Source organism: Thamnophis sirtalis, unplaced genomic scaffold (assembly GCF_051295495.1).
Source record: "Thamnophis sirtalis isolate CommonGarterSnake01/CBP01778 unplaced genomic scaffold, rThaSir2_p1.2 scaffold_5, whole genome shotgun sequence".
Taxonomy (NCBI): domain Eukaryota; kingdom Metazoa; phylum Chordata; class Lepidosauria; order Squamata; family Natricidae; genus Thamnophis; species Thamnophis sirtalis.
Window position 1 is genome coordinate 45953949 of NW_028261385.1, and position 144179 is coordinate 46098127.

The 144179-nt window shown below is 36.6% G+C and overlaps 1 protein-coding gene across 1 annotated transcript; it reads right to left on the bottom strand.

Moving 5' to 3' along the window:
• Positions 1-29327: 29327 nt before the first annotated feature.
• On the bottom strand, positions 29328-105115 carry ST8SIA4 (ST8 alpha-N-acetyl-neuraminide alpha-2,8-sialyltransferase 4). Its single transcript, XM_087715752.1, has 5 exons — positions 104925-105115; positions 91969-92100; positions 82689-82946; positions 68749-69042; positions 29328-32773 (listed from the first exon to the last, which is right to left on the bottom strand). The coding sequence occupies exons 1-5, from the start codon at positions 105035-105037 to the stop codon at positions 32491-32493; spliced, it is 1080 nt and encodes a 359-aa protein (XP_087571878.1). The 5' UTR covers positions 105038-105115; the 3' UTR covers positions 29328-32490.
• Between the last annotated feature and the right edge of the window lie 39064 nt (positions 105116-144179).

Genomic DNA, 144179 nt, shown 5'->3' on the forward strand with positions numbered 1-144179 from the left:
AAACTAGGGAAGAGCCCTTCTGAAAGACTTTCTGTCCATTCTCCCCCCCCCCACGCCCACACACACCCCATTCAAACTGCATTTAATTTATCAGACATTGACTTGGATACAGCTCTTCCTCCTTTCTCCCAAGGTCATTCCCATATACCATTGCACATTATGTCCCAAGTTTCTTGGATGAGTAGTGAAACATCTTCAAAGAAAAACTAGAAAGTCCAGTTGCCTCTTGAAAAAGCACCTTTGGGACAACCATGACCTGGATGACTGAGAATCTGCAGACATTACACATTATGCCAAAAATGAAGCAGCTTGAGGCATGTTGAAGTTCTTCATGGATTATAACAACTACTGGCTAAAATAATTTGGATTGCTGTTAGAAAACAGGGAAAAATTGGGATCTTGGCTGCCCCCTAGTGTTCATATGTATTTAACAACCCAGCTATGTACAATATTTTTTTCATATTGAATCTTTCAGCTTAGCTCAAATAAGATTGCCCATCAAAGAATTAGAGATTTGAATCTAATCAGGTCCTCTTTGAATTTTGAGCTTCCAATTTAAAAAATTATATACAAAGATCAACTTTTCATCCCTTTATTCTGTGAACTTCTTTTTAATTGTCTTTTGTACTTTGCTATACTAAAAGATAATAATGATGTATATATTTGTTTGTATGCATGTGTATATATATCTGCATGGCTAAAATAGTGTCCTCCTTTTGAAATGTTTATAACAACATCATGTTATATTGTGCTTATTATATGGATGCTGAAAGCATATTGATTGTTATACTTGACATGATGCATACTTTTTATATCTGAAATATTAATATGATTCCGATAAAAGTTCCTCTTTTCAAACTATTATTTATTCTGAAAATTTTCCATTTGACTAAATCAAATTTTACTGCTGAATGTTGCTATTTATTAATGTTAGCAGCAAAAGGTAATGATAATTCCATCCCTCCATCCATCCCAGAGAATAGACTAGAATAGACTGGACTGGACTGAATAGAGTAGAATAATATAGAATAATATAATATAGCAATGTAATATAATGTAATATAATATAATAATTAATATAATGTAATGTAATGTAATGTAATGTAATGTAATTAATATAATATAATATAATATAATATAATATAATATAATATAATATAATATAATATAATATAATATAATATAATATAATATAATATAATATAATATAATATAATATAATATAATATAATATAATATAATATAATATAATATAATATAATATAATATAATATAATATAATATAATATAATATAATAATATAATTAATATAATACAACACAATACAATACTTTGTTTGGCCAAGTGTGATTATACACACAAGGAATTTGTTTCTCGCACATTAGCTCTCAATGTACATGAAAAAAACAGAGTAATAATAATCAATAATCAATATATATATGACTCCCATTTTATTAAGAGTCTTGGTTCATTCTACTAGATCTATCCAATATGAATTAGCTAGCCACTGAAAGTAGCATTTTAAGTATCCCTCTACTGCCATCTAGTGTTCATCCAGGTTTTTACCATTCAGGTCTAACAAATCTATTCTGAAATATATTGCATTGTAGTGGTTAGAATTTGTTGATAAGATTCTGGGAGACAATATTTCTATTTCCACTGGTAGCCAAAGATTTCTCATGGCCATTTTCTCACTACCTTCTGATCTAATATTCTGTTTACATCCAAAATGGATTCAGATAAGAAGAGAGGCTTTTATTTCCTACAGATTATGATAGCAGCAAGGATGTCACTTCTCTTTTCTTGGAAGTGGCTTTAATCATCCTGTCTGTTCCTTGCTGAGCAGCTTGCATCGATTTCTTTTTGACACATCTTTTTCTACTCTTGTGTCTTTCTAGCGTGCACGTATTTTCTGCACTGCTCCTGGCATGGATCTCATTCTTCATTTTTTCTCTTGCTGTGACAATCACAACAACCAAAACAACAAATAACCATCAAGGTTATCAGTAGACAACGCTATGTACAGAAGGATTTATATGGCATTGATGAGATTAAGGTGAGAGTTTAAAAAGTGTAATTCAATATATGAATTTGTGGGTGGATGGATGTAATGGACACAGTGGTAGAAAAGGTACCTTGCAAGGATAGAAAAACATGGGGCATTCTGTGGATGTAAAGTAGATTTATTTAGATTATCTCACTTTTTCTTGCAATCTCACTATTTTATTCTTTTTAAACTTAATACTACTTTTTGTTTTTCCATGCTTTGTAAGACATCGCTTAACCTGGCAGGAAGGAGCATTATGAGCATATGTACATATGTTTTCATGTTACAGCTGATTCATATTATTCTCTTAAACAGAGGACCCAGAAAAAACCTATTGATACAGCATTTTTGACGCACAAACATTCCCAGGGTCAATCTTTGCCCTTTCTATTTAGAAAGATCAATAATGGAACTCATTAGGAACAGTGCATTCCTCCTGTCTCTTGCTGGCTCCTTTGCCAAATAGTAATAGTTTCAAATCCTCTTTAGAGCACTTGTTCTCTTTTTATCCAGCTGTCCGTGACAGCAAAGATAAGATGTTTGTCCAAAGCAGAATTAATTTCACAGAATTTCCTCTGATTTGGTTATTCATAAGAGTTTCAATTCACTTTTTTTTTCAGGAACTCAAGCAGATACATGGTTCTTCCTCTTCCATTTTCTCCTGCAATGGCGATGCTGTGAGGTCAAGATGAATGGAGAAAGGTCTTCCTTTCATGATCTTCCATGACTGAAGGAGGATTTCAATACTTCTCTCTCTAATACCTTGTCTTCTCCCCTGTTTTGAACTGGCATTCATTAATAAGATGTGGCTTTTCTCTTAGTAACTCTTTAGTCTGCGCAAATAATAGCAGCTACTACAACACCAAACTAAACCCTCATTACTGGTTTTGTGGCACTTGGGATAGAAAATTCAACTTCTTTCTCTCTTGCCGTGGTAGAAGATGGCATTTACTTTCAAGTTTTTTTTTAATTGGGCAAAAATCTACCAATAATTAAAATCCCTTCCTCATCTCCTATTATAATTTGGTGTCAGGCATGCCTCCTTCAGTATCCAAGAAAGAAAAACTTGAACTCCATGTTAATAGAGATAAAGTACTTTTACTAGATATGAAGCTAAAAGGAAAGCAAGATCTGAACCAAAAAGGTGGGAACATATACATATCAAACATTTACCCTGCACCCTCCCCCCAAATCTCCAACCCAGTGTCCAATCTGCAACTTCCTAAGGCGTCATGTGGGGTGCATGTTCAAACAGCCTCGTCAAGTTGGTATGTGAGACAGTGGTCCTTGACCAAGTCCAAACATCAGCCACCAACAAGCGCAGAAGATGGTGAGAACAAGACTCCTCCAATACAATATTATTCCCTTCCCCAATACCATGCCCTCCATTCCTATGACAGCCGATAGTAAGCAAGCGTAGCAAAGCAGCCGTAAGCAAGTAACCAAAACAGAGGCTAACATCCGGCCCTCCTTCAGAAAGAGAGACGAAAAACAATACAAAATAACAATATAGCATATACATCTATTATAAAATCAAGGCTTGTCAGGATAACTGGTGTAGAACTTCTGCAAACATCTGGGAGCTCTAACATGAGTTTTTTCAACCCATTCAGCCTGGGAAGGGGAAAAATGTTTCCAGGAGACCAAATATTGAATGGGACCCCTATGTTTTCTGGAGTTCAATATTTCTTTAACTTCAAAATGTTGCTCTCCCTCAATAAGAAGAGGGATCGGAGCCTCCTGAAAAAGGTGTAAAGCATGGGTCATCATGAGATCCTGTCTTTCTGCTGCCTGTCAGTCATCTTCTGGTTTTTGACTGGTTGTGACCCTTGCCATTCTCGTCTCCTGTTTGTTGCAGTGGTTAAACATTTGGGTGCTCCCCCCAAGGAAGCTTTTAACTCGGGGATGGGTGTGAAGTCTTATCTTGCTTATTGTCAGGCATGCCTCCTTCAATATCCAAGAAATAAAAACTTCAACTCAATGTTAATAGAGATAAAGTACTTTTACTCAATATGAAGTGAAAGCAGCTAAAAGGAAAGCAAGATTGGAGCCAGAAAGGCAGGAACATACACATATCAAACTTTTACCCAGCAACCTCCCCCCAATTCCCCAACCCAGTGTCAAATCTGCAACTCCCTAAGGTGTCATGTGGAGTGCATCTTCAAACAGCCTCATCAAGTTGGTATGTGAGATGGTTGTCCTTGACCAAGTCCAAACATCATCCACCAGCATGCGAAGAAGATGGTGAGAACAAGACTCCTCCAGTACAATATTATTCCCTTCCCCAATACCATGATCCCCTCCCCCTCCCCATTCCTATGATAGCCGATTGTAAGCAAGCGTAGCAAAGCAGCCGTAAGCAAGTAAACAAAACAGAGGCTGACATTTGGTCAGTTTTCTGTTTCTTTGTCAATACTGTAGCTGCTATTTGCATTTTTTCCTAAGTATACTTTAAATGTAGAAACATGTTGTTATTACTTTAGCCCCTAGATCAGTGATGGCAAACCTTTTTTGGCTCACATGCCAAAAGCGGGGGAGCACAGGGGGGGGGGTTGTGAGCAGGCATGCCACATCCATAATGCTGTGCGCACGACCCCAGTGTCCAAGCGCACACAACCAGCATTCGCCCCATTTTTGGCATGCTTTTTTTCACCCTCCCCAGGCTCTAGAGGCTTTATAGGAGCTTGGGGAGAATGAAAACAGCCCCCCCCCCCTGGCGGCCCTCTGGAGGCTTCAGGAGCTTCCCTGAAGTCTCCACAGCACGAAAAACCGGCCCTACGGGCAAACTGGAAGTTCAGGGATGACCTTCAAGTTTGTACATAGGGCTGTTTTTCGTTCTCTGGAGCCTTCAGGGGCCTTCTGGAGTCTTCCCTGAAGGAAGTCTTCAGGGGCCTTCTGGAGTCTTCCCTGGAGGGCAAAAAAATGACCCTGTGAGCAAATCAGAAGTCACTTCCGGTTTGCTCTTAGAGTCAATTTTGCCCTCCAGGGCCTTCAGGGAAGCCTCTGGAAGCCTCTGGATGGCTAAAACCAGCCCTACGAGCAAACTGGAAGTATGTTCCGGGACATCTAGTTTGGCCATAGGGCCGGTTTTTCGCCCTTCAAGGAAGCCTCTGGAGGGCGAAAAATGGCCTCAAAAGAATGCCGAAGTCAGCTGGCTAGTGTGTGCATGCACGCTGGCCAGTTGATAGGGCAATGCCTCGTATGCCCTGACAAATGGCTCCACATGCCACCTGTGGCACACATGCCATAAGTTCGCCATCATGGCCCTAAATATTCCATACACGCTCAGAGATGCTTTATTTTTATAAAATAAATGTACCAGTTTGGCATCTTGCAAATTTTGCTGTTCTCTTACTTATCAGCCAGGCTTACTTTTCCCCCGCAAAGACAATATTATTTTATCTCCCCCCCCTTGTCTTTCATTTATTTCTAAAATAATTATTGGCCTCTTAGATTGCTAAATCTCTGGGGGCTCCATAATTGCTTTACTTCATTAAGTAATATATTTTATCCATGAATGAGTTTCACAGAGTTTATTTTTTTATTAGCTACATACTGAATATTCTGTTTTATCTAGAGGAAAAATGTTAAATTTAATCACTAAGGTCTGATGCTATCTTCTTCTTGAGGTGAGATGAAATCTTTATGGGATCAGTAAGTTATGAACTAGATTTTAATCTCCAAAGATGAATTACTATAAGTAGCAGTAAAATATGGAAAATAACCCAATTTATCCTATTAAATACAATCTCTCTTGTTGTTGCTTGGAAATATTAAAATAACATGATAAAGACAAAACCATTTTCTTGTTCTTGCTGTTAATTAGGCTGTGCATTTCTTCTTAAAAAGATGGACAGCATGAAATAAACTGTCAGGCCATGCAGCTATGTTCCTTTTGGATCTTTGGCCTGTCATACTTCTACCTTCTATGCTGTTTCTATAGTAGGGAAATGGGAGGGGGATAGTAAGGAGTAGGATGTGATGTAACCAAAATAAAATTACTTTTAGATTGCCAAGGTCATCCTTTGTCTTGGCACCTCTGCACTTGACCAGAACTGGATGGGTGGAACTGCCAGCATGACAATGGAAGATTGGGCCATGTGATGGACTTGTGGGCGTGGGGGCAAAATCATGAACTTTAACTTGGGGGGAAAAATGGAAGAAGCTTCAGATTCAGGTTTTGCCCCAGATGTCTCAGCATGGCTCTGTTAATAAATTGGAACTTTGAGTAGCACGTTGCCTTGGACTCTAATTTAATTTTGGATGCTATCTGGAACGCTGAAAGAAACATTATTGGGTTTTTTTTTAAAGAGCCCGTGATTTCTTCAATCCTAATGTGACTGTTGGTGACAGAGCATTGATATGTACTTTTCTGTATTTCTGTCAGAAAAGTTAAACATGCATTATCATGATTTGCTGCTTAAAATATTCTGAAGAAAACAGTAGACACACATCAGCTACTTCTAATTACTACTTAGAAAGCTCCACTGACTCTTTTGTGTTTGTGTTTAATAAACTCTACTAATAGTTTTATATTATCTTAAAAATTCAAATAGTTTTCCCTTTTAATAAGAAAGACCCCATTGTAAATAGCTGAAATGTGTGATACAAAGGTTTAAATTTCACTTGCTTTTCTGCATTAATTGTTTTGATATTTGTAGATCACCCGTAAACCTCTTTTGTTTGTATAAATTATGTTTCCTAGTGATTTTTTGTTTGTATCTATATGTGTGTGTGTTCATACACATGCACAGACATTCATATAGTAGGTATGTATGTATGTACTGTATGTACTGTATATATAAACATACAACATACATACATACATACATACATACATACATACACATACATGTTTGTGTGTGTGTGTGTGTGTGTGTGTGTGTGTGTAGGCAACATTTCAATGAGGTCCCATTCGCCATTTTCAGGCTGGTGCCTTCGGCTTTGTGCTTATGTGAGCAACACAGCCAACCAATCTGCCTACAGCAACAAAGCCAGCACTCCACACACTCCCACCAATATTTATAGAAAGACGGCATCTCTGATCACACTTTGCTCGCACAAGCATGAAGCCGAAGGCACCAGTCTGAAGATGGCGAGTGGGACCTCGTCGAAACATCGCCAAGATACTCTCAATCTTACATGGGAAAAGACCCGAATACGCCAAGAATTCTGAGCATCTGCTAAACCCGTATGTTGTCCTGCTCAAGGCAAATCTTCATCAGTGATGGGTTTTTGTCAGTTCGCCAGTAGTGACGGTGGTGGGAGGCTCTGCCCATCCCCCTGGATGTGCAAGTGAGAGCATGAGCATAAGCACATAAACCAGTAGTAAAATAAATGGAACCCCCCACTGATCCACATGTATATATGAGTAGTGTGTCTGGTTTCCTCAACTATTTTAAAGCTTTTATACTCTGTTCTGTGCATTTTTAAAAAAGTAAACTAACTGACTTGGTTATCACTGATGCTTTGTTTAATCAGATGGGTTCCTAGAACAATTTTGCCATTAGAAACTTTATAGATAAAATAAATGCTTCTAGAGAAAATCTATTCATGTGGTTGCTGAGAGTCAACACCAACTTCATGACATCTAATCAATTTCTCAGATTGCAGAGGGGCCACAGTATCTAAGTAGAAGAATGCCCTGAGCCTGGCTAATTAGTAGATGCAACTGATATGTCCATCAAGATCAAGTTAGGTTTAAACACTTTGATCTATAATGCTTACTTTGGTTTAAGAATTATTTGATAGAATCTCTTTTCCCAGGTACATCTAAAGTCATCTCTTAAAATCCTTCTTTTACTTCTTCATTGTAAGGTTTGGGGAATGGCAACAGGTTAAAAGAAATATTGTAGGCATTTAAATTGAACTCCTATTTTATCTGGTTTTTGACCAATTATATTAGGTATTTAGATTCACTGATTGAATCCTAACAGTTTAGCGTTTTGTGCTGTTTTTAGTTTGGTATTATTTTTATAGTTTTACTGTACATTATGAATCTCTTTTCATTAGGGATTTACTGCATCATGTACTGTAACTCCAAGAGAATTATGTGGCTAAGATGCTATATTGAAAGCTTTAAAAAATCAATTAATTATTATAAAAGTAGAAATAAATGTAATATACTATAAAACAACATAACCCAAAATTAATACATGATAACAAAGGAAAGAAAAAGTATACAATGTACTGTTACTGACTCATTTTCAGGACATTTCAAAACTCAAAAATTAATAGTACTAACTGATAGTCTTTCATATACTTATATTATAAAGATTAAAGAGATGCTAAATTCTGATTGATAAAGATACAATCAAATGAAAGCAATGGATTGTTTAATTCAAATTAACCACAGAGGAATTGGCTATAACCTTTTTTCCAATTGCAGAGAACGTGGCATGCCCTAATGCAATCCAAAACATTTTCCATAGATTTCTGATTTTATTTTTTTTAAAAATCCAGCATAGCACAGTACTTTAAAATATGAATGAATGAAGAACATAGGGTTCAGGAGAGAAGGAATAAGGAAGAAAAGGGAAGATATCATGTAAGGAATGGAATGAAAACTTCATTTTCTAGTTCTTTAACTTATTTCTCATGTATTTCTACAACTCCTGTTTTTCTTCACGTCATGTTCTAAACCCCATAACAATATCATTCAGTGCATCAGGTTTTTTTCAAACAGCATGTGTCTAGTTACACATTAACTTAAAAACAAAATTAAGGTCTATAGTTCCATGAATTAGCTTCTTCTCGTCTCCATGCAATTCCTTTTGGCTTTGAAGCATGTACATTTATTTAAGCTACAAGCTTCTTCACTCAGTATCAGTCCAATATGCTGTCTTAACATCTCCTAGTTCACCTACATAAATTGACTGGACTGGCAACTGACTCTTAGTATAACACTTAGTATAACATCTTTCTTTCAATCCAAAAGCAACCGGCTAGGTTAGAAAGCTCAAAGCAGGTGGCAAAAGGTATATAGCTTTTCCCACACAAACCCACTCTCCACTTTCTACATTTAACAGCTATTATATGAGAAAATATGTTTGGGATCTCATATATCTTATGTTATACTGTAGGTACCATACAACATGTAGTCTTCCAATTCATTTCTACTGTATCATTAAACTGTAGTATTGGAGCTAGTGATGTTAATCCATCTTTGATAAAGAAACTACATTGTAGCTAGTATATTTGAGTGGTTTCAGTGCTCTCTGAAGCCAATGTGAGATTGAAATAAAATGAACATGGCAAAGCAGATGTATTGTAAATGCAGTCTTTCAATTGCTTTCCTATCAGACTATTACCTGGAAAGATATTAATTGTTTTGAATATATATTAGCTTCAGTATAGCTTCTGCATGGTTATTTCAGGAAACAAATATTTTACAGACCTAATTGATATTTGACATAATGCCACCACATTGATTTGATCAGTGTTCCAGATATTCTTCTGTGATTGTGCAATTAAAGTTCTAGCTGTGGATTGTGGCAGTCCCACTTGTGATCAGATGAGTTCATAAATATTACATCTCTTCATTTCTTATAATTTTCCAGCCTGCAGACAACAGTTTCAGGTTTGGGAAATAAAACCAAGGATTTCATACTAATTATATCTCTGCAGGTGAAATGGAATTATCTCCTGATAAATGGGCAAATTTAGAGCAGTTCCTTTTCTAATAATATTTGCTTGCTCAAACACCTTTCTCACTCAGTACATATTAATTTTTATATTGTATACCTTCTTAAAGATTCAGTATGTATGTGTATCCATTGCAAGTTCTAGTTAAACACAAGGAAATGAAGCAGTTAAATCTAAATTTAAATGTATTTGAATACAAACTACAAAATACCCATCCTTCATATTCTATACAATTGCATTGAAAACCCCCAATACTGCATTAATATTGCACTATACAGTAGAATTCAATATAATTACTGCTCTGATATAGAAGCTGTTTTTCAACCTATTTGTCCCTGCTTTTATTGTCCTGTATCATCTGCCAGATGGTAATAGTTAAAAAAAGGGGTGCCCAGGATGAGTTGAATCTTTAAGAATGTTTTGAACTTTCTTAAGATAGTGGATGCTATAAAGCCCTTCAAAGAGGGGAGAAGGCAACCAATGATCCTCTGAGCAATGATGTCAACTGGAGCAGTTGACATCTCTGGAGCACTGTCGTATCTGCCACTGCCATTGGCAAACCATACACAGGTTCAGTAAGTTAAGATACTCTCTATGGTTCAACGGTAGAAGGTCACCAACAGTTTACCAACAGTTACTGTTTCCTGAGAAGTCTCAGGTAGTATAATCTCTGCTGGGTCCTTTTGACCAGTGCTGCAATGTGAGTGCCCCAGGTCAGGTCCTCTTTTATAACACACAGAAAACTATCTTAAAACTAACTTAAAACTAGCCACTTGCTCCACTTGGTCTCTATTGATAACCAAGTGCTGGATATCTGATCTATTCCTTCTATAGTCCACTATCAGCTCCTTGGTCTTATTGGTGTTAAGGACCATTAAATAACAGAACACAAGAAGTGATATATCCCATTTTATTATATTGCAAACCTTAACCTTTCTTCATTTACTATTTATTAACTTTTAGCATAAAAGTGCTTAGTGAAATAAGACGTTTTTAGAATTTCATTCATTCAAACTTTTACTTCAGAGATATATTGTTTGATTTTAAAAGATACAGTTTCTTCACTTTTTCATGAATAAACATGAGCATTTCGCCTGGTGAGATGAGAATATTCAGATCGTGAGAGGTAACTGAAGACTCATTTTATGTGGAAGCATAAAACAAAAACTGCTGATCAAACACCCAGGGCCAACTTTCCAGCTAAAATAATCTCATGGATGCTTAATAGTTCACATTTGGTGTCTATGCAAAGCAACCACCCTTTTTGTAATCAATTCTTTTTTTCTTAGTCTGAAGCAATCAAGACCAAGTAATCCCTGTAAACCACTTAATTTGTTCAACTAAGCCATCTGCTCATCACTTCTATAGTGAAAGAAATTTTTAAAAATCCCTAAAATAATTTAGTAAAGCTTAGTTGGCTAGAGATATAAAAAGAGGTAGTCAAGGGAATCATAGTTTCTTAGAAGTGAATTAAATTTCCAATCCAACATTGCGGAGTAGGAAGAACCTCACAATATCTTTTCCTTCATTTTCAACATTTTGAATCAGTCCAGAGAAGGAGCAGATGTCTGGAGAAATCAGTTCAAGTGCTAATAACTGTTCAAGCTCTTTTCCCCTTTCCTTTTTCTCAAGACTGTTTAAATATAAACTGAATGTGTATATTCTATTGATTTCCCTCTGTATGTGTATTTTTTCCACATTAAAGGCGTTTAACCTCAAGAGGTAGAGACACCAGAAGGAAAGTTCATAGGACAAAAAATGTAATTAATGAATATAGAACTCATGCTAAACACATGGAAATGATTTTAAGACCATGGTTGATTCTGCAAGGCAACAAAGACTATTTCTTTGCACAACAAATAAAAAAACAGTTGATTTAGATAAGATGCTGGAGTCAAAAGGGGGAAGGGGTTGAAAAAAATGTCTTGTGACAATTTCTCTTAATATCATTTTAAACTTTTTTTTTTTACTTATTTTGCTTTTCTTTTTTTTCTTCTTTCATTGTAAGCTGCCCGGAGTCCTCCGGGATTGGGCGGCCTATAAATTTAATAAATGAAATTTAATAAATGAAATCATTTGAGCAGTGAGTCAAAACAGTCAAGATTGCTAAAGCCTGTTGAGTATTGAAAAGTCCTTGACTTACGATCTAGGGGCTAGCAACAAGCCAAGCCGTGTCCTGATGGGCTAGGACGCGGCTTGGCTAAGTGCGGGCAGCTAGGGGCGCGCCTATTGGTTTTCCCTGCTTGACAGCTCCGTATAAATAGCTGTCAAGCAGGGAAAGGTGCTGAATCGCTACTTGTACATAGTTTACCATTCTACAATAAAAGAAGCTGTTCTCACCACAGACTGCCTCATGCCTTGTCCTTCGTCCGGGCTCACAATAAAGCCCACTCCCTTTTTTCATGCAACAAACATTAAAAGGACAGGGCTTTGTTTGCCTGATTATAGCTATAATTTTTATGTTTTCCCCATCCCCATGGATGCTTCTGCATTCGAAGTGATATTCCAATTAAAATAAACCAAGTTTTTTTCATCAAAGAGACCATTTCTAAGAACAACAATAGAACATGTATTGCAAATCTTTTTATAGATAAGGATAGCTAAGTGAAGATGTATTAGGTTCATAGGAAAAAGGCAAAGGAATTGTTATTTGCTGAAGAATAATGTAATGTTGAGCTTATATGTAATGATTCATTTCAGTCAGGATACCGTAGTGACATTTATGGGTTATAAAGGTAAAGGTTAAGGTTCCCCTTGCACATATGTGCTAGTTGTTACCAACTTTAGGGAGCAGTGCTCATCTCCTTTTCAAAGCCGAAGAGGCAGGGCTGTCCAAAGATGTCTCCGTGATCATGTGGCCAGCATGACTCAATGCCGAAGGTGCACGGAGCATTGTTACCATCCCACCAGAATGGTCCCTATATTTCTACTTGCATTTTTAAGTGTTTTTGAACTGTTAGGTTGGCAGAAACTGGTACAAGTAACGGAAACTCACTCGGTTACGCGGTACTAGGGATTTGAACCACTGAACTGCCGACCTTTCTAATTGGCAAGTTCAGTGTCTTAGCCACTGAGCCATCATGTCCCTTTATGGGTTAAATTAGCAGCATTGTTCAACAGCAACATCCAGAGGGAATGCCAAAATCTCCAAGATGGAAGAGTTTTTAACCATATACTGGATTATTGCAATGTGATTTCAGTAGGGCTGTCCTTAAAGTCTCCCTGGAAACTTCAACTGGTCAAGAATGTGAGCTGAACTGGCTTCCAGTTTCTTTCTGTTGTAATTCAAGGTGCTGGTCAACACCTTTATGGCCTTATATAGCACAGGGCCAAGTTATGCAGGACTGGCTTTCCTTAAGAACATCTATCCATCCTACCAGATCAGATAGGGTGGGCGTGCTGCTAGGTCCTTCCCCTAAATATTGCATTACGATGCAAGCATTGATCCTATTGAATGGCAGCTCCTCCTGCCCTATGGAACACTCTAACTTCTGAAGTTCAGAAGGTCTTTATTCTCCTAGCCTTCCATAAAGCTTCGAAGACCTGGCTTGTGCCCAAACTGCTGGGATAAGATTAGGTGAATGCAGCTCAGAAGTTTGATTTGGTGCCAGGTTTTTATGACTTTTAATTATTTTAATGTTTTTAGTTTTATAGTAATAGGAGCACGATTCCTCACAAGATTAGGATGCTGGACTCATGCTCCGGACCCAGTTGCTGCTATGGGACAGGGTGAACTCCCATCACACACTTCAGCTCCTGCGGACCCAGCAGTTTGAAAGTGGGTGTTTACGAGTAGATAGATGGGTACCACTTTGGTGGCCAATTAAACAAGTACATGAAAGGATTCCTCTATTGGGCTAACCTTTAGCAGCAGTTATGTCACCATTCAATCTTTTCAACCCAGAAGTACTTTGATGCTTCTGACATGAATCTGGTAGTAGTTTTGTAGTTTTAAAATGACTTTTATGCTGTGTTTCCTTTTGATGAGGAGCTGCCCAGAGTTGATTATGAGAGGCTCTATAAATATTTAAAATAAAATAAAATAAAAATACAGTATATTCTTACATACACACAGGCCTACATAAATGCATATATAGATTGACCTATATACTACCCACTCCCAAGAGTCAGGGTAATTAACAAACAAGCAAAATAAAATCACAGAAATAAAAATCTAAACTAACATGCCATGAGTAAGACACTGCCTACTCATATAATCTTTCTAAATTCATCTGCTCAGTTTTGTGGGTCCATTTATGCATCAATTTAAATGGGGAAATAAATTACTATGTTATTTTAAAGTGTATTGAAGTGAAATGAGGTGAAGCGAGATTCATTTGGACACCTTTCATGGGTAAAACCACCTCTCTAGCTATATAAATCAAGCATATGAAAATAGTGCTGAACAATTAATACCTTAGCTACCAATTTTATAACAGGAAGTTCATAAAAATCAATGTGCTTTCCAAGAAGTAGAGACTGAAAGTTAGAAATAATATTAATAAAATATAAGAAAAAATAATTGACCTTATCCATGAATGAAATCATACTGAAGCTTATTGAAATCATATTGAAAATAACAGTCAGTTATGACTTTCTGAATGGGTCATCATTTAAAATAAAAGCCAGTGGATTTTAATTAATGGTATAACCCAAAAAGCACAACAGAAGCAAGTTCATATTATTATATAAAATAAGATTTTTAGATGTAATTTTATACTTTTGTCTTTTTTTAAAAGCTTTTCTATTATTCAAAAATAATGTAGCCTCTGTTATTTTGCAGAAAGAAAAATTCATCCAATATTGAATGTTCACTACCAAAACTGATTGGTGTTTATCATGAATGGATAAAAAATCAAAAGCAATTGTAGGTAAAATAGATTTTTTTAACCTGATATTTTCAAATACCTTCATTTTGACAATTGAGTAAATCTCGGATTATTTTCACTGAGCTACCTGTAATAATTATAAAATCATCTGTCAAGTGCCTATATTGTACAGCAAATCATTGAGCCATAAAGAAATTAATATTTCAGTGATTAAATAACATTTAATCAATACCATCATTTTTAAAAAAATCCAGATTGTACAGAAACCCAAGGGTGATGAATTACATATTGGAGTTATGATATTTCCTACATTGAAGACAGCAAAGTCCACATCCTGGACAGATATGACCTCTGGTATGAAAGAGGGGTCAAAGAGGCCATCTATATCAAAATTGAATAGAGGAGAGGAATATGATACCACCTATTTCCTGCCTACAACCTTGAGAATGCAGATAACCCCCCAAGTGGCCTCAATGACACTCAGAAAGCTACTGACCAACCTTCAGAATGCTAAAAACTAGATGACTGCTAAGAATGCAAATCTTCCTATTCCCCACCTTTCTGCCAAAACTGAATGAAAGGGAAAAAAAGTCTAGTTGCCTTTTGAAAAGCATCTTTGGGACATCCATGACCTGGATGATTGCGAATCTCCATAGATATTTCCTACAGTTAATTGCAGATATAACCATCATCACATGCAGTATCTAGAAACAGCCACTCAGTAATGAATATCATAGTTTCATGATAGAACACATACTGTATTTTCTATGAATAAATGTCTTCTGCATTTTCACAAAGAAGGACCAGGTAACAGATGAGAAATATTTTAAAATTCTTACCAGCTAGAATAGACATCTTCAAGAGAAAGATGGCAGCCAGCTAAAAGTAAGGAAATGTGACAAATTCTAAGTGACATTCATTCCAAAGTTAATATTACATGTGTTATATGTTCTTTAATGTTCTGCATGTGAAATTTAATATTTGATAATGTTACGGCTATGAAATTGAAACACAAATTGTAAACCTCAGTTCGGAAGCATTGCAATTACAGATCAAATCCCAAACAAACCCATGAATCCTAATTCTATTATTATACATCTCTCAATGAATCATTCTGGAAGCTACAGAGAAATTAGTTAACACCATCCCATCTTCCTATACAGCAACTTGATTTCACTGCAACTAAAATTAAATTTATTTAAAGTCAAACTCCCAATTTTGAATTTCAAAGCCCCTAGGAGAGCATTTCATTGAATTCAATCAAATTCTTTCAGCTGTAAATTGGACACATTAGATTCACATAATTGAGTTGGAAAACTCTCCAGCTCCTGATTAGTGAATCATCACAAAACCTGGATGGATTTGTCTTCACAATGTTGAGTCAAATAAACTTCCAAGAAATCATATTAACAGTATCTCAGCATCCAGAAGCTTATATAGTGGATCTTGTCTAATTAAAGCAAGAAAGTCTATGAAAGTTCTGTTATTGTAACAAGCTTGATAGCTCTGTGTAAATCTTGTCTGAGCAGGGTATACTGCTCTTGGATGAACGTTCTGTAATCGATAGTACTTAAAATCTTAATGTACACATTTATCAATAAAATAGTTCTGTAATTAGAGCAGGGTAGATCTAATAAGTTAGATCTATCTAATAAGTAACTCAAATGTTTGCCTCATTAAAAAGTAAATCAAATGTTTGCTCCATTAAAAATGAAATTCAGTCATTGATTCAACAAAGCTTCACTAGGGGCTTCTGATAAATAAAATTCCATACACCTTTTACACTGATCTATTTGAAAATTTTCAAATCTTCCCTGATTTCACAGATTTAACTGTGTAATGTAAATTCCTTGAAACAAAAAAGATATAGCAAAATTAGCAATCTAGTCCTATGATAAGGAAGGAAGGAAGGAAGGAAGAAAGGAAGGAAGGAAGGAGGGAAGAAATGAAGGAGGGAGGAGGGAGGGAAGGAGAGACAGAAGGAAGGAAGGAAGGAAAGAAGGAAAGTTCTTTTATACTTTGTGATATGTGATATAAGTGATATATCAGGTAAATATAATAGAATATTTTTAAAGGTTGATTAATGACACTGGAATTATTGTATAGCATCCATTTACATTCCTAATGTACATAACATTAGACTGCTAAATTTATTTAATCTATAATCTAATACAGTTCTGGATTTTCTGTCTCTTTTCCCAGTGTTGTTGCCTTGTGCAATGTAATAAAAATTCTTTTTGGAAGCGTAAAGCTAATTAAGCTTATGTTTGCCTGAAACTACCTCAGAAACAGTAGAAAAGACTTCAGATCTTTGCATTCTGCTTTGGAAGGCTTTGTTTGCAAATCTGTTTTCACTGGATAACCCATCTGAAGCTTTGTGAAACTAAATAAAAAGGAAGGTAGACCAGCAAAATGCTGTGGACATAGTATACTTAGACTTCAGCCAAGACATTGGATAAAGTAGATCACAACTTATTTCTTGATAAACTTGAAAAATGTGGGATAGATAGCATCATCACCAGATGGATTTGTAACTGGCAAACCATGTTCAACAAGTAGTCCTTAATGATACTACATCTACATGGAGGGAAGTAAGCAGTGGGGTACCCCAAGGTTCCATCTTAGGCCCAGCACTCTTCAATGTCTTCATGAAGATGAGAGAATAGAAGGATAACTCATCAAATTTGCAGGTGACAATAAGCTGGCACTAATAGCCAACACCCCAGAAGACTAGCTCAGGATCCAAAAAGATCTTGAAAGACTTGAACAATGGTCCTATCCAACAACATGAAATTTAATGTTGAGAAAATCAATGTTTTACACTTAGGCAGGTACAACCAAAGGTACAAGTACAGATTAGGCGAAACATGGGTCAAAAACAGTAACAATAATTGTGAAAGGGACCTTGCCACTCCAGTGGAGAATTACTTAAACATGAGCCAGATGTGTGCGGTGGCAGCCAAAAAAGCAAAAATGCAAATTTTGTTGTTTAAACAGAAGCATAGAATCAAAATCACATGAAATATTAGTACTGGATTATAAATCCTTAGTAAGAGGACACATGGAATTCTGCATTCAGTTTTGGTCACCATATTACAAATAAATGTTGAGACTTTGGAAAATGTGCAAAGAAGAACAACTAAGATGATTAAGGGCCTGGGGACAAAAACATATGAAGAACAGTTGCAGGAATTGGGAATGGCCAGTTCAGAGAAAAGAAGGACTAGGGATGACATGATAGAAGTATTCCAATATTTGAGGGGCTGCCACAAAGAAGAGGGAGGTCAGCTTATTTTTCAAAGCACCAGAAGGCAAGGCAAGAAACAATGGATGAAAACTACTCAAGGAGAGAAGCAACTTGGAATTAAGGAGGAACTTCCTAACAGTGACAACAGTTAACCAGTGGAACAGCTTGCCTTCAGACATTGTAGATGCTTCAACACTGGAGTTTTTAAGAAAAGACTGGACAGGCACCTCTCTGAAATGGTACAGGGTATAGGAGGTTGCCCAAGGAGGTCATCCAAGGACCTTTCCAGCTCTATTCTGATTGGTTAATCACTGATTCGAACCTTCACATAGCACTAGTTGTTACCAAGCGATGGAGTCCTCACCATCTCTCTATTTTCCCTTACAACTACCACATCAGTAAGTATCTAAGATTGTCAATGTCTGCATGCATTCAAGTGATATCAGATTCTCTCTCTTTTCCTTCCCTCCCTGCCCCAATCTGCTATCTAAAGAATTAGGTCAATGCAGAAGTTCCAAGCTTTAAAATTGAATTTCATATTGTTAAGCTGTAATGTATTTCCCCAAAGAGCATTTCTGCTGTTAAAAAGGCCTTTGAACAAAAAAGCTAACATCTTCAGATTTCTGTTACTGTATTGCTTGGACACTGTGTTGTGTGAACTTACTGAAATGAGTTCATCCATTTGTTCAAACTTCATAATTTTAGCATACTAGTCTACAAACAGCTGAAAAGCCATCTTCCCTGAAGTGAGTGGCATTTTAGGATCTTTCCCTACCAGGCTAAAATTGCAATCAGAAGTCTTATTGTTACTTCAGCTGGTGCACACATATGTCTCCCCAAGTAGCTTGTGTCTTTTTCACAGTCCCCTACAAGGCACCTTGCAGCAGACAGTGCAATTATAGAGAAAGAGCAAGAAATGCAATCATAGGTTCAAACTGATGATTAAAAAGTGGATATTGTTTCTTCACAAAAGCATCAGCTGCAAAGCTTCAAACAGGATATGGCTGCTTGCCTTTGAAAAGGACTGATTCAGTTAAACACAGTCATCTTTCTGGAATGCTAATTAAGGAAAGAAGCAGAACAGATTTATTGCTGATGTAATCTTACGGCCAATGATATAGATATATATGAACTATGGAACAATAAAGTGGAACAGCAATAGAATCAAAGCATTCTCATCTAAATGCTGCTTTGCAGCGACAATTCTATTAATACATTTTGATTTGGAAGCTAACATATTGTTCAAATGGTGAGGCAAAGGCATGCACAATGGTAATATAAGGGGAATAGCATTTTTTCATCTGTTGGTGAGCTTAGCTTTTGACCTAAATCCTTTGGGTCACACAAAACCCACAAAACCGAAGCCTCTGACAATTGTCACCAAGTTGTACATCAATGTTTTTCAAACTTGGCAACTTTAAGATGTGTGGAACTCAGTTCTGGGAATTGAAGCCCACACATCTTAAAATTGCCAAGTATGAAAAACATTGTTATAGACCATAATGTGATGGAACGAGAATGTTATTTAATGCATGGTTGGAGAGTAATCCTAAATGCTAATTTAAAGTTGAATGTAAATGAAATCAAAAATTAATTAAAAAACCCTGAATGCTTGATTGCCAGTCCAGCCCGCAAAAGTCCTATATTGGTATGATGACTTTTCTGCAAGCTTTGCTCAGTTTTCTAGATCTTGTCTTGTGCAGGCCAATTCTGGGGAAATTCTTACATTCTGAAAGTTATTTCTATACCCCTCAGCACCAATTCTTGCCTCTGCTTATGGCATTACCTAGAAAGGGGTTCTTCCCCCTGAAAGGTGGTATGACTTAAGGATGTTTGCAATAGGGAGATGTTGCAGACTAGTTAAAAGTAGGTGTAAGTGTGATGGTCAAGCAATAGGGAGATGTTGCAGACTAGTTAAAAGTAGGGTAAGTGTGATGGATAAGAGTGCTTAAATGATCAACTTAATATAGAGGAAATACCTCTATTATACTTGGAAGGGCATACTACTAAAGCCTGAAACATAATTTGTATTTGTCAAGGAAGATTGTTGAGTTCATTTGGACTGAAGGATGTATTGAAATGAAAATGATGTTGAAATTTAGTTCTTTATTTTGCAACACTCTTAACTTCCTGTTTTGTAACTTTCCAGAAGCTAAAACCTCTGAGAATTGGGGTTTTTTTAATGGTAGGATATAAATATAAAGCAACACGTGACTTTGAAAAAATTCAAATGGAAGTCGCTGTTTTGCTCATTTTGAGGTCCCAGAATTAAGCAATGGTCCTGGGGTGGGAATTTCTCTCCCAACTGACATGAAAGGGGCTATACTGGAGAAAGCTGCCATACATTGCTTACCCATTTGAATTCTAGTTCAAACTCTGCCAACCTAATTAGCCCACTGTTATTTATACTTTTCTTACATGGTGAGATGTTTTCAGTATCTTCAGCCCATTGATAAAAACATCAAACCTTTGATGATTATACCAATGTTGCAACCACCAATTTACTTTAATAATCTCTCTCTCTCTCTCTCTCTCTCTCTCTCTCTCTCTCTCTCTCTCTCTCTCTCTCTCTCTCTCTCTCCCTCCCTCCCTCCCTCCCTCTTTCTCTCTCTCTTCTTTTCCTATTTTTGATATACTGGAGTTCAGCCTTCAGGTATCATTTGTAACCAGATAGCAGTTCGGATGAGCATCATAAGTATTTGCAAAATCAGATCTCAGACAAGATACCTAAGAGATGGGATATGTGTCATATTGTTTAAACCTAATCCTGAAGGCACATGGGCTGCCTTGCTTGAGGTAACTTCTACCCTCTTCTCAGAATGTGCAAAATAGGCCCATGTGCGTTTTTGAAGAAGAATCTTTTTGGCCTATCATATCTATTGTATATATAAACATATTCTGGCCTCAGTCATGCTTTATTCTTTACAGAATGTGTGGGTTGTTAAAAATAAATGTAAAATAAAAAGGAATATATTATCTCTCTTTTTTTAAAAAAAAATACTATATTCTAGAAGCATGGAAAAAGCATGATTTTTGAAAGAAAGGAATGTAACATATAATTTGTGTTCCATTTTGAACCTAGGCCAAGAGACCTTGGCTGTAGTAATAACTTGAGTTTTGTGTAACTGAAGTTTTTTAGAAGAATGTAGCAGAATCTGGGACTGTTTTCTTTCTCTTGGGGAAATTATTTGAGCTGTATTTTCAAGTAGAAGTGATTGAAATGCCCTGCTGGGGACTATATGTCCAGCTTCTTGTCAGGAACAAGGAATAATATACCAAGCTGGCTACTCCTGTGAAGCAATGACAGTAACTACAAGAAAGAATCTGCTTGCTGGAATGGAAGCCAAAAAAGTCTTCCCATTTCAGTATCTCCTTTATTCTTAGACGACCCTAGCTAACTATCTTGAATTGCAATATGCAGTCCTCAGAATCGAACTATATACTTTGTGCTACTGATTATATTTCATGTTCATCTAACACTTTTTTATTTGGAATGATTAATTTCCTTTGGCACTTTATTTCTTCAGTTGTCCTGTTTCTTTTGGGGACTATATCTTCTCTTCATATTCTATTGATTCTTGCTCCTTTCAGTCACTCATCTTTTCCCTTCTTCCTTCTCAAATACTCTCTTTTTTCCTATGATCATCTTTTTTGGGGGGGGGGAGGGCTTTCATTTCATTGGTGCTGATTAACTTCAAATCTATATTTCTCCCTTCCTCTGATTTGTCTTTTCAAGCCCAACATTCTTTTTTCTCCCAATTCTTATTTTTCTGCTAGATATCCTGCCACTAATGCAGAGGTAAAAGTTAATTAATATTACCTCCCCAAAAGGCAGTAGAATTGGTTAAAGTTGTTGCCCAGACAACTGTTGTTTCTATCACATGTAACTTGCATTTACCATTTATTTTTATAGTCCTCAGAAGGATACTTAGAAAAATGAGGATGGTTGATGCTTACCTTAGTAGTTAGCAAGTTTTTCATTCTCCCATTTTATTTAAAAGAAACATATATGCAATAAAAGTAGGAACCTAGAGACCACCAAGGTATCTATAGACATATTAATGCCATGGGTGTCGTATTGTCTGACTCAGCCAGCAGATTGGGTAAGTTATTTTTTCCTCTGCAGAAGGAAATGAATTGAACTAAACTGAATATGGCAGTTTAGCCTCTTAGACCAGTGGTTCTCAACCTTCCCAATACCGCCACCCTTTAATACAGTTCTTCATGTTGTGGTGACCCCCAACCATAAAATTAGTGTCTCAGTTCCTAAGACCATTGAAAATATGTGTTTTCCTATGGTCTTAGGTGACCCCTGTGAAAGGGTTGTTCGACCCCCAAAGGGGTCCTGACCCACAGGTTGAAAACCACTGTCTTAGACACTGCATAACAGTCAGGTCAAAAAGCTACTATGAAAAAGTATCAGGGATATGTGTGAATGAAGCAAAAAAAAAAAACATTTGATATTAGCAGTGCATTAGCAACTACATTTGTGAGCCAAGAGCCTTCAAGGGAGAAGAGAAATACAGTGCTAAAAGAATTAATGTTAAAATAATTGTAATTTTATACTTGAACAGAGACAAACAGGCCCTACATTAGATATAGTTATCTCATTCTTAGAAAATGATGGATCGCTCTGCAATTATTCTCTCCACACTAGCCAGCTTCAAAAGTGATAATTTATTTGAAAAGCATTAGGCACAGGGAAAAAATATCTGATTGAATCATTTATTTTAGAAGAAAAGGTGACATTAATTTTCTAATTTAGCAAAATTAAGAGTTAGGTAAGGCAGCCTAACTCAGTGCTCTCTCATTTGTCAGCCTAATGGATAGTTAAATATTCTTGTCTCTTGCTCCATAAAGCTATGGTGTAAGCAAAGAAAGTTTAAAGTTAAAAAGGGACTTTGCTCAGAATGTTGCTCTTGATTCTTGACAAAAATTGGGGATGCTGCAGAAACAATCAATGTTGCTCAATAACGATTTTATTGTGTGCTTTAGACAGATTGCACTGCATTTTTTTTAAAGAACTCATGCCATATATGATCAAGTCTGGGTTCACAACTCTTCTTTCATACATAATAATTATGTTTTGGGGTTCTTAATATTGCTATAACATAGGAATCACTTTATTCGTGGTTTTGTGAATTAGAGACCTTTGTGATTCTCATAGAAATGGCCAAGATTCTCCTCAACAACTTATGTGCATTTATCTAAATTTTTTCCCAGAATTCTTTTACCAGGGAGTACTTGGCACTTCCAAGGGCCCTCACGTGTCCTGCTCCACAAGTCTTAAGTTGAGCTCAAGGGGTCAGTTAGATGGTACTATACTAGTCTCCCTGCTGCATAGTAACATTCCTGCCTGAACATCTTCATGCCATTTATGGGCTGGCAGTGAAGTTCCCTAGAGTAATGGTTTTGGAAAACTTTAATTTCCATTTCCTGGGAATGGAGCATGAGGTGACTAAGGATTTCACGGCTTCTATAACAATCCTGGATCTATCCCACATCATTCAAGAGTCCTCGGGGTTGTTACTGCATGCCTGCCATATGGTACCTCTGATGCCTTGAATAAAGGGGTAAAATGAACCCTTGGTTCAAGTCACATCCATATCACCCTTCTCTTGGGGGGGGGGTCCTCAGCATTCACCATGGTTTACCGAGACACTGAGGGAGATGAAATGGAAGAGAGATGTCTATAGAGTTGATAGCACTCAATAAACAAACAACTCAACCAAACACAGGTTAGAGCCACTATTAATGCTTACCCTGTGGAGATAAGGATGGCAAAGTGCCAGTACTTTTCTGCCCTTACTGCACCTGGAGACTGCTGCCCTACAGTCCTTTTCAGGTGACATGAGCCTATTTATTATTGTGTACCACCCAGAGTCCACTTTGTGGGAGATGGGCAGATATACAAATCTGATAAATAAATTCATATAAAAATTAGACACTCTGCCCTTTAGGCAGCTAATGTAAAGAATTTTAACACAAATATATGATAAAATGCAAAGAAGTGCACATCGAAGTGAAATTGGAGAATGCCCCTATATCCTGGCAACAGTAGTGTGCAATGCCCAAGACTGTTTTGTCCTCAGTGTTAATATCTGTATGAATTCATTGGGGGATTTTTATCAGTTGGGGGTTGAGCTGATATGACTTAGTTTGACCTATCACAATTGAATCAAGTGATTGTGCTTATTTTAAACCAGTGTCTGAATGCAGTGAACTGTTGAAGACCAGGAAATTGAGACTGAACAAACAAACAAACCTTGTAGGCATGTAGTCCTTGAATACGGGCATTTAGTTTTTTTTTCTAAATTACATTCCTTCAAAGAATTGGTAGTTCAATTGGTGGTATTCCTAAGGTTTTCACCGGGAGCCCACATGACCATAGTGCCCCAAATTATTGTTAACTATGATTGTATAACAACAGTAACTGTTCCTTGACAGAGATAGCCAGCCAATGTTAATGCACTGTCAAATTCATATTTAGATTACTCTAATGAATTCCCATGTGGGGCTACTCGTGCTTATTGTGAAAGTACAGCAGGAACAAAATAAAGAAATGAGGTGGAGTGGACAAACTCGGCTTCACTGTTATAAGAGTTTTCACCTTAGCTCTTCATCCAGGGCTTCCTTACACAAGTTCATTTTTTGCTTTCTTATCTCTGCACCTTTTTAACAACCTACTTTGGTCACCCTCACTCCTCACTCTTCTACCACTTCATATTCTTCCTGTAGCTACAACTTGTCTTACATGCATGCTGAGCGATATTTAGCATTTATTTACTGAACAACCACTGTGTTTTGAAAGCTTTATCTGCAAAATTGGAATAAAGTGTTCTAAACAAATGTTCAAAGGAGAGGCTAAATTACTTGTCAATGAATTCTCACATGTATTAAAATTTTGCTTTAATGCATTCAGAGCCTATAAAAATGAAACCTAGCAAAGGCTTTTAATCACACTGACATTTACATTTGAATAAATGAACAGCATTCTATAAAACGTATCAGACTGGATCTAGATATTAAAGATGTGCAAAATATTTCATGTGTTCTGAGTTAGAGCATGTTGAGTATGATTTTCACTGGATCAATTGTCTTAAGCCTATACCAACTATTATTTTTACAGCATTTTTGCTATTTCACATAAACATTCTACTAATGCCATCCTTCCAGAAAAAAATAATGTATTGATTGCTGTAGAAGAAAGAGACTGCCCAATTGAGCAAACAAAAGGACTGGAAAAGGAAAGAAATTGACTTTATTTTACAAGTACAAGTAACAAAGAATTTAACAGCAGCTCCTATACACAAAATAATATTAAACTGCATTAAACAAGATGATCCTGACAGAATACATCTCAACAGTGCACACAAATGAGACCTGTAAGTTTAATAGCAGTAGTACTGTTTAGGAAGGTATTTTCTGCAAATATCCTTCCTCTAATATATACAGTTAAAACAATTGTGCTTTTGCTGATTTAGGACAACAGTGCTCATTTTCATAGGATGAAATAATGACAGGGAAGAAAAAAAATCATATAAATTGCACAGCTCCAGTATGGCATGGATTCTTTCCGTCCCACTGGAGAAACCGAGTTGCTTGTTTCCTTGTAGCTTTATAGATGGCATTTGGAGTCTTGAGACATACTTTCGATTATAATCAAACTTTTTGGGCGCTTTGTATTTTAAACACCTATCGCATTGGCTGACTTTCTTTGCACAAAACTAAAGAGTAGATGGAATTGTCCCTGTGAGAGTTTGAATGAGAGTATGCTGAATGCTGGGTAAATCTTTGAAAAAATAGTTTCCTTCAGTAAAGATTTTAGTGTTCCAGTCGACCTTTCCTTCAAAGTGCCAGAGTAGTTCATTTGGCAAAAAATGGCAGTTCTTCCATTAAAGCAAAGGGACTGATCATTTAGAGCAAGCTTACTGCAATGTTTTATGGGGAGAAGCAGACTCATTCCCTGAGGCACTTCACATCAAGGTAAGAGGGATATGCCTCAGGGAGGGCAATAAACTTATGTAATAAATGCAACCCCTCCCCTCTTCAAACCCGGCTAGGTTTTCATTTTTCTTAATAGATGACCATTCATTGGACTACAACCTAATCCTTGGGTTTCCAGCCAAAGTTACACAACTTTTATATTTGGTAAATTCAATTGTAATTTCAACAAAGTCACAGAGCCCAGTTTAAGAGTTGCTAACAAGAATTTGAATGTCTGTGTCTTATCTTCAAATTGAAAAATACGATCATTTCAGTTTAAACTGCACACCTCAAAAATACCTTTGGCTAGGTTACTGCTTAATGCTAGGACAAAAATGAATGTATTCATTAATTATAGCTAGGAATGAAGGAGAAATGTGTTTGATTGGAATTATATAACTGCCTCAGTGAATACTCTTAAAAGTTAAAACATAAAATAGAATAAATCTGTGTTGTACCTGGTGCTTTTAGAATTTTGCAGGATAATATGCAATTGAACATCATGAACAAAATAAAATTATTCAGAAACACATATAAGTACCATAGGGAGAAATTATTTGCAAAAAAGAGAGCATTTAATATACAAGGAATATATGATATGAAAAAGCATGAATTTTGGACAATATTTTATTCATAAAAAAATTTCAGAAACTGATATCAACATGTTTAGAAATTAACTTAACAAACACTGAAATACTTTCCAGTTTCTATACATGGCTATTTTAAATAAGCAAATATAAAATTTTATCTAATTATTCATTTTTATTATTTTGATTTATTTCTTGCATCAGTTTCTGAATTTTCTAAAGTATGAAAATTACCACACATTTCCTTGCAAAATTTTCTGCTATATTTAGCCACTTTTGTAATATATGCATTTTTGCAAATAATTCATGTATTTTCTTCTCAGTTGTACCAATATGATGATTTTTTCCAATATAGGCATTATATAGTGTTATATCCACAGCATATATTTTCTTAACATTTTTTCTAAGCAGCTTCATTAAAATGTATAGAAACGGTAGTACACATGTATTTTAACCCTCTATAAGTTTGGAAAATGTAAGTTGAACAAATTTGCAATAAATTGTGAATCAAGCTAATCCTGCCTTCTATTGCTTTTAATGCATCGATTGCAAGCAAAGCATGACTTAATCTAGATTCAACTAATTGTCTTTAATTTTGTAAATCTTTTTTCTGGATGATATAAAATAGATATATCAGGTAGACAACAAACTAAAGGAAACATTGATTTTTTAAAAATCTTTTAGCTAACAGAATAAAAGGAGAATATTCTAAGGGGGAAAAAACAGGAACAGAAAAACCTTAATTAACTGGATCTTGATGAAATAAGTTTTTACATGGAATGGAGGAACTTTTCACATTAACATCATTTGCATAATAGTAATCATTATGCAAATAATATAAATTGACACAAATGATATACTTTTCATCATTTACATAATGGTCTATGAGAAATCTCTAACTTAATGGATATTTCGTAATAACTCCCAATTTCTATTAGTCCACTTAAATGAGATTTCATTGTACATTTATCATCACTAATCTCAGAAACTATAGAGTTCCTAACAGAACCCCCAATTTATAAAACTGATTTATGATTTACATTCATAGGAAAAATAATCTTGAATGAACACAAATTCCCTTTCTAATTTTATAGGTTAAGGCTTCTCCATAGATTTTGTATCAAATGATCTAATTTTGCACTTGGATATTTGTTGGAGATAATGCTGGGCAATAATAATGGGAAAAATATTAGTCTATTCATCCCAAATCCTGGCAGTAAAACGTGGTATGGAAAAGAGCAAAAATGAAGAGAAACTTCAATTTATTCTTCACAAGAGTCTGAAAAGATTTCACAGCATTATTAGTATGTATGGCCAAAATCTTTCTGTATATTTTCTATTTACCTTTTGTTCTCCCAGAGCTCTAGTCAAATTTTCTCAATTAAAAATTACTGAACTCTCGGGAGATTGTCCCATTTAGCAATGTCAATACGACAAGAGTTTGGCAGTCTTTGTTTTTATTGTTTTATTACAAGTTTTTAAGTCTTTAATTTTAGAGTCCTGTCTAAAATTTGATGTCTTGTGAAGCACCATATTTTATGGTGCCTGCAGGCATTACATCTCCAACCCTAGATTTTAAATGGTGGTTCTTTTCAAAAGCTATTATTGGCAATGTATGTCTGCATAAAGGAAAAAAAAACTTGTTGTAGAGGTTGCATTTAAAGAAATAATAGAAATTTCAAGGCAATCTTCATTTCGGTGCATATAAAAAACAAAACCAAGGACAAAAGCATCTGGCAGATTTCCCTCAATAGCTGCAGAATCTGACAATAAAGAAGACACAAGGCAGTTCTAGGAGTTGAATTTATCATATATAAGATAAGAGAGAAAGGTGAGTAAGTTGACACTGTCTATAAAGAAGAGATGTCAACTTATTTTTAAAAAATTTCAAACATAGTCGAGTAAATGCATATAAGGCGCTGAAGGTATTGTGTTTTTAAGGAACTTTCTGATAGTTTTCAATCACTTTTAATTATTTTTAACTTAGAAGCTTTTATTATGTTTTGTTCTTTTATAGTCCAAATCTATCCATGTTTATGTATTTACTGTCTTCAATGAGGCTTATTTTACGTATAGGATTTTTAGTGTCTTATAATGAAAAAGTTGAATTTTTAAAATAATGTAATATATGCAATATATATTAATCTTTTTAAAATTCTAACTTCTTTCTATTTTGATTTGGAAAATTTAAATTTCCAAGATGAAAAACATAAAAGGGATTTTAATCAGTATTTTTAGCCCTTTCTTTATAATTGACAAATAGCTTGTATAAGAATAATACAAACCAGTGATAGGTGTGTATTGATTCAAGATAAAGTAAATTGATTATAAAGGCACTATTCTTAACATATGTAAGATGATTGCCTGTAAGTTTTAAGGTCTATATCCTATCCTTTCAAAAACCACATTTTTTAAAAAAAGGGATGCATCATTCTTAACAAAGTGAGTACTGCAACCTGCAAATATACCGTTTTACATATTTATAAACTAAAAGGAAAAACCCTACAACAATCAATTCTTGTTGTTGAATTATTTTAATGTATTTATTTTCTCACTGTGTTGCAAACAAGCGAGCTTATAAAATAACCATAAATACAAATTACATTTCTTTTGTTAGGAAGATCAATCCTATTTACCGAATGAACAAGAAAGGGTATAATTTGCTAGCTTCTATGCCTCATCAAAATAAAAGTTTGTGCTGGTTGAGTAGACAACAAGCCACTTCAACAAATTTATTTGGTTCTTTTTTTTTTCCTTTAGAACAAGAAAAAGAAAATAGCTACCAGTTAAAATAATACTGCAGAAATCGAGTACTTTTTCTAGTGAAAAAGAAGCAGCAGCTAAATTCTTAGCATTGGGATGTATACATTTGTCACAAGCTTACTCAAGGTTGTTGTTGTGAATTGTTTACCATTTCCCATCCACTTTATCAGACTCAAATAACTTAATACTTGCCTTAATCAAAAAGAAGAGAAATAACAGCAAGTTATAGGAAAGGACAAATGTCAGTGAGATTTCCAAAGACATTATTATGAAAAACAGGATGCTGGATTAGACAGAATATAAGTATGATCCACCAAAGTTTATCGTATGGTCTTCTGAAATGACAGTGATGCATTGGCAATTCATTAGTAAGTGGAAGAGATGAATAGCTGATTTTAATAAGGTAGGTTTTAAGCCAGAAATGAAGTCAAACCATAAAATAGATGGTTCAGCAGTCCCGTTACCATCATGTATGTATGTATGTAGGCACAAGTAGGTAAGCTAAAAGGAAAAGTATGAGAATGGAACTGAAGACCTGGAAGGTTGTCGTAGCTCAAGATTTTTCCATTGGTGAGAAAATGACATCTACAAACCATTCTTTCTTATATGTTGTTCTATTTCATAAGATCCAATTAAAGTGTATTCTGTGTTTGCTTTTCAGTTTTCTCCTTTTGTTCCTATTTAGAAATTGGAGATAAATGAGGAAACAAAGAAATACTTGGTTCACCCTGTAGCAATTTTGACACCAGTCATTAAATGTGCTTCAAATATTAAGGTTTGCAGCTATTCTGTGTACAACCCTGCTTGATGCTAGTGCTTCCGTTAAATCATTCTTTAGAAAACCTTTCGAAGCAAAGTGCAACAATAGGATTTTTCAAAATAGTAGAAGAAAAGGAAGCTTCTAAAAAGCAGAAAGTCAAAGTAACTCAGCAGTGAGGTTTTTCATTTACTATTTATCAGAATATTATTAGGTCAAGAAAAAGAGGGATATTCTCCAGCACTATAGTGAATGTATTGTAAAAAAACTAAAAATAGTGGGGAAAACTGCCAGTACAGAATCTGAAATAAATATTAATGTACTTTTCATTATTTCTATTATCCTATTTCGATTAATGAAAGTTATCGGCATATTCTAATTAAGAAGGGAGAAGAATCCATTTTGCTCCATTTATAAAATATTCAATATTCAATAAAATATTCAAAAATAGAACAAAGACAAAAGTTAAGGAATTTGTCATTCAAACAGAATCTAGCTACTAAGTTAACGGAAACAGAGATGATTGAAAACAGTTTCCTCAGCAGTACAGCAATACAGTGATAGCACTAAATGTACATGTTTTTGTCAATACAAGGTAAATAAATACATCATCAATTACAAAAAACAGCATAATCTTTGGTACCAAATGTAAGGGCACCTGCTTGTTAATGGTATTCTTCTCATATGCCATACAAGGAAACAATCTTGCTTTAATAACTGCTCAAAATATGAAATGCTTTGAAGATGATTAAATTATGCCATAGGGCCAAACTACATGGATTTCTTCTCCATTTAACTTATCTTCTATTAGAGGCCATTGCAGGAAGTGGTGACAGTCCAAAAAATGTCAGTTCTGTGCAGTGGTGGGATTCAGCCAGTTCGCACCTATTCGGGAGAACTGGTTGGTAACTTTCTAAGCATTTTGGAGAATCAGTTGTTGGAAGAAATCTCCTTTTGTTTTTTCCCCACTTTACAGGGCTAATCCTGTAAGGAAGACAGGAATGAAACATTCTGGTGTTGTTTCTAGCCTAATCTTCATTGCCCTGCTTACAGAAACTGCCTCTTCGGTTCACCCTTATTACATTGTAACAGCTAAGGCGAAGCGCCCATTGACCTTAGTGGCATTGAGGTGGCGACACCCACGCAGTCACAATACCACCAAGCCACGCCTACCCAGCTGATCATTAGGGCAGAGGACCGGTTGTTAATTATTTGAATCCCACCACTGGTTCTGTGGCTGCAGCCTCACAATCAAAACCTTACCTTTTGTCATCCCCCCCCCCCCATACTGACTTTCACCATATGATTTATTATCATGAATGTGTTTTAAAAACATGCTTAAAATAGTTGTTTTCAAATGACAGTTTGAAGTCAAAGCCATATGAAGCCCTGAGCCAGAACATGTGCCCTTTCGGATTTCATGGTATAAGCCAGCCTTGTTTGAAAATCTTTCCTTTGGTTGCTGTTGTTTGAGGCAAATAATAATTAAGAATAGATGCAGGAGCCTCAATATGAAACATATCTGGATCAGGGTGTCACAACTGCCTTTTCTTTAAAACAGAACAAACTAGGAAGAATGTTTTTTATTTGAACGTATATTTATCAATCCCTCCAACAGAAGCACATTTTTTTAATTATTATTAAATTTCTATGCTGAACATCTCACTGATACGGCAACCCTGGGAGGCACATAAAGCAACTGGGAGATTCTAAGCCCTAGTACTCAAATTATAATTTAAAAAAAAAATACTGCTCAAAATAGTCTGTCTGAGAGGACTTTTCTACCGTCCACTTTGTCTAAGAGGAGGATTTATAATTAAGTATCATTCATGCCAGCACCCCATCTTCCTGTCAGTGGGTTAAGGCTAGCATAGAGTATCTTCTGTGACCTGCAAAATCAGGCTAATGGCTCTGCATACTACAGCATCAACAAGCCCTCCCATGGAGCCAATTTTGACTTTAACTAAGGTTAAGCTGAACAAGATGATACAATATCGATTTTAACTTTCAGGGTTTTTTTAAATAAGACATTTTTCTAAGACCACTTCTTGAAGTTCACTTAGAATGTTCATATTATTTGTCTTTTTAAAACCCCTTATTGAGTTCCAATACCCAAACACTATGACAAATGCATGACAATCTGAAAAACAGGAAACAAAAAAGAGGAAGAGGTTATAATACAAAGTTAGGTATTCCTCCGACCAAGATGTTTTGGTTGATCTTTGAGATATGATCCACTGCTGTCTGAATTCCACCTTGGCTTCACTTCACTTCGTTTCAATGCCTGGGTATTCCTTTGGATGTTGCCTGACTTTGTGTGGAGGCAAATGAGCAGCGAGCAAATCATTTGCTTCTTTAACAAGTGATGGATGCATTGTTGGATCTTGTAAACACTACTGATTGTATACATTCAAGATTTGTTCTTAGCAAAAGTGGCACTTACTTGAACCATTGCACTCAAGATTTAGCACTTCAACAGGTAAAACAACAGCTGGTAATAGAGACTTGATGCACTTCCTTATGTTCTGATGGCTTGGTACAGTGCACTGGGCTATATCCACTGCTTGGATCCCACTGCTGTTCTATAAAATCTGAATTTCCTGTATTTCTCTTGAAACTTGACTCGTGCATTATTGCTGTATACATTTCCCTGTGGTCAGTTTAAGTGCTCCTCTATTATGTAACATGTTCAGTGTTTTAAACTCTAATGGCATCCTATGGGGACTGGCATTTGAAAAGTATCTGTACTTTAAGTCATCATAATAATGATATTTGACTGGTTTTCCATTTATATCCTTTGGGAAAGGCCAGAATCCATAAAGGTGAATTTCATCACAGAACCTCGTTGCGAGGGTATACATAAGGAGTCCAGTGCTGGGTCGCTTGATGTAAACTTTGTTGGTTAGCCAGTAACTGTAGTAATTTGGAAAACAAACAGAAATATATTAGATTATTAATAAGCTTCATTTCAACTTCAACAAGAACTTTATCTTAATTATTTTCCCCTTGAAATATGCTTTTCTAAGTCTTTTATATCACAATAAACATAGTAGGCTGCACTTTAGTACTATTTTGGAGACATGTACTTTGTGGTAATGTTGAAATAGAAAACCTGGTGGTTAGTAAAAATCTAATCCACACCTAAGCCTGGAAGATGGCAACCAAATCACATATGAGAATTCACTATTCTCACTATTCACTAAGTTTTAAATAAGGTCACATCTCAGGGATTGGATCATTTTTTCCCAACAGCAATATTGAATTGTATATTGAATTAATATTTAGCAACAGGATTTCTAAGTATTCTCCACCCCTAATAAAGCACGAGCATCAAATATAGTTACATATTCAGAGAAGAGCAGATATAATATTAAAAATTAAATCCTGCTACTGGCTTAACTTAGATGAACAACATGGTTTAATCCCCTGTTCACAATTTGATCTCTGTTCCACCCACTTTATTGCCTACAAAAAGCACTTTCGGCACAAAATGCTTCCCACTACCAGCAAAAAAAGTTTGAAACAGCAGCTCTGAGAAAGTCATGTTGTTCAAAATTAATGGAATCATTGCTACTCAGAATAGGCAACACAGCTATAATATCCAGCTCTATCACTGGTCTTAAGAAACATCTTTTGTCTCTTAAGTTCCACTGCCAAATTTATGTTAAGTGTTCTTAGGAAAGCTGAATTTCTTTCAACTTCATGTATGCACCTCCACGGTCTTGCAGTTCAACAAATAGTTGCTATATCTTGTGTTTCCCACTGAGAAACAGAAGTATATTTTTTATTGAAATTGACAGGTGAAATGTAGCTTGAGGCAAAGTACAAGAGTAAGGCTGAGGTAAGGAGTATTCAGAGGGAATGATTAAAAAAAAGTCAAGATGGCAGCCATGACAATGCAATCAAAGATAGCAATAGATAGACAACAGCATATATATACATACATACATATATACATACATACATATATACATACATACATACATACATACATAATATATATATGTGTGTGTGACACTAAATACATATATACATGCGCACGCGCACACACACACACACATATATATGTTACGAAACAGCCGACTAATCTGCATACAGCAGATTACGGCAGCTCCCATCATGCTTTGCTTGCACAAGCACGAAGCCGAAGGCACCAGCCTGAAAATGGCGAGTGGGACTTCATCAAAACATTGCCAAGATACTCTCAATTTTACACAGGAAAAGACCCGAATATGCCAAGACCTGCATACCAGCACCCGTGAAAATCAACAAAAATACACACACACACACACACACACACACACACACACAATCACTTTATAGTACTCTCTGGGCGGTTTACGATGTAAGCATTATTTGCATTTTATTTGCATCCCAACAATCTGAGTATCATTTTTTTGACTTCTGAAGGATGGAATGCAGAGTCAATTTTGATTCTTATCAGGATCGAACTCCAGGTTGTGGGCAGTTTGCCAGCAATACTGGACTTCAAGCAATACGCCATCAGGTCTCTGTTTTTAATGTGGTACTGTTGTGATGATCGTTTTTTTAACCATATCCTGCATATCCGCCCCTGGCTGGAGATGAAGCAGATTCATACAGGATTCATAGTAACAAGAAATTTGGAGCTGGTTTCTTGTTTTGGCCCAGGATGAATGGAATCTTGCAACTAGAATTCAGTCACCAGTGTTGAAATAAGACCATCAATATCTTCCTGGAAGGACCACCATCCCAATGCAGAGGTTTTTTTCCCCTTACAAATGAACATTGCTTAAGTGCTGCCTAATTGTATTCCCATCAGTTCACTATATGGCACAAAATAAAAGCAGCCATGAGGATCCCAAACTGGACCAAAACTGTAGCACTGATCATGAGGAACTTAACCCTGACCCTACTATTTTTACATACACATTTGCCCGTCTCTCTTGCAATCTACAATTTTGAAAAAGATCTACAACCATCACGCATATTTTTCCATTTCAGTAGACAGCAATTGATGATAGAATCTATATTAGTATTATGGTCAGAAAAGAGAAAAATCTATTCCTGGTTTTGGTTTCCCCCCTTCCTCAGGTGCTGCAGTTGTGGTCTTTATGACTGTTTTAAATGAAACCTAAAGATATAGAGATAGCCGGTTAGGTCTGGCGGTTAAAGCCCTAGATTAGATGCAGAAAAACCTGAATTCCAGTCTTGCTTTAGACATCCAAACCAACTGGGATACTGCAGGCCAGTTTATCTCTTTTCCTCCCCCTCCCCTCCCCTTGGAAGAAGGCACTAGGAAGTCCACTTTCAAAAATGTTGCCAAGAAAAACTACAGAGTCCTAACTTTATAATCACTTGGAGCCAGGCTGACTGAAAGCTGTGGAAATCATGAGCACAGACCTTATCCCTCTTTTTATATTTGACTCTGTCAGCTGTTGTTTTTACAGTCTGGATGTAGATGGAGAAATCCATAACTCAGAAAAATGGTTTTGCTGATGGAACAAGGCTTAAGCGTACAGAAATATATTTTGTAGGAAACCCGACAATCTCAAGTGGAATTATGTATTTTTCAATTGCACACTCTCCTTTCCCGATTTTCAGTTTACACTTTCTTCTCAAAATAGCAACAATAAAAATGTATTAATTGTGAGTTAGATCCTTTAAAAAGCAACTGTTGAAGCAACAGTGACAGACGGGGATGGGTGGGAATTAGAAGACTATGTAAAGCATTTGCTAAATTTAAACTTATTTTGTTCTTTGCTAAGTGAGATAAAGTATCCTGTCTAGCAGCAAACCTTTTAAGAGATATTATACGATGACTTTTTTTTGGGTTAGAATAAATCCAAGATAACTGCATAGTGCAGTTATTTGGCACTTAGCAAGAACTTGTCTTAGAAAATGCATATCAACACAAAGACATATAAATTCAAGCCTGCTAATGTGCCACAAGACAGAGCTGGAAATGTGTGGTTGCTGTTGGAAGCACAATATGAAATGTATACAATTATACATAAATAAGCATTTTGTATTATTCCCCCTCCACAAAGATCAGTTATAAATGCTTTCAAAAGCAACAATTAATTCAGATAGTGAATCACTCATCAATTTAACATAAACCAGATTAATACATGACAATGATAATAATAATAGCCAATGGTCAGAAGAATTTTGCTGCATGCATTAATCTCTGGTACATATTAAAATGCTTTCAGCTTTGACAGAGTTTGCAGGCTCCTTGGTTGTGTAGCGTGGGCAGAAGTCCTTCTGACTGCCATATGTGTTTTGCAAGATAGAGATACTATGAACTTTCTTTGGCTTGAAAAGGGCAGAAAACTGTTCTTGTTCGAGCAAGAATTATGTTGCAAATGACAGCCTGCCAATATTGGCCCCACTGAGCTGAAAATGTGCAGAACCCCCAACCAGTAATGGAGGGTCGTATTTCATACCAAAATGCAAAAAGGTCAGCCATATGTGGATTTGTATTTCTAACTAGGCCTCAAATTCCCATGTGAAAGTATCTTTGGAAAAGGTCACTGTGGCTCTGCAGAATTTGGATTCTTTGCTGTAGCAATTGCAGTATGAAAATCTCAGCTTGCCAGGACAGAACAGAAGTCATTTTTATGGCTCAAAACCTCCTAACATTTATTTCACCAGGAAAGAATAAAATCAACAACCCTCTCTTTTGTGTTGTACCCACTATGGAACTAGACACAGCTTTCTCACACTAAGCCAAAGACACTTAAAATCCAAACTATAAAATGCCATCTTGCATCGACAAGAAAAACAGCCTAAAATTTAGTAATTGTAAGTTTGATTCAGCATCTATCTCTATGAAGGCTAATCCCCATAACAAGGCCTTATCTACGTGTCTTAACAGTGGTTGAAGATCTCCCTAACCATGGCTGAGGTGGCCTGTTTTTGCTTTTACCTGATATGACATTAAAGTGGTGCTCTCTACTTTCATCCAACAAAAGCCTAGCTCTAAGCACAACTTTGGGTGTTTCAAAAACCACTGAGGAGAAATAGAGGATGGGGAACTACCTGTATCTCTAATTCCAAGTGCTGCATACACAGCCATACATTTCAGCCTGACCATTCCCTAGAGATGATTTAACTGAAGAAAAGGATAGGATCATTCTGAAACTACTCATATTTTCTTTTCTTATTAAGCGCCTATACCTATGAAAGTATAGTAATGCAGCTTTTGATTGCCATTCTGCTCATGATAGAATGGCAGAGGGACGAACAAAAATGGCAGGAGTAAGGGTGTACTGGAGCCTGCAAACAGCGACCCATCAGCTGTTTTCAGACTGGGTAAGACAAAAAGTGACAAAAAGAGCAAGAAAGATCAAGCAAGAGAGACCAAGACTAAGAAGGAGCACAAGAAAGAGAAAGCAAAAGAGCACAAGAAGGATCAATTCTGGGGTGGATAGGGGTTTACTTAATATAATAGGACAACTTCTTCTACAGGACTGGAAAACCCTTTTCCACCCTGTGAATTGGCTGCAGAGCTTGGCTTTCTTGTAAAAGGAAGAAGGCAGAATAACCTTATCTATTCCTGAAGATCAGGCTAGGACAGATAGCTAAATTCATGAATTACATCCTTTGTCAAAACTCACCTCTCCCCAGCCCCATTCCATGTTAAAGGCAGCAGCCGATGGTTATTTTTCCTATGTGTAGGAAATTCATCAATTATTTTTGTTACCTTGTCATATACCAAACATATAAAAACACTACTACTCACAGGTTTCATCACTGAGACAGATTACAGCACAGCTGTCAGGAGAGAGAGATTTTGCCAGGATACTTTATGCTGGCATGTGGTTCGGAAAAAAAGCATATTAAAGTTGTTGTCTGGATGAGCCCCAAATTTCTATCTTCAGTTAACTGGTTTAGCACGGCTGGTGCCAACACTTAATGAGTGAACCAATGCTAATGAGAACAGAGTTCCATTTTCTTTGCCTGGACCATTTCCTACAATAAATAATTGCAGGAATTTTTAATTTAGTCTATATTTCTCCAGCTTCAGGTTTACCATATTGATACACGTTCAACAGAATTGCTTCCTCATTAAAGTTGGAGAAGACATTCTGATACGGTTATATATTATCGAAGGTATGTTAGAGATAGGCAGTCCGAAAGAAAAAGCTGAAATGTCCTTAATAACAGCTACTCACTCATATATTTCTAAAATAAGTTTGTAGTTAGAAGCAAACTAATAACATTTATATACATCATGGATGACTATAATTTATATGAACAGTAATATTCATATGTATTATAAATTACTAATCTATTCTATCCAGACCACCACCACACTGTGGCAACTCTTCTAACTTTTTAGATGTGGTAAAGGAGGCAAGATTAAAAGATATCTGTTTAGCAACTATATAGGATCAGTATCCCCCTGATCAATTTTTGCTGATCTGGGTACCCAAGTCCATGTACAGATTACAAATCATTTGACTTGTGTACCAGAACCAAATACAGTAATAGACCATGGTAGTTTACTGAAAGTTTATCATTCTTAACTGCACTGATATGGTACAGTACCATGAAATCAATATGATCAAAATTTAATAAAAGAATCAGGAAAATTCATTTATTTGAATGTTTTTGTACTTGCACCAAGTCAACTTGGATTGAATTAAAGTATCATCAAATAATAAACAACTAAACATAGAAGTCAACAAGACAACTTTTTTCTATCACTCTAGTCTTTCCTTGCAAATAATGAACTTAATAGAAAAACAATTAAATCTTGTCTGCATGCTTTTAGGGTATATCTTTATGTAAATCTATACAGTGTTGATTTAATAACATGTCATTTTGATTTTAGTCTGAAATAGCAATAAGCACTTAGATTTATATACCTTTTTACAGTGCTTTACAGCCCTCTCTAAGCGGTTTACAGAATAAGCATATTGCCCCCATTTGGATCCTCATTTTACTGAGTTCGGAAGGATGGAAGGCTGAGTCAATCTTGATCCGGTGAGATTCAAACTGCCAAACTGTTGGTAGCTGGCAGTCAGCAGAAGTAGCCTGCAGTACTGCATTCTAACTACTGCGCCACCATGGCTCTTAATTAAAAATTAATACAATCAATCTATGGAAGAGTAATAAAGGCGAAACCTGACAACTCATGAAGAAATAAAATTAGATTTTCCCTACTTGTTTACTGTATTGGACTGCTATGTCAGCCAAATCATTGGGAACAGAAAAGGGCAGCCACTGGCTCTAGGATCATATGAGAACCCAATGCTGTTTTGGGGGCCCCAGAACAAACCCTTGTCCTAATTCTAAAATAGTAATTATTTGTTGCCATTTTGAAGCAAACTATGTGTGAAAATTCTAACATATCCTCCAAAATAGGCTTGATATACTTTGAAATGAAGAAAAACACTGATAGCATACCAAATAAAATGAAACCAAAAGTCTCAGGGCCACATCTGCAACATCAGTCTACTCACTGCTCCTTCCAGGTTTTTCTAATATATTAAGGAATTCCCAAGCAATCTTAAGGTTGTCCATCTCCATCCCCAAATTAAAAACTGGTTCCTGGTAAAGAAAGCTTAAATGATACATATAATGAGCTAGCAGTAATATCTACAACCTTGTTTCCTGAGTTAATATTTTCCTATTTAGCTGTTGTTATTGTGTATATCCAAATGCATGAAGAAATAGTAATCTGGGTTGGCTTTATCACATAATTCATAGATGAATAAAGGAGTGAAGCATTTAAAACTTTCTGGAAACTCTTGAAACTGCGATTTAACAAAATAAAGCAACTGTGGTTCATAATAAAGGAAAGGACTTGAAAATCTATTTCAATTTCTATAATTCTTGGAAATTAGTCAATTCATTTTGCAACATTCAACCATCCTAAATCACAGTAACATTTGTAATTTAACAATATGCTACCATTTGTGATATACCAAATCAGTTGCCAAATCAGCCACTTCATTTTGTTGAGGAGTTGGAAAATACATGGAAGCACATCCTGTAGCCATATTTCCAAAGATCAAGAGACTTCCAATTAAGTTTTCAGAGGCTGCTATGATTTTCATTCATAAGAAAGGAAGATGGCACATTTTTTTTAGCAAAAGAGAAATGATATATAGAACTGGTGCAATTTTTTTACAATACAAAATCAAATACAACTCTAGGGAAACTGAAGACCCTGCTATAAATGTATTTATTAATCACCAAAGGATAAATGTACCTTTTGTCACAATTTGTGATAATGAAATAATAGTATAATATAGTCTTACATATACAATATATATACATATACACGCATACATAGATATACATACACATATTTTGAATTATGTAATTTATGTCACTGCATAAATCTCATCGTCTTGATATTAGTTCCCTGATGAGAAAGACACTCACTTAACGTATAGTACTTTGTTCAGCAACGTTGTTGCTTTATAATTTGAATTATTTCTTGGAATTGAAGCAAATGTGCTAGCTTTTAAAATGTATTTTTGGAAAGCTTCACAGCCTTTTATGTGCCCTAAAGTAGCTGGCCTTCTGTTGCACATGTCCACTGAATATAATTACACATACATACACACACACACATACATACATACATACATACATACATAATGTATTCCAACATATAAAGATCATGTGAACTATACCACATAAAAAATGTTCATAAGAAATCTCCAATATTGTGGCAAGTGGACAAAAAAACAAGAGTGTGCCTTATTTAAAGCCTTAATCTTAAAATCTAATTAATGGATTCTGTGCTTAGTTATTTAGAGAAATACTTCTGAACTTACAATAAATATGCATCAAATTATTATAAGGATAAAAAAGGTGAAATATGCAGCCACAACTCCATACCAGTCATATTATTAGCACAGATTTATCCTGAGCATAAAATATTGCAATGATCAACTCTAATATTATGAATAAACTGACTGTATAAGAATCTGGAGGCTGCATCTTGGAAGACAGAAATGCTTAGCCTGTCAAGCAACCATTATACAATATCACTAAAACCAGTGAAAGTACAGGTACCAACTACCTTCATCAACTGGAAATGTGTACTTCATTATTCAAAGGGATGCTAAGTTCGGGTAAACTGGCACTTTCTGATGCTTTTAACAGGGGCAAACCTTGACCAAACATGCATGCCATGCCAGTAACTGGTTCATGATGTGCTCTTACTGGAAACACCTGCATTGGTAATCAATTATTTTCTGGACTTCACTTAAGCAGATGGATTTACTCTTTGAAATTCTACATTGCTTTGACCTTGATCTGTCTTATAGTAAACCTAACCAGATAGTAAGATCAGTAAGAAAGGCGCTCTTGCAAATGGACTTATTTTCTGAGAACCATTTATTGTATGTGGCAGAGGGATTTCTTCTACTTTCCAAGCTATGAAATGCACTCCCTTGAGAACTGTGCTCATAACCCACTCTTTCCACTTTCAGGAAAGGAATCCAGAACTTTGCTTTAATCAGTCAGGCCTTTGCAGATGTACTAAAAGAATATTTAATTTTTTTATATGTGAGCTTATGTAGATAGATAGATAGATAGATAGATAGATAGATAGATAGATAGATAGATAGATAGATAGATAGATAGATAGATAGATAGATAGATAGATGATGGATAGCCAGCTAGCTAGATTTTAATAACTCTCTCCAGGCAGATACTTGTTCTTGTGCTTTGTAAAGAACCCTGAATATATATAAACAATAAAAGTTGCACTGTAACTACAAAGATAGTAAGAAAATATAATTGTAGGCATAGCTTTCAAAGTATGTCTGAAGTAATAGTCACAATAATGGCCTATCCTGGACCACAAAGGTGGTATCATAAAGATGTCCAAATATATTCATGAAAACATGTGCAAGAATTTTCAATGACTAGAACAGTGGTGGCGAACCTTTTCAGCACCAAGTGCCCAAACCGGAACGCACATGCATGCACATGCGCTGGAGCACCAGAAACCCAAAGACCAGCTGGATGGTGTGTACATGCCAGTTTTGGGGTGTTTTGAGGGCCATTTTCAGGCCATTTTTGGGGCTGTTTGTGGCCTCCCAAAAGGCCTGAAAACAGCTCCAAAAATGGCCTAGAAAATGATCTTCTTTTGGCCGTTTCTCATTCCATTTTCTAGTGCTCAGGCACCCGTGTAGAGCAGTTGGCGATGTCGTGCATGCCCACAGAGAGGGCTCTGCGTGCCACCTCTGGCACCCGTGCTATAGGTTCGGCATCATGGGACTAGAATTTCCTTTCTTTAATACACACTTTTTTGGCAGTCTTCTTCACTGTCCTTTTGATGCTGTCCAAGTTACTGGAGCTGCTTTCCTTGAGGACATGGTTTCACTTCCAGAAGGAAACTTTAAAAACTCCAATGTGCAGTTTTGCAACAGCTTAGGCTTATTGCCAGAGTAATATGATGTGTTATTAAGGGGACAATTTAATTAGACTCTGGGTGCTGAATGGTACAAAATAAATACGTGAATTCCTAATGTCAAAATACAAGCATCCACCAAAGCACATTCTCAAAAGTTAATGTAAAACTAGACAAACATCTGTTTTATCAAAACTCAAAGTGCACTATAAGGAGATAGGGTCAATCTGTCAATCTCTTTTTAATGATAAGTTCTACCAGTCAATCAATACTACTTTCCTTTCTTTCCTTCCCAAGCTTTCCCTTAGTTATACTAAGCATTTCTGCTAAACGTTTAGGCACAGCAAGATTCTTGTTGGCAAATCAGATACTGGATGAAAAGGCCATTAGTATGGCCCATAATTTTAATATCTTTGTTGCCTACTGTATATTAAAAAAGCTAAGGAATACAACTTTAATGATCATCATAAAGATCTGTATATGGCACTCTTATGTATAACTATTTAGAAATAACTTCTGGAGTTTCTTAATAATTGTTACTATTTTAAAAGCTATATTTATAAAAACTAGGATAAAATGGAATTAGTGTTTTAATTTTTTTGGCATGAGCATGATTAGTTTAGAACAAAGCAAATTAAAGGCTAAAAATCATATCAATAAAAATTGTATGTGCTTGATTTAGATGGTATTTAAGATCTGATTCAACTGTGAATTTCAATATACATATAGTCATAGTCCAATAACAAATTCTAGATTGGTTTAAAAGTAAAACAACAAATTAAACAAAGTTGTCATTAACACAGGGGCCTCCAACAACAAATTAAACAAAAGTGTCATTAATGCAGGGGCTTCATGTTAACAAAGAATTGTTTCATACAATTGATTGCTTCATATGCAGGCCCAAGTCAAGATGCTGTATATTAGATTGAAAAATAGAATTTATTTATTATCACTTTCTTACTTTAGAGAAAAAGCACTATAAGATAAATTATCCTCCTGCAGCTGGAAGTTGGATCTTTTTCTTATTTGTATTTAGCACTGCTACTGAAACTTGTAAGAACATTCAACTAAATCATCAACATCAATTGGACCTTAAGATGCAAGGCACCTCGGCACTTCTTTGATAAGACAGTAAAAGGCTTTCATTTATCAAGGACTGAAATAAATGGGATACACACTAAAGTGTACTTGCATTCTTCTACATCTCATATATATTTTAAGAGACTTCTGCTGCACTATTTCCTAAGTTAACTCCTAACATATGGAAGATTTCTGTACGTAATAAAGTCCCAGTATAAATAAGTAAAATTGTTAAATTCTACAGTTGTACTGAACTACTTCCAGTTGATCTATCATAAAATCACCCTAGTGATATTACAAAGGAAGGTAAGATTTATAGATGAGACATATTCATGAATCCTTTTACAAAAAGCATGAGAATGGTAATATTAGAAAGCTAAGGTGGAGAGAAGGGTAACACAAACAAAGAAATACTTACCATGTTTTATTTGCAGAAGGCAATCCTAAACACCCTTTCCTCTAAGGAAGCATTATTGATTTATGTTACTTTTCATCAATGTCTTGCTAACATTAGCCATTATACCAGCATTGACTCCCATCTCAGATCTGTGTACACAATAAACAATCTTGACAAACAAAAGTGAGAGCATATGATGAAAACCATGCTGCTAGGTATGGTATGTGGACAAGGATGAAAAAACAAACCCCAAGGACAGTGAAGAAGCTCATGTAACTATAGAAAAAGCTCTATAAAAATCTGAAGATTCTTGTAAAGAAAAGAAAAGAAAAACAAATAAAAGAAAGAGAGTGGTCATAGATGAATACTACAGAACTATAGGGCTAAAGTACAGAAAAAATGTAAACTCAAAATAAGTTCACTTTTGGAAAAGATTCTAAGAGTATCAAAAATGTTTCCTTCAATATGCTCAATAAAGCAAAGGGCTATTCAATCAGCTGATGGACTAGCCATACCCATTTATCTTGGAGAATGGGATACATGTTAGATACTTGTAGAAAAAATGGTACCCTATCTTCAAAAAAGGAAGAAAAACTCAACAAACTATGGATCAGCATACCTGACAGGGATATATGAAAAGATTCAAGTTCAAATTATAAGGCTGTTGATCTGTAACCAACTTGAAAACAATTGTAATTGTCGTAAGTAATTGCCGTAAGTCAACATAGTTTTGTGAAGAACAAAACTTGCTAGACTAATTGTATCTCAGTGTTCAATTGGGTAACTTTCTTAATAGTTTGTGGAAATGCTGTTGACATTAGATATACAGTACTTTAATACCAGTGAACCATTTGACAAAATATCCCTCAATATTCTGATTACAAGAAGCTACTTAAGGTTGAGACGAAGGGTTTGACAATTAAATGGATTCTGGAAAATCATACATTGTCGGGATGACTTTTTTTATCTAATTAATGAAACAATCTTGTTCACTTAGATTCTCAATCAATCAATGACAGCCAATAAAGCTCTGATTATATTCAATGGCAAAGATGTGCAAAAATTCAGAATATCTGAGAAAGGATGACGAAGACCACTCTTGCCAATCCCTGCAACCAAATCATTACCCTCCCAATTGATTGTAGGCATCAAAAAGTTCAAACTTCCCATATCAATTAGCCCATTTGTACTTACCAACTTAGATTGTCAATGATACACCATAATAAAGAAATTGCAATTTCCATGAGAAAAAAGTTGCTAACATCAAAGGCTTCTGATGGTATAAAAGCTAAATTCACTTATCCTTGCTATGCAGTTCTATTAACTGTATCTTTATTAAAGGAATGTTTTTATCTTTATTAAAGGAATGTTTTTATCATATCTATTGATGAATAGATTTAAAAGTGGTGCTTTCAACACTTGTGGCATGTCACTGAAAGAGACACATAAAATACAAATTTTCATTCATCTGCTGTGCATATTTGAGACATTCGCATAAAAATATATGGTAGGTAATCATTTTATATACTGTATAATGTTTTTTGGTTAAATGTCTGACTAACTGCACTGCAAAATACTGTGCTTGAAATGCCGTCATTATGACATTTCTAGTTGCACTTCTGCTATATGGTAGCTGTTGAGTGGCAGAATGGCATTTGTGAATACATTCTTCATTAGGTCAAGTCCCAGTTCCTTTCCCTATTAGTCAAATTGAGTTAATACTTCATTGTTCCCAGTGAGAGCTTCTGTATTTGCATAAACTGAGTTTCTTATTGCATCCTCTACAGAAGGATCAACTCACATTTTCAAGGCTGAGAGTGATCTTTAGCATTTGAGAAGTTCCTACAAATGTGGTACTATATCATTGACCTAGAGTCCCCTGAATTTTATGTTCAGACATAATACCTGAAAAAAAATATATTGTTCTGCAAAGGGCATTGAGGCATCATCTAAGATGTATGAATGTACCACAAGCAAGGAATGCAGATTTAGTATGCCATGAGACAAGGGTTTTACCACTGTCTGCCACTGTTTTAAACCCATGATATGATGGCAGACACTAGGATATATTCTAATATGTATAGCTAGAAACAATTGCTACGGGTTCAAAGATCTATGTGGTCTGAAATATATTGTGGAATTAGATAAATAAAATTTAAAATAGATCTATATTGTTTCTTTGAAAAAAAAACAAATAAATATAATTTGAAGATGAATATTGCTTTTTTCCCCTTTCTTTCTTGTTCCACTTGCTAAGCCTGTGCTGAACTTTAATGCTATAAAATTACTAATGTAGTTTGGCTTTAGTTTTTCTATGTCAAAACATGATCACATCTATCTGTTAACTATTTTTGGCACCCAGATAGGATCAAAATTAGAACAGCTGAAAAGAATAGAAATACAAGTTGAAATGGTTTTATTTTTGATCGATGTAAAGCATAACAAACAAATATCACTTCTTTATAACTCAATAAGAGATAGACTAGGAAATTCAGTTTCTAAATTCACAAATCAGGAAAACCTCAAAAAATGTGGGAAAACAGTTGTTAGTTTTTGTTGTTTTGAAGTTCTCTGCATCTGTTATAAGATGCTGCAGACCTGTAATGCCCCTGTGGTCCCACATGCTCTGAAATGCCTTTTAGAAATAGAATCTGAAGCACAGGATTAGTTTGAGTCAAGTTTATTTGATTTTCATTAAAAATGTTGGTTATAATAGTAAAATCCACTAAAAACTAAACTTAGAGAGAGAGAATGGAATAAAGAACAAGAAGAGTAGGAAAAAAGAAAAAGACAGAATATAAAGAAAAAGAAAAGAATATAGAAAAACCAAAAATATAGAAAAAGTGACTTTCAACATTCATCAATTTGTTTAACTTCCGTAATCTCTGTACCAAATTTTGCAGCACAGAGGTTGTTGCTGATAATCATCCAGTTTGGAACAGACCAGAGAACATAACATTTCTTCCTATTCATGTTGACAATAACTATTCTAATTAGTCAGAAACTGCACTGAGTAGTCACCACAATTAAACATGTGGAAGGAGAGCTAATCAGCCTGCCAGGTATGTCTTTAACAGAGGGAACGTTCAGGACTGAATTATACATTAATAGAGGGAGACATCCCTCATCCTACCAATAACATTGGAAAGGTATATTTCCTTACTTCTTTGTAATCCTTAAGTACAGCTCTATTCTTTTCCCCAACACTCTTATTTTTTGTCCTGCTATCTGTGTTACTTCTAACTTTCCCATCTCTTTCACGGAATTGGTTTGGCGATAGCTACTTTGCAACAGGAAAACCCTAATAACACACTGTGACAGGTGAAAACCTCTATTTAACTACTCCCTCTAAAAAAAACTGGTGCTACATTAACTGCACACCAGATCAGCATGCTGGATGACCCTAATTATTCTTCTTTTAAAGCATCTTCAAGTCACAGGCCATAGGGCATAATTGTCAGGATGGTTGAGCTTTGAGGCACAACTGATATCAGGATTGCTCTTCTGTTTTTCTTTTTCTTTTGAGGCAAGTAAAAGCTGATGATAGTTCACATTTCACAGGTACAATGTGATCATTATGTTTTGTGAACAAAAAAAAATGCCCAATTGATCAAGTACAGTATTGAAAAGTAAGCCAAAGCAATCTGCATAGCTTTGTTCTTTTGCTACTCTTCAATCAATACACATTGCTACTGCAGCACATCTAAGCTCAGAGACTGTAAATGGTGCCAAATTATGACTGTGAAATAGACAAATGTACCAGGAGCCTTTGGGCTGGTTTGAGCTACTAAGTTAAATTACAGTTGATAATATTAAAAGCTATAAGCTGTACCATGCCTCAGGGTGCCAGTGCTATAATTTACTGGGTTACACTAGAGTTTAATCGTAAAACTAATCATTTGAGGTGATAGTATTCTTTGGAAGTATGCACTTGAGAAAAGACCAATGCCTTGAAATGTGCTGTGCGCACACAGGATTTGCATATACCCGTTTCCCTGAAAATAATACCTGCCCAGATAATAAGCCAAATCGGGTTTTTGAGCACATGTGCTAAAATAAGCCCTCACTGAAAATATTGCAACAGAGCAGCAATCATTAGATGATCATGCTCGCCGTTGTCCTGCACCTCAAAAATAATAAGATTTCTCCAAAAGTAAGACCAAGTACTTATTTTGTTGGTCAAAAAATAAGACCCTGTCTTATTTTCAGGGAAACACGGTATACGCCTAAAGGTTATCCCAATATAATATCAACAAATATATTATGAAGATAACAAGCACCTTCATTTGAGGAGGTCCTTATACAAATCTTAGACCCTCCAACATAAGGTCAGTATTGCTCTATAAAGTAACAAACAATAAGAGCAAAAAGACATGGACAAAATAACGTGCAGATGTATCATTTTAAGATTTAAATGCAGTGGTAAGTCATAGAACTAATTGATCTCTTTGTACTTAGAAAACTAGGTTATAATTCAGAGAGTTTAAACTGGCACTGTGTTACATATGATTCCTACTATTTATAGTTCAGAAGTGGAAGAAACAGTAGAGTTGCATCATCTATTTTTTCTAGTTGAGCAAGGCGGCTCTAATTTTATCATGCTGCATAGCTGCATTAATTTTTTTCTTTCACTATATATTTAAGAAAAAAGAATGAGAAATATAGTTTTAAATAATGCATACTACTTGTTAATTGGGACTCTCGTGAACTTATCATTCATGCATAACAAATAAAATTAACATATCAATCATATAAAACACATTGCAAATTATTGGGTATTAATCCTGCTATAATTTTTAATATATGCACAATAATTCATGCAGGCATCATAATTGATCGTATTATGGGATCTAGGAAACAGCATTGTAAGAGCTGAGTTTCATTCCTACTAATATGTAATCTGAAAGCATGCTATCTTACTTAATTATGAATTACAGAATAGTGAATGACAGATCATAGGTAGAGTTTGCAAGAAACAACTAACAAAATGTGTATCTTGATGCAACTTCACTCTCTTACATACTTCCATTCAATGTCATGAGATGAGTACAAAAGAGCAGAGTTTAGTATGTGATGCTACAATTTTATTTGATCAATTTTGCAACACTGTTGCAAATTTTAGTGTTTGAAACAGACTAAATTTAGGCCTTTTCAATGTAGATTACAGACTGTAGTCATGGAAGGCCTGTGAATACTTAGAATTCTGGTATACACCCAGGATGTGACAGGAAAAAATAAATGTCTTCAATATAATTGTGGAGAAATGAATTTTTTTCAATATAATTGTAAAGCAGCGGTCTCACCAGTCATACTTCATAGACTGATATACTCAATTTTAATTTATTGTCACTAAATCCTGACTCGCTTTTCTTTAATCAGTGTAATAAAACCTATCATTTCAAATATCTATTACACATGCTTAGATTTTAATCAGGTTAAATTATCAGATATAAACATATTGATTTTACTATTACATCTCCCACAAGGGCCTTCATGCATTTGCCAACAAGAGACCTGCAGTACATTAAAATAGTAAGTAATCCTATAAACAATCAAAGGAGGTATTCATCCCTGTGAGAGCAAAGCACTTAAGCAGAAGAATTGGCAATGGGCAGATCAGCCCGAGTAATATTTGCATAGCTTTGTACAAGGCTGAAATCCTTTATATCAGCACTTTCCAAGGAAATAGCAGTGCATATGTAAATGAACAGGGAATGGACTTCAAGTGTTTTAACAGGGCTATAAACATTTTGTTTCAGCTGGTAGATCAAACTGTGGAATTGTATAGGCAGTACCAGTTTCTCCAGAACAGTATGCTACCGTGCTTCCCCAAAAATAAGCACGTGGGGTTATTTTCAGGCATATCCTATATTTTTTCATCAAAAGGCCCGGTCAGGTGCCCCGACAACTCCAGGCACAGAGAGGAGGTGGCGACCGCTTGGTGGCCAACTGCAGCAGGAGGTAGAGGGGAGCAGGAGTCCAAATGGACTATCTGATTCAACGTGTGTGTGGTGTGTGTGTGAGAGAGAGGGGGGGGGAGGGAGGGGGAGGAAGCACACCGCCCCCATAACTCTCCAAGATTTGATTGGATATCGCTCTCTTTCTCACTCACATACATAAACACACACATTAAGGTTGGATCAGATCGCTGTCTTGCGCTCTCTTTCCACCTCTCTCTCTCTCACATACACATACACACATTGTGGTGGTAGTGGTGCCGCTTCAGGGCCTAGCTGGCCAGCATGGCCCCACTTTTCTTCTTTCTTCTCCCCGGGTCCTCTTCCTTCCATTGCTCCACTTTTCACCTGTCCATTGCAGCAAAGGGCCTAGGATCTACTTTGATAGCTGTGGAGTTTTGGAGGTGGTCAATCCCCATTCATGGCATGGCTGCATAAGGCAGAAGGCAATTCTACCCACTGGACCAGCCTGGTGGAGCGGGAAACCAAGCGGGAATGAAAACAGCTGAATGTGTGGCATTCAAGCCCTGGAAGATCGTATGAAAGGGACAGTGTTGCCTTCAATTCTCGTTACTGGGGGAAACTGCACATTGCTTCTAAGCATATACTTTCCACAATCTTCCAGAGCTTGATTATACAAAGGTAATGTGCTATGGAAGGAAAGCAGGGAAGAAGTTTCTTTCAGGAGAAGTTTGTATTGGGAGACTGCCAGATTTCTGCAGTTGCTTGTGGCTATACACCACAAGGCTTGTCACATCAGTGCTGTTGCTCATGTGCTTTTGCACACATGAGCAGCAGTACCCGCGCGATGTGATGCGTAGCATCCAGCGTCAGAAGTCAAGCAGTGGCACAACATTTTAGGGTGTGGGAGGCCTAGCTGCAGAGCTACAATCAGATGGTGGGCAAGCCTTAACTAGGGCCTATTTTGGGGGTAGGGCTTATTTTAGGTGCAGGTATGAAAATCAGGCTAGGGCTTGTTTTTGGGGTAGGTCATATTTTCAGGAAAATATGGTAGGTGATTTCCTATTTCTATATTCAATTACTTTCAAAACCTACTTATCCAAATCAATACATGACAGTAGTTTCATCAAGGTGACTGATAAGCTGAAATTTATCCAGAAAAACTTTTTTTATTACCCTAAATTTTATTTCGGTACATAATCTCATATAAAAACTTACTTTTCATGATAGGTAGATATGTTATTCTTTGTATGAATGTATGAAAATGCAGATAATGATGCAAACTTTTTGCAGTTATTCTCTTTTCTTCATTAGCTTACAGAATAAAAATGTTGTAATCATTGGCGGTCTATATACCTAATGATCCCATTGAAAATTTTCATACAAAATATGTTGTAGAAAACTACCTAGATATCACTGTAGCAAAAATAGCAGAATATTTCTTTTGACACTGACACATAAGCATAAATTGCAAGCAGTACTTTTTTTTAATCATTGCTGCCATTTGAACGTCTCCAATGAACTTCCAAATTATATGGGTTGGCAAGATTTGGGAAGGTTGGGTGGGTTGACAAGATTTTCTACCAACTGACAAAGGCAGTAATTGTGAGCAGATATGTGCTCATTGTAAAGTTCTGTTTAGAAAATGTAGATTCTGATATCTGAATTCATTCTCAATATGCAATTAAACATCAGACTCCATTTTTATCTGATATTTTCTTAGGTAATTCTGTTCCTTCCCCTTCTGGAAGATAGAAAACATTTTTGAAATGTTCCTTATTTTGTAATTTAGAAAATAAACTTTTGAGATCACTAAATACCAAAACCAAAATGTAAATTGCATATCTCCCTATAATACCGCCAAGTATTACCATTCTTATTAATCAGCCTCACAGCCTGATCCCAACAAATTCAGTGGCAAAAGACTCTATAACTTGAAGAAATAAAGAGATTGAAGATGATCTATTTAGTAACCAACATTAGTTATGTAAAGGCTGATATGAAATTTCAAAAAGTTAAGGAAAAATATGGACAAATCTATTGCCACTTTATACTTGCTGTTGAAAAATAAGATCTTTTCTATCTACAATAATCATGTATATCTACAATTATGGCATAGTATTTGTAATTCTATGAGCTGTGTTGATATATACTGCAAATTTATCGGCAATTATTCCTTTAATTCCTAAAGATATGCAGGAGCAAACCCACACATCGCAACGCTGATATTTGTGCGTTCTCATTCCTGATGTGATCATAATTAGCAGAAAGGGGAAACAATAAATTAATTTTTATAAATATCAAGGAATAAACAAATTCTGATGTCAGAGCTTTAGATGCAGTTATTTTTTTCACTATATCATGCCTATTGTCCTTTTAACTCTTATAAAACTCCTTACAAGCAGAAGTATAAATGTTTAAAACAAGCCCCTTTCTTCTGATTGCCTTTTAATCTTGTCTACCATCAAAAACTACCCCCCCCCCAAAAAAGCCATTATAAGAATGCCATTTGTTCTGCTGGTTAATCAAATTTCACATGATCCTCAAGTTCTCAATCTATATGCCAGACAGATACTGAATCTTACAAAACAAATCAGCCAGTTCTTCTTGAAAAAGATGCTTTTGTATACTAGCTACTTTGATACATGATTTCCAGTATATATTTGAATCTTAACCTAGGTTGATTTAAACCCTATTGGGTTTATACCTTAGATTTGATTTTTTAAGGCAAGCTGAGGTCTAAAAGTAATTTATTCATCCAGGCCAATCCACATCCCATTTTTTCACCAGTTTCTGAAGCTGTTAAATGAGGAAATAAAGTTTTTCTTCATTTCTGAACCACCTATTAGATCAATGTTTCAATATTTGCACTGTAATCATAAAAGTACAACCTGTGCTTTTGTTAAGACTCTAAGACTACTTTAAAAAGAATCCCCTGGGATTAGACTTCTACAAAGGGATTGATCTGCATGAGAACAAGGCATTAGGAGATTGGAAGATTTAGACAAGCTTTACTTTGTACAGTTTTTTATTTTCCAATGCTGTCTAATTGCTGCATCTGTCCCTATGATAAAAAGTTTACATAAACTTTTAAAATTTTTTTTTGCAAGTAATGGTTCCTACTGTAAAATACCTTATATATTATTTTCATACACATTCATACACATTCCCATAATATAATGAGTCTTGTATATCGATGTGTTTTTCAAAACACTGCATGATAAAATCTGAGAGGAAAACAATGTTGGATTTGTAAACGCATTTGAGATAAGATCATATCAATGTATGAACAGAACATATTTTTCTCCCTATATATGAAACTCTGTACCTGAATAATGTAACATTTGTCTCTCTCTGGTCTGAGAGCTTAAGGGATATACTGTTCTGAGATTGCTCATATCCAACCTAATACAGAAAGGACAAAGGGTCACAAACTAAAGGATTTCATGTTTCTCCAAGCTCATATTCCCATAGTCATCTTCTATTTTTCTCTTAAGACATAGCCCAATTTCTTTATAATTATCCATAATTTGTAAAAACATGTATTAAAATAGGATGGCCCCATCTTCTCAGGCAAATAATTTGGGACACAGCTGTTAATTGAAGTCTTACGAAACAATACAAAAATCTACCTGAAAAAATAATAATAAAAAGACTTCCTGACTGATTTCAAGTCATGAGCAACATTTGATAGGAAGTTGAGTTATTCAATGCTATTGTCCTTCACAAATTATTGCTAGAAATATATACACTTAACATAGAAGAAACAGGATATCCTTTGTCCAATTTCAAGTCAATAAGAATGAGTAGTATCAGCATTGGTGGAAAAATCAAATAAACATCCTTCTTTTTTTCCTTTTTTTTTGAAGGTAGAAGCAGATGTTTAACCATTTTAGGAAGTAGACAAACAAAACTAAACCGTTCCTGTTTAATAAACAGAAATCTATATGCTAGGCTGAGGAGATTGTCCTTACCACATCAGTACTCTTATTTGTGGCTGCCACAAAAATTGGACACATTTTTCCCTTAAAGTTTTGAACATATAGGAAGCAAAAAGTCTGGAATAATCTACATGCCACTAAGCAAGAAAGATGTGGTGGACAAAATCTCTTTTAAGTTGAAAGAAAGAACAGGAATGTCTATTCTGTACAAGCCAAGTGTGAATGGAAATAGGAACCTCCCATAAAATAAATTTTTAATAAATAAATATAAATTTAATAAAAAATAATAAAAATGTAACAAATAATTAAACAAACAATTCCCAGTTCTATACATCCAGGTTATTATCAGATGAATGGACCAATTGCTTCCTACCTATTAAAGTACTATTTATAACTATTATGTGTCCCCACCCCCAAATTCTATTCCACACAATTTATCCATTCTATCCATCCTATCATACCATTTATTTCATCCTATTCATTCTATTATTATACGAATAGCCCTTGTATTAATGAACTGCTTATGTCAAAGATTCTATGAGGTTTACACATTTCAAAGGAAATTTAAATATAAAAATGTATGAAGAAATTATGACACAAAGCTGAAGTATATTATCTATAGATTCTATCTATATATTTTGAGTGATGTGCTAAATACACAAAGTGGAGTTAGATATGCAAACGGCATTGGGAAACAGCTCTTGCGTAAATTGTATTGCTGCTATTTCTTTCTTTATTGCATTTACATCCTTCTGCATTCCTCAAGAACTCTAAGTGGTTCACAGATATACAACAATTAAACTATCAATAGTTGGGTTAAGATTAGAACATATCCCATATAAAATATAATCAACTTGAGCTCCTGGCAAACTGTGAAATACTATGTACAAATAATAGGCTTCTCCCATTGATACCTAATTTCAAGGAAGTATGAGTGCAATGAATTTTAGGCTAAGATATTTGCTGTCATTTCATTAACTTGAAAACCTTCCCATCAAATTTAGCATATGTCTCAAAGCTACAAAATTGGAATTACTTTGCAATTAACCTACCTGGCACTGAAATCTAGCTATAAAAAAGTAATCATTTTAATTTCACCTTTCGATTGCAGTTTTAATTTTCACAGTTATTCACGAATAGCACAGTACACTGACTACCTCAATTATTTTTATCAATAACAGACCCAGAATTATATAATAATGGTCAGCAAAAAGCTATTAGAAACAAAATGAAAATATTGTGCAATTTTGCAAAGAATACTTGTAATACAAGGAGGGGGAAGGGGAAAGGGAAAGGAAGTTAGATTCTGAAAGTTAAAAAAAAGAATTAACCTACAACAAAGCAATGCTTCCAAAGAACTAGTGAAATTTGTCAATAAAATTATCTTACAGGATATAAATTATAAAAAGAGATTACTTCAGCATAACATTATCAAATATGGGCTAGTGTATTAAATCTGCCATATCCATGTGGAACTTTGAATTGTCAATGAATTCTGAGTAATGAATTTACTCATATAATTTTTAAGGTGCCCTTGTAATAATTTAATGCTGTTTTATGTTCTAAAAGGTAGACTTGTCTATCAAAAGGTTGTTTTTTTGTAGAGGGAGCTTTCCTAAGTATCAGAATTATAATGTAAATTAATGATGTAAATTAAATAGAGGACTGATAAAATTGCAGCATGCTTAATAAATATATATTTTGAAAAGAAAACAAAAATTCAGATTTTGACACAGAAATAGTTAGGGGAACAGGCTGGCATTTAATGAGGCAAAGGCAATGGGATGGTGGGGAAAATCAATATGGCAGTCATAATCACATAATCAAAGGTATTTAAATTCACCAAGCTCTTTGAATCATAAGGAATGCAAAATGGAGTGGGATTCTAGTCTTGCAATCGCAGCCACTATTGTCAGTTTTGTGATGCCACCATAGACAGCTCAGTGCTGAAGTTTTTCAAGGTTTCTCCCAAGAGCTCTTCCAGACATGAAGGATGGGGAAATTCTCTCTTACTTTTTCTTAAAATGGGAGGGGTTAGATCAGGAGTCCCCAACCCCAAGGCTTCAATCCACGTGAACCCTTTGGAAGCAGGCCGCAGAAGTGACAGCAAGCGTAGTTGTGCATCCCACTTGCACAAGCAGCAGCGGCAAGTTCAGATGCGCACACTCGGCCACTCCTGCAAATGGAGCTGAGCGTGTATACTTGGCTGCTGCTCATGCGGAACCATCCCCTCTCCCCTTTCCAACTGGTCTACAAAAACAGAACGTTACAATACCTTTTGCAAAAGTCAAGGATTTTCTCCAGGCTTCCAGCATAGACCTGAATGCAGAACAAACACCTGAACTGCAAATGAATTTTTATAGTAAATATACTTAAAGGCTCGGCTGATTAACAATCAGGGATGTAGAAAAGAGTAGGGCTGTTAGGTTTTTCTGGTTTGCCTATATCCATAGACTGAGCATTTCAGAAATAATGTTCTTTCAATTCCTAGTATTCATATTGAATGGGCATTGTCTGACCATTCAATATGAATACTAGGAATTGAAAGAACATTATTTCTTTGTTATACTCTCTGCTGTGCCCTAACAATGTGCCATTATATTGGTATTACTTTCAATTAACTCTCAGCATTCAAGATGATCTGATTATGAAAGTTTCCCCAAAGTATGATTTTCTATGTGTATGAGAAAGCAAACCATCTTCTGTAGCAGAGGTGGTATTCAGCAGGTTCTGGAGAACCAGTGGCGGAAATTTTGAGTAGATGGGAGAACCAGTAAATAACACCTCTGATTGGCCCTGCCCCATCTATTCCTGACTCCCGAGTCCCAGCTGATCGGGAGGAAATGGTGATTTTGCAGTAACCTTCACCTGGAGTAGGGTGGGAATGGAGATTTTACAGTATCCTTTCCCTGCTATGCCCACCAAGCCACACCATGCCCACCAAGCCATGCCCCAGAACCGGTAGTAAAAATTTTTGAATCCCACCACTGTTCTATATCACAGTTCATTTTTAAAAGCATGTTTTTCTTACAAATAATTGAAGCAAGTAGGATCCTTATTTTCAAAACAACTGCTTTTGATTGAGAGATTTCTACAACAGAAGCTCTTCAAATCATTTCAAAGAGGTCTCAAGGCAGAAGTAAACACAAAATGATCTCAAAAAAGGGCTACCAAAAATAGTATTTTACTGCTAATATATTTAGTTTCACTCCCAGCACCTCAAAATTAGAATACTCCCATTTGACATTTTATGGTCAAATTCCATAAATTAATAACTATTCAGTTGTGTCTATATAATCACTGCTTTTTAAAAACTGCAATCCTTATCAAAATGTTACATGAAGATTGGCTAAAATATACTTCTATTTTATTTAAACATCTACAGAGCAGCCAAGTTGCTTAGATTGTAAAACTATGTTTGCTGTAAAAACACAAAGGGACACTTAGCTGCTAAAGATAAATATTCTCTTTCCTCCCAAATAATTTAATAGACTCGCTTAGGCTATTAAATATGAGACTGCACGTTTATTTGTTCCTTATAGTTGTTCAGTTTATTTCAGATAGTATCTATTTCAGTTCAGGTTGCTATTCAAGGAAACAATACATTTAGGGGGTGGTTTTAAAAAATCTTCCTATGGTTGTTTTATTTTTATTCTTTTAACTATTACAATATTACATTATATTAAAAAAACAGCATAAAAGCCTCTATTAATTTGCTGACTATGCTGAAACTCTAATTCTTCAAAATAAAATAAAAATTCTTACATAAAAGAACATTCTATATCTATTTTTAAAAATGCAAAGCAGGGTACAGCCATTAAACTGACTTGGATTGAAAGTGTTTGATAAAGTTTAAGAAAACTGTGTGTCTGTATCAACCTTTTGGACAAAATTGATTATTTACAGAGAGGTACAATATATAATATTGATTTTAGAATCATAGTGATATTATATATACCTCTTTTTTCTTTTTATAACCCTATAGTCCCTTCATTCAGGAAAGAGTCAGGGCAACAGCACTCACCTGAACATGTACTGGTTGGATGCCCTTCCTGACACCTACATGAAATTTAAAGCAGATATCTTTTTTTCTTTGTGCCCTAGAAACATCTGTCGCTCCCTAAGATTAAACTATCAACCTTCCAAGTAGGAAGTGAGTAACTTCACTACTAGGCTACTATGCTGTTCCCCAGATCTATAGCACCAATTATTACATAAGCAAGTTAGCACATAAGAATTCTAGTTATTTTTTTTGCTATTTTAGGAGCATAGGTTCAGTATCCTTTCAAAATTTCAGACATTTTACATAATTAGATAGTTGGATTGGGTCTTTTATGCTATTAAGTTCCACCCTCCGTTCAATAAAAAGGTAAAGGTTCCGCTCACACATATGTGCTAGTCATTCCCAACTGTAGGGGGCAGTGCTCATTTCGGTTTCAAAGCCAAAGAGCCAACGTTGTATCTGTGGTCATGTGGCGGCATGACTAAACACCAAAGGTGTACAGAACGCTGTTACCTTCCCACCAAAAGGTGGCTCTATTTTTCTACTTGCATTTTTACATGCTTTCGAACTGCTAGGTTGGCAGAAGCTGGGAAAAGTAACAGGAGTTCACTCTGTTACGCGGCACTAGGGATTTGCCGAACTGTCAACCTTTCTGATCAACAAGCTCAGAGTCTTAGCTACTGAACCACCACGTCCCACATCCGTTCAATACTGGAATCCAAATTGCAACATTCTAAGAAATATCTACCTAGCTTAAAGACATTGAGTTGTGAGAAGACGCTACCACCTCCCCAGATAAATTGATCTTACATTAAGGAAAAAAATGACTATTCATCCAAACGCCTAATGAGTAGGCCATTATTCCATGTTTCCTCATGCAGAGGATGGGAAGAAACTGTTATTATTAACACAGCAGCAGCAAAGGAATGATCTATCTGTTGAAACAACATTGACTATTTGTATGGATTCATAAATTGTCCTCTCATTGTATGTGCTGTTTGGTTTTGAGTTAGCTCAATATAGGATCTCAAGCACTGTTTGAATATGTGGCTTATGACTTAGTGTGTGATTTTAACCAAGTCAATTATGATTTTTGGTTATGTAGTGGTTAAGCAAACTAGGGTTAGTGAAATAAATGAACCTAGCCTTTAATTTGTCAAAGTTTGGACGTTATGAGGATTGACACCTCTCCTTCGCCCCCCCCCCCCTTTCTTTTTTATAGATCCCACTGCAGACCAGTTTTTGCCTATGGCAACTATTTCCAGGAGCTAATAAAAAGGGAGATCTATCTAGTAATTTCTACTTCTACTAACCAGGAATCTTTAGGACAAGTTGCAGTATCTGAGCTTTTCTTTCATTATCTTACTTTATAAAGTTTGGGAATTCCTAAGCTGTTGAGTGAGGTGCAAAATAGCTTCAGCTGCTCTCAAGTCAGTATCATCAAGAGTAGGCTTGATGATATATGTTGTCATAGAGAGTTTAAAAATAACTTTATAGCAGCTGAGAAACTGCAATTTGAGTATTTTAATTGGTAGAGGAGAAATGAGTAGCAGCCTTGCAGAAAATTCAACCTCTTTTTTTTTACCCAGGAATGAGCGGTATGCAATGTGGACAGATCTATGTTACTCAAATGGACCATGCATTGGTTTCTAATTATTATTTGGATTGTGGCGAGGTGGAGAATTAATTTGTCTATATACATTATTATTGGTTGCACTGATTTTTAGACTAGATTTGACATTTTATTCAACTATCAAGTCATTTTTAGTATCCCAAAATTTTAGTAAATATACTTAATACTACTGTCTCCTATTTTCCCCACAACAAGTAATCCTTGTGAGTTGGGTTGGGTGCTTTGTGTGTGTGTGTGTGTGTGTGTGTGTGTGTGTGTGTGTGCAGAAACTCTCCAGATATCCTCTCAGAAACACTAACTCGTTTTTTGACAGAACAGTCAGGAAGATGCAAGGAAAGCAATATTTGAGATCTACCACAGAGTCTTTACATATTTTTCACACAGACTACCACATATACAGCTAATGCGAAGTGTAACATAACAAAATTATAAGACTATGCTTACAACTTTTAACTGCATATATAAATATGCATTCACTGCATATTTATACAGAGTTAAAAGGTGAAAAGGTCAAGAGCCAGCTTGTAAGGTCTGCTACCAGGATGTTGTCCAAGACTTTTATGTAAGGATATGAAAAAAGCCAGTACAACAATTATTGAGTATCCTTTCAAAGCATTTTGTGATCTGAAAACCTGTTAAGATAGGTTTCACAAATTGGAGCAAATATAGGATGGTGAATCAGATGGTGCAGTATAAATCCAATCCAGAGTTCCAATCTCTGCAAAAGATTCAAATTAGTCAAAGTGCATCTATCAAGAGTTTGTCTAAGGTTGGTTTTAAGAAAGACAGCAGCCTACAAGATATCTCAGATGTTTCAGTTTTTGAGCTCAAACAAAGGTTTCTGTTTTCTTCCACTCAGGCACAGTTAATGGTATTTAGGTTGAATTATTGTTGCTGGGCTTCTTGCAACTAACAAGTCTACTTAAAATAACAAATTCTGAATAGATTAATGCTCCCAAAGCACACTTCTCAGCAATCTGGCTGTGCTCTGTGGCACTTAATTTGGAAGCAGATGCCCTCTTACAGCTTTGTTCTTTTTCCAGAGTCTGAATTTAGGACTGTGGCAGTGAAAGCAATTCTGCTAAGACCTCACAGCAAGTGCATGGCTCCTCAGGCCATACTTTCTCCTTTATTGGTGGAAATAGCAGCCAGACTGGGATTGCTCTGTCCAGTAACCAATTGGACTGGGTCTACAATCTGTGATGTCATCATGCACTGGTAGCTCTTCCCAGTTTTAGACTCAGTTCAACCTGGACTAGCTGTTGAGAATTGGCCTCTCTTACCAAATTTTAGTCTGAATAGTTCAAATTGAGGATAATTGGTATTTTTCAAAATTATTTTTCCCTTTGGAATTTTTTTCTCCTGCTCTCCTCCAGAGGGGATTGAATGGGAGATTCAAATTGGCCCATTGGGCTGCCTGCCTGGCTGCTAGGCTCGGGCTTTTAAACTTGCAGAGAGTTTACACCCACGACTTCGCTCCGGAGCACTGAGAGTCGATTTGTCAGTGCAGGCTCACAATTGTAAAAAAATTGTAATTGTAATTGTAATTGTAAAAGTTTATTTGTATGCCGCCCTTTTCCCTGGGGGGACTCAGGGCGGCTCACAACCCAAAAGGGAGGGGGAGACAAACTTTTAACATATAAGACAATACATAATTAAAAACACAACATTCATACCATTCGGGCGGGTTACAGTCTTAGCCCCAGGCCTGACGGGATAGCCAGATTCTGAGGGCTGTGCGGAAGGTCTGGAGGGTGGTGAGGGTACGAATCTCCACGGGGAGATCGTTCCATAGGGTCGGAGCTACCACCGAGAAGGCTCTCCTCCGCGTAGTTGCCAGTCGGCATTGACCAGCAGATGGAACTCGGAGGAGGCCTAATCGATGAGATCTAATAGGTCGCGTGGAGGTAATTGGCAGTAGGCGGTCTCTCAAGTACCCAGATCCACTACCATGTAGGGCTTTATGGGTGACAAGTAGCACCTTGAAGCGTACCCGGAGATCGACAGGTAGCCAGTGCAGCTCGCGAAGGATAGGTGTTATGTGGGTGAAGCGAGGTGCACCCACAATCGCTCGCACGGCTGCATTCTGGACTAGCTGAAGTCGCCGAATACTCTTCAAGGGCAGCCCCATGTAGAGCACATTGCAGTACTCCAGCCTAGAGGTCACAAGGGCACGAGTGACTGTTGTGAGAGCCTCCCGGTTCAGGTAGGGGCGCAACTGGTGCACCAGGCGAACCTGGGCAAATGCCCCCCTGGTCACAGCTGACAAATGGTGTTCAAAAGTCAGCTGTGGATCCAGGAGGACTCCCAAGTTGCGGACCCTGTCTGAGGGGTATAAGGTTTGACCCCCCAGCCTGAGAGGTGGAATGCTTGCCGAATTGGTGGGAGGGAAACACAACAGCCACTCGGTCTTATCTGGGTTGAGCATGAGTTTGTTAGCCCTCATCCAGTCCCTAACAGCTTCAAGTCCCTGGTTCATCACGTCCACCGCTTCATTGAGTTGGCACGGGGCGGACAGATACAACTGCGTATCGTCCGCATACTGGTGGTATTTTATCCCGTGCCGCCGAATGATCTCGCCCAGCGGTTTCATGTAGATGTTAAAAAGTAGGGGGGACAAGACCGAACCCTGCGGCACCCCATATCTTAGGGGCCTAGGGGTCGATCTCTGCCCTCCAACTAACACCGACTGCGACCTGTCCGAGAGGTAAGAGGAGAACCACTGCAAAACAGTGCCTCCCAACCCCACCTCCCGCAGTCGTCGCAGAAGGATACCATGGTCGATGGTATCGAAAGCCGCTGAGAGGTCAAGGAGAACCAGGATGGAGGCAAAGCCTCCATCCCTGGCTCTCCAGAGGTCATCGGTCAATGCGACCAAAGCGGTTTCTGTGCTGTAGCCAGGCCTGAAGCTGGACTGGAATGGGTCAAGGTAGCTAGCTTCCTCCAAGGACCGCTGGAGCTGAAAGGCCACCACCTTCTCAACAACCTTCCCCACAAAGGGGAGGTTGGAGACTGGACGGTAATTGTTAAGAACGGCTGGATCCAAGGATGGTTTCTTCAGGAGGGGTCTCACCACCGCCTCTTTAAGTGCGGGGGAAAAGACCCCCTCCCGAAGGGAGGCGGTAACAGCCGGCTGGATCCAGCCCCGTGTCACCTCCCTGCTGTTAGCAACCAGCCAGGAGGGGCACGGGTCCAGTACACATGTGGAGGCACTCACAGCTCTTATGGCCTTGTCCACGTCCCCAGGGGCAACATCCTGAAACTCAACCCAGGGGTGGTCTACCAGATTATCCCCTTGTGCCTTGGCTGGAGCTGCAGAATCGGAGTCCAACTCCGACCGAAACCGAGCAACTTTGTCCGCTAAGAACTGGACGTAGTCCTCAGCCCTACCCTGCAGGGGATCCCCCGTGTCCCTCCTGTTTAGGAGGGAACGGGTTATCCTAAACAGGGCGGCTGGGCGCGACTCAGCGGAGGCAATCAAGGTGGCAATATAAGCTCTTTTCGCCGTCCTAATTGCCCTGATGTATTCCTTGATGCACGATGTTAAAAGTGCTCGGCTCGATTCGGATTTGTTGGACCTCCATAGGTGCTCTAGGCGTCTCTTCCAGCGCTTCCTCTCCCGGAGTTCCTCGGTAAACCAAGGAGGCCTCCTGGATCCACTGCCTCGGAGCGGCCGTAGTGGCGCAATCCGGTCAAGAGACTCCGACGCTGCCGAGTTGCAGGCAGTAACCAGAGTCTCCACTGGACTGTGGGTGAGAGTATCAGGAATAACCCCAAGCTCCGTCTGGAACCTCAAGGGGTCCATAAGTCGCCTGGGGCGGAACCACCTGGTCGGTTCCTCCTCCCTAGCTGCGGCTCTGAGGCTGTTTAAAGAAGCGCTGGCTATTTTTGCAAATTGCTGAGGGATCCGGTGCTGCAGAAGCCCCACAGGTGTGCAAAAGCTGCAACCGGCATTTTGCGCCTCTACTGGACACCAAAAGAGCATGAAAAGCAGCAGCTGCCATTTTGTGGCTTTAACGGCACCAAAAAGGGCACAAAAAGTGGCGGCTGCCATTTTGCAGGCCCAGCAAGTGAGGAGCGATCGCGGAGGCGAGGAGCGCCTCTTACAGCCAGTGGATCTCTTCTCTGCAGTGAGTGCGGTGAGATCGTTCCCTTTGGTTACAACCCTTGGGTACCATGTAACCTTTGTGGCACTATGGCCACCGGAAATTCCAATGCCCTCCTGGGACCTATTCCAGAGAAAGATCTGGAGGAAGCAGGCCCTTCTGGGGTGACGGCCAGCCTCAAGAGGGCTGCTGAGGAGACTTCTGACAAAGGCAAAGCCTCCAAAGTTTCTAAGACCTCCTTCAGGGCAGAGGAAAGAAGGCAGAGGGTCCTGGAAAAGGAATTTCAATGGGCCCAAAAAGAGGCAGACCAGGGGACCAGGATCTCCTCTGCCATGGTGGATCAAGCCAGAACTGCCTCCTATTGAGCCTTGCCCTTCACTGGCTGACATGTCTCCTGACTCAGAGTGGGAACTGTCCTCCTCATCCTCTTCCATACAGCCTGCCACAGGGAGAATTTTTTTTGATGTCCCTCTCAACAGGGACTGCTTATTTGAATAGGTCAACTCTGTTCCAACTGGTTGTTCCTTTCCAATCCAGAATACCAATTTGCCTCAGGCCACAACCTCCGCCCTCTCTGATATGGCAGCCATAATCTCTGAGGTAATAAACCAAGGCATTGCAGCCGGCCTTCAGCAGCGACCATCTTCCAGGTCCTCTAGCAGGCACAGACACAGATCATCCAGGGGCTCCAGACAGCCAGTCAGGCTTCAATTTTTTGGGAACAATATACTCTCAGAGATTCAGACTTATCGGATGATGAGGGCATCACCCCAGACATTATGGTTTTTGTCGGCTTGTTCAAATCAGATCTCTTTAAGTCACTTCTGTTTAAAGCAAAAAGGGCTGCTAACCTGACTTCTCCCCCTTAGGCTCAGACTGCTGATACAACTTTGAATGAATATCCTAACACTCTGTTTTCCAAACCAACAGTGGAGAAGAAGGTTATCCTGTCTCCAAAGCTCTTTATGAACATGGTCCAGCAACAGTGGGCCTCTCTGGGAACAGGTCCTCTGCCCACTAACTTGGACAAGCACCTCTATAATGTCGCTCCAGATCTCACCAGGTTCCTAGAGACCTCTCCAGTGGGTGCTCTAAATGCACCCGTCATCACCTACGGTAGTCACTGGAGCTCCTGAGAAGGTCCTCAAGCCTGAGGAGAAAAGGTCAGACCAGACACTGGTTAAGGGATATCAGGCAAGCGCCTGGGCAGTGCAGGCATCTATAGCCACCTCTTTTTTCTCCATGGCGGCTACCAGATCGCTTCGAGATCTGAATAAGATCAGGGCTGCCATTGAATATTCTGCGGATGCTTCCCTAAACACAACCCGCTTTGCATCCAAGGTCATGGCTTCTTCGGTCATGGCCAGATGACTGCTATGGCTTAAGCCATGGCAGGCTGATATCCAGACCAAATAGCATATGGCAGTTTCCCACTTTGGGGGTACCCAGCTTTTGGGGGCTTCTTTGGATCCTTACCTTACTGAATCCAAGGACAAACGTAAGGTCCTCTCTTCCCTTATACAAAAAGCAGGAAAACTATCATACTCTTTTCTATAGGAGGTCGCCCTTTTGGGTGGCGGATGGGGGATTTGCAGATTGTTTCCTCCCAAAAAGTCCTACCGAGGTGAGGAAAATTTCCAATTCAAAAGGCAGAAGTGACTGCCTGGAGTCTCTTCCCATCGGGGGCTATCTGGCGTTCTTTGCTCATCGGTGGGAGAAGAACACAATGGACAATTGGGTCATCAAAATGATCAAATTCGGACTCCTTCTAGAGTTCCTCTCCACCCCTCAGGAGCACTTTGTGCAATGTCAGATCTCCTGGTTCCCTCACAAATGGGTCCTGATGGAACAGGCTATTCAACACTTGCTGGATATAAGGGCCATCCAACTGGTTCCCTCGAACCAGAGAGGGTAGGAATATCACTCCCGCTTGTTTGTGGTGCCGAAGGCTTCTGGGGATTGGAGAACAATCCTAGACTTTAAATCATTGAACCACCAGATTGTTTATCGGCGGTTCAAAATGCACTCCCTCCACACCATCCTGGAGGGAGCCAGGAAAGGCGAGTTCCTCACCTCAGTGGATTTAACTGAAGCTTATCATCACATCCCTATATTCGCAGACCACTTGCACATAAGTGCTAGTCATTCCTGACTCTAGGGGACAGTGCTCATCTCCATTTCAAAGTCAAAGATGTCTCTATGGTCATGTGGCCGGCATGACTAAATGCCAAAAGTGCACGGAATTCTGTTACCTTCCCACCAAAGGTGGTTCCTATTTTTCTACTTGCATTTTTACATGCCTTCGAACTGCTAGGTTGGCAATAGCTGGGACTAGTAATAGGAGCTCATTCCATTACGAGGTACTAGGGATTCGAACCACTGACCTTTCTGATTGACAAGATTAGTGTCTTAGCCATTGAGCCATTCAGAAAACTCTAAGAGGGTCACAAATGGGTTTTTATTCGAGTTGCAGCTATAGATTGATATTTGCATGAAGCACTAGTCTCTCACTAGTCAGCTTCATCTCTAATTCAACATACCCCTTTTGTTTTTGTTTTTTCATCTTGTGTGGGTGTTCTATTCAACTATTGATAAATAATTTGTGTAATGGGGAATATCATTGTGCCTTTTCACAGCTTCCATGCTCTTTTAAAAGACAGGATCTCGGTTGGGTACATATATCTCTTTATTCCTAATCCCTGCAGAGCTAGCAATGATTTTTCACTTCCTGTTGTACTCTTTCTCATGTCTCTCCTAAATCTCCTAATTTGCCATAAATTGTTTATTAGACGATAACTTACCGGCTCTTGCTCCTTGTGCACAATAGAAGTTAAAGCTTATAACAATATCACTGTTTAGAAAAGGAAATTATTCCTTTGAGGTACTGCTATAAGCTACACAATCATTTTCAGTTTATATTGTACCTGATTCATATTAGTTAGAAAGAAGCACTGGATTTGCTCTACTCTTATATTCTAGGGGAGGTACACTCAAACTAGTATCAAGATCATATCCACAGTCAGCACACAGGTTTTTTTTTAGTACCAACATTATAATTGATCATTTATATAATTTATAATTCAGAGTCATAAAGATTCACAATTCAAGATTGTGGATAGTGCATGATTAAAAGAAATACAGTACTTAAAAAACAAAGCTAACAAACTCAAAAATGAGACTAAAAAGGAGAACAGAGTAACCTTCTCCTTCCCAATTGAATCATAGATAATAGTCAGAAACACAGATAGTCCTCATTTACAACCACAAATAGGACCAGAAACTTGGTTGCAAAGCAAAAGGGTCACTACAAGTGATGGTGGTAATAATCTTATTTTAGCCTTCCTTCATTTTGCAGTTCAGCAAAGTTGCAAATGCTTTGGATTGGTCACAAAATTACTTTTTCATCACTGCTGTAGCTGCAAACAGTTGCTAAATGAAGCAGATACTAAACAAGAACTGCCTGTAATGGAACAGAGGCAATCTTTCAGAGAAGGCTTTATAAGTGATAAACAGCATATTAATTGTGCCTAAAGCTTAACGGCAATCAGCACAATTTATGTGGCAAACACAGTTCCATGTAGAGCAGTGGGTCTTAGCCTTCCTAACGCCGCGACCCTTTAATACAGTTCCTCATGTTGTGATGACCTCCAACCATAAAATTATTTTATGTTTTCCGTATTTTTTCAAAAATATGTCTTTTACAATGGTCTGAGGCGATGCCTGTGAAAGGGTCGTTCGACCCCCAAAGGGGTCCTCACCCACAGGTTGAGAACCACTGACATAGAGTATGCTTTGGGGCTTTTGGACAGTAAATAAACACAATGTTACGATGATCCAAATCAGAGACTAATGAAATATTGAAATGGAAGGTATAATAGAGAAATCAGCAAATGCAACATCTGTTTCCTCAGAAGGTGTCCATGTGCTTTAGTTTCCAGAGGATAGTTTTGGGCTTGAGCACAATTTCCTAGTCAAGAGACTGCCCAACTCCAGTGAAAGAATAAAGAACAACAACAACAAAAGACAGAGAATGGAATTTTAACCCTCCATCATCTTCAGAGAATATCCTGTATAGACATGCATGCTTCATCGCTCTCAATCTTCCTGTGGTACAACTTATTTGAATGTAATATTTTCTTTGTACACACTAAGAATGTGACAATCCAATACCATCAGTAGGGAACCTATGTTAGGCATGATTATTCTTGCTATCCTCAAAATGGATTTTTGAAGATTACAGTAGTAGTTATGCAGCTCCAGTATGCAGACTGCATTTTCATTTAGTGTTTTGGCGAATAAAGCTATTAGATAGATCAGGGCAGTTATTTTTACTATTGATAGGTACAACTGCTTTCAGAATAATAAGCCCTATAATTTTTTACCGCTACATAATACCCTATGTATTTTCTTATTTGGAAAGTACCTTTGGGGGAAAAAAAAACTATACTGTATGCTATTCTAATAAGCAGAAGGCCAATGAAAAGCAAAATGCAACCAAAATAATTAATCTGAAATTATTCCAGCAACAAGAAGTGCCGGAGTATCGAATGTTTTAAGGCAAAAACAGAATGTACAACAGAGCAATGCAACAACTAACTACAACCTGGGAAAAGGTATCTCCAAAAGGAACAGATGCATCCCCAAAAGCATTTAACCTCACATAACAAATGGACTTATATGATCCTTGATGCTTTTTCCATGGCAGTTGCTACCCTATGGGACAGTCTTCCTTGTGAAGTTAAGCAAACCTCTATTTGCCCATGCTTCCCAAAAAATACTGATAAGTCGGCTTTTCCTCCAAACGCTGGCATACGTTGAGGCAACTGCATGTTCAACTTGTGCCAAGTTTTTGTTTTCAATATTTATAGTGTTGATAGTTTAAATATGGTTTTTATGTTGCTTTTACTATTGATATTGTTTTAATTATTTTTTGTGAACTGGCCAGAGTTTGGTATAAGATGGCTGATTAGATAAATGCTTTAAATAAATATAAAATTTGCTTGATGTTTGTTCAATTGCAGAAATATAGTGTGGATTCTGAAAGCCCAGCTTCCTCAGAGTGGAAAACATGCATATGGAAAACAACAGAACATGTAGGAGAGGGGAAACATTTTCAAGTCAGAACATGCAATATTGGCAGTGGCTGTCTCTGCTACAGATCAAATGGGTGAGGAGAGGGGGAGTGGTCCAGCCATACCTGATGAAGATTCACATGCTTTTGTATATAAAGCAGAGAAACAAATAAATTGGCCCCAATGCTTGCCTCTGAATGGACGAAACAGATGGGAAGTGCTTGTTCTAAAACATGTCTTTATCAGAAACGTAATCCACTATGAGTTGAATGAAATTATCTCAAACCTTTTAGAGCCACTCTTTCTCTCTAGCAGAAATTTTAGTTACGAGTTCCATTGTGCCAAGGACAGACCAGTCTTTTCCAGATACTTACCCTCTGACAGCATGAATAAGTCTCAGTGATGGATAGGCAGTTCGCACTTTCAATTTATTCTTAAGGATTAATGCATTAACCCACTCCACATGCTTCTCTCCGCCTTTGACCATGAAAGCAGGGATCCAAAGGACACTGTCATTCAGCATAGATAGTCTATGCACAAATTTTTCTCTGTCACTCTCATTCCGAAAGCCTCCAAATGCTCTTTGTACAACTGATGGGTTCATGGTAATAAAATCTGATTTAGTTCCCACGTCCGCAGCAAACTCCACCACAGGAGCTAGATTGCACCTAAAGAGGAAGAGATTAATGGGAAAATAACAAAAAAGTGAAACATTAACTCAGGTAAAAACATGCATGAAATAAAAACTGAAAATGAAAAATGCAAGGCTATTTTCATATTGAGTAAAAATCCTGGGGTATGTCACAGGTTTTAAATTAACCCTGTGCTGAATAAGGCATTTCAATTCTGCTGATACCAACAGATACAATTTACTTAGTTGTGGACTTAAATCTCACTAAATTCTACTTATCAACTCAAAGGACATTTCTAAGTAACAAAGTTAGTTTATTGTGCATGAGAAGTAAGCATCAAATCAAAGGTGTCTACAATCTTTTTAGCTGGCATAGTGTGGTATGCCATAAATCATATTCCAACAACAACAAGAGAGAAAAATAAGTTAAATCTGAATGAATAAAAATTAATTTAATACAGTTCATGGATTTATTTCTCTTCTGTAAACTATACTTTGGTGGAAATTGTTGGATATGTATCGATGGCTGCACCAAATGTTTTGAGGCTTATAGCCTCAACTTTGGATTGTGAAGTGTTGTACAAAATGGTCCCTTTGTACCAACAAAGTGCTCCTTTATAGAAATACATATGCAATTAATTTCAGGATCAATACGAACCTGAATGAAAATCCTCGAGGTGAGCACATTGTGACTGGATTTTCAAAGCTGTATGAATTCAGTTTAGATATGGAACTATCAAAAAATATAGTTGCTCTCATAATTTGTCAGCATTAACTAATCAACTGATAGTGGTCCAATATAAAATATTCCATAAAGCCTAGAATGCAATTATGTATAGGGCAGTTTCTTCACTTCTTTTTAATCATCGTACTGCATTTGTTACCATGAGGAAGAACATGGATTAGTAGCCTTGCAGCAATATGCAACAATACCATCTTCACAATAATTTTTAATAATCTTTTGCTCTTCAGGTTGCTCTTTGCAGAATAATTTGAATATCACCACCACAGTTCTAGGTGGCCAATATTTCTGCCTTAGGCTTCTTATGATACTATATTGACTGGAAAGCTATTATTGAATCTGTATGGTTTGTCATCAAAGATTAGTCCACTCTGGGTGATTATTCTTTCAAAAAGGAAAAAAACAGCATATTTTTTTACTATTAAATGAAATAATACATTCTAGACTGGAAAAGGGAAATAAAACCATTATAAGAAACTTTATAGAAAGGCATGAAGGTTTTTGGTAAGAGATTCTAACAAAATGTATACTTCTGAAAATTTGAGATTTGATCATAGGTTCAAAATGCACTTGTTGAATTCTTATGGTGGGTGGCCAGCTACACCCAAAATTATTAAAAGCCATTAGGAGACTATCTAATCCAGGGATCCCCAAACTCTGGGCTGAGTCCCACTACAATGAATGGTCTGAGCAAGAGGCAGGTGAGTACAGGTGTAAAGCTCTATCTGTGCGAGCGGCTGGTGTATGCGATCGTGTGCAAGGCTACATTTATGCAAGCAGCGGGCTCACATGCAAAGCTGCATTTGTGGGAGCGGCAGGCACCCGTGCCCTCAGCATGCACAAATGGAGCTATGCAGGCTTGCCCGCACATGCCTGCTGCTCATATCTCCCCTCTGCCCTCCGCCAAGCTAGAAAGATTGGGGACCACTGATATAATCATTAAGAGACTATCTAGTGTTCCCTCATATTTATAAGCTCTTTGTTCATACATCTGACCACTCTTATAAGGCACGTTACACAAACATTTGTGGAATATGACAATGAAGGTAACAGTTGATGGTAACAGTTGATGGAGCTAGACTTCAATGTCTCTTCCAATGATTCTTCAATTTACAATCTTCTGGACATCTTATGGTCTCTAGCCATCAAATAAAAAAATCATCATAATTTTCTAAGTTAGGCTTGTCTAAAAAAAAATTCACAATTATTTGACAATTATTCTTTACATGCTCTATATGCTTTATGGAGACATTTATACTCTGATTGAGATCTCATGCACATCCCAACATAACCCTTTCATATAACAAAAAACACTATGTAGATAATGCCCTTTTTACAATCTTCCCCTTTTCATATAATGAAGTGTATGAGTGAGCATGAGATTGTAAGCATAAGTCCTGCCTTAGCAATGAAAATCAGTTGGGTGGACTTTGTGCCAGTCACTCTCTCAGCTCTACCTACTTTCCAGGTTTGTTGTTGGAAAAAAAATAGCAGGAGGAACATATGTTGGATATGTTTGCCATCTTGAGTTAATTGTAAAAATAATAAAGGCATCGTACAAACAAACAAACAAATATAAAGCTTTAAATATTAAAAGTGTGACAATTAATAACACAGAACAGGTACTGTTTTAGTATTAAAACATTGTTAAAATTTTATCTGGGAAAAGTAATGCATTTCTTATTTGTAAGGCAGCTAAAATGGAATTATTATGAAATGTTTTTAACACTCTTGATTATTATATCTCTTTTTAAAGATACTTTTGTTTCTGCGGCTTTATACGAAAAATGCCAGGTCTCTTTGGATTCTGGTGGAATAGAAATATCTAAAATAAGCAACCACAATTTGGCATGCTCTGAGCTGAAAAAGTAGTTTATTTGCATTATATTAAAAATTATCAGGGCAGATGGAATATAAAAGGAAGTTGGAGCAAGAGAAAGAAATGTGAGGGGCAGAGGCAGTTAACTGAATAAAAAAGAAGGAAAAGACAAAGCAGTATATAAAAAAGAAATGAAATATTGAAGACTTTGTGAAAATGTAAATTATTTCTAGGTAAATAGGCCTGTATCTCTAAAGGGAACATTTTGGAATTATATCTTATGCTATTTTATATGGTATATTATTGTGATACACAGTTTTAATTGCTCATAAAAAAACTGTATATGAGAAAAACAATACAATAACATCTCATGTCCAGGAACCGGTAAGAAAGAAATTAATAGAAGTATATACTTATTTTAGTGTAATGGCAGTGAGAACTGTATATGCCTATGTGTATTTGTGTGTATACATACGCAAGTCAAGTCATGTGCAACAAGTCATTGCTAAATCTTAGTTACTACATAGATTTCCTCCATGATGATCTGACCTAATCCTAACCTTATCTCTCAGAACTTCCAATAGTACAATCATGTATTATTGTAACTTTTCATCCACATATTCAATATGCATAAATATATAAATATATAAATATATAAATATATAAATATATAAATATATAAATATATAAATATATAAATATATAAATATATAAATATATAAATATATAAATATATAAATATATAAATATATAAATATATAAATATATACATACATACATACATACATACATACATACATACATACACACATCACACATATAGATATCCTCAAACTAAATGTAGAAGAAATTATGCCACTTCTGATCAAATAAACCCAGTTTCACCAATGGCATCTTGTTAACTTTTCACTGTATACAGCATATAATGTATTTTAATGATTTACTGGGTTTCCGTTATTTTTATTATGCTTGTTAATTATTTGTTTTACATGTGTTTCAGTTGTATCTGATGCTTTTAAGAATTAATCTGTCCATTGACTGTACTGGCAACCACATTGTACTTTTTAAAACAGTAAGAGAAAAAAATAATAATAGCAACACCTTTGTTTTCTTCCATAATACATTTTAACACCTTAGCCTGTTTTGTTAACATAATTTAAGCAAATATGAATATAATTTTTACATTATGTTCACAGCACTCCCCCATTCAGCTGTTGAAAATTCACACTAGCGGTATTCTACTGTTTGTTCAGTTTTCACTGCTGATATATTTTGAAAAATCACGAAACTACTCAATGTAATTTTTCTTGGTTAAAATCTAAAACTCCAACTGAACTAAGCAAGCTGATATAGAATAAGTGGCATATCTTTAAAAGATGTGAACCAGACTGATCTCCAAATAAAAACTGAACAATCATTAGCAAGGTAAAGAACAGTGGGTTCTGAGCAGACTACAGGAAAACCCTCTATTAAGTTGGTGAAAACAGAACAGAGAAGCATAGCAACCATCATTCCCTCACCAGTTATGTTTCTCCAAAAAAGGCACCCAGCTGCCATGAGGATGTCGTCTCAACAAGAGAAAAAGGGCAAACATAATCATAGGAAGAAGGTGACCATAAACTCTAGAATCTTCATTCCTAATTCTCTTAGATTCAGTGTTTCAATATTTGCAACTTAATCATTCAGGGCAAGCTGAATTGTCCTGTCAGGTGTCTTCCAAGGAAAGCTAAGAAACTGTGGAGTTACCTTGGGAGGGAAAGAAGAAAGGAAAGGGAGAAGGGCGGAGAGGAGAAATGTGGGAGCTATTTGGAAGAGAACACTGTGACCAAGTGTCACAGAAATATGTGGACTTAGACTAAAAGAATGCTACTTTGAATGACAAAGTTAAAACAATGCAAAAAGAACAAAGAATGGTCTAGATTAATAATGTAAACATTAATGATTAATAAGATCTCTGGTAAAATGAATAGAATTAAAAATAATAGATATAAAATGGAGATCAGGAATTTTGGAAAAAAACACTTAAAAGAGTTCCATATGAAAATGGATTATTTATTGCTAGCATTACACACACACATACCCCAAAAAAACTTGATGAAAGCAGTCTGTAAAAATGTTGAAAAATGTTAAGACTAAGGCTGTAGATTGTATGATTGGAAAAGGTTAAAATATAGAAGTCTGCTTCATTGGGTATATGAACAATGGCTCCATCTTTGCATTAGAACAGGGGTGTCAAGCTTGATTTCACTGAGTGCCACATCAGGGTTGTGTTTGACCTCGCCGGGGGAGGGGGGCTGGCCAGCTCGACATCATTCATATCAGGGACGCCTATAGTAGCCTGAGTGCTGTGCCAGAGAAAATGGGCACCCAAGCTCTGTTTTAGGCTATGATGGCCTCCTGCAACCCTCTGCAAGTGAAAACGGAACTTGGAAGGCCACATGTGGGTCTCCCAAGCTCTGTTTTTGCTGGTAGAGGCACCAGGGGTCACTCTGGCTGTTTCCAGGGCAGTCCGGGGGGGCCAGATGTAAGCATTCCGCCGGCTGAATTTGCCCCTCCTCCCCAGTCTTAAATTTGACAGCCCTGCATTAGCAGCTTTCTAAATGTAGTAGAGAAGGCAGATTCCTCTTATTCTTGCCAAGGATAGTCACAAAATTAATAAGGAGTCCATCTCTATAATTACTACTGTTCCAAGAGGAACATTATCCTATCTTTTCTCTAGAAGCTCAAGGCAACTCCCACTTTGCTTTATCTCAACAAGAAACCATTGAGTTGGTTAGGCTAAGAAAGCATAACTACATCAATATCACTGCCTGAATTCCAGTGGAACTTAAACCAGTGCCTTTAACATAAACCAATTACCTCAACCATAGTTTATGGGGGGGGGGGAAGAGCACTACTATAAGCAGTTACATCTATGCATTTTCTAAAATATACAGGAAATAGTGTTTGATATCTGACAATATCTCTCTGTAAAATATTGGGAACAATATTATCTTAATTTGCTGAAGTTTTTGAAAACATTCTACTAAGAAAAAGATAGTCTTCTTCAAGTCAAGCTCAATTCTTTTATATAAGGAAAGGGAAAGGAAAAGCTGGATTCAGATGATTCTGAATTTTAAGACACATCAAATATTCTTTCTGACCTATGAATAAAACCAAGCAATCAGCAAATATTGTTCTGTTTTCATATGTCTCTTGAAACAATTAAAAAAATGAATATCAGATTGTGAGGTTGATATTGTAAGGTCCTAGAGTTTACTTCAGTCACTGAGGTGCCAAAGATGGTGAGACTCAAGAAGAGGCTTGAAAAAGTAACAGCTTTTATTTGCACAAAGAAGAGCTGGGTGAATTTATTCCATATGCGTTTATGTGTGTGTGTGTGTGTGTGTGTGTATTTTCAACACCAGCCTGAAGATGGCGAGTGAGACCTTGCCAAAACATTGCCAAGATAATCTCAATCTTACATGGGAAAAGACCCGAATACAACAAGACCAGCATACCTACACCCGTGAAAATCTACGAAAACAAACACACACACACACATATAAACATACATACACATATATACATACACACCTACATACATATAGCATGCAATATACACACACATATATACACATATATACATACATACATACATACATACGTACTTGAGAGACCGCCTGCTGCCAATTACCTCCCACAGACCCATTAGATCTCACAGGGTGGGCCTCCTCCGGGTGCCATCTACCAGCCAATACCATCTGGCTATTACCCGGGGGAAGGCCTTCTCTGTGGCAGCTCCGACTCTCTGGAATGAACTCCCTGCAGGGATTCGGACCCTCACCTCTCTCCAGGCCTTCCAAAAAGCCGTCAAAACCTGGCTTTGCCGGCAGGCCTGGGGGTGATGAGTTCCCTCCCCTCTCGACATGTATGGTTGTGCGACTGTTGCTTATTTTTATTATTTGTATTTCGTTTTTATGTTCCCCTTTTTCCCCTTTTGAATTGTTCGCCGCCCTGAGTCCTCCCGGAGAAGGGCGGCATATAAATAATAAAATTCAATTCAAATTCAAAATTCAATTCATACATACATACATACAATATCTCATACAAGGAACAAAACCACATCTAGGAAAATGTGTCTAGGATCTTATACATTCATTTAGCCAAACTGAGACAAAAGAATTGCTTGTGCTACTTGCTTTCTCTGATTTGTTGTTTTGTGGTTCTTTTTTGTTTCAAGTAATAATAGCAATAGCACTTGGACTTACACCGCTTCATAGAGCTTTACAGTCCTCTCTAAGCAGTTTACAGAGTCAGCATATTGCCCCCAATAGTCTGGGTCCTCATTTTACTGGCCTCGGAAGAATGTAAGCTTGAGTCAACCTTGAGCCAGTGGAAATCAAACTGCCAAACTTCTGGCAGTTGGCAATCTGCAGAATTAGCCTGCAGTACTGCATTCTAACCATTATGCTTTGCCACCATGGCTCAATTATTTATATTAATGCAATCCTGGGGACAAAAATAATAGTTTAAAATATGATTATGAACACCTCAAACATAAACAGCAATACAGAAGTTGCTACTTTTTAAAAACCTCTGGTTCTACTGAGCTTAATTGCAAAAACAATTATTCCAGAAAGAAAGAAAACAACATCATGGATATTAAAGAATGGATTCATATGTTCCCTTGATTTTGAAAATATCCTAAAAATGAATAAATGGAGCAGTATATACTGCTACATAAACTAATTTTAACATTATCAATGTATCAATTCTTTCTATAGTATCTGAAAACAGAACACTATTTAGTAACCGCAAAACCTATTTTTTTTCCAGAAATCAGGTGACTTGGGGGGAAATCCATCACTTTCAAAATGTTCCTTGAAACCACGATTATTTTACAGAAGTTTTGATGTACTTTTTTTTATAGAATAAAGAAGTTATGGTCACCAAAACAAGATGTTGCTTTGCCCTAAGGCTGTATCTTTCTTTTTCGTTCTGAACAGGTATCAGAATAAAAGGTTATAGTAAGTAAGAAAGATCTTTATTATGGTCAAAGACCAGCAAAAAAATATAAATATATCTGTATGTTAAATGTTGAAGCACATTTAAAAAAATAATTGAAATAATTTGAAAACAGCTGTTGCCCAACTAATAAATCAAAGTATCCTTTGCAGTTAACTATCTATGTCCCACAAGGACATGTAATTTGGAATAATACTGCTAGTATTTTTGTTAGCTCACTAGACTTCAAAACTGAAAAAAACAAACCTCTGGTAACAGCTGAGTAAAGATCAGTCAGTGCCAAGTTAACAGAATAACAGATTTGGAAGGAACTTTGGAGGTCTTGTGGTCTAAACCCCCTACTCAAGCAGGAAACTCTATACCATTTCAGTCAAATAGCTGTCCAATCTCTTTTTAAAAATCTCCAATGATAGAACACTCATAACTTTTGGAGAGAAGCTGTTCTAGTGGTTAGTGGTCTTAACTGTCAAGAAATTTCTCCTTAAATCTAGATTGGTTCTATCCTTGATTAGTTTCCATCCTTTGCTTTTTGTCCTGCTAGAGAGTAGGTTGACCCCCTTCTTCTTTGTGGAAGCCCCTCAAATATTAAGACACTTCTATGATGTCACCCAGGCCTTCTTTTCATTAGACTAGACATACCCAACTCCTGACACTATTCTTCATATGTTTTAACTTATAGTTCCTTAATCATTTTTATTGCTCTTCTCAGTACTCTATATACTAGTATCTTAACCTCTTTTTGATATCATGGACACCAAAAATGGATGCAATATGTAGTCTTGCCAAGGTATTATAAAGCGGTACTAACATTTCACATGACTTTGATTAATATTAATCTACTATGAACACATGATTAATGTTAATTAAATAAATCAGGTGAGAAAATTCACACAACTCTAGAAAAATAAATATATTTAGATTTGGATGCTTATTAATAAGGAATTAGAAAAGCATGAACTAAATGAACCAAGGTTCGTGAATTATATGCAAAACAAATTTGGGCTGCCTCAAGAACATGAATTTGATTACTGAATAACCCCATTTATGGATTATCTTTGCTAGTTATACAGTATCAGTGTTGTTTTTGGCATGCCGGGAGGGGTTATTTTGGACTGGAGAGATCGGAAAGGAGAAATAATACAACAACTCACATTCTCAGTTCCTAGTTGCATGATTGATGTTTAAACTCTCAGACTCACTCCATTGTTGAAGAGACACATCTAGCAGTGGTTGAAAATGACATGAAAAAATAAGCAAAAGGAATATATATAAATTTGGGGGAGAGATGGGAAGAGAAGGCACCATGTTTTAGTTTTGTATTAAAACCTTGTTTTAGCCTCCTGAGAAAAATATGTCCTGATGTTTTTTCTTTATATTTACAATATATAGAGAGAAATAATTCAATGCACCAATGTCATTTCTTTAATTCTCTCATTCAAATAGCATTTTCAGGAGTTTGGAGGAAAACTCCAGTCCCATTCAACAGAATGAGAAGAGACCCTAAGCCCACAAAAGAAATGTGGACATGGCAAATGTCTCCAATGGGACCCTCCCTAATTTCTTGAGCTGCAAAGGCAATGGGTGAGAAATGTATTTTTAGGCTGCAAGATTCTGCTAATGTAACCTTATAATAAAGACAGAACTAGAACTTCTGAGTTTGCTTCTTGACTGGACCACCTCAGAAGGCTGACAGAAGACAGGCAGAAGAACTTTAGAATAGTCCTTTTAAACTGCACTATTTTGAACTGTGTTAGATATTGACTTGAATGGTCTTATTTGTAGGGCTAACGGTATTCTCGTATGTTAGCTGACAATGAGTTTTTGTAGAACTGCATGACATTCTGAAATGATTAGATTTCCATCTAAATGACAGATATCTGAAATAATGGTCTTTAATGTTATTATTTATCCTTACAGATGTAAACCACTTCCCAATGATATTGTTAATATTGATTGGTTTTAAATAGATATCTCACATCATTTCAGCTCCCAGTCAAGCTGAATGTCATTTCATAATGTTCCAAATGTTCTACAGTAAGGAACAATCAGATTTTGAAACCAATCAATGCTCTCTGTTTTCAACTTAAATTTCCAAATGTGCATGCATCAACATAAATCTCAGAAAGGAATTTCTTTGTTTTTATTTATTTCTTTAAATAAAAGTATTAAATTTTAATGTTTTGCTTCCTCAAACACCCTTCAAAAAAACCCCAACATGAACTAACTCCACCTACTTTTGTGAGTTCAGAATTAAAAATGTAGGGAGCAAAGGCTTGTTTTGAATTCCCTCTAGTGGAACACTCAAAACATTTCAATTTTTTTCTGTTGGAATATAAGATGCTTGAAACATAAAGTCACATTTTAATTAGGGCTGTTATATTTCAAGCTCAGAATAAAGTGTTTTGTGTACATACCTGTTACTCAGACAGTAGACATGTTTACCCCTAGAGCTAATTTTGGATTTGCTGCCGAGAAGGTTCACAAGATGTGAAGATTGTCAGGCCTGCAGTTATATCCCTTTTAGGATCTTTGGCCTGCTACACTCTCTCTCATTTCATTATGCTGTTTCATTAGTGTAGTAGTTGGGAGGGGGGAATAGAAAGGAGTAGAATTGTGGAATGTGTTGATGTCATTCTTTTCTAGAAGCCCAAGGTCATATTTTGTCTCCGTACCTCTGCACCTGACAGGAACCAGCTGGGTGGATATGCCAGCTTGGCCGAAGAAGATTGGACCATGTGATGGATTTATGGGTATGGGGATAAGATCATGAACTTTCAACTGGGTGGAATCCCAGGAAGTTTTCAGATTTGGGATTCCACAGATAGTTGCCAACATGTCTGTCTTATTAAATTGGAACTTTAAGGATAGCTCTGCCTTGGATTTTGATTTAATTCTGCATGATATTTGGAACGCTGACATAGATTATGAAATAACACTATGATTCTGGTTAGATTTCCTTGATAAAAAGGAAGATTTTATATTATGTAGAAAGGACAGATATATTTGGATGTCTGTCTGTTTGTCTGTCTATCCATCTATCTATCAATCCTCTATCTCCATCAAGAAAAAAAGCAGGAAGGAAATAACAGATAGTGGACTGGAACATGTTTACTGTTTATTAAATTTATAGGCCGCCCAATCTCGGAGGACTCCGGGCGGCTTACAGAAACAAAAATTGAGAAAGATTAAAAACAAATATGTGTTTCCTGTGTTAAATTTAATTGTATTATTAATTTAATAATTTAATTGTATTATTGTATTATTCATGTCCATATATCTCATTATTTCAATATTGGATCTAGAAAAGCAGTCCAAAAATAATCCAGATCTGGCTTGTCACAATAGAGAACAACAATAGAAAAAAAGCCCTTTGGGAAAAAAGTTACACAATGGCTTAGAATGCTGCTACCTGTCCCCATACTATAGTATTATATACTAGCTTACTCAGTTTTAGCACTTCTGGATATGAACAACAGATCCCAGAATTTTCAGCAAAAGACATGTTGATTGAGGAATTCTGGGAATTGATATTTACATGTCAACAAAGTATTCAGCATGTGGAAGACTTATATCACATATATTGACATTTCCAACTTGTTCTAGTGGTTAAGGCACCAAGGCTAGAAACTAGGAGACTGTGAGGTCTAGTCCTATCTTAAGCAACGAAACCTAGCTGGGTGACTTTGGGCCAGTCATTCTCACTCACTTCACAAGAGTGTTGTTGTAGATAAAATATAAGTAGGAAGGAGGGTTAGGTATGCTTGCTGCCTTGAGTTATTTATACAAATAATAAAGGCAGGATAAAAACATCTAAAGAGAAATAAAAATAAATAAAATTGATGATTAAAAAATACATGGAATGCAGAAGATCTAAATCTTCTAGATACAACTCAACCCAACTCACAATTCATACCAAAGAATAAATTATTGAATTAAATTCAAGCTATGAAATAATTCAATGAGCATTTCCTCTGCCTTCATTAATGCAAAAAGGGAAACAATATACAAATAACCAGAATCTCATATATGAATGACGATGCAGCAGTCCATTCTGACTACAAGGAAAGATGAAGACACCACAAGATGTTCCAGGCTCAAGAGTAATTGAAAACCTCTCTTGAAATCATGACAACGGGTGGTACCATTAATAAAAAGTTTAATAAATTATAGTACGTAGTGAAGCAATGAACAGATCATCAAGAATGCTGCAGTGTTTTATAGATCTGTCTAGATCTATAAAAACACACGGGTATGTTTATTTACTGTTTCTGCATGTAACAGATATACATACACCTATATATAAACTTCGCAATTTTTTTCCACTTGTATGTGTTCCCCTTAAAATCAGAAAGCATTCTAGAAATTAGATGGGATTATGTTAGATAAACTTCAGGATTTGAACTCATTTGTACCCCAGCAATAACTGACATGTATCTATAACTGACACTTCAGAAACTTTGCAAGATGGTAGATTATTCAGCCAAGAGTTAAGTATATGTGTCTACCATTATCCTTGCTACATCATCCCTGACTGGAAGAGTTGAAGAATCTCTTTTGATTTAAAGAAAAAGTAACCAAAACAACACTTATTTTAAATAATGATATAAATGCAGCCAAACAAGGAAACTGTAAAAACTGCAGGTTTTTTTTAAACAGAACTTTTCACTTCCTAGAACAAATAACAACATTCACTTTGAAAAGATAACTGCCTGAACAACAGTAATTTACACAGCTTTTAAACTGTACTTATTTATAGAACTCCAAGTCTGTGTACACAGGTTTAAGCTATGTTCCACCATTTAAAATATCTTAACCCAGAAAATAAACCTACTGAACAGTGACATGTCCTAGTCTATATATTTAGGAAGGATGACTTAGTCACGTACATTTCAGTAGTGATGTTGAGTAATTCCTACTGGGGAAAAAAATATCACAAAGGAATAAAGAACTCTTGCACCTGACAGCCACTCTTTGCCCCACCTTCCAAAACTTCTTTCTAAAGTTTAAAAAAGTCAAGGTTATGGTAATGTTGATGGAGATGATGATATTTTTATTTATATTTGGGGAAGGAATTTATAAAATTAAGTGCAAGACTTGCACAAACTCAACACAATTATTTTACCTAGTCCCTGCAAAATGAAAGGATTGCACCATCAAAGATTAATCTAGTGATATAATGGAGAAGAGTCTGCAAAGATTACTGAAATATGAAATGTAATATTGTTTAATTTTGACTGGATTGTTCCCCTTCCATAATTTGATACCTATAGATCTAGTAAACTCTTACTTAGAAAATACAATGAGCATAAATTATATCTAATTGATTTTATTAGCTTTTTTAGTTCCAAATCTAGAGATGTGATAGTTCTTTGTCTTTGTCTCTTGCTGGCTCTTTGGCTTAACAAATGGAGATGAGAATCATGCCCTAAAATTGGTCATGACTAGTGGAATAAAACCCACAGGAACACCTTTAACTTTTAAATGCCTTAAATGCCTTAATACAAATGCCTTGTATTATTTTTAATTAAATTCATTTTACCTGCATTTTGATATCTTGCTGATCTTTGATAATATATAATATTCAATTTTGAAGAAACTAATTATTAAAATGAGATATATGAACATATTTATGCATGTAGTTAAGGCGCCTTTTCAGTGCAGTAGAGCATATAAGAGTTTAGATTCGAAATCCTAACAATTACCTTAATGGGAATTATTTGGCTAATCCCCAGCATGTTTCATCTGAACGTAACCATAGATAGTACATGTATAATAAATAAATATGGTAATTTTCTATTATGACGACGGGCAAGATGGGGAAATTGAAAACATTTTCTTTGTGTGGAGCCAGTTCCCTATCAAAATAATGATTGTGCCTGCATAAAGAACAAAAGCAGATCCTACAAACCAATCTCTCTGCAGTCTCCAACAGTGCAATTTCTCATTCATAATATATAGACAGTCCTGTTCCTTTCCTATTGAAACATCTTTAATTTGGGCATCATACAGTGAAAGATATATTCCAGAAATTCTGAGCTATCATTCCACGTTAAGCATTTCTGTTCATTGCTGTTGAAGTAATAAGCAATCTGTCACGCAAAAGATAATGGCTCACCTTATAACAAACTCATGGCTGTCAATCTCTTTACCACACCCACTATCCAGAAGGATGCCAGAATTTCCTACAACAGCACATGCCTTAAATCGACGATTCTTCATTGGAGAAACTTCAGGAAGGAGTCTATGCAAATCCTGAGAAATATTTAGTGTACGGCGTCTGTCTAACACATAGTGGATTACATCTCCGGGCTTGAAACTGCTTTTGACGACTGAGATGTCTCTTTCGGCATCCAAGAATCGAAGAATATTCTTCCTGCATTATAAACAAGAAAGCAAAGGTATGGTACCTCTTTAAGAACTTAAGGAAGTTGTTGTTGGATGATGCCTGGAGCACAAGAGAACCCATTACTCATATATCACTTCTGAAAGATGTATTTCAGAAGACGATCTGTTTCTTTCAGGAAAACTCACCCCTGAACTTGCATGGTCACTTCAAGATGCTTCATACTTCAATTGCCTAATTCAAATGTCAGATAAAATAAACTCTCTGCTGTATACCAGGAGGAAATGAACATTTAGGGAAGAGAAGGAAATAATAATAACAACAACAACAACATCAACCAGTTATTATTATTATTACCATTGGTAATTGGCACACTGGGTGCTATTCCAAAAGCACTGGAATTACATTTAAAACAAGTTAAAAATTGACAAAATCACCATCAGTCAAATGCAAAAAGCCGCACTGCTTGGATCTGCCCGCATATTACGAAAATATGTTACGACGTCCTAGGCCCCTGGGTGGGGCCCGACTAGTAACCAATGCCAAATCCGGCAAAACAACTGGCCGCTGTGATACAATTGTATAATCATCATCATCATCATCATCATCATCATCATCATCATCATCATCATCATCTAAGACTCTGATTTTCACTGAAATAGTACCAAGCCCTAGTTTGAATTTTATATCTCCCCCTCCCCTTTTGTACAAATCATCCACTTTTATGATCAAACAGATTCTAGTATTCAGCTAGTTACTATTCAAAGGATGGAAACATTTGTCTTTTTTTTTTCCAGAATGATATAACACCTCTTGAAACATAGAGAGAGAAAATAGTATCTGTTAACTTTTTAAAATTATAACAAAATTACATTTAAATTAAAATGTTATGTCCAGCTCACACAGGTCAATTTTGCTGATTTTTTTTAATCAACAAAGAATTCAATATGTTTAGAAAAAAATTAGATTCAATCATATCTGTAACAAAATAATTCTACACACAACACAATAAAGAATTTTAATGAATCAGTTTTAGAGAACGTACTAAATTATAGCTGTATGTGCTTATGTTAATAAGAAGTTAGGCCAAGATGGTGAGCGAAGAGCATCTGTCTCCAATAGATGGTTATTTCTCATGTTTTCAGCTCCAATTCCACATCAGAGTACGTGCTTAAAAGAAAAGTCATTTCAAAGTACTTTTTCCAGGACAATCCTGAAAGATCTATTTAAAGGTTAGTTGTAGAGTCAGAGTTTATCCATGAGGAAATAACGTCACTTTGATTCTAAAATCCCTACCTCTCATCCTGCCCAAGACTACATGTCAACAAGCCAAAACCGAATGTAAAAAGCAAATAATACTCTCAAATGCTTGTTCTTAACAAGAAAAAATTATTTTCTCCTTTGCTTTGGGAATGGATTTACTGTGAGCTACTCTTACTGCTTCCCTTTGAAAAGAGGAAGAGTTGCTTGGGGCACTGTGTGGCTATTTCTTGGGGATGAGATTTGGGATAGAACAATGAGATTAGTGAAGAGAAAACACAAATAATCTCTTGCAGGAGCAAAGAGCTTCTGCTGAAGTTGAGTGTTTCTGCATTCTGTGAAATATACAAGTAGTCCTTGACTTACAAAAATTCATTTAGTGATCATTCAAAATCACAATAGCACTGAAAAAAGTGGCTTGTGATCATTTTTCGCACTTATGACCTTTTTAACATCCCCTTGGCCAAGTGCTCAAAACTCACTCTTGGCAACTGACTCATATTTATGACGGTTGCAGTGTCCCAGGGTCATATGATTACTTTTTGTGACTTTCTGACAAGCAAAGTCAAGGGAGAAGCCAGATTCACTTAACAACCCTGTTACTAACTTAACAACTTCAGTGATTCATTTAACAACTGTGGCAAGAAAGCTCGTAAAATGGGGCAAAATTCACTTAACAAATGTTTCGCTTAGCAACATAAATTTTGGGCTCAATTGTGGTTGGAAGTTGACAACTCCCTGTACTGTACTAGATATCAAGGACCGTAAGGCTCTTTTTTTCTCATTTGCATGCATACACAATATCATCTCCTTCATTTCTCCAATATAGCCTTAACTGAAAGAGAAAGAGAAAGAAACTTGCAGATTACATGCAGAAATCCTTGATGCTTCATAGTGTGGAATAAGTTCTTAAAAACTCCACACACAGACAACACAGCAAGAATTCATTTATAAATGTGTCTGGTGAGATCAGGTATTTTTCTTAGCACCCTAGAATAGTTTTTATGGAAAAAAGTATAGCGTATTAATATGCTTTAGATGTTTATTAAATAGAAACCAAGTTGCCAGAAAAAGCTCTTAGAAAATATTATATCCCACACATTTAAGAATATAAATTTTCTAGGAGAAGGCTTTTTCACTCTTTAATGCTAGAGTTGTTTGGCTTTATCAATCATTAACAGTAACACATTTTTGGGAACGCAGACAAATAGATACTAACCTAATTAGAAAGTCTAATTTTAGCTAGATTAGAATTATTAAACTTCTTGACAATTTACAACATACTTTGTGTCAAAACAATTGGGCAAGACATGTGTGAAAGTATTAAAAATTTATTTACAGCCTGTTTTAAAATTATTTTCTGTGATAAAAGCATGGAGTCTACTGTACTATAAGTTTCTACAGAGAAATACAGTTGGGGGGGGGGGGCGACCACGAAGTATTTAACTACCTTACATAAAATCAGAATATTGAACTAGGTCAGGAAAGTCAGGATTTGATTCTACCAAGAATAAGTCAATTAGACAATCAATCAATCAGCATCTTAGGGTGACACTGATATGATATTCAAATGCTGTTTGTTACTCTTATGCAAAACAAATGAAGTAGTTTGGATTTTTTTTTTTGGTAATAAGGCAGATTTTGGGGCAGAAATTGAACAAAAAAAGAAAACAAGAGTAGTACATAGCAGAGAAGGTTACGGTCATTTATTTTCAGTTTTATTTTCACATGGCAAAAATTGAAAGATTATATAACTAAAAATCTGTATTTTGCAGCTAAAATGCCCTTTGAGTTACTTGCAGTCCAGAGTTATGGATAAATTTATGACAGAGAGATCTTATTGTCTGCCATCGAGGATGTAGTGTTATTTCTGGAGCAACATATGAGCACTTCCAAATACCTATTCAAAGGAACAATATGGTCTCATTTAGAATAAAGCATCCAAGAAATAAAACATTAGGCCAAAATTTGGACTGATCTTGCAGAACTAACTTAATGTTATATTAATAGACATTGAACAAAAGTATTGGGTTTTTGGTTCAATGCGCGTATTTGGCATTCAGGTACTCTTATAAGCCCTAGCAGCTATGGCTAGTTATAAACCCCACACATTGAAAAAGACAAAATGATGCAGTTGCTGCTCTCCGCTCCTATTGCTTTGCCTATTTTCAAAGAAAGCACAGCACACCTTTATAAAAGCTTTCTAAAAGTTGCTAATGGAACAAAGATATGAATCTAGAAGCATTTTTAGAAGTATGGTACTTCCTGTCATTATAGTTTCAAGTTTCAAGTTTATTAGAATTTGTATGCCGCCCAGTCCCATAGGGATTCTGGGCGGCTCACAACAGACAAATAGTTGGTAACAGTCAGCCAGCTGTTTAGACTGGATTTGCATTTTTTCCATCCATTAAGTGCTTCCCAAGGACCTGGAGTAGGTAAATATTTTTGTTTCATGGTGCTAGAGGTATTGTATAATTTTTGTTATCCCTATTATTATTTTAAAATAATTTAAAAAATAAAATCAGGGAAGGCCTGGCAATAAGCAGGCCAAGGAAAGTATCACTGGGCATAATAAAGTCTTTCCTTAGAGACTCGAGACCCAGCCATTTTGAACTGCTTGCATTCAACTTTCTTCACTCAATTTATCTACTTTATCAATAAGAAAAAAAATCATTCCATTTTTTTAAGAAATATCCCTCAAGCTTGTTACTTTTAAAAAGACATAATGACTTTGATTGAGTGAGTAATACATAACTTAATATGAACTTGGTTTTTTAAAAAAAATATTGATTTCTCACTTCAAAAATGCAAACAACATAGCTCAGTAGTTAGGTTCAGATATCCGTGTCAAGAAGACAGATGGTCCAAACAAATCTTTACAAATCCCGCTTTTAAAAAAGTTCACACATTGCATAGTTGCAGTTAAATTATCGTGAGAAATGAAAATGAAAGATTTGTGTTTATATTCTCCTAGGAGTTATTGATTTCACCAAACAAATGGCTACTGTTATAACTAACTCCTCTTTACTTTATTTATCCTATGAGGCATCTTTCTAAGGAAAGACTTCACTTTTTAGAGACTTTATTGATCATTTTTCTAACAAATGAAATCACTTCATTAAATAGAACAAATCACAAACAATAAATATGCGAACCCATTTCTATCTGCACCATCTTTTTAAAGCTGAGGCTGATGGTTTAACTGATTTTGGGCTAATCTGTATAAACAATAGCCTTTAATATTTAACATGGGACAAAATAAAGAATGGTTTACAATATTGCTACAATTGAATTACATTGCACAGCACGCAATCCATTGTTTAAACCACTGCTTAGCATGGAAATGTGAATCTAATATTGTTTTCTACATTAATCCTGTCCGTGCCTTGAAACTAATAATAAGTATAAACAAAATGTGTATAATATATAGAGTTGAACTTTTTAAAAATGTTAAAATACTCTGCTTTTTGGGGGATGTAAATTCCTTCTCACATCAAAGGAAAGTCTGGCTGAAATGAGAATTAGGAAACTATCTCCTCCATTACTTAACAAACCACAAACTATTTTCTTCAAACAAGAAGCTCCCTGTGAGGCTACAAACCCAATGCTGATTCAAATGGCATTGAAAGGATGAGAACACCATTACAATTTTGTTATCCCTTATTCTTCCAAAATTGCAATGGCAGACAATATATGTAGTTCAGGTTTGAAGGCTTAGGTAAGTATATATGCCAGTACATATGGAAGATGTTACCTATATAGGTCATGAAACATATGCTAGTGAAAAACTAAGGTCAGACAACTCCTACAACCCAGAATTCCCCAAATCCATTTCATTACTGGTTGCTGAGATAAGGTTATATAATCTGGATATCAGCAAAAAAAAATTCCTCAGGTTGCCAAAATCCACAAAGTAGAATAGCACAACGCCATTGAAGACACTGAGCTTCCTAATGATGAGGGGGAAATACATTTGTCGCATCCATAACACATTGCAGTGATGCCAAAATAATGTGCACAATGATATAACTACACAAATACCTCACTTACACATGAGACAACATTTACATAATCACCTTATCTTGAACATTTCCTCATTTCCCTACCTCAGCTCAGCCACTAGACGCCCGAATAGGATGGAGACAGATGTCTATGTTTGTAAAGACAATCAGAGGCATTAAATGTCAGGATTTCCATCATTTTTAATTGATAAAAAAATGGTTAGACATTATGCTGCCTGGCATATTTTAGCATTACTTTGTCAGGAGCCTTGCGGATGAAGAAACGATTTGCAAAATCAAACAAAAATAGTTTTGAGAATACAAAGGGAACATATTTTGGGAGTTAGGATAAGGGCTCTGTACAGATTATTCCCAAGAGCAAAGACAATAACAGCTAGTGTTTGAAGAGTGCTAGACAATTAAAAAATATTGGGATTTTGGTGAACTATTCAAGATGTCTGTCAGTCCTTCTTTCTCCTCACTTCTGGAGGGAACAAAATAATTTTAAGGACTCATGTGTCTACTCCTAGTGGTTTTTGTGACTAACACCACCATATATATAATCCACTATATATGCCACCCTTGCTATTAACAAATGAAAAATAAGTCTTGGCGCAGTTGTTTTTTAACCACTTACAAAAGCTATCTATCTCACAATTGAGCCTGCAGTGCTGAAAAACCACAAACAGCTCACATGCTTTTCAACTTAGCTTGAAGTCTTTTTGCTGTTTCCTTTTTTAGAACAATAAGAAATCTCCACCTCTAGTAATTGTGCCTTTGTGGTTATTCAACTGAAAACAAAATAGGGCTCTTAACAAAATAACATTGTGGTCTGAATGTTTTAAAAATGTGTATATTTGTGTGTGTGTGTGTGTGTGAGAGAGAGAGAGAGAGAGGGAGGGAGGGAGGGAGGGAGGGAGGGAGGGAGGGGAGAGAGAGCGAGCAGTGCAGGTTTATCTAATATACTGATAATGTTCACTGAAATTGCCATATGTCATTCCAGACTCTGCTTTTGAGAATTTAGTTTTAAAAAGGTTAAAATTAGGTTTTCATAAGAATTAACAAAAAATTAAAAAAAGAAAAGCAGCTAATTAAATATATTAGTTATAAACACATTTCAATTCAAAATTTTAATTTTATGTGATTTTTTAAAAATGTTTCAAATGCGCCTACATCAAATGATTCAATAATGTAGAAATTAAAAGGAAATTAAAATTAAATTAAAAGAATCATATAATTTAAGCATATGGAGAAAGAGTCATTTATAGTTTTATTTATACAAATAAGACTTCTTCCTACTTTTCCTTATTTCACCAATTTTGGCTTGCATCCTTCTGCCTTCCACCAACCCAAAACTCTCCAAAAGGAATCAAGATACATTTTACATTTGTGATTAATACCATAAAAACAGTATAATTTCACTTCTCTGATGTCTAGAGACAGCATAATTTACCTCATCAAACCAATTTGGATGATTTCTTCTCGGGGTTTTGCCCTAGCATCCATCAAAGAATCTCCAATTTGGGTGATTCAGAGGCATGCAATGAAACAATCCAGCCTAGAAAATACTTCATATCTAAAGGAGGCTGGTGTGGAAAAGCAGTGCCTTCTTCATGATGCTCACAAAGGCAACACGCCCTCCAGATTGTTTTGACCTTTCTCAAACACTGTGTAAGACATACCCTCCCTCTTCCCTCATGTGCTGCTTAAAGCTGAGTAGCATTTTCTCTGCAGCATGCCCGAAGGAGATAAGTAGTATCTGCTCTGCAGTCTCACCAAAGTTTCTGGCAAGTGGCCCAAGGATGCTCTAGGCCAGAAAGCTCCAGAGCCCAATAAGGGAATGTCTGCATTGTGTGCTTAACCTGCCCAGCCTGAAATCAATTTCAACAACACTGCAGGGGAAGACTTGTCTCAGCTTTGTCCTGGAGAATTTCTCAAAAACTTTTATTGCATGAGTTCCACAGGAAAAAGCTGAAAGGGGCTCTGAAACAAAGCAAGGCAAACAACATAAATACTTAATATTTTATTTTAGAAGAGATCACATTGCTTGTGAAGCAGCTATAAAGGAGGTGTTTCATTCAAATCTTAATCAAAGTGAAGTACTATCAAAGTTATACACACCCCTACGAACTGCTGTTATTTCTTGATAATTTATTTCCAAGAGATTGTTGAAGTATGCTATGACTGTTTAATCCATATTGTTAATCTCAGGGCAAGGTGTTCTAATTTGGGAAGAGAAATTCATGCAACTACATTTGATGGAAATTCATGCAACTACATTGAGATTTCCACATATCTTCTAGTTCTCTACCTGCACTAATTTTTATGAAGGCTATTCACTCATTGCTCCCGACATTCAGATCAGCACTTGTACATCCTTTATATTAGCATTTCATAACAGTATGGAATTTATTTTGTAAGGATTGTGAAGAAAGAAAAATTAAAAAACTTAAGGTATCCTCTTCTTTGCTTTCACATCAGACAAGTAAATTTTAGATAACTCTAATAAAATATTATGTTCCTTTATAGTTTAGCAGAAGATAACCATTTGTCACAAATTATCAAATGCACCATTAGCTGTGAACTTGATTATTTCCAAAAGACATTTCTCTCCCCATCTTTACAAGAGTTTCGGTCACATGAATACACAATTATAGAGACATCTGTGGTTTTAACTGACACCTTCCGCTTTTTTACTGTTTTTTCTGATGGCAATTAAGAGGAAGAGACATGGGTCAGGCAGTTAACAAGTCATATATTAGAAGGAAGGTATATTTTCTGACTTTTGAAAGAAGTGCTTTGCTAGGACAATTCAAAGACTTATCCAAAAGATAAATCTTCAACAGATGCTCCTAAGAAGTTGATGTGCAGCAAATATCAATAGCATATGTCCTGTTTTAAATGTAGTTACTTAAATGCTAGCTAAAAATCCTACCTAAAAATCAACCTCAAAGCATTCTTTATCATTAAAATTTACTTTCATATTTCCATTTCATCACTCTAAAATACTAAATGTATGCAAACATTAAACACAACCTACCCTGTTTTCCCGAAAATAAGACTTTCCTGGATAATAAACCCAATCTGGCTTTTGAGCGCATGCATTATAATAAGCCCTCCCCCCAAAATAACCCCCCCAAAAAATATTGCATTACAGCAGCAATGAGGTGACCATGCTCCTGCACCTCAAAAATAATAAGATCTCCCCGAAAATAAGGCCAAATGCTTATTTCAGGGGTCAAAAGAAAATAAGATCCTGTCTTACTTTCAGGGAAACACGGTATGTATGTATGTATGTGGGTAAAATGAGGACATACATACATACATACATACATACATACATACATATATATATATATATACACATATACATACACATACATACATACATACATACATACATACATATATATATATATATATATACACACACATACGTATACATACATACATACATACATACATACATACATACATACATACACATATACCTCTATCTTTCTTTCTTTCTTTCTTTCTTTCTTTCTTTCTTTCTTTCTTTCTTTCTTTCTTTCCTTTAGAATTCTGGTTAAAGTTGCTTTGTGACTTTTTCCCAAGATTGTCAAGATCTTCTGTAATTTCACAAACCCATACAGTACTGAGAGACCGAGAGAAATTTATTTTCCCAAGATTATTCATCTTTTAGAATTTTGTATCCAACACAGTGGACAAGGCTAAATAAAAAAGGTTTCCCAGCCTCATCAAAGCTGCAAGCTATATATATGAATGACTATATACTTTAAGATACTAACCTTATTTCCAGCACCAAGGAGGAATTGATTTTCCATCTTTCAACAGAATGCTGGAACACTGAAGAGCCACTCTTCCGGCTTATTTTATCGGAGCTATTGACCATTGATCTACTTAAACTTTGCTCACCATCTCTGAAACACAATGTAAAAAAGAACAAAAGGTAGTTAGCTCAGAGATTAGCCAAAAGCCTCCGGCATCACTTCATAAATACCAGGTACCAGGTTTGGTTTTTTTTATGAATAGCACTTACACTTATATACTGCTTCATAGTGCTTTTATAGCCCTCTCTAAGTGGTTTACAAAGTCAGCATATTGCCCCCAACAATTTGGGTCCTCATTTTACCCACCTCGGAAGGATGGAAGGCTGAGTCAACCTTGAGTCTGGTGAGGTCTGAACTGCCAAATTGCACTCAGACGGCAGTCAGCAGAAGTAGCTGCAGCATTCAAACCACTGCGCCATTGTGGCTCATTTTAGATTCTTTTCTTCTTCTACCTTTATTGCTTTATGATGTGGCGAATATCTAATACAAGTAGTCCTTGACTTACCATTACAGTGACTATTCAAAGCTACAGCACTGAAAAAAATGGTTTTTTTCACACAACCATGTCACCATTCCCGTACTCACTTGCTCAAAATTCAACACTTGTCAATTGGCATGTATTTTTCACTGCTGCACTGTCCTGGGATCATATGATTGTTATCTGTAATCTAGTTTCTGACAGTTAATGTCAATGGCAGTAGCCAGATTAACAATTACATGATTCACTTAAAACTTCATTCATTCAACAACTTGGCAAAAAAAAGGATAAAAAAATGAAGCACAACTCAGTTAACAGCTATCTTGTTTAACGGCAGAATTTTTGGGTTCAGTTATGATCATTACATTAAGGACTACCTGTTCTTCTTTCTCCTATTTTCAGCCCAACAACAAACGTACTTTATTTTTATTTTACAGCTGGCTTCCACTAAATTATTCGAAGCTGAAATTTCCTTAAAACTGGGGTTTTTTTGCTTAACTGACTGAATTGTTTGCTAAGTTCAGCTGATAATGCATTATTAACTACAATCTGAAATGTCAACAGAATTTCCATCAAAAGTTGGAACTCAACTATTTTGATTTGAGGTACAGTTACTTCCTATAATTACAACCTGGCTGGATCATATTAAAGGACTTTTAATTAATTAATTCCACATCATTATTCACTTCTCAGCCCCCCTTAGGTAAACTGGACAGGAAACATGATTAGATGTATAAATTATGCTTTAATGTAAGACTACACTAACAGAATCTTACAAGTATGAAACTACAACCTTACGGCCACCACCTTTAACTGCCTGACCAAGGTGGGTCCTTCCTAATTTTCTTTCTCTGACTGTTAAGCCATTTGGGGGAGGGGAGTTTCCTTCTGCTCTTATTTTTTCCTAGCAGCATTTTCTCCTCTCATTCCCAAGATCACCCATACAATCTATTACATCATAACAGATTACGACAGTCATGTTGGGAACACTAAAGTGCTCCCAGGTTGAAATAATTGAACAGTGACATCACCGTTGTCCAGGGGATGCCAGTTGGGGGCTCCTTCCTTGTCCCCAATAAATTGCTCACGAAAGTAGAACCCATTTATATACTTGTGGTCATCCAATTTCAAACTGCTAGCTCGGCAGGAGCTGGAGAATGTGACATGAACTCACCCTGTCCCGCAGCAACAACTGGTTCTTGAACACGAACCTACTGATAGACAGCCCAGCATCCTAATTTATGAACCACCACCCTCCCCCATCATAATAGCTATCAGGATATTAATGGGATTCCTAAAATACCCCAAGTAGTGGGTTCCTAATGGTTCAGACCAGTTTGGCTGAACCAGTAGTGGTTTGGCAGCGTGGTCGCTGGCACCAGCAGTGACCGAGGCCTGCCACACCCCTGAACTGGTTCCCACTGATGGTGCTGCCATCTTGTTTCTAGAATTTTAATCTTACTGCACATGCATGGGCGCACGCAAAGGGGACACACAAGTGAACGAGAAGTAGTGCCTGCCGGAACCCACCCAAGTACACCCATATGAAAATAACTCTCATCCTTTAAATTCCAAATCAAGTGATATTTAGAAGAAAGCTAGCCTTAATATAATGTATAATTATTATGACCTGTACCTATTAAAAGATTTTCCTAGCATGTATTTCTTATTAATTTCTTTTAAATCACCTACCCCATGGGCTTGTTGGTTTTAACTATTTTCAGCCTGTCAGTGAAAATTAAAACCAGATTGTTTATCAATATCTTGTTTTTCAGGAACTTTTGGGGGAAAGTCCATTTAGGCTTATCCTACAACCTTTGCAATGAAGACACGTGCATAGAATTAACTTTAATATTCTCCTTCTCTGTTTCTAAACAAGTAGTCAAAAGCCAAATCAGAACCAGAACATGAATGTTTCTCACAATGGGTCATATTCCTTATACTTTCTTTGTTTGAGTAAACTTATTTGTAAAGAACTATGGTGGGCCATTTCAGTGAAAATCTCTATTAATAAATCAATCCTGTTATTACTCACTAGAGTGTGACATCCATCTTAGTTTAGAGAATGAGTTTCAGGAACCAAATATAGAAGGAGAAAGCTATGTCCACTATGCAACATGGTATAACCCATAAGACAACCTTTTGCCCTCAGGCATACTGGGAATGTAATTCTCTTATCAACCTGACTCGTTATGAACATTACAGAAAGATCTTATTTCTCCATTATTTTGATTTATTACTGGAAGAAAAAGACAGGAAGCTCACGTTGCTTTCTAACTAAAGGAACTCCTCAAATTATAAGTATTTACCTTTAAGTAGACTGTTAACTTTCTTAACTAGACAACACTTGAACCATTGTGTCATCCTTTGAGAGAAAGACAGCACTATCTGATATGACCAGAATAAACAGTAAATTATAGGCTGGCCATATTTTGTTTATATCTTATTTATAATATTATACTGTCCTGTAATCAACTCATAAGAAGGGCATATATTATATACATAAAAATATATGTAGTAGCCAATGAACTTCAATAATAAATCAATGTTAATTTACCTAAACAGATAAATAGAATAACCATGAGCAGGCAAAAAAAGCAATGGGAACGGAAGCAACTTCTGGCTTCCTGCCAGCTTCCACATTGACTTTGCTTCTGGGAAGCTGGTGAGGACTATCAGAAATAACAATCACGATGTGGGGATGCTTTCTGAATAAAACTGATATGAACATCATGGGAATTTCAATTACATGAGAATAGTGAGTCCTGGATTTTCATGCATTTTTAAATTAGCAAATTTGATACGAAAATAGTTGTAGTACTAGCAGCATTTGGACTAACGTGAACATACAAACAGTTAAACACAATGTTTTTAGTAGAATAAATATAGAATAAGACATTAGGTAGGTGTTACTGCATGCAGAAGGGTTTTCATCTAAGTGAATTTGGACAGTTAATTTTGGAAAAAAAAATCCCAAAAGAAGGAAATCTCTAATGTGCTCATACTGTTTCCAAGAAGTCAATAATGTCTTAATATAAACTAAGAGAGACGAGATTTGACTGTGGTTGTTTTTTTTTTCCATTCCAGGGGCAGAGTTATTGTACAATTCTATTTTTATGCTGGTTTTATACTAACTGTTATAAACCACCTAGAGCCGTGATGGCGAACCAATGGCACACGTGCCAAAAAGCATGCCAAAGCAAGCCATTTCTGAGGGAACACAAGGCATTGCTCTGTCAGCGCCAGACTAATTTTTGGCCTTGATTCTTGGCTGCTTTTTGCTCTCTGGGGGCTTCCCTGAAAGGGAAGAAGGGCAAAAAAAAACACCCAATGCGCAAACCTGAAGTTCAGGAATGAACTTCCGGTTTGCACTTTTGGCTGTTTTTCACCCTCTGGGGGCTTTTGGCACCTGAGGTAAAAAATGTTCTTCATCACTAGAGTCTATAACAGGGACTCTTGTGAGACAATTGCATTAACTCTTGATGCCTGAGAAAATCTAGTTGGTTTCGGGATCATAAGACTGTTTCATACAAGGTCAAATTATTTGTCCACATTGACTTGTATCTGAGTAGCAGCCAACAACAGCTTCATTTAGAAATCCTTCTCATATCAAATCACATAAGATTCTTTAAGTGGAAGGGGGGGCAGCAACTGAATCTGAAGTCTTTGTCATGAAAGCTATAAGCACTATCATAAAATAAATGTTTTGCCCATAAACATCACACAATAAAATGTGTTTGCTTCTATGTAGAACGTATCAACAAAGCAATGTATCAAAAAGACAAATCTGATGCAAGGGGTACCCAACAAATCCAATCAAGCCATTTTACAATTAAACTTAAAAAAAGAGCAGCTTTAAAAGTGATTGCACAGGACAGAACTATTAGAACACCCAGATTAACAAGAAACATGGCACGACCAATTAACCAAAGGCCCGGTTCAACAGATACATCTTCAGATCAGTCTCCATACAAATTAAAGAGGGGGGAAATTTCACAGTTGAGAAATATCTGGCTGAGAATCAGCTGTTTTGGGTTGCCTTTCCATGAAGCCCTTGCAAGCGCAGCATCCTCAAGAAGGAAGTTCTGCTAAATCTTTACATTCCAGGCACAGATATAACAGAGAAAGCAGTTGTTAGATAGGAAGGCCTAAACCAGGGCTGTGAAACTCAATTTCATTGAGGGCCGCATCAGGGGTGGTGGTGGAGTGGGCCTAGCAAGGGTGGGCATGGCCTTGGAGGGGGGGGATGGAGTGGGCCTAGCAAGGGTGGGCATGGCCACACTTGGATCCATATGCGGCCCTCCTGAGCTCCATTTTTGCTAGCAGAGGGACTACGAGTCGGTCCTTCGCTGTTTTCAGGATGGCCCATGGGCCAGATCTAAGCACCCCACGGGCCAGATCCGGCCCCAGGCCTTGAGTTTGACACCCCTGGCTTAAACCATACAGCTCTTCATATGGCATAATATGTAGTCTAATCTTAGCTTGACAGCAAACTGGCAGCATCAGACATAACACTGCTATAGCATACTTCACCAAAAAACTGCCGGAAAGAATGTTGATTTCTGTCTGCTGCGTGTAGCAAATTCATGCCACACAACGATATTCAGAAATACTAAGTTGTGCTTCATTGCATCTTGAAGCTTGTCTAGCAGAACTCATTGGATCAATGATCATATATCTGCTCGATGTGCATTCCATCCAATATGTATGATTGATTTACAGCTCAAAGTTGAACTTAAAGAAAACCAAGCAAATTTTATTTCATACTTCATACATTTAAGATGGGGCAAGGAATACAAATACATAGGCATTTACATAGCAGTGTATGCATGTACATAATACCCTTTTCAAATTTAATGTTACAAAGAATAATGATAAAATCTCTGGTGAACAATATTCACATAAATCATAGGGGACAGATTCATGCAAAAATTAATTACACAGCAAATCTCTGCTGTCCATGTCAATGTCATATGAAATAGTCCCTTTTAAATAATAAACACACAACAGTGTGTTTATTTTTGGGTGATATTACCTTCATCTTCCTGAAGCAGTATCATAGCCCACTTAAAAATAAAGTGATCAAAATACAGTATGGGATGCGTAAGAATTGTACAATGAATTTTCATTTGCAGAATTTACTGTAGCCCCTTAGCAACTTCCCAAAAATGGCATGGGTGTTTCACAGTATGTGGTGATAAACATACACTGTATATAGAATCATATACAGCATGATATGGTAGTGTAGTGCAACATGGGAGCTAAGGCTTTGGAACTAGGATAAGTGAAAGGCAGGTTCAAGTCCACCATCAGTGGTCAAAGTTTACTAAGTTATGTACTGGTCATGCTTTCTCAAGCCAATCTAGTGCAATGGATTATTATAGTAGAAAAAGTGGCAGAAACTAGAGGCAGAGTCCAAAGAGAAATAAGCCTAGACTCTCTATATCAGGGCTGTCAAACTGGCAGCCAGATGCGTCATGCACAGGCCATGCCCACCCCAGCTCTACAAAGGGAAAAAGCGTTGTGATACATCACATGACAATATGATGAGAGTTTGACACCTGTCCTCTACATAGCCAGAAGTGGACTAAGTTCAACCCTTTTATGAATTTCATTGACTTATTCAGAGCTAAGTGCTACCCATTAGTTGAGTAGATTCCCATGGAAAGGGAGTAGTAGTAGTCAATCAATTTAACTGGAATTTCACAGGTAACCCTGGTCTTTTGTACCCGGCAGTTATTGTGGGAAAACCTGGAAAGGAAGAGTTGAGTTTGTTGCCTTGTTTGGGGAAAGGAGGAATAAACAAGTAATTGTCCCTAAAAGTACTTATGCTCTAACCAAAGGTAATCGTTGACTTACAAGACAACTGGAACCCAAATTTTCATTGGTAAGGAAGAAGATTGTTAAGTGAGCTTCACTCAATTTTGCAACCTTTTTTTTGCCATGGTTAAACAAATCATTTCAATTGTTAAGTGAATCATATGGTTATTGAGCAAACCCATCTTCTATTGACTATGCTTATTGGAAGCCAGCTGGAAGATTGCAAATAGCAATCACACGTTCCTGGCACACTGCAAACATTGAAAATACAAGTTGGTTGTCGAGCATCCGAATTTTGATCATGTGAATGAGACATGCTACAATGGTCATAAGTGTGAGGAACAATTGTAAATAACTTTTTCAGTGCTGTTATAACTTTGATCACTAATTCATTTAGTGATCATAACAGACCTTAGCAGTCAAAATGTATTGAAAACCTAAAGTTAATAAAAAATAATAATGATAACAATACATAACACAGTCTATTTAAAAGTTGTTTAGGTAATCTGCTTGTTTCTGCTTCATGGCATTTCTAACTTCAAGCTAATGTTCTTGGTCTGTTGGACATCTCTTCTGGTTTATTTTTATCCTCAGTTATCATTTTTTTAGTATTCCTTCTTATTCTTTTATAACAATTTTTAAGGAAATTATCCTTTTTTACATACTGTCAGTAAATAGCATGTACCAATATTTTTCTATTTCTCGTGTGTAACTTATTGGCTAGGTTTTGTAGCTAATCATGTCATCAAAATCAGTTATTTTGGCAGCTGCTTGAGGTTTGGACAAGGTTAAGTCACAAAGCCGTGCGCAATGAAGGATGTGAGAGTTAAGATGGTATTGTGTACCTCAGAATTCTATATCTCATCAACTAATGTTTTTTTAGGCCTACTCAGTTTTCAAAGTCTGTTTGAAAAATCTGTGTCATATTCTCATTAGGATAAGCAGTTTTTAAATCTTGAAAAATAAATGAGAATACTTAATTTGAACTTGATTTTGCCACTGGTCCTTAATTAAATGTTTTTTATATTTCTATGCTGAATCTATGTTGCTTTTCCTTCTGTTTATATTTTTTCTTACTTCTTTCACCAAATTCTTACTTTAAAAAGACCACATTTTTTTCTATTGAAACTATGATTCAATCTATTATAAAAGGGAACTTATAAACAAATTTAGCAAAAAAAAACCAAAATCATCTGAAAAGTATCATGCTTCTAATCAAGAGTTTTCATACAAACTCTTACCGCAAACTAGCAAAACATTATTTCCTGAGGCATTAAGTACAACTCATACCAGTTGAGAACACATTTCCAGATAGCTTCAAATCTTCCATTTTTATAGTTCAATTCTGTAAAGTTTATTCAAATATAAATGTCAGTGTGTCATATTTCCACTGAATTCACTATAGCTAGCCTCTCTTTGCTCTAAACTTGATTCAATAAAAAAATGACATTCTTGATTTGTATCTCATGCTGTGTATTATAGCCTTAATAATTGGAGGTGCCTGGACAGAGAAAGGGTGTCTAGGAGAAGCAAGAAACAGTTGAATGTTTTGATTTATGGTCAAAAGATCATTCTTTGACAGAAAAGTCATTTTTGTTATGCTATATAGAGTTTTGTTTGGAAAAGGTACTACTGCTATAATTTGGCCAATGATCTGACAAATGCTATTTTGACTCCTCCATCTTCCTACAAATCCTTTTATTTTTAAAAATTATATCAATGGTATAAACTTTTAATTTGCACAATTCAGAGCGTATCATTATGCAATCTTGTTATTGGCTTGCTTAAACTGATTTGAAGAAATATTTGTTTTCACTTTTTTTAATTCTTGGAAAAATCAAGTGGAACATTTCTGCCTCCATCTCAACCAATACAATAAAATGATATATATTTTTCTTGTAAAGCAAGCAATGTTTTTAAAAATTTTTGCACCTCACTACAAACTAAGTCTGTTTGTATATAAGCAATGTTTGAATTACTGAACACAAAGTGTTAATTTCAAATATTACTGAGAAAAGCTCAAAACTAAGAAAAGCTCAAAACAAGCAATTGGGCCATTTTAGAAGCCTACAAGATCTGACATCAGTGATGGCTAGAGAGATGCTAGAGTTGGGATACATTTACTTTATTTTAATTTTGTTTTTTGTTTTTTTATAGATATTAAAAATCCAACTTAAAATCTTTCAAACAGTTATTAAATAGAAAATTACAGAGTTAACGGATATACAAGAGGAGAAAAATATACAACTATAGATTTAGGTATACACATTATAATAAAGCATATTAAACTTTAGCTGTAGCTATTGCTGTAGCTTTCCAAATGCCAATCTTTTTTTTAAAAAATGCTAAAATCATGGAACATTCAAGTAATATATAAGTAAAATTAAATATAATCAAAACATTTAAAATGAAAATGTAAAATGAAGTATTCAGTACTTCACTCTTTTTTTTTTCATTTTTCCTAGCCACTACTATTCAGATATTTATACTTTGCTTTAAACTTTAATAGCTATTGCTGGAATTTAGCATAACAAGGCCAATCAGATGGTTCATTACCTTTTTTCTTTAGCTCTGCCCAAGTCTAAAATATCTTTAAGTAAAATTTCTATGCCATCATCTCCAGCCAATATGTTAATGGCCAGTGGTAATCGAAGATCTAAGTCATTGCAGTAGATCATTAATTTGTCAGCAGTCAGCAAAGATGTTTCCAAATAAATAAAATAAAAAATAAGTGAAATATAAAATAAGTGAACTGCACTGAAAGCATATGTATATCAATAAAAGCAGACCAACATTGGCAGTAAGGCCATTGGGTGTTTCAATAATGCTTTAGACCACTTTGTGCTACAACAGATTAACCAACTCACTCAGAAAGTAATAGAATATCAATCAACTCTCAATTCTACATGTAGCTACCTGTGAAAGTAGGTGACTTATTAACCCTTCTCCACAAGCACATATTCAAAGGTAATGCAAAGCTGTCTTTCCCTCATCTTTCTGCTGGTAAGAAAGCATTCAAGAACCCATGAATATACTGTATAATTCTGGGGAGCAATTAAAAACAGACTTCAACAACATGTTCTAAAGTTGATTTTTATAGATAAGACCTGCCCCGGAAAACAATGGTTTCACAACTTATTCTGGAAAAAAGTGAACAGCCTACAGAACTATTTCAATGAGTGATTTTTTAATATTGGGCGGGAGAGGCAGAATAGATAAATACATACAGAAAATTTTAGAAATAAATTACAGCACTGAAATCAAGAGGCAAGTTAGCCATGACTTATTTCAATCTCGCACCTCCTTTCCTCTAGTCACTGCCTTCTTGACCTTTTAGCTTAAACTTCAAGGGAGCCTGAATACCTGGAAAGTATTATAGAAAGAAACATTAATTCCCAACAAGAGCTTTTCAGAGCACTTGTCAGTTTTAATTAAGGTTCTTCTAAATCAGGTATCCCCTTCTTCAGTTCATCAACCCTTTCATGAAGTTTTAGATGGCTTATTCACACCATAGATGATTTATTAACAAATAACAGTAATGTAATAATACTATAAATGACAATAACAATAACAGATAGTCCCATAGACCCTTAGGGAATCCCTTTCAAAACAGTGCTAGAATCGCAATGACTGAAGATTGACTTAAAGCAAGAAGACAGAGGAGATCTGCCAGATGTGGACTATTTCTGCTAACCCCCACATATGCAATTTCTGAGGACTCACGGAAAAGCACTGAAACTGCCAGGATGAATATCATGCAGTTGCATTTCCGGAGTCTGTCCAATGGGGGTGCAGGGGGTGGTGGTGGACGACCACACTATGCAAACTCCATTCTGACTTCTATCAATTACATCCACCGTCTACTCAGATGCTGCTAACCAGGTCAGAATTAGACTCCTTGGCCACTCATGATTTGCACTACTACTACTACTACTTTGCAAGCAGAGCATGTTCATTATCAAGTATTTCCTCCCCGCTTCTTCACTCTGCATGCAACCACAAGATATGCCACCTGTCAGCACACTTGATAACTAAGCATGTCATTCTAAGCATGTGAATAAACTAGTGCCTTAAGGATGTTTCTAAACTCTAGACTTCAGAAGAATTTGTGGTTGCTTTTAAGCTCAGGCAAGGAATGCTTAGGGGGAGAAGAAAGGAATCCAGGGGGATCTAGCAACCCTTTTTCCTAAGTTGGATCCATAAATAAAGAAAACACAGGTTTTGGGCTCTTTCCTGCAAGCAGGAAACTATATTAGCAATGAGAGCAGCACAATAAATGCCGGCCTATTTGTAACAAGCATAAGGGTCGGTGCAGGTGCTTTAACAGGAATAGATGTATTGCATTTCTTTTTCCAGAGGGTTATCCCAACAGTTTAAGGTAGCTGTAGGAGCTGCAGCCACTGTTTGGCAGAAGAGAGAAATCCAAGAATCGTGGCTGACGGCTAACAAAGAAGCTAATCTTTTGTCTCGGTTGGCACCTTAGAAATCTAACCACCGAAACCCAACCACTGGTGCAGCACTTTTCCTGTTTGTGCAAACCTCGCAACAGTCGGCAATGGTTCGCAGACCACGCTCACTAAAAAGGAAACGCGAGCGCAGCGCCTCCTTCTATTTCATTTGCTCGGTAGAAAAGCACAAAACAACCGATCAGATTTATGTTGCCAAGCTCCCCCTCTCTCGGGTTGGGAGGCATCGTGGCGACCGTAGCCCGCGAGGCGAGAAAACCGAAGCAGAAACAAGGGTCATCGCCAGGCTTAAGAGGCTCCCTCCCTCCCTTTTCGCCATGCTCTTTTCCTGCAGCTGGTACATTTTGCGAAAAGGGTTGAGATCTGCAGCTTCGCCGGGAAAGGAGGCCGTTTGCAAAGAAAAGGCGACCTGGGAACGGGACTATAAGGGGTGACAAGGAGGCGAGCAGTTCTGGCTGCCACGCATCCTCAAGTCTCCCGCCTTTCTATTCGAAACGCTGCACCTCGGCTGACACCCACGGGTTTCTCGAGAGGCTAGGCAGGAGGGCACGCATGGAAGGTGTAGATGCCGGTGGAGGGAGCAGGAATTGGTGCGGAGGCAGACCAGGGAAGACAACACACGCACACACCCACACACCCTCCAGTGCCGGCAGCATCTCATCCCTTTACTGGGCGAAAAGGAGGGGGGCAGCAAGACTAGTTACCCTACCTAAACGGCACCGTCGTTCTGCTGCTGTACTGTACGCAATTGGATTTCCCAGGCACTGCCGGCTCCCCACCCCCTCAGGCACGCCTTCCCACCCGCCAACAGACCTGCCTACACCAAATAAACCGGGTTCAGGATTAAGTTAGTGCTATGCCCGCCAATGGCAGCGTAAAAAATAATAATGCAGCAAGAGGAACCAGCATCCTCCTCGGATTCTCCAAAACATAACTCGACGCGGCTGATCCCGCCCGCTTTTTCCCGTCGAGAAACTCATCGGGATTAAATGCAACCCTGTACCGTAAAATTGGGAGAGGTTCCTTCCCCCCTTTAAGTGTGCGCTGTGAACTGCAGTCTCGGCACAGCTTCGTCGCACTAGAAGGGCTAAAGTTTTGTTGCTTGTAAAGTGTCAACGCAGTCAAAACGCGTGGTAATATGAATCATTTAATTGCCATCGTCTCAAACGAAAAATAGCAGCGGCAGGCTTTGTTGCCATGAAGGAGCAACCAAGAAAGAAATAGGAGGACGCGCCCCTTTAAAAACGGACGACCCGCGTCCCCAACACTCCTAGAAAACTTAAGCCTACGGGAGATCGCGTGAGACTAAGCAGTTTAGCAATAGCAATAAGACTTACATACCGCTTCTTGGTGCTTTTACAGCCCCCTCTAAGCAGTTTGTAGAGTAAGCCTGTTGCCCCAAACAATCGGGCTCCTCATTTTACCCACTTTGGAAGGATGGAAGGCTGAGTCAACCTTGAGCGCAATCGGACTTGCTTCGGCGCTAATCATATTTAAATGATCCAAAGATGGGGTGTAACCCAGTAGAAGCGGAAAGGAAAGGGACATCGGGGTTTGGAATAGTCCTCATATATGAGCACTAACTTGGCTTTAATTCCCACTAAATTTCCGTCTAGGACCTTCGAATCCGTAACCCTTCTCGATAAAACACAGGTGAACTTCTGGAAGGGAGGAAGGAGTGCCACTCCCCCCAAACCAGCACTATAACAGAAAAGAGCCGCTCTTCGCATCCTTGGAACCTGCCGACGCTTCCAAATCTCTAACGCGCCCTTTGCTTTATTTCCTTTCAGAAACAGCCAGCTGTCGAACAACTCATTCGGGCGACCCATTCTTTCCTTTCAACTTCTTTCCAAAACCCCGCTGTCATTTTCGCCTTGGGAGAGGGGGGGGGTCGTTATTACACGGGGGCGAAATCGCAGGCTGCAGATCAAAAGGAAGTGGGCGGTGGTGTGTGTGTGTGTGTGTGTGGAGGTCTTCACAACATCCCCCAAAAGATACACACCTACTCAATACAAGTTGGCGAGGGGGAGGGGGCTGAAGAGAGCGAACGCCACCGGGCCCTTGCACCTTAAAGGGCATCCCGGCTCTCCACCTCCTCCTCCTTCCTCCCTTTTGTCAAGTACGTGTGAAAGCAAACGCTTTGCATTTACCCGCTGGGTTGCGCCTCCGAGTGCCCCTCGGTCCTTGCAATCTCCTTTGTCTTGTAAAAGATCAGGAGGATACTTATCGTGCAGATAGTCCACCTCTTCCTGATGGAACGCATGTCTCCCGCAAATCGAAATTCCTTCTCTTTCCTTTGTTTGGCAGGATGCGAGAGAAAAGGGGAGCAAAGGAGAATAAAACAAAGCCGCGTTCAGCCAAAGGGTTTTTCCCCCTTTTAAAAAAAAAAAAAAAAAAAAAACCAAAGGGGGAAAAATAAAAGAAAAGGCGGCTTGATGTTGTGGGAGGCGAGGCTGCCGCTGCTTTCCCTCCCTCCCTCCTTCCCTCCTCCCCCGCGGGCGAAGTCCTGCCCGAAGTCCACGCGCTTTCCGAGCTCTCCCAGCAATTGCTCCTCTCCAAGCTTCTCTCACGCTGCCTTCTCGTTTAGGTAACAGCAGAGGCGGTAGCCGCCAGTCTCCGGGGCGTCACGTAGCCCCGCCCTTTCCCTGGCGGGGAAATGATGAGCAAACCTCGGCCAATAGGTGGCCAGAGGAGGCGGGGAAGGCCGCTACCCTAAACTTTAAAATGCGCCTCGTAGGAAAGAAGAAACGAAGGTTGGTTGGGGTGGTCTTTGGTGCTGGTTGGGAAAAAAGCGGCGAACGCAGGTGGCGACGTGACAGGGTTTTTTTCTCCCCTCTCAGTGTTGCTCGAGCGCACTCCCCGGGAGTTCACCGACTCTCAATCCTGAGAGCCGTGAGTAGGAATCATTTTTTTAATGCGCTCGGTAAGGTGGTCCGCATTGCTTGAAGGAAGGATGTGATCAAAAGACGGCCGTGCTTTTGGTTGCGAAATGATTTGCATTTGCTTTATTGCAAAAGTGGAGGTAAAACAAGAGTCTGGAACTTCTAGGTGTTCCTACCCGCGACAATGATTCCTTGAAGTCCACCTTGACTCAACAACAATTACATCTTTGATGTGTTGTTGTTTTTTCCCTGACTGCTTTTGACTCTTCAGACTAATCCCAAACCCCAAGATTTCTTGGTGTCTCCTATTCAAGTATCAGCCGGATCTGTCTTTTCTTAATTTTGGGGTTATCATCTCCGTACTGAAGGGTGGCCTTCAAATCCACCATTGGGTTCTGTGAAGGTATGGTGGAATGACCTTGGGATACAGGGCAAAGCAGCATAACAATAGTAAGAATAAAAAGCATCTTAGTCCGCGGCAGGAATGGGACAGAGGAGACTCCCCTACAAGCTATAAAGAGATGGCAGAATTGTACTTTCAGACTTGCAAGATTCTATTAACATAACATATACAATAAAGTATAATTAGCTCATCTGGTCATGTTTCTTGTCTGGACTACCTTGTAATGCTTAGGGGTTTATATCACATTCTAAACCTGGATTAACAAAGCAAAATTGTTGTATTATAGGACTGATTATGCCAAAGAAATGAAGGATATGATTGCCTTATTCATGCAACATTCACACCACATAAGGTAGTGGGTGGGATATGAAAACTTGCTGAACTACAAGCTACTCAGGTTAGCCTAGATTAGCAGGCTGTGTGAACATGATTTTCACCCTCCCTGTTCTCCTTGAATTGGAGGAGCCCTGGCAAACTTGGGAGGGGGAATCTCTTAATATTATAGAAATTAAGAATGATAGAATGGGTGGGAGAACAGACTGCACAATGATGGTAAGGCACTAGGTTGGGGAACATTAGAGAATTTACTTTGTTTTAAACTAAGATGTACATATTTTAACCAGCAGATTTTTCTTTAACTTAAAGCCTCAGCATGAGAAACTTACTTAATTTTAATGGTTAAGGTCTGCTGGTTATATAAAGAGAATCTCAGGGTCAGACCCAGCCCTAAGGGCTACGTAGCCTTATCCTGGTTCAGAGAAACATGACTTCTAGTCTGTGTTTAGGATCCTGTTCTGGAATTATATACATACAGCTATATTAACTATACCAGTTGGATAACAATACCTGCATGGATTTGAATGCAGAAATGAACAGCTTTCCTAAAGCAATCTAAACTGAATTGTACAATCCTTTGAAATGCTAATACAATGTGAGATAGGGCAGAAATACTCAGTGGTGTAGGTTTATACATATAAAGCAGCCAATCCTAGCTATATTCTATAAATATCCTTCTACAAAACATAAGATACAATTTTTATTCCACTAAAATACCTTGTGTATATTTGTTACAGATTAGGGATTTTATAAAGATTGGTGAATTTAATGACCAAGCAAAGATTTGAAACGGGGGTTTCCCAATGCCAAAATAAATACAGAAGCAATATTATGCTCTCTTCTAGCATATGAATAATAGATTTTACTCAGAATAATATATAAGCATGGTTGTGTGACTCTTGTTCAAGGGATTTGTCTGGATCTCAGCATTTTACCTCTGTAAAATGGGTTTTAAAGCAGGATCCAAAGAAGTAGGCTTTATTCTTTTTAACTAAAACCACCTTGTTTGTACTTTAATTCCTTGAGTAACTTTAACCTTTCCCAAATTTGAAAACTTAGAAACTGCTTGTTTGTTTGTACCATATGCTGCCTCAAAGTAATATGCACTCAAACAATATTTGACTAATACTTGACTTTTAAGGATCTATCCTATGCATTCACCAATCTCAGGAGCACTTTGAAAGTAATATATAGTAGTCTTCTGGTATTCTTTTCTGTTTTTGTTTAGTATGCTGAAAACAAGGGCAAAACCCTTTTGATCACTGTTCCACCTCAAGTGCCATACTATATACTGACAAATATCTTCTCTATACTCTCTTTCCACCTAAAAGGGTAATAAATTACATAAAATTATCTCTATTGGTAGATCATTTTGTATGTTTGAGAGAATGGATGGTTTTCTGTAATAAGTTTTGGGTTCTAAGGTTTTTAATTATGTGGTTGAGTTTCTAGGTGTTTTTATTTTAAAATTTAATGAAATCTAGATATTTCTATTCATTGCATTATATTGTACATATTAAATAGGTTAAAAAAATAATTTCGTTTGAGACTGATTTAATGTGTGTGTTATAATGTAGAGGTTTTTTTTGTGAAGAATCTGAGTTTATTTGAGCAAACTTGGATTTTTAGGAAAGCCACTGGTAATCCAGAAAAAGTACTGCTGAAACCCAGATCTTGTTAGGTTGATGAGATAAAAGTAACTGTTATACCACTGACTACTCAAAAATTCCATACAGCCATATGTTTACAAAGAGAAAACTAGTGTTACTCTACTGTTAAACATATAGCAGCCAAACTAGAAACAATTCTAGCCTCTTGAGAAGAGATGTTATCATAGGATTGAAAAGATTTAGATCAATTTTCAAATTGTCAAGAGTCATTATGTAGAAACAATCAAGATATTACAAAGGGCAGTAGCAGCTTTCGAATCCTTCTGAACTTTTCATCAGAAAGATTTTACGAAAGCAGGCAGTAGAGAACAAACTAAAAAGATCTTGCATTTTTAATATCTTGAATTAACTTAAACGTTTACCACCTCTTTTGTATCATTTTGATTTGGCTCTAATATTACACAACTCTGTATTTTGGATTTTGTATCTTAAGGTACTGTACCTTCTAAAATAATATGTTATTTAAAAGTTCTAGGGCAAGTGACAGTGGAGAACCAGCAGCCATTGAAATTGGGTCTTCAAACAAGACGATATATTTGATATTAGGAAAGCTGAATATTAAATCTAAACTAAATCAGTTATTCAAATGAGTTACTTCTATGAATGAATGTTAAATAGTTCAATTAAGGGAATGAAGATACCAATTGAGAGAAATCCTGTTTCATAGCTTTTAAAGATGACACACTCTGTTTTATGGAATATGGCTTTGAAAGAGCAAAATGTAAATGCAGAAATAATTGTACATTAAGCTATTCAAATTACCCTGGGCAAATTAGTATGCATTTTAAGGAAAAGCGTAATATATGCATTGGAACAGCATACAGAAGCTTTAATGTTGGTGCTATGATATGAAGACTCTTGTTAAACATAAATTGAACCACAACACTGGACTAAGGTTAGAGATCTAAATTAGAATTTAGGGTCCAATTTCTCATTTGCTCACAAAACATACTGACAAAACAATACTATACATGTCTACCAGAACATGCATAGTATTATATAGTATATCTAAATCCAAGGAATTACTTCAGGTCAATGGATCTGAGACTGAAGCCTGCATAATTTTAAAGCAGTTATTTCCCTACTAACTATTATATTATCATAAACCACATTTTAAAAACTAGTTTAGTGGCTCACTAACTGGTTTTGTACCTCCCGTTAAACCATAATAATGTAACTTTTTTTATTTTTTTGACAATTGTTTTAACCACCTGTAACTCACTTGGAGCACTGTACATAAAATGAATTGGAGAAGGCAAACCACATAGATCAAAGGTGTCAAACTCGCTTTGTCACAGTGGCATCATGTGATGCATTGGGAGTTTTTTCCCCTTCACTAAACTTGGCATGGGTATGGCCAGTACAGAACTCATCCCATGGGCCGGGAGTTTGGCAATCCTGATATAGATTTTTACAAGCAGAATGGGATAAAAAAAAAAGTAACAGTTGAAGTTGCTGGAACTATATATGCTCCTGGCTCTTGGTTTTCCTTTTCTTCTTTGTGATAAATACCTTCCAGAACATGGGTGTCAAACTCTATTGCATTAGATGATGTATTGTGATTTTTTTTTGCCTTTGCAGAGCCAGGGTGGGGATGACATGGCCGTCACACATCTGGCCTGTGGGCCACCAGTTTATCACCCCTGTTCTAGAAAAAGCTTTTCAGAGTTCTCCAGTGTTCTCAGGTCAGATGGGCTGAAGACCAAAAGCATCCATTTGGGGGATGAGCTATATTTTAGAAAGTAGTCTCCTTGATGCTAGGTTGGCACTTGTCTTTCGCCATTATGGAAACTGGCGAAAACAGAGCTTTTCCAGGAAGTTTTAATAAGCACTTCCTGTTTTTTATTGCACCAGATAAACAATCATCTGATTCAGTGGTGGGTTTCAAAAATTGTTGGAACCTACTCTGTGGGTGTGGCCTCCTTTGTGGGAGTGACTTGCCACCCATGTGACCAGATGGGAGTGGCTTGCCTCCCACGTGACCGGTTATGAAATTATGAATTAGTACTTAGGTCGGTCCAAGTAGCTATTCAGAAACTCTGGCATTGAAGCATGCAAGTCTTAAAGCTGTCAAGTTACAAGATCCTTGCCAGTGGTGGGTTTCAAAATTTTTTGGAACCTCTTCTGTAGGTGTGGCCTGCTCTCCGGCTCCACTGGTGGAACCTCTTCTAACCGGTTCAGTAAATTTGACGAACCGGTTCTACCGAATAGGTGCGAACTGGTAGGAACCCACCTCTGATCTGATTCTATTGTGTTTTTATAAATTATGTGGTTCTGTGTTCAAATTCTTACGATGTTAGTCACCAGGAGTTCATGGTAATTGCTTTGAAATTTCAGTCTTGCAATAAATCTGATCTGTTTCCTGTCTGGTTTTTCCTTTCCTACATACTTAATTGGTTATTTCCTAGGCAGCATCTCTTCCCTGTATCCCAAGGTCATCCCACATACTGTTACATATCAGTCTTAGTATTAAAAAAAAACCAAAATAATAAAAATAAGGCTAGGCTTGCTATATATTTACTCTCGGTAGAGTGAAAATTCCATAGCCTTTCAATTCCCAGAATGGACTGCAGTCTGTTTGCATGACAGAGTCTCAGGTTCATCACTGGAGTCTCCAGGGAAGTCAAACAGAAGATGATATTTGAGGAGTTGATTTCTAAAGACTTAGTAAGCTTGTGCTGAAGAGATAAAACTGTTCGGAATCTGATAACTGACAGCGTAATAGTTTAACCTAGTACAATATAGTTTATTCAACTGCAGCAGACACATGACTGAGCTCAACCTTTAACAACGTTTCTATTCTAAGTCTCTCTTGATTCTCTCTCATTTTTCTTTATAATATTATAGCAGACCCTGGTTGCATTCAGATTGCCCATCCTCCACCCCGGCAATTCTGAGAGTTTGCCTTTAGTTCATCTTTGTGGGATGCTGGGATGGTTTTGGTCTTTGATTTAGAATGGGGAAAGAATCTTACTGTCAAGTTTCTTAAGTCACTATACAAAATATGATCTTCTGTTATCATTTGAAAGTTGATGTGTTTGAAATAAACTTTAATATAATTAACATAATCTTTTGAATGCAATCTATTGCCTCACAATGCAATATACAAATCAACTAACTCTGAGAGTTGAAAATAAGATGAGGCATGGCTTCGGTACAGATAGTCCTGAACTTATGATCGCTCATTTAGCAATCGGTCAACGTTGTTATAGCACTGAAAAAAGTGGTTAATCTTTACATTTTCATTACACTGTCCCAGGAAGTCATTTGATTGCAATTTGATTTGGGTGCTTAGCAAGTTTTATGTGTTTATGGTGGTTATGTGATTACGATTTGAGAACTTGTTAGATAACTTTCTGTAAGCCAAGTCAATTGGTGAAGGTGGATTCACTTAACGGTCACATGAGTCACATATTGATTGCAGAGATATGCTTAACAACCATGGCAAAAACAAATCTTAAAATTGGGTGCAGTCATGTGGTGATTCACTTAACAATCACATCACTTAGCAATGGAAGTTCTGGCCCTAATTGTGGTCGTAAGTCCAGGATTATGTATAAATGAAAATCCTGCAACATACTGTAGATAATTATGCGGCAGTAAGAGAACCTTTTTGTTGTTTGAACAAATTATCCAAATGCTGACGTCTGTGAATTTACCAATTTTTTATAGGAGGAAGCAAAATGTTTAGTTCAAAATAAGAGCAACAGTGATGCAGGAGAGGATTATGAAATAGTCATTAAATGCCACTGTCAGCGTTCCAAGTATCATGCAGAATTAAATCGGAGTCGAAGGCAAAACGATCCCTAAAGTTGCAATTTAATAAATCAGACATCTTGGTATATCTTGGAATCCCAATTCTGGAAGTTACCTAGGATTCCCACCCAGTTGAAAATTCATGTTCTTGTCCCCACATCCATAAATCCATCACATGGCCCAATCTTCTTCTTCCACGGTGACATCTCCACCCGGCTGCTTCCGGTCAGGTGTCGAGGTGCGGAGACAAAGAATAACCTTGAGCTTCTAGAAAGGAATTTTTTGTTTTGAAAACAACACATTCCACTCCTTGCTATTACCCCCTTAATGGAAAGGCATACAAAAGATGAAGCTAGAAGAGAGAGTGTGGCAGGCCAAAGATTCTTAAATGAACTGCTGCAGGCCTGACAGCCACCTTTTCAAGCTTCAGAATAAAAACAATATATGTCTCTTTTTAAAAGCAAAAATTTAAGAGGGTGAATTTTAACTGTTTTCCCCTTGAACTCAGACATCTGCGGAATTTTTTCCCATTTATTAAAATTGGACGTTGGCAATCTGAAGTACAAAACACGTTTTCAAATCCAAATAACCTGGTTCTCAATCATGTATTAAGAGTAGTAGTAAGTACAGCAAGACTAAATTGCACTGACTGGCTGCCAGGAATTTTCAACAAAAGTGAATTAAAGAAAATGTATCACAAGCTTTAAAAGTTTCAGTCACAATCTTATTTATATTACTTCCATTTCCTACCATTCCCATGAAAGAGATAATAGCATGAAAACATTTAAACTGGCCCAAGAGATTAAAGAGTTACAAAAGTTCTCTAGAACATATTCACTGCTCAAATATTTTCCCTTCAGAAAAATGTCTTTGTCATTTTAAGTATAGCATGTTTTATATTTTGACATATGCTTCTATTAAATAAAATAAGAAAAGACTGTACTTCTATCCTTATTTTTGAATGCATAGTTAGATCTGTCACTTCTAAATACATATTTTGAGTGAACAGAAAGAATAGAAAATAAATGTGGTTGAATTTTCATTTACAATAAACATGATCTAATAATTAGCATATTAAGTTTAACAATTTAATTTTCTTTTGCAAGCAGATTTTATAAAAACAATAGATGTTTTTGTAATTCATTTTGTAACTGTATGTTACATTGTACTGGACAGGTTTTATGTTAGAAACTCTGAGAAATAGTTACTTTCAGACACTTATGACTCTTGGTTTCTATAAAATTCTGATAAATATCTCTACATACATATAGTATATCTCAAGTAAGTTTGTTAGATCCTCTAGAGATATTTACCAGTATTTCTCAGAAACTAAAATATATTATATATCAAGGATTCCTAAAAAAAAATGTATCTATTGTGGTTTCTGATATTCCTGGTTACCTGCTATTGCTCTTCTGTCTATGTTTAATAGAACCTTTCATATGCATATCATATCATATGCATGAAGAAGAAAAAGAGGAGAAGCTAGCTGGAATGGAAATGTATTATATTTATAAGACTGTCACTTTAGAGTTTAGAGTGATTAAAGCTTATTTTATAAACTTAACAAAAACAATCAAAATGCAAAAGGCACGAACATTAAACAACACTTCAGGGAAGTATATTGCTGCTTTTGTGATGAAAGCCATTATCTTTTGTCTAAGTCTAAGTAAACTACAATTCTTTTGTTAAAGAATTTTTTATTTTTGAATAAACACATATGAACAAAACACAAAAAACCACAAAACCATCTTCCATTATAAATCGTAGAAAGTGTGTCAAACGTTCGTGCATCCCTTCCACAGTCATCACCTACAATTCATATCGAGTTATATATTTTAATTCAAATATATTTATATATATTACTACCATCATACCTCAACCTTCATTTGTCTATAATTGTTTTTACGTCCTTTTATATAAAATATTCCAATTTTTTTTTAAAAAACACATAATGGCATTCCGTTAATTGTTTCCATTATCATCCGGTAACATTACATCTTGTAATGTTACCGGATGTTAACATTGTTCTAAATAAAAATTGATTATATTTAATAACAAAGTTTCTAGACCTCCTTTCTTAATCACTGTTTACAATATATATCCAATTTCCTTTTATAAAACCAGTACATACATACATACATACATTATTTTTAACTAAATTTGACTTTTTTATTCTAAGCTTTCATACATAACAGAATTTCTAAACTTCTTTTTGTAGTACCATTTGAAATTTATATCAAATTTCCTCTTATCAAACCAATACATATGAATACATTGTTAACATTATCAATTATTTATCTAACTATATCCATTATCACTTCATTTTTTACATAATGCTCTAAATTTAACTAAGTTTGACTATTTTTTTATTATAAGCTTTCATATATCAACCTGTGTCTTTCCAGTAACAGTGCAGTTTTATGTCTCTTGCCATTTGTGGAATAAGTTTTCTGGTTGTTTCCTTAATAAGATTTCTCTTCTCCGCTTGTTGCTTATTGCATATCTTATATAATCTCAAAACCCTCCATCTGCTTCTTTAATCAGCTTATCTTTGGTTATCAATAGTGCTTCTGACAAAATGTATCTCCTTGGATCCATCAATTCTTCTCTTTTTTCTTCTATTTCTTGAAATCTGGGGTAGAACTCCGCTCCATCTATCTCCCCTTTCCATATTCCACTCTTTCCATTTCCAACCATGCTCAATTCACTGTTGGTAACAACAATTATCTTGTCTCTTTGTTCATTTTTCCCTTCAGTTTTTGGGACTCTAACCTCCACTTTTTCCACTGGATGAACATCTTCAATTTTTCCATCAAATTTTACTGTTTTATAATCTATGTTTTCCAATCTCTTCTCAATTTTCTCTGTTACTTCTAATATTTTTTGAATTTCAAACATAATCTTTTACGATGTTAAGGTTTCTTTTTGATGTGCCATTCTTCCAACTGGTAACTCTAGCATTCAAAACTTTTTATTAGATTTGATGCAAGTTAATTTATAATCCTTCAAAACAAGGCTTTGTTTTCACTTCTCTCCAGCTGCCAATGAAGCTCCCAAAGAGCACCTGTAAAAACAACCCATGCTTATCACCCAATTCCTTATCACTCTCTATAAACAAGGTGAAGTACCTTGAAGTGCAAAGTCAAAATGATCAAAGCGAAAAAAGAAGTGGAAATGTTTCCAGGCCTCCCGCCTCCAAGTGACAGTGTTACTTCCTTTCCCTCTGATATTACAACCCTCTTTGTATTCCTTGTATATCTTCTTTATATTCCAGGCTTAAAAGAAACAAAATTCTTAGTGAAGCAAAAAGGGAAAAAAAAACCATCCAAATCAGTATTATAAAAATAAAGAAAAAGATTTTAATCCATAGGTAAAAAAAATAGTAATAGAAGAAAAACTAATCCATTCACTTTAAAATATTTGCAAAAATTCCATCCATAAAAGTAAATTTAAAAAAAAAAGGATAATACACTGTCCAATGTAGCTTAATTTTGCCGCTTATTTTCTTCTGTTTTCAAATTTAATTTAGCTTTAATTTTTGGGGAGCAGTCTCTTTTATAACAATAAGATTTCTTCACCAGATGGACACACTTTCTCTTTCCGCTTTCCTCCCATTCAGTAGCTGTCCCAACTTCAGCAGCTTTTGGCTCTGCTTCTATCACCGGCAAGCAGAGATTCTCTTGGATCAATCAGGGACTTTGCGATGTCCCTGAGATCAGCAAGACATACTCTTCCTTGTCACCGTCTCTTCGGGATGGTTGAGGTCCAAAAGGACCATCCAGCAGCAAAAGTATCGACTGCAATATCGGAGCTCCGAGATCGCATGTTGTGTCATTGCAACGTCAGCTCCTGTCTCAGTGGGGCTATTCTTCATAAACAGTTTCCTAGATACTAATAAAAAAGGATGAAGCTCTTGCTGTTTAATTGTGCAGGTAATGCAAATCGTATTTGGAATAACTTTGAATTTCCAATCGAAAACAACTCAACAAAGAGGCCTTAACGTGGATATCTATCAGAGAATTTTTAAAGAAAAATGTGATAAAATTTCTCACCACATTTATGTTATATGTGCTTGAACATAACCTAACTATTGATGCTATCCTTTCATTCTGTTGGAGAAAGAAAATTAAACCCTTAAATGAAAGTTGCTTTTTTCTCTATGTATAAATAAGCATGGTTACGAAATCACAGGACTCAGACTGAAGTTTCAGGCTGCTTTTTCCGATATGTTTATTTGTGTCTGGAATAAATCCGCTGCTTTAATATTAGAGGATACCAAGCAGTGCACAGATATTAAAATAAAACTCTCTGGAAAAGGTTCTAATACTAGGAAAGATGTAAGGATGGACCAGCAGCAAGATGGATGGACTTAGTTACAGTGGCAATGAGTACAGAAGTGGAAGATCTAAAGAATCAGATTAGGGATGAAATCTTGTGGAGAAAATGGGTGAGGTCCCTAAGAGTTTATACTGACTTGATAGCACATAATTAAAAAACAAAAACAACTTTAAGAATACATATAAATGCATAGGTTCAAGTGGCCCTTTTCTCTGTCCCTAATGACCTTTTAAAAAGTATTATTTTGCTTAAAATCATCAACTCATAATCTTTAGAATAAATTTTAATGTAAGAGTCCCAAATATTAGAATGTTTTTTCTAGGACCCCCTTTTCCATTTCTCATTCTTATTTTTTTCTTTTATAATTCATGGCTTCACCATCTTAGTCTTTCAATACTTGGATTATGATCTCCAAAGCCTCTCCAAATATGCGGCCAGGTTGTATTGTTTAATAGTCAGAAAGGAAATAATTGTACCAAATGTATTAAAGAATCCAGTCCAATTTAGTTTTACGTCCTGGATTGACTTGCTTTGTGTGTGTGTGTGTGTGTGTGTGTGTGTGTGTGTGTATGATCCAGCACACAATTGACATTCCAAGTACAATTCTCTGTCCAAATAACATTATTGATTCCTTTATAGAATGTCTTTATAAAAAGAGTATCGGTGAGTCATTCCAAAGCCAAAATGGACTGTCACTACATTGTTCACTGTGGGAAGTTGAGGCTTGTGAGAAATCTTAAGTAGGACTAAACCAATGATGTTCCTGTATTATCCATCTCCAGTACTTGGACCTCCATGACAGATAGGAACAGCCTAGTGGCATTGTTTGCTGCAACCTATTCTCAGAACTGAGGTCTGATAATCGAAAGATGCTTTAGTTGGACATGATAGAAATGAAACTGACAAAGCTGAAGTTTCATGAATCTTTGGATTTTATCTTTCACCTTTTACTGTAATTGAAGTGGAAAAATGACGTGTCTGCTTTTGAAATGGTATGTTGAGGAACAATAGAGAACAAAAGGGTTTCAAGATAAGCTGTAACTCCATGATAGAAAGTAGATTAATAATACTTTTAACACAAAGCCCCACAATTATTGTTTTAAATTATAATGTTAATCAAAAGTATGTATGTATTTGTGTGTATGCACATATATGTGTGTATGTGTGCATATATATATTTGTGTTGCATTTGTGCTGATAAATAAATAAAGGGAGACTAGTATAGATCTATTTCAAGCTATTTAGCTCTCATCAGCTAGCCAGACCCTTACAGGGATTTGAACTTGGGCTGTTTTTACATGTTAGGCAGTTAAACATATTTGGGTATACCAGGTGCTTTGACAGATGACCTTAATTGTTCTAAAATTTATGTTGCTAAGTGAGAAATGTGTTCAGTGAGCCTCAATTTACAACTTTTCTTGCCATATTTGTTAAGTGAATCATTGTTGTTGTTAAATTAGTAAGTGAATCTGGTTTCCTCCTTGACTTTGCTTGTCAGAAGGTTGCAAAAGATGATCGTTCGCATGAACCAGAGACACTGCAATCGTCATAAATGTGAGTCAGTTGTCAAGCAACCAATTGTAAATCACTTGACCATGGGGATGCTGCAACAGTCATAAGTCTGAAAAATGACCACAAGTCACTTTTTTCAATGCCACTGTAACTTCAAACGGCCGCTTAGTGAACTGTTGTAAGTTGAGAGATACCTGTATAGATGATGTGCATCTAAGAGTTGGAGGCTTATGAAAAAGGAACTTGATTTTCTAAAAAACAATGAATATTTTTAACCTAATAAAACGGCACTATGTAATAAATATTTATGTTCATCCAATTAAAAATTGTGATTGATCCAGATTTAAATCACAATGAACCACGGTGGTTAGAGTGCAGTACTGCAGGCTACTTCTGCTGATCACCGGCTGCCAGCAGTTTGGCAGATCGAATCTCACCAGGCTTAAAGTTGACTCAGCCTTCCATCCTTCTGAGGTTGGTAAAATGAGGACCCAAATTGTTGGGGGCAATATGCTAACTCTGTAAACCACTTGGGGAAGACTGTAAAGCACTATGAGGCAGTATATAAGACTAAGTGCTATTGCTAGAATATATAGGGGACATTTAAAGTGAGTGTTCTAGCTATGATCGATTCATCCTTGAGATGAGGGAGATCCCAATGCTTATACTGTTGTCCATTTTCTCCTCAAGAAACCACTGGTAACCACCACTGCTGCAACTTAGGTAACCTATAAACTAACAAAGAGAATTAAAATATTATGGTTGGTTGCACAGGCAGGCAGATGTTTAGATTGGATTTGGCATTTTTATCTAGTTGTTGAGATGTTAAAGGTATTATGGGGAGTAAGCACTTCCAGGTAAAGCAGCTTTTTGAAATTGACCAATGGTGATTTTGCCAATGCTCATAGTGTTCAAGTGATGCTCTGGTTATTTTTAGATTGTACTCAACATGTTTATTACTTTTGCTTTCTTTTGCTACAGCCATTCAACTTCCATTTGCAGATCCTTGTATTTTGTGATTTTTTTTCTAACTCTTTCTCTTCTTTTCTCCTATCTCCAGATGTTGCAACATCTTTTACCTTGACATTATTATGGTTGTCACCCAGTGAGCCAAATATTAAGACTGGATTTGACATTATCCATCTTTCGAGTCCTTCCCAAGAATCTGGGATAGACAGATATGGATATTTGACACAGATTTCTTTTCCTAAGGGTGACTTGAATTATTTCCTTAAACGTCTGTCTGCTTATTGAACTTTGGTATAGCTTATCAACTTTCTTTTAAAAATGTTAAGTGACAGGATTTGGGCATCCAGACTCAAGGCCTATTTTCCCCCTGTGCAAGGCATTCCCATCTTTGCTATGCTGTAAAAAAGATACTTTTCAAAACCAACAGGAACCTGATGTTATTTCTGTTTTGTTTCAGTATAGTTTCTTGTATAAAGACCTCATTGTGAACATAGACACTCATATTCTCCTGGCATTTTATCATTTTATCATCTGCCTAACTTGTCTGTAAATGTCACTCTGATTCCTCCAGTCTTTGTCCACAACTCTGATCAGATGGAGCATCCATTTTGATTTTTCCAGAACTACTTGTGTAAACTTCAACTCCAAGTTCTTTGGCAAGTAAAAGATAGGCAGGGTTCAGTAGGCATAATTCTGAAGCACTTTCTTGCATTTATTTTCACTGCACTATGATTTCAAGACATTTTTCAGACTTCTTAGTAGTTATCGTCATATCCAGGGACAAATTAAGGCATACTATAAATAAAAGAATGTGAAAAAATATACAGGGCCTTCCCCCATGTTTCAAGCCTGCTGTGAGACCTATCATTGTAAAAGCTCTATTTCTCAGAGTTAAAATTCTTTTTTTAGGGAGAAGCAATTAAATTACTTTTAACTCTCATTATTTCTGACTCATGTACAGAAAAGCTTTTGGGGGGGAAGTATGCTGATACATTTTCTTGGTCAGTGTTCCTTTAAATGTTTTAGCCCATGGCTTCTGGCTTTTTTTTTTTAACAATGCAGAGATGATGATAATAACTGATCCAAGTGATTAGAGAGATTTAGATTGGGAAAACGTACTTGAAAACAGGACTCTAAAAGCACAATGTGATTTATTTAATTTTGGTTTAGTTGGTAGATCATGGTTTCTATTTATGGTTATCTGTGATGTAGAGAATGGCTATTTCATCAATAAACTATGGTTTTGTTGTGGCCCAACAGTGGCCGGCTAAGCTGTTGGTGGACTCTGACAGCGCTGAACACTGGGACTGCCCTGGAGGCTGAGGAAGACTCTGCGGGGTGTTCAGAGTCAGAGCAGGGACTAGAGAGGCCTGTTGGCCACCAGATGGCATCTAAGTCAGGAAGTAGTGAGGAGGAACAGAGGGAGGCTGTCCCCTGATGTGCATATGTGTAGGGCTGAGAAGAGGAGGGAGCAGCTTTGGAAAAAGTCTCATAGAATGAAATAGGAAACAGGTGGCTACTGATTGGCCCTTCTCAGAGAAGGGCCAATCAGTAGGTGGGGCGACAGCAGGGGGATTTTGCAGGAAACAACAGTTTGCTGATCCAGGTATAGCGAAAGTTTGCAGAATTCCATGAGTTCAGGCCTTGTTTCCTAGAGATAATTTTCTGGGCTCCTAGCCAAGGGGTTGCTTATCTCCCTCCTTAGTCATGGCAGACAGCCAAGCTGGCTTCAGTATAAATTAGAGGCTTGGGAAAGAACAGGTTTTGTTTGATTTGTGAATCTCACTGTCACTTCCTCAATAAAATAAGGCTGGGTGCAGATTTGCATCACCTATTGGTAAATTTCCTGCTTTGGAAATTTAAATTATCCTTGTTTTGTATGAATTCTGTTTCTTGTGCACAGTCTTTACTGATTCCATGGATTTGATATTTTAATTTGAATTATGTTTACTTAGGACAATCTTAAGTTAGTTTTCTCTATTAATGGATATTCATACAGGATAAGGTCGGTTTAGTGTCTACTAACTATACTAGTTATGTGGTATTTCTGAGTTACTGTTACTATGTCATGATTCATAGTTTCTATTAGGCATGTTGCTTAGTGCTATGAAAAATGGGATGCTGGATTTGTGATCCAGTAGAAGTCTTTTAATAAAACATGTAAATAAGCTTTCATCAATCAAGCATACTTCAGAAATGTTTGATTATATATAGATATCCCAAAATTTTCAGCCAACTGTCATGCTGGCTGGGTTAATAGCAAATTTAGTGCAACAGGTACAATTGGTGGTTGATTTACCTAGAGTTTAGTTTGCCTTTCCCACATTTTTTTAAAAACACACATAATAAATGTAAAGGTTTAGGTTGGGTTTAGCCAAGGCTGGGAACAAATTACTCTTTATTCCCAAAGTGCTGTAAATAAATTCAATTAAATCTATGTTCATTTGAGATATCTACTCATAGTTTGTCATTCAAATAATTATATTTTCTGATTTTGCACAACGCACTGAATTACAAGCCAACTATATAGTTTAGGCTTACAAAACAGGCTGTGATGCTCTCAGGCATGAGATTGGAAGGGTATAAAAATTCTGTCAATACATTGTACGTACGTATGTATGCATGTATGCATGCATGCATGTATGCATGTATGCATGTATGCATGCATGTATGTATGTATGTATGTATGTGTATGTATTTATTTACAATTGATATGGTTCTCCCTTTTTAACATCATGAATCTGGGCAGCAAACAACTGTTAAAACACAACATCAACATAACAATGCATGTTGAGAGCACTAAGAATTCCTTTTTGCAGATGTTTGTCCAATTAATGTATTTATTCCAGCCAGTGCCCTCCTCCCGAATATCAAAAAAGAGATGAAAACAAGGGTGTCAGGGCCTACCCCTCTCAACCCTGGTTTGTTACAGAATGTTTTGAGTCTAAAAGTAAAATTGATTAGGAAGTTTAAGTTGCAGCCAAGATAAAACCAACAAACAATAGCAGCATAGGCATCACATAATTTCTTCCATTCATGCAATCCCCATGTCCAGTGACACAGCAAGAGTTTCAAGGCCCTGGGGTTGGGGCTAATCTAATCTCCAAGGGGATGATGTTCCAAAAAACTGGCACCACAACAGAAAAGGGTCCACCTGGGTCCACCCAGATGGCACTCTTCAATTGATGGACTCTTGTATGTCTGTCCTATTGAATCTGTTGACCTGGGTAGACACAATAGTAGAAAGGTTTGAAGGTTTTATTCGACTTGTATGCTGCCGTATTCCCGAGGGACTCATGGTGGCTAACAAAACCAAGGGAGGGGGGGAGGACAATACAAAAAGGAAAACCACAACAAAAACAAACAACAGTACAAAACAGTCTAAAAGATCTCAACATGCATACCCATTTGAGTAGGGGATGGGACTCAGCAGCCCCAGGCCTGCTGGAACAGCCAGGTCTTTACGGCTTTACGGAAGGGTGGTGAGGGTCCGAATCGCCACGGGGAGATCGTTCCAAAAGGCGGGAGCAGCCACAGAGAAGGCCCTCCTCCGGGTGGTTGCCAGCCGACATTGGCCGGCCGATAGAATTCGGAGGAGGCCTAATCTGTGGGATCTAATGGGTCTTTGGGAGGTAATCGGCAGGAGGCGGTCTCTCAAGTACCCAGGTCCAATACCATGTAGGGCTTTATAAGTGACGACTAGCACCTTGAAGCATATCTGGAGACCAATAGGTAACCAGTGCAGCTCACAGAGGATAGGTGTAACGTGGGTGTACCGAGGCACACCCACAATCGCTCTCACGGCTGCGTTCTGGACCAGCTGAACACTCTTCAAGGGCACTCTCTCAAATTAGCTCCTAAATTTTACTGGCTAATTTGTGGTTCAGGGACTTGTACAAACATAACTTTCATATAATTATTCCAAAACTACTGATATAGAGTTTGAAATGTTCAATTATTTTATTTTGTACTGCATTTTCCAGCTACCATACAAAATATAATTTTGCAATTAGTGTTTGAAAAGTGTGTTTCTTTGTAAGGGTTAGGTTTAAATCATGCATCCATTAATCTGAGTACCATGATCTGTTCTATTTAAACAGTTGAGAACAATGAGAACAATATTTTGTATTTTTTTTTTCTTAAGACCAGATTATGCAGTATTTGTATTGTATCACTTCATGTTTATCACTTATGGAATACATATAAGGAAAAAGTAGATGACTCTGGCTTCTCCACATGTGTTTGAATCTGTCAATATTTTCATCTTGATGTGAAAGTATGCAGATAGTGAAAAGTCAAAATCATTAAATAAGTTAATTTACATGTCTTGAAATATTATTTTTATTAGATTATTTGGTACCACTGTTCTTTTAGTTAGGGATTATAAAAAAGTTATAGCATTGATATTTCAGGTATAACTTCTTCAAAAACTTCACAGATCTGCAATTTATATATTTGAAGGCTTCTTTTGAAGCCTATTGAGTGACTATCTCTGTGTGGTAAAGAAAGCACATTCAGTTTGGGCTTCCAAAAATGTGGAGATGGTGAAGCATTTTGTATAAAGCAGTATGTTTATCAGTACCATGCACATACCAGCTTAATACCTAAATGTTAGCTTGAAATGTTACACTGACATCATATTGGACTTATCTGTGTGGAGAAGTACCTGGAAAAAAAGCATTGTGACTTAAATTGCTTAAGCTCAAGAGATTGTTATGAAACTTTTTGTAATAATTCACTTTGATGCTGAGCTTAAGTAAAAGGAGTATTCCTCTGTAAATGTTATGTTGGTTTTCAAAGAATATTTCAACCAATTTTGGCTGGAAATAGACATTGTGATGATAAGACTCTAAGGTACCTTTAAATATTAAAGAAGCACTAGAACTAACATGTATTAATCATTCTTAAGGATTTCAGTGCTCAATATTAAAGAGACTAGAAATCATACGTTACACAGAGGGATGTAAAATGCTGATATTTGTTGGTTTGAATATATTTGTAAAAATAAATAGGGAAAGAGAAAAACATGTATGTAAATGTAAATAATTTTGTCTTCCTTACAGTACTGAAGTAAACATACACAACTTGAAGGACATTGGCATCAAAATATATCCAGTCCAACTTCTGCGTTTGTGTTTGTTTGAGAGAGAGTGAGTGAGAGAGGGAAGGGGGTAGGAAAGATAGTCCAATCCAACTTCTCTGTGTGCATGTGTCTGTTTGAGAGAGGGGGGAGAGAAGGAAGAAGGAGGGGGAGGGAGAAGAAAAAGAATGAAGGAAACTTTTTCGCAAAGGAGAAAAACAAGTGCTGTCACTTTAAATCGGAACTGAGCATGCCTAGCTGTGGAATTCTGGAAGTTGAAGTCCACAAGTCTAAAAAAAATTGAAACCTACCACTGTGTCAGTGCCTCACCAGCCATAAACTTCACCACACGTCATTGGTTATAACAAGTAGGGTCCTTATTCATTTTCATCAAAAGCAAAGAGGTTAAGCAAGTAGCTTCTAAGCAGATTAGCTGCAAGCCTTGATTTTTTCCTGTGTTCTTGCATGGACTGCTAATGGTACCTATTCTATTTTTAATCTGCTAATATTGTTGTATGAAATCTTATACCCCCAAGTGTGTACACAATACCTATTCACATTTTTGGAGAAATATTCTGAAGTGGCTATCATAGATAATTTAACCAATAGCCTCTTCCCCATATCCCGCTAATATACAATATTCATTGGAAGGAGCTCTTGTGTTAAATGGTTATTCCTTACAGCTTCATGGATGTAATAATACAATACCAGAAGGCAGGGCTGGCATATATGAAATAAGTTTTATGTTGTTGGCTGATTCAGGTGAGATTGCTGACCAAGAATATTTTTATAACAATGACTGATTAACTTCTTGTGACCTTTCTTTAATATTTTGATTTAATTGCTATCATATCTTGTTAGCCTATAAAATTAGTTACAGAATTGCATTCTGTTTGATTTAAAGAGAGGAAAGAGAAGGCATGAATATTCATGGTTTGAATATCCAAAGTGAAGTAAAAGTCCCAAATATTATTAGAAGCAGTAAATAACTTCTTACAACTAGTCTTTTATGTTTGCCTTTTTATCAATTTAAATACATCTTCATGTTAAATGGCTTTACTCAGTGCTATTTACTTTGAAGTTTGGCTATACTAATCTTTTCTCATATGATATAGGCATGCAATCCAACCATGGAGATGCTTCAAACATCATAACTCTGAAAAATGGTCATAAGTCTCTTTTTTCAGTGCCATTGTAACATTGAGCAGTCACTAAATGAATTGTTGTAAGTCGAGCACTACCTATATGCTATTACTAGTATGTATCAGTGTTTTCTTTGTACAAAGTCTATTCTCTTTTAATTCCATTCTCTGGGATGGTTTTTTTTTCTAGGTTGCTTTATTGTAGTCTATGTTGTTTTATTTATTATTTTATTTATGTAGAACTCTTGCACCTTTCCAAGTTGTTTTCCTTTTGCTTGGTCTTTAAACTTCTATTTCCTGCCTCTGGATTGTCCACCTCTTCTGAAGAAAAACACTCCTTCCAACAATCATATATGTTTTTTAACTTCTCAATTTGTTGGTACCTGCAGAGTTCCAAAAATACAACTCTTTTCTCATACCTGTGTCAAAGTTGCTGTTTTATTGAGGAAAAGGCTAAAATAGGAGAGAAAGGAAGTGGCCGGGTGCCTCCAATTTTAACAAGGAGCCTGGTTTTCTATGGACTTCTATATTCTACTTTTCTTTGTAATATCCAAAGCCACAAAGAGTCAAAGAGAACAAATTAAAAGCCATTCATTTTTGATGGAAACATTTAACGTGACAAAAAAATTTCCAGCCTAATACCAACTGGAAACAATATTAAAAACAGAGAAGATGACAGAGATAACTCTGGAAATGAAAATATTTAATGTAATACCAGTTCTGTCTAGGATGTTGCTTAATGTATGAAGTGAAAAATTTTCTTATTGCTGACAAATGATTGCTTAAGTTCGGACAGAAGAGCTTTGAAATGTCATTTAACTTTTGATACAAATAAAGTTTATTGAAAACTTTCTTATACGGATGTGATGAAGTAAAGATGGTGGTTGCAACCACACTATTGAAGCTCTTTCCCTTTTTTTATATGAATCTTCAACAGAAAGATATAGATAAGCAGCAAATTTTCAATAATTGTTTGGTAAGATATGAGCAAAGCTGCATTTTAAAACAATCAGATTTTTGCCAAGAACTGATGAACTTCTGATCTGCAGTTCAATTGTTGGAATTATATAAATATTTCATTACGTATGGAAAAAATAGCCAACTTGACAGCATTAATACCTATAATTTAAAATTTTAAGTGTCCATTCAAAGTTTTGATAGACTTAAAAGCTACTTACTTGGAAAATCTGGAAAAGTTTGCCAATTTGGAAAAATGGATTTGCTTAACAACCACATGATTCTCTTAACAACTATATGATTTGCTTTATGACCACAGTAACTCATTTTATGATCATTGTAAACAGCTATAAAATTAAATTTGGTCTTGTGATTTCCTTGACTTACGACCACAATGATTTATGATTGAAATTTCTGGCTCCATTGTGGTTAGAAGTTGAGGCTTATCTGTACTTACATGATAAACCTAACAAAAATAGATACGGTATCTCCAAAACAGAGTACTGTCAATAATTTTATCTTAACTTCCAGAAGTCCAGGACAGTAAGAGTTTATGACATTTTATGACATTTAACATGACATTTAACAGAAAAAGAAGGACCATTTCATGCACTACATAGTTTTATATATGTAAATGCAAGTTTCTCAGTTATGCATCAGATCTCACAAAATCCCTTGTTAAATTTTTGTCAGCTACAAAAGCTTTTTCCTTTCAAAGTTCAAGACAGATATCTGATTCTTTCTGACTGAATTAGTAACCTTTTTCTTGGGCTGTGCTGCTTCCAATTGGTACTTGCTTCTTCACCAGAAATTAAAAAAAATCTGCTACATATATCTATTTAAATTTATCATAAAAATTATTAATACATTTTATTATAAGTGTATTGACTGCTGTCTTACCGCTGGGCAACTCTGGGCAGCTTACAGTGTTAAAAAGATAAAAGTATACAAAACCTATAAACAATACAAATAAAGAAGAACAAAACCATCAGGACCAGATTCAGCAGTGTATCTGCATTTAAAAAACAATGGCCACTCTTTTGAAGATAGCAAAGTCTGCATTTTGGACAGAGAGGACCACTGGTTTGAAAAAGATCAAAGATCTATATTACAACTGAACAGCCCTCTCTCAACGGGGGGGGGGGGGATACAACATCTATCTCAGTCCACAACACAATCCTTTCAACAGTTCCACAAAGGCCCCACACCCATTTGCACCACTCAGGTGACCCTGATGACATAGATAAACCTCCAGGTGACCTTAAAGACTGCTAAAATAATGCAAATGACCAGCTGTCTGCAAGGAGTATAAATCCTTCCATTCCCCACCATAAAGTCAGAGCCGAAGAAGCTTCTTGGATGAGAAGACATTATTTAAATGTCTTTAAAAACAACAAGAAAGTCCAGTTGCCTCTTGAAAAAAGCACTTTTGGGACAACCATGACCTGCATGACTTGGAATCTCCAAAACTAAAGGTGCTCCTCACACATATGTGCTTGTTGTTCCTGATTCTAGGGTGTGGTACTCATCTCTGTTTCAAAATGGAAGAGCCAGTGTTGTCCAAAGAAATCTCCGTGGTCATGTGGCTGGCATGACTAAACTCCGAAAACGCATGGAACATTGGTGGTCCCTATTTTACTACTTGCATTTGTACATGCTTTTGAACTGCTAGGTTGGCAGAAGCTGGGACAAGAACGGGAGCTCACTCTGTTATGCGGTGCTAGGGATTCGAACCACCAAACTGCCAACCCTTCTGATGTACAAACTCAGCATCTTAGCCACTGAGCCACCTTGTCCCTTTACCTCCATAGACAATACAAATAAAATAGTATAAAAATACAAATACTTAATCCTAACAAAAATGATGGGGAGGGAAGGAAATAGAATGAGAAGGGGTGAGGTGGGATCTGTTCTTGATCTATCAACCACTCCCAATGTGACCCCCCCATCCCCATACCAAGCTAGATGGCAGAACCAGTTTTAAGCTCTTGCAAAGATCAGGAAGGTTAGAGCTGACCTCACTTGGAGGTTGAGGGGAAAATGGGAGACAAGATGTACTAAAGAGCAGGAGCAGGGACAGAAACAGTTGTTATATACAAGCTCAATCAATTCCTACTCAGTTGCCTATGCACTGCAAAAAATGCACTATAGAACAACCACTTCTGTCTCTAAACCTGCCAGCTTGTAGCTGGCAAAATGTTATATATTATAGCCTATTAGCCCAGTAGTTCTTTACAACTTGATTGGTGTTGGATATGAAAGGCTGCAATGATACATTATCACAGACAATTTATCAGTGGATGCAAGTTATAGTTTTCCATGTATACTTTTAGGCACATGCCTATTTGTAATTATTTAATATGTTCTAATAAGACTAAACCCTTAAAACAAGTAAGAACCATTTAGGACTAATGATACTTTTTAATCCTATTAATTTAATTCTTTATTTGTGTTAATAAAGAAATCAAATTACACCTGATCTTAGGATATATTATATTCAACAAATGTTGTATAACGGCATTTTTTTTTTACCATAGCATGTTTTAGCAGATATTAGATCTCTTGTACTATCTGTCAATAGGGAGACACCATGCACAGATGAAATAGCCGTGAACTGTTTTTCCTGCAGGACTGGCTGCACTTAAGTGCTAACAACTCTCAATATGGAACCAGACAGTGTAGCCTAAAAATTGAAAAAGATTTATGTGTTTACAAAATAAAGATCCTAGACCATGCAAATTATTGGATCGCTTGACTAATTCATCATGTAAGCAAACTTTTCAGAAAAGGCAGAAGGACAAGAGAGCACATACTTTATATAAGATGGATAAGAAGCAAGAAGATACCACAAGGAGACCTACATTTATTGCACCCCATTGATTACTGCAAGGCCTTTGATTGTGTAGATTAGGTCTAACTATGAAACATTACAACTAATGGGCATAGCATCGTCAGAGGAAGGTATGGTTGGTGCTATTCCTGCCTGTATCCACAGAAATAATTAAAATAATTCATCTCCCTAGCATTTAAATCTCAGTCAAACCCTTTACTTACAAATCAAACTGTCAGAGGAAATTGTCAGGATCAGAGTATGTTTCTATTTAATCTAGACTACTTTTGATTAGATTTTTGAAATATGTATTGAGATGACACTTTATTGTTAATGTCATAAAACTCTGAAATTTGGATGATCTTATACTAATTGTGCACATCACTGGAAGCTAAAATTATATGACTACATATGATTGACTTTGGCAATGTTATGTATACATATTCATTGAAGAAGGCAATGATGCTAGGAATTTTTAGCAAGCAAAGAACACACTGACTTGATAATATCAAATCGGACCCAAAGTTGAACATAAAACAATTGAAAGAAGCTCTGCTTGACAAAGTAGCATGGAAAACACTTACCTATAAAGTCACCAAAAATTGGGCATGACGAAATGGATAAAAACAAAACATGATAATCATTAGAATAGTTATATGATGTAAAAGTGTTGGTAACATATTAAACAAAGAATGGTGATAACAACACCCACTAATGAGTTTGTATACATTAAAACCCTTTAATCATAATTGTATCAAACAATGATCATTGTATAATTGCCAGTCTATAACATGTAATTATTTATTTGTTTTTTAAATGATAGCTGTAATGCTGTTATACAAATTCTTTACTCTTTTTATCTTTTATTCTGTGCCCTGTTTTGGATGTAAAGATAAATCTACAGAAATACTCCAAGCAGAGTATTGAATGAAAGATCTAGAAGGATTTTTATGGATATTGTATTAATCAAGCATTGCCAGAGAAATAGTAACAAAGTGAAAGGAAATATAGCTTATACTTTAATTGAGTAATGCAGTGTTTTGTCCAATTTGTGTAAATATTATTTAGTAATATGGATTCTTGAAACAATTACATTTTAGATACATTATAATTGCATAGCATCAGAATTTAAATCAACACAAGTAAGGTCAGAATTTACATTATTCTTGTATAACTTTCACCATGCTTGATGAAAGCTATTTTGAAAGTCCTGAAATTATGTTATTGCCAGCAAAGTCTGTTTGTTGCTCAGTGATTGACAATACACTTGTTTAAGAAGGGTCTAAGAATAAGTTATGTTTGCATTGGTATAATTTGCTTTGTGAAATTATTTTGTGGAATTTTGGTCAGGCCCTGATAACAGATTGTCCCAATAGAAATTACAACCCATTTACTTGTAGAAAATGTATAAATAGACTAAAAGTAATAACAGGCTTAACACTCTGATTTTAGGTGTAAAGATCTTACTATGAGCATTAAAGGTGCAAGAGGTTGAATGTTTAAAATTTAGACTGCATTTCAAGCAGGATTATGATTACTTTACCAGGCATTGCTCTTCCGTTTATTTATTCATATATTCTTCATTGGCTTGCATGTTAGGGAAGAATGATTTTTCAATAAAGCTCTAAGTAAATTTGATAAATCTCATTTTGTTGTTGCTGTTCAAGGCCACATTCAATTAAACTGTTCAGCAGTATTTTATCAGTCCCACAAAAGCATACACAAGAGAAAAAAATCTCTGCATGTGCTCTTGGGTTGTCTGCCCTGAATGTTTTTCTCTGAATGTAAATTGAGTTGGAATGGCAAAAATATCTGAGGGATTGAATCTCTTGATCTTGTTCACAACATTTTGCATTTGTGTTTTTTTCTTCCTCTGTTCCAGTATTGCTTTCCCATGTCTTAAAAAAGAAAAGAAAAGACAACCATTGCACCACACTACAATACTGATTATTTCTAAATATGCTAGTGTTTCTAAAAATTGAATCCAGAACGGCTGCATCAGGTTTTCTCTCCCTACCCTGATCAGCCAAGAGATCCTCTGAGAACTCCCAAAATAAGCATGAACGTAACGCCTGTTTGACACTCATATTCTAACTCAATTTGAAGTCATGTCCCTTGCAAAAGTGGAGATAACAAACAACTGCCATAACTAGCACAACCAGTAGGAACTTTCCAGTCAGTTCCTGTTTCAAGAATATATGGTGCCACCAAACACCATTGTAAAACTCTCTGTTCTGTGAAGAAATAATATTTATTCTATCCCTCACCCTTCAGCTTTCTTAAATGATTTTAGTATCATCCAATTTCTCTACACTTCATGTTAGTCTCTTTATGACAGGAAAGTTCAACTTTTCCCAAACCAAAGTTCACACTTGGCCTTTGAGAGAGATACTGCAAGACAATCTTCAGAAGTGAGTGAGGCATGAACAAAACATAGAATGATTATTCTGAGCTACTCCAGAATATAGGACAAGCAGCACATTACTTGGAAGCCATTTGAAGTTGGTCATCAGCAAAATTTCCTGATGGTTACGAAAGTTTAACAGTGAAAACATACTGCCTTAGCATGTGATAGTAGTTTCTCCTTAGCTGAACTTTTTCAGCAGAGGCAGGATGGTACTAAGGAGAAAGTTGATCTAGATGATTTTCAAGATTTGTTTCAACTCTTATATTATGCTTCTTTTATATAATTTCATTTAATGTCACTAAAATGACATGAGCTTCACTACTGTAAATATTGTATAAGATTGGTGTATATATATATATTGTAGTATTTTTTGTGCCTCATAAAAATTAGAATTGGGTGAAAATGTTTGGCTATCTTTAGAAACCACATACAAGGCTGTTTGAAGCCAGATATACATTTACAGTTTGTTTCTTTTTTTAAAATTGTAGTTGGTCTCTTTATCCCAAGCTATAAATGCAGCCCAGGCTATATTTTTTCCCTCATAAAGAAGTTACACATGTCTTTAATAATTTTGATTTTTTTATATCCCTTTGCTCTCTGAATAAATTGCTGTTGTTTGGGAGATTAAGTTGTATAGACCTTTCTATGTGAACTCACACATAAACCATGGGAGTTTATACCATGCATAAAAAATATGATCTTGGCAGATTTAGTTTCCATTTGTTTTGTAATATCTGCAAGAAATTTTTTTTTTTTCCATAATCGTTGCACAAAAGTTTGCTAAACTCTCAATCCATTCTCATTTAATCTCAGCCCGAAGGATATGGCAGCAACATTGAAGTAGGAGATCAGGAGAGTGAGACTGATGTCACCTTCGTTTTCTTTTGGGAAAGTATCCTGACAGTTACAATAATTAAATTAGTGGAACAAGTTGCCTCAAAAGTTGTAAATGTTCCAACACTGGAAGTTTTTAAGAAGAGATTGTATAACCATTTGTCTGAAGTGGTATAGACTATCCTGCCAAAGCAGGGGGTTGGACTAGAAGACCTCCAAGGTCCCTTCCAACTCTGTTATTCTAAACTTCTAATAGTCCTCCCTCTTTCTCTTCCGTCAAACAGATCCTTTGTGCTTTTGTGACACTGAAGCTGTATACATGGGTCCACTTTTGATTCCCATCTAAAGTGGACCCATGTATACAAACCAACAAATGGAGTGGAAGTGACCCTCCCCCACTAATTCCTTGATTAGTTCTTTGAGTGTCTTTGAGATAGGAAAATGAAACCCTGTACTTTTCAGAGAGTATAAATGATTGTGTAACAGCTATGCTCCTAAATTTTGGCATTACATGCAGGCATGAGGGATGGAAGGTTAGCCATAATGAACTACTGTTATATTGGAACTCTGACAACTGAACTTTTCTTTTAAATTGCTGGCTACAGACCACTTTTTCAGAAGAGAACCATAATTGTTGTTATTGTACCACTTTCAGCACTTCATGTCCCAATGGACACCATTTTGCCCAGAAGCCATCAGTAACAGCTTCCTTGAGTTCTTGTAAGTTTATGCTTGTGTCAGCAGTGATAGTATCCCACTAATTGTTTTCTGTCAGCTTCTTTTTCAATTGTCTACCAATTTTTCAAGCATGAGGGTCTTTCAATGACTGTTGCTGTCACAGTATGCATCCAAAATATCTATACTTTAGCTTCATCATTAGTGCTTCCAAAGAGCAATCTAGCATTGCTTCATCTAGTATATAATGCTTTACTTTTCTTGATGTTCAGAATATTGTCATTTAGCTGAACTAAAAGGCACTCATCTTCTTTTGTTCCCTTCTCTGGTGGCCTAGATTTTAAAGCCATTCTTTACGACTATGAAAACTATGTTTCTGATTTTTTTTGTTAATGTAATCTTGTCACATGTCAGTATGTTGCCTAAATCTAATAAAGGCTTTCTCCCAGGTAACAGATGTTTTATTTTTGTGCTATAGTCCTCAACATTGTGGAGATGTGCACATAGAAAGATAATGTCTGTTACTACTTCAACTACTTATCTTCTCCTTTGTACTGAGTTGGCACTGCCTATTGAGATAAATTTAGTTTTTCAATACTGAGCAGGAAACCATATTTTGTATTTTCTTTTTTCAACTTCAACAGGAGATTTTGCTTGCTCCCAGCTATCAAAGTGGTATTATCATCATATATGAGGTTGTTGATATTTCTTTCAGTATTGTAATTTCTTTTTCTTCTAATTCAGCGATTCTCATAATATATTCTGCATATAAATTATATACATTATAGATATAAACAGTTATACAGTCTTGTTCTACCTTTTCTACACTTTCTTGCAAACTGCCTGTTTTATTTTATAAAATTTTAACATCTTATAAAATTTTAAATAGATAGTGGTATTGATTAAATTTCTGCATCTTTGTTGTTAGCAATGTTTTCGAGGGAACATTTGACTTCACTTTCCAGAATGTCTGGATCTAGTTCAGTGATCAAACATGCATTCGTATAATTACTTTTAGGATCTTTGATATAGGTTTTCCACAGAGGATGTGAATGTCTATTTGTCATTTGGTTTTCTTGGCAAAATATTGGAGTGAGTTGCCGTTTCTTCTTTCATGGATTTATTTAGACTTGATTATGTCCTGTCCAGCATGGTTGAATCTCCAAGAAGCAAACATTTGTGACAATATACCCTATAGTGTAATTGGGGCATATAAACCCACTAGAATGTAGAATTGTAACAATTCTTGAAGGGTCCCAAAAAGTGGCTCTAAGAATTCAGCTCCAATTAATTTAATTTTAATTTAATTAAAATGCATAATCCATTAAGTGCAATTATTTTCTATGTATACGTTTTCCACAATCTTTCATAATTAGCAATTATAATTTGAAAACAACTACATCAGAGTTAGACTAGCCTAGCCAAGTTCCCTTTGAAATGCTAGATTTCTGCATGACAGTTTTCTTTTTTTATATTCAGTCATGAACAGGTCTATCTATTCTGTGGAGTAATACATTCAAAACAGGATTTACCACCTCATCTGTGCTTAGTGAGTCCATATGCTGCCATAAAAGAAATCTGTAAGGATAAAGCTGTCTAGGTTTTAAAATAAAACTTTTATGTGTTTGCTAAAATCTGTTTATTTTTTAAAGTGTCCACTGACAGGGACAATTCATCAATTTGTCAAATGAACTTAACAGTGCAAGCACAAAAGAGTACAACTGCTTTGGCCTAAATTAAACTCCATTATTTCTGGTGCAGAGTAATACTTGGCAGACAAAAGAACTCAGTGCTTTTCATAAAGATATTTCAAAAAATGCAACATCAAATTTAGTAAAAGCTGATTTAGTAAATAACTCACAAATAAACACATCACGTCAACTGCTTCACTGAGTTGGCACGGGGCGGACAGATACAACTGTGTATCGTCCGCATACTGGTGAAAAGGAACTAAACAGGCTTGTAAGTGGCCTGAAATGAATAGAATTGAAACTGAACAGAGAGAAATGTAACATTTTATATATGGATGTGAAAAAAGCTTTAAGTATTGAATGGAGTAGACCAGGGGTGGGTTCCTGCCAGTTCTAACCTCTTCTGTAGAAGAGGTTCCTCAAATCTACCAGACCATTTAGAACTGGTTCCAGGTCCCTCCCTCTGCCCGTCCGCATCACACTTGCCCTGCCTGCCTTTCAATGATTGGCTGGCTCACCAGTCGCCCCGCCCATCTCTAAGAGTCCTATCTAAATGTTAAAGTGTTAAAGCTGTCAAGTTTCAACATCCCTGGGTTTTTTTTCTAAAGGGTTAGGGGTGCAAGGGTCTTGCAACTTGACAGTTTTAAGACTTGCGTGCTTCAAATGCCAGAGTTTCTGAGCCAACATTTTGGTTGTTAAGCAAAAGCGTTGTTAAGTGAGTTTCACCACATTTTACAAGCAGGCCATGCCCACCCAGTCACATGATTGCCAAGCCACTCCCACCCAGTCACATGGCTGGCAAGCCACTCCACAAAACAGGCCACACCTACAGAAGAGGTTCTAAAAAATGTTGAAACCCACCACTGGAGTAGACCTAACTTAGCAGTGGCACAAGTGTAAGAAATCTACAGTAAAATTTTAACTAGACAACCTGTCTCCTCCTGGATCATTGTTTCAGCGATATTTCCTTATTAAACAGAGATTAGGCAAGAAAGCAGAGGGATCAGGAGTGAATTCTGACTTCTTGCTGGTTTCCTGGGTTTCTTTATGGGAATTTGGAAGGAAGCATTAGAAACCCTTCCCTTTTCAGCAGGCATGTAACTGGCTGTATTGAATATACAAGGAAGTAAGAGATTGTGAGACTGGGTGGGAAACTGTCATAGAATATGAAAATGAAGATCACATGATCAGAGCAGTTCTGCAGGAGCCAGTAGCAGTGAAACTGACATAGTTTCCCCAAATTTCAATCTTTGGGAGTTATGAGTCTTGCATTTTGGACACATTTTGAAACATAGCTCATTTGAGGTACTTTGGTTCAAAAATTGTTGCCCTATGATGCACTCTTTCACCCAGTTAAAGGTCATAACACGAATTTAGTAGTATATGGATAATATAACAAAATGTAGAGTCAAATTGAAACTAAAATAGGAACTGCAACAGAAAAAAAAGTGTAATTACAGAAAATTTCTTTGGATTTCATTGTTGTTCCAAATAAGTGTTCTGTGGACATAAAAAATAATTAGCTAAAATAATTTAAATTTAAAGCACTTTGTATGTATGTATGTATGTATGTATGTATGTATGTATTCATGCATGCATGCATGCTATTGGGATTGTTAGAAGAACCTGCTTTATCACAAGTTAGCCTGTTGGTCCATGTAATTAATGATTGACAGTGTTAAGCAGTGAATATCCTGCAGAGAGAAAGAGTAATTTAGATATTGAACTCAGCAGTGTTTAAAAGAATTAAAATGGACCCCCCTCCTCTCCCTCCCTCCCTCCCTCCCTCCATATATATATAAAATCTAATTATATATATATATATATATATATATATATATATATATATATATATATATATATATATATATATATACACACACACACACACACACACACACACACACACACACACACACACTACCAAATGTCACTCTTGTTGCTGACATTACCTTAAAAAAAATCTGAAGGAAAACAATCAAGGGAATACAAATTTCTGATGTAGTCTGATTTTAAAAAGTGAAGAAAATATTAGGAAAGAATTCCAGCAACTGCTGTTCATTAAATGTACAGTAAGTTCTCTGTACATTGGATTTAGTGTTTATGTTTTTTTAGTTCTTTCTCCTACTTACTTTTGGTAAATAGTGAGAAGTTGCTCTTTCTGGGATTTGACCAGACATTCTCCAACTGGAAAGATGGGGGGGGGGTTGGGAGTTGGGCTCTCAAGAGTTTCACAGGAACCCTATCTGACAAACCATCTCTGAGATATTTTTTAGATCGGAACCCCCCCTGGAGAGGGGGTGAGGAAAGGGCAGTGTCTCCTCAGACCCAGGAGGGGGAGGCAATAGGTTCCTCGCAGGTCGGAGATTTGCCCTCTGAATTGAAGTAGGGGCAGCAGCATGGCAACATACTGCACAAGAAGCTGACTTCCAGTCAAAGCAAATGAACAAGAGTGTGAGGAAGAGATGAAAGACCAGTAAGAAAATTCATCTAACCCACAGTCATAAATCAAACTTGGAAAAAGCAGAGAATCTTGAGAGCATAAATAATATTGATGGTCACACCAGGATTTTTTTCAAAAAGAAAGAAATAAAGAAAAGTAAAATGAAGGGTTGAAACCCTAGCCCTCCCCCCCAAAAGCCATTGTTTGAAACAATTCAGATAGAAAGGGAGAAAGCAGAGAAGTGACAAACCACTCAAATACTAACTCTAAATATGGCTTCCGACTTGAAAAGATTGTGTTTTTAAAGGAGTCTAGGAGTGTGAAGATTTATTTTGTCCAAGTGTTTTTTAACTAACATATCTTAAGAAATCTTAATTAATGAGAGATGGAATGCAACAAGGGAGAAAGATCAAGAAAAAGCATCTCCTCGTTGACAACTGATAACCTAATCTTGCCTGTGTGAGAAATTCTAATTAACCAACCACCGTAAATCAGAACTTGGAAAAGCAAGAGGTGAAGAAGAAACATATCCGAGTTTTGGCTGTATGCAAACTTGTTCCAATTAATATATTTTGAGCAGCTATGACCAACGAGAGGTGAGAAGTGGCAAGGAAAGGAAATAATAACAGAGTCAAGAACTGGGAAATACAAAGGTGTTTTTTTTCTTCCTTTTTTTCTGCAAAAGATTAAGATGGCTCCAGCTTCTCTTCCGGTTTCACAGTAGTTGAATTAATTAAATTTAAGGTGCACTAGAGCCTCTAAATAAGGCTTGTATAACTAACTAATTTTGGAACCGGACATTAAGGAAGAACAACAGACCAAGATGGCTCCGGTTGCTCTTCCCCACAGAAGCTGAAGTAGATAAATTTAAGGTGGATCAGAACTTTGAAATAAGAACTGTATAACAAACTGTAACTTTGGAAGTGGACATCATGGAAAGATGGGAATTTGAAGAACTATGTGAAATTATAAAAAAATATGCACAAATAATTAAAATTAAGCTTAAATAAAATTTTGAACCCAGAGAAGCAGGTATTTCAAGAAGAAGGTAAAGAAGGGGAGAAAGATAATGAAGGGATAGAAACAGAAGGAAATAAAAAGCAGACAAAAAACTTCATTGGACTTGGCAGTGCTATAGGGAAAATTGTAAAAGTGGAATGTGTCCCAACAAATGGGAATAAAAAGCAGACAAAAGATGTTTTATAGGTTGTCAGTGGCATAAGGAAAATTGAAGTAGGAGATTATGCTCCAACAAAGAGAAATATAAAACATTTTTTTGACAGTCGCTTTAGAAAAATTGAAGAGGGTGGACGTCTCAAAACAAAGAAAAGGGAGAAGGCAGGAACAGAGAAGTGGGAAAAGGAAAAAACTAGGAAAAAAACAGACAACTAGAAATTTTATATGGGAAAATATAAAGCTAAGATAAGGGATTTATTTCTAAATATGACAATAAAATGGAGTTGCTAACTGGTTGAATATGATAATGGAAAGATAATTAAATAAAGTTAAAATATATGGAATATGGACAAATACGAACCTGATATGGGGTGATTGTAAAGCAGAGGTTATACATGATAATTAAACTGAGTTGCTAATTCATTGAATATGACAATAGAAGGACAATTAAGCATGAAACATGGACATATATAAAACTTTTAAGATGATGAACAAAGTGAGATGTTTACCACTTGTTATTTTATATAGTAGATTAAGGGAATTGTAATGAACATTGAACAGTAAGGATTGCCATTTATAGACAATTAAGGATATTCTAATCCAAGACATGAAAAAATGGAGAGGGAACATGAAATATATTTACAATGGGAAACTATTGAGATTTAAAGACAGAATCACAAATTGGGGGTGTGTAAGGATGTATAATTATATAAATATAATGATAGGAATAGCTGGGAATTGTAACCAGGTCTACATCTTGATCAAAATTAGTCTGGGGAGGGGTAGGTGGGTTTAAAACCACAATGACTATATATGTATACTTTTTGTTCTATTTCTTTTTTAAAAAGGAGAAAGATATATGTTAAAATTAAATATGTATACTGAAAAGGAATTATAAATACCATCAACATAAAATGGAGCTTGCTCAGAAGCTGAAATACACCAAGTAAATGAGATGAAGAGTGTGAAGTAGAGAAAAGAGGTAAGGGAAGGAGAGGGATAGGAGAGATGGCGGGGGGGGGAAGAGGAGGAGAGGAAGGAAGAGTGGAAAGGGGAGAGAGGAGAAGGAGAGAGGAAGGGGAAATAGAGAAGGATGACAGAGGGAAGAAAGGAGGTAGGGAGGGTGAGGAGAGAGGGAGAAGAAAATGATTGATAAGGTACAAATATGGTGTGTGGAGAGCAGAAGAGTCAATAATTGTTTTGTGGAGTTGATGGTAAGATGAATTGATATAAACATTTAATAATACAATACGATGTTGGCTATGTAATAGTATACATGCAATTCAGTGATGTGCGGGCAGGTTTATGGCTGGTGAGGCACTGACACAGTGGTGGGTTTCAAATTTTTTTAGACTTGTGGACTTCAACTCCCAGAATTCCACAGCCAGGCATGCTCAGTTCCGATTTAAAGTGACAGCATTTGTTTTTCTCATTTGCAAAAAAGTTTCCTTCATTCTTTTTCTTCTCCCTCCCCCTCCTTCCTCCCTCTCTCCCTCCCTCCCCCCTCTCTCACACATGTTTGCAGGCTGGGGTGAGAGAAGACACAGAAGGGAGCCGATCCCAGCCTTTGATTGCAGGCAGAGCTACGTTGCCTTTTCAAACTAGTAATCAGTGAAGCTGGGCTTATATAGTTTTATCTAGCTCTCTCTCTCTCTCTCTCTCTCTCTCTCTCTCTCTCTCTCTCTCTCTCTCTCTCTCTCTGTGTGTGTGTGTGTGTGTGTGTGTGTTTGAAAACGCTCTGCCTGCAATCAAATTACACTTGGGGAGGGATGTACACTTGAGGATGAAGTTTGAATTCCTCTCCCTCCCTCCGACCCACACGTACCTTTTCCATCTGTTTCAGAAAGGATTTCAACTCTGCTCTTGCCTGTCATCATGCCTCACTTACGTCAGAAATTTTTAGCCTTTTAACCCTTGCTTAACTCTGCTCGAGTGATCATAAAACACCTAAAGTCAGACTAGATGAGGCACATCGTTTTCCTGCCTCCTCCTGTAGAGGGCACTTTTTAGAGGCTTTTTTAAACAGTTAAGCACTAAGCAGAGTCATCCACGGTGACTCTGGCAGCAACTAGCTCAGCCTGACCTCAGATCTTGCCTTTTTCCTTTTACATTTTTTTTCTTTTCATGATGATAGTGGTGAGGCTCTGCCTCCCCTGACTGCATGTCCCTGATGCAATTATATGTTATGAAAATGAAAAAATGAAAAAAAATTATATATATAAAAATGCTTTTTCTGTGGGGAGGAAAAAGTGCAGTTTCCATCTATTTTTATTTTACGAATGGCCAGATCTGGTATCATATTGTATGCTATTAACCAACTGATTTTGACTGATTATGTACCATCAAGTTGGGTTTGATTTTTAGTGACTACCTAGCTAAATTTTCTCTATGATGACCTGTCCCTAACCTGGTCTTACAGCGGTGTACCCATTTCTGTTGTAATTGAGTTCATCCACTTTGCTGCTGGTTATTCCCTTCTTCCCTTCCATGTTTTTCAGTATTAAAACCTTCTCCAGAGGGACAGGTCTTTCCTTAATGCTTCTGAAGGACAATAATTGTACTTGGTCACTTTGTGGCTCAAGTGAAAACACTGCAGTGATTTGTACAAAGAGCCATTTAATTGTTCCGTTGGTAGGGAATCGTCTCCAAAACCAGAATCGTCTCCAACACCAGAATTCAAAAGTGTCATTACTCTTTTTTCCTACTTCTTCAAAGTCTGAATTTCACTTTTATAGAATGTCTCAAGGAATAGTTGCTTACATGATTCTGATCTTTGTTACAGGTATAAGAGTAGATATAGACACTTCATGATCATCTATATCCTTTTCAATGATAGCAGGAAGCCGCAATTTGAAATGGATCAGTAATCCACTGAAAGGCAGGGTGATAGTATATTTTGAGACTGAACACAGATACATTTTTTGATTCTGGGTCTGTTGCCACAGTACCCTTTTTAACAATGACTGACATTACATCAGAATTGTACAAATGTGGCGATGATTTCAGCCTTATCAAAGGGCACATCTGGTAAATGGGGCAACTTACAAATACAGGAAGCACTTTCCCTTGAAATGTTTATCCTAAAAAAATTGAATAAAGGCATATTTTATTTTTATAGAAATGTGTATTTCTCAGTTGATGTGCTAAACCCTTGCTGAACAAGGGCGTTGTTATTGAAAATTGGTGGGCAACGTGCTATTCTTCAGACACATTTATCCATTACTTCTCCGCCAATGGCAAGAGCAGTTTCTATCTCTGGGACTGCCTGACCTTTTACAGAAAATGCCTATCTCACTTAAAACAATAAGCAAACACACTACTGAGATCTTGTATTGAGCTATTTTGTCATTTTCACCTTGGTGAAAAAAATGACACTTCAATTTTCATTTATACCTGGGGGATGCATGAGAGAAAAATCTAGCTCCATTTGAGTCTTCTTTTCAACATGCTCTTTGAAACACTAAGTACATTGCCATTGTCAGATATAGGCATTGTTAAAGAAAACATAACAGATTCCTCCATATTTTCTTTTTAAAATACAAACCATATATATTTTTGCATGCTCTAAACATCTGGGAAATATTGGTCCTTAGATTGTATGAGATACTTAAGACGACAAACCTTTATTCAAAGCAATATGTAGTAGCAACTTTTAAAAACATATTGAGCTATATCAGTAGTATATCTTTTTCAATGTATTATTGGAAATTACAGGGTTCTCAGATTTTGCCAATGAAGAGTAGAGGTGGCGCAGTGGTTAAATGCAGCACTGCAGGCTACTGCTAGATCAGCAGGTCAGCGGTTCAAATCTCACTGGCTCAGGGTTGACTCAGCCTTCCATCCTTCCGAGGTGGGTAAAATGAGGACCCAGATTGTTGGGGGCAATATGCTGACTCTCTGTAAACCACTTAGAGAGGCCTGAAAGGCCTATGAAGCGGTATATAAGTCTACTGCTATTGCTATTGCTATAAAGAGTATACTGAGAGCTAACCTCCCCCACAGCTTTCCTAAACTGGAAAGATTTAGATGACATTAATAGTCAATTTGAGTAATGACAACAACAACCCAATGGGAAAGGAGAGAACAGGCTTTAGGAACACTTTAGAATAATGAAAAATGACATAAAATGGATGTTGTAATATAAATGTTAAAAAATGGAAAAAAATACTGTATTGTCATTGACATGAATTATTGAAGATAACACAACTTAGTGGAAGATGAAATCACCCTGTTTTAAGGATCAACTATTGTTCTGAAGGAAGCCAAACTTCTAAATCCTAGAACAAAAATGTCTAGTCCATATTTAATATTGTATTGGTTATAGAGTATGGCCAATCCTATATCATTTATATAGTCTTAAGGCTGCATAAATGTTATAGGATTGTCCATATTCTACATAGTCTACAAACAAGCAACTGCATTCAAACTTTTATATTGTGCATCTCTTGTGTGTTCTCTCCCTCTTTGTAGTAGAACCCATGTAATGGATTAATGGCTAGGGAACAGATTTCTTTTACATTTCATAAGACTTTATTTTCTAATTACAGAAGCTATAGTTGATGAATATCCATTTTAAGATGGGCAGAAGACTTAGCATAGGAACATAATGTGTCAAACTATTAAAAGTCAATGAAGTAGGTGTAATAAATGCATTCTAAGAAATTGCTTTTTAACATATGGAAGCAATAATATGAAAGTAACCCAGAACTTCAAGCATATAAACTAGTCTGGCATCATATTAGAATTTTCTTTATCTTCATTCTTTGGTCTTGTATACTTTCTCTTAAGGAAATCTTATACAGTTTTGTGATTTTTCTTCATAACATCTGAAAAGTCATCTATTTACAGCACCGTCAGATCTGTTTTTGTTCCTGATACTGTGGCAGCTATAATCTTGCAATGATGAATTCAGTTATAGTGTTTCACCTGGACAGCTTGTTCTGTTCTCAGTGATAGGTTATGATTTCTATTTCCATTCTGTCACCTGTTTAGACAGAAATCCTGATATTTCTATGTCACGATGGCCATCTTGACAAAGATAACTATTCTCTGCCAAGGCAAACTGATAACAGAACTGATTCATTACATGTTGTTTTTGAGTTGTTCCATGGATGTTTTTAGCAGTAACCCTGACAAAGCAATTTTAGGACTGTAACCTATCACCCTGACGCACCAGATGGTAGCCTGTTTTACCTCTATGAAATGAAATTTCTGATTGCACATAAGCAGTCTTTACAACAACTAAAATAAAAGAAGTCAGAACAATTTTGCATCACCTGTGGTCAGTTTGCTGTGTCCCAGACAATGACAAAAGCAGAGAGACATTCAGACAATATATTAACCATGCCCCAGAATTATCCTGCAGTTAACAATTTGTCACTGAAGAGAAGCAAAATTGTTGCACTATTGAAAATGGAAACACATTGAAATAAGTACATGTTGTATTTCGATTTCTCAGGTAAGGAAGTTTAAATTGGTGATAGATTCCAATGAAGAAATGTAAAAAAAAATACTATAGGGATATAGTGTATACAAGCATGCCTTTCTGAACTTAATTTAGGGGAAAAGGAATAGAGAGGAAGTGGGAAATAAATAAATAAGTGATAAAATAAAATAATAAAATAAAATAAACAGCAAATAGATAGGAAAAATGTAAAGTGATTGAAAACCTGAACAAATACATTTTACAATGGACCATAATGCTCATACCTGCTTATATTTATCCAAGTTATTTATTACAGGAAACCAATGAAGATTGAGTGAGCAAAGATGATGTATATAAGAATGTAATAACTTACATATACACAGAAGCAGAAGAAGAAAGGAAAAACTGATGCAAATTAGAATTTGTGTGTGTGGGTGTGTGTGTGTGTGATAAAAAATAAATGGGGTAGAGTGGGAGAGTTCAAATTCTTTGTGTGTGTGTGCGCGTGTGCGTGTGTGTGTGTGTGTGTGTGTGTGTGTGTGTGTGTGAGAGAGAGAGAGAGAGAGAGAGAGAGAGATTAGAGTTATCCCTACAGATATGTTGCTCTGTTTAATTTCTATCATTTTCTAATTCATAATGGCAAGATTGGAAAATGTGAAGGGCAAAGATGCTTTGGGAGCATCTTTAAATAAATAAACATGCAAGCTCCTTTTGGTATGTTTTTTAATGTGTTAGCCCACCATGGAACATTTTCAGCAAGATACTAACCCAGAATATGGTTTGAGACAACTGATTATTCTGATAAGAAAATACCCCAGAAATTCAGGCAATTAAATTGATTAGTAATCAACAACTCTAATTTTTTGGAGCTGTAGG

What these genes read in the sequence shown, in the direction of transcription:
- ST8SIA4 (XM_087715752.1), bottom strand. Translation starts at nt 105,037, where the DNA reads ATGCGTTCCATCAGGAAGAGGTGGACTATCTGCACGATAAGTATCCTC. An exon ending in TCCTTGGTGCTGGAAATAAG is followed by an intron (nt 82,947 to 91,968) that starts GTTAGTATCTTA and finishes TTTATAATGCAG; the next exon opens with GAAGAATATTCTTCGATTCT. An exon ending in AGCCATGAGTTTGTTATAAG is followed by an intron (nt 69,043 to 82,688) that starts GTGAGCCATTAT and finishes CTTCCTCTTTAG; the next exon opens with GTGCAATCTAGCTCCTGTGG.